Here is a 126,653-nt window from a genome sequence, read left to right as displayed (position 1 = left end):
TCATGTAACATCCTTTTAGGAATTCGAGGAATGCTCTCATATCCCCTCTCAGACCCCTTTTCTCAAGGCTAAACATGCCCAGCTTCTTCAGTCTCTCTTTATAGGGTTTAGTTTCTAGTCTACTGATCATCTGGGTTGTCCTTTTCTGAACCTGTTCCAGTCTCTCTGAATCCTTCTTGAAGTATGATGGTCAGAACTGGGTACAGTCCCTAAGGAAAGGGATAGAAAAGCTCTCACCAAAATAGAATAAAATTGAATTATTACTTAATGAAAGCTAAGAGAACATTTGCTTTTGATGTAGCCACTGCCAAGTCATATTCACTTTCAGTCAACTACTGTTCTACGATCATTTTCATATCCCCTATTTGTGTTTTTGACTTTTGTTTCTAAGTGAAGAACATGGCATTTGTTTCTGTTAACTCTGTTATTTGGTAACATTATGTTACTTTCATCCCATTGTTCTAACCCAGCCTTTCTGAACTGGAGTTCCATGGAAACCTAAGGTTAAGTGAGAGGTTGCTAGGAGTTCTGCAAGAGATCGGAATTGGAAAAAAAAAATATTTTAAACTTTGCACATCACATAATACTAGCGCTTGAATTATATTGTGAAGGTTTTGCACTTTTTGTGATTTTTATGCAGAGATTCCTTGAGACCTGAAAATAACTTCAGGGTAAAAAGGTTGAGAAAGGCTGCTCTAACTAATCAAGATCATCTTGAATTTTATTTCTTTCTTAGCTCTCCCACTCAATTTTGTGTTATTTGCAAATCTGAAAAGTGTCGCCTTTACCTCTTCATCCAAGGAATTAACAAATATGTTGATGAGAACAGGGCCCAGGAAAAAAACTTGTGGCACCTCACTCAATATATCAGTTGGATGAGGAACTATTGACAAGCAGTATTTAAGAATAAGTCAGACCTGTATGTATGGTCTAGTGGGAGCCAGTTTGGTCTAGTGGTTAAGGCAACGGCTAGAAACCAGGAGACCCTGAGTTCTAGTCCCGCCTTAGGCACGAAGGCTGGCTGGGACAGTCACTCCCTCTCAGCCCAACTCACCTCACAAGGTGGTTGTTGTGGGGAAAATAGGAGAAGGAAGGAGTAATAGGTATGTTCCCCACCTTGAGTTATTTATAAAAATAATAAAGGTGGGATAAAAATAAAATAAATACATTAAAATTAAAATCTACCTAATTGTCATGCTAATCAGCCCACACTTAACTAGCCTACTAATCGGAATGTCATGGAATACTGTATTAAAAGTTTTGATGAAACCAAAATATATTATGTCTACAGCATTCCTACAATTTTGGCCATCGAAAATGAGGTAAAATTAGTCTGGCAAGATGTGTTCTTGACAAATCTATGTTTGCTTCTGGCAATTACTGCATTGTTTTTAAGCAATAGTCCATTATATTGCTGCCCCTTTAGCCTACTCTTCACAATGTTGTGATGAAATGCATACTTACTACTTTGAGAAGACCCAGTCAAATGGCTATTCTAAAACTGGGAAATCATGCTGCTGGTTGTCAGTGGCTGTCATAGGAAATCATGCTGCTATACAACTGGAAGTCTGTGCTAGACTAGAGAGGGTTCTGTAGGATCTAAATAAATAAATAGATAGATAGATAGATAGATAGATAGATAGATAGATAGATAGGCATTTGAGCCACTTGTGGAATTTGACCAATCATTTCCTTGTAAACAGTCACAATCAGTGAACTACAGTACGAAGAATCTTCCTTTTCACAAATTGCTTTGACTTCAGCTTTCTTATCTATCTTGCCATTGTATCAACACATTACCTTCAGGCCTTCATTTCCTCCCTGGTATACAAGCTGTTTGTGGCAAGACTTAATTTCAGTAAGCACAATGAACTGTAAATGAAGCCATGGCTTCTTCCATCAGGGGCACAAAAACAAGGCAAGTTTCTGTAGTAGGCAGCTCTTAGAGGCATTTTTCCAAATCAGTCCATAGCAGCAGCCAGCTCCCTTATTCCAGCAGAAAGGAAATTTGCAAATAGACCCTTCTTATTATGGTTGAAGGTTAATGTTCCTCAAAGAAGAAAACCAAAAGAAAATAATGGCCCTTCTCTCATTTTGGATAAGGTTTTTTTTAGTAATATAACATTACTTTGTCATGCAAATCATATTTCTAAAAACACTTCTTTTCAGCTATATCTTTCAGCATTTCAGATGAGAGTCACTACTCCAGCATACACCAGAGTGGACGTGAGTCATACTTGGAAGGGCTGGCCAAGCCAAGGTTCTTTAAGATGAAGGAACGTAGGAAGAGAGAGCCGGGCCTTGAATCTATCAACTATGGTTAGCAACTGGATCCTTGACCAAGCTGACATATAGATCACCTGCTCATTGCCCTGCCTACTGTGGTGAGATAGATTGTATTTTTCTTTAAATAATTGTTACATGGACATTTATGTGCATAAATAAGAAAATGCAGATGGAGGGATTTTACCTTTTCTCCTCTCCTCTCCCATTTTTTTTGGGGGGGGGCAATATCCAAGTGGCCAAAAGGCACTTATCGTATCATGAGGAGCAACTGTCCGCAGCACTTGTGGGTGATCACAAGTCCTTTCCTTGTCCAGAGAGGAATTACAAATAGCTGGTCTACTTGCCGGCTCTCCATTCTGCTGTGATTGTTGGTTCCGCTTTTCACAGAGCCATCTTCAGTTTGCCATTTTCCCCCCAGAAGTGGTCTCTCTTGATCCTCAGTAGCTTTTGATGACTATATCATGCACTGTATAATCCAACATTTGCAAAATCTGGTAGGTTATCTCATACTGGCTAGTACCCTTGATGAACAAAGTGTTTTCTCTGAAAGTGCAGATTGATTTAAGTTCATTACCTCAATATTTGATATTAATATTTGCTAGACATTTAAAGGATTTTCAATTTAAAAATATCCAGAAAACAGCATTGGTCTCCTCTCATAATAATTTTTTTATTATTTTTCCTCTCAAAACTAAAGTTTAAGTTATATATTTATTATTAGATACTATTTGATATACAAAATAATGATGTGAACCACAATTTCAAGCTGCTAACAATCAATGGTGTTATAAATCAGAAATAAAATATTTGACTTTTTCCCCCTGAGAAGTGAATATATCTGTATTTATACAATTAAATGATGCTAAGGGTATTTCTGTTTCTTAGAAGATAAATTAAGATGCATACACATCTGATTTTTACTATATTGTCCAGAAATCCTTAAATCCAATAAATTTAATTGATATTTACATTATATAGCAAGTATTTTGAGTGGTAGAAGGAAGAAAAATTATATAGCATTTATATAAGCATAAGATTGTAGACTTTGTTTTCCCTGCAAACCAAGTAGATTTTACAAAGATGTACATAAAGGTCACTTCCACATATATATGTTGTTGTTGGTGAAGCCTTAACATTTATTTTGATTGCAGACTCTAGAGAGTGCATTTATAATTATTAAAAGTTTCCATTTCTTTCAAGGGGAAAAATCATGTCAGCTATGACAAAGGAAGACATATTTTATTAAACATTGCCATCTGCTGGTGGTATTTTCCTTCAGAAAGGAAGTCATCCACTCAGTAATGCCACTGTTAAGATGTGGTGGAGATGGTCCTAGAGATACCACTACACCAAGCCATGTAGGGCTTTAAAGATCAAAACTAGCACTTCAAATCAGAAGTGGAAGCTGACAGGCCACCAGGGCAGAGCCTTAACTGAAGTCCCTGGGTGGTCCTCAAAGACAGCCTCATGCAGAGATCCAAATCCAAAGTAAATTCATAGTTATGAATCTATTCCTGTCAAGAGACACAACTAGGGATAACAAGAAACCACAATGAACAAAGAGTAACTCCAACTTGCTAGGGTTCAGCTCAGTGTGTTTCATCAGATCCTCACAGTCTCCAAATACTGGCTAAAGATCTTAATTGCCTACCTGGCGTGGCCTGGGGTTGTGTATACAATTAGGTATCATTAGCATATTGGTGATACTGAGCCCCAAATCCTCAGATGGCCTTTCTCACAGCTTCCTGTACATATTAAAGAACAGGGGAGAAAAGACTGATCCCTGCAGAACCCCACAAAGGAGCAGTGGCTTGGCTGGTCCCTCCTCTCTCATTATCACTGCCTGGGATTGCCTGCTGAGGAAGGAGTGGGACTTTTGCAAAACAGTGCCTCTAATCCCAGCTCTCACACGTGGTCCAAAAAGGTAACCTGATTGATGATATTGAAAGCCACTGAGGGGTCCAAAAGGACTAGGATGGGCACACTCACCCCATTCAGTTTATGACAAAGGTTTACAGAGTGACCAATGCTGCCTTCGTTCCATGCCCATGCCTGAATTTCAACTGAAATGGGCCCAGGCAATCCACTTTCTCTACCTGCATGCTGTTGGAATTACCAGGGGCCAGCTCAGCATTGTCTCATAAGCATAAGGGGATCTTTCTAGTAAACACATCTCTATTGTGCTTGTGGGATGTCACATGGGTCACCTGATTTCCACTTCCTCCTTCTTCTTGGGCTTGGGGATTAACAATTTCCATTACCTCCTGGGCACACCTGCAAGCAGGAGATGCTGCAGAATGCAGCTTTCATCCTCTCATCTCTCTTGCACACAGACATTTCTATTTCCATAAGAATGTCTACAAAGAACCAGTGATGAATAAGTGCTTTCTACTATGAAGCTACTTGTATCCAGATCTACTAAATAAATGTAAGCTACCTTTTCTTTCCTCTTCATCTAACTACTGTGTGAAGACTGAATTATATTCTGAATGTAATTAAGCTTAATGTGCAGGTTTTGGTTCATGCTTCTACTTCGCAAGATTGCTGTTAGCTGCTTGGAGTTCTTTTATTAACCTTTAAAACTCCATCACATGCCAACTATGGTCTCAATACTTGTATCTAACAAGGGAAGCTTAGAGACAGATGATAGTTATTAAATACAGATAGTTCCCAGGGGAGGACACACCACTGCCTCCTTCAAGACAGTTGGCATCACCTTCTCCCACAATGAGGTGTTGACCACCTTCTGGATCCAATCTGCCATCCCTCCTCCTGATTCCCTGAGGAGGCAGAAGGGGCAGGATTCATGCCCACACAACCAAGAACAGTTAACAAGTTCATTAGTGAAATGGTGTAATGCTGGACTTTTTTACAATCAAGTCAATTGGTGGAAGAGTGAAAGGTTGAGATTCTCCCTCCCTCCCTCCCTCCCTTCTTTTTCTCCAGTGAATGCAACAGATGGGAAGGGCTCAGGTATGAGAGACAGTCAATGGAGGGGGGTCATACAAAAGGTCTATCAGTGAAAACCATTTGTCCTCCAAACCCCACCCATGGAAAGGAAAGCCCTTGGTGCTGCTTTCCCAGTACAGATAGGAGGAGTAAAGAAGAAGGGGCTCTAGTTTCTTTTTTGCCCTCAAAAAGTTTTTGCCCTTCAGGGACTTCCATAATCGCAACAAGGATACCTTCAAATGCATTCTATATGATAGATCTCTGCAAGTATTCATGTAACGGAGTTGTTGACTAATATTCACATAACTGAGTGATTAATGAAAGCTTGCAGAGCCTGCCTGTGCAAATTTATCAGCAGCCAGGCAAAACCTTTTTGGACATCAGATTTTATCACTAGTGGTGGGCAAAAAAAGGAACAAGAGCCCAAACAGGGAAATACACCAATAAGGAGCTGTGGTAAATGTGGCTTGGAAAGAGCATCAGGCCATTATCATGGCCAAAGTGGAAGAAGAAGTTGAAAGCCAGAAAGGCTTCAGTTGGCTTCATTTCCAGACACTTTATGCACAGGAGCTAAGCAGATTAAGTCTGAAATGCCGAAGAGCCTGACATCTGTAAAACCTGACTTTTGTTCTTGTTGTTTTTAAATGGGGCAGTCACCACTTCTGCACCGGGGAAAGTCAACCCCACCCCACATCTCACCCCCATTCTGGCATCTTGCAAATTGAGAAGGGGTTCATAGTCAGTCATAACCAGGGCTTCACTGATTGCCTACAAATGTGGCTTTGTAAGCACAGACCAGTTGCTGCCCACTGACCAAATAAGTGGGCCGAGTTCTATTTCTGTATTTTGCTTTATAGCTTGGCTTCTTCAATGACTGAGATGTGGCCTTTTAGAAATGAAACAAACAAACAAACAAACAAATAGAAACCTGGGATTATGGCTGTTGTAATGAAGAGGCAACTTCTCTTCCAGATGCCCTGTTTCCTTGGCCTCCTTCCACTAATAATGTAGTTGTGTAGGGTAGAATGGTTTTTATAGCCTGTCGTATCTCCAGGAGCACTTCCAATTTTATCCCCACAACCACCTTTCAATTTTATCTCACAACAACCTTGTGACATAAATGAGACAGAGATATATTGGCATCACAGTCTCCAAATTGATATGTTAATGGGCATCCTCAGTGGAAACCAAGCACTCCCCTACTGCCACATACAACAAGTAAAAATCCTCAGATTCCCAACTTTTGTTTAAAAAAAAAGGTAGCTCCATTCTGGGTCATGTGACCAGGAGGGAGAAAGACCTAAGAATGGAGCAGTTGGTGACCCCTCCCACAGGAATGCTTTGAGAGATCTGCATGTTTTACTTTTTGGGTTTTTCTAAAAATCCACATCTGATCCATTTTTGAACTTCTGGTCCATTTAATCCACATCTGGTCCAGATCTGGTCCATTTCTTAACTCAATCTTTCTTTTGCTGTTTTCTCTTTCATACTAAATCTGGTTTTCAGGTGCTTATCTTACTGACAGCTAAGTAGACATAGAAAAAACAGTCCCAAGCCCCTTCACATTATTTCTTTCCAACATTCCATTGGACTGGAAGAAAAAACTCCTTTTCAGGAACAACCAACTCAGAAATTTCAAGCAAATATTTGCTACCTAGTAGATCGCTTTAATCATCTCAGAAGGACACTGGTTCTATGTGTACCACCCCCACCCCCCAAATTAGATATCAGCATAAGTTGCATCTTTCTTATTTAATATGATGTTTGTTTGTTTCCTTGGTCTTTAGCTAAAACAGAAAGATAGTGTCTAGATTTACTCACTGAAAAATTAGGAATAGATTTACTGTAATATTCCTGTTCTTCAAAGTCAGATCTGCAGCACCTATTTTGACAGACTTGCCACCAAAGATACTAGAAATGGTAGATTTGTACTATCAAACTGGTTTTAAATTGCAGCCAGACACACAATCTGTAATTCCAGGACAAACAGGTAATCTCAGTAACTGTGATGCAGTTTAACATTTGAGCAAAAAGTTGTATTATGGTAGCTGATTTACAACATGAAAGTAAACGGAGATCCTGGCAAAGTACGTTAATTTCTTTCCATTCATTACAAAATACATACCCCAGAGACTCCATTGCAACTCTCTCCAGCATGCTTCCCAATGTCCAATGTTTCTAAGATGAAGCAAACGATGTACAGTAACTCAGTGATAGAACCTTGGTTTGCATGTGGAAATCCCAGATTTAATCCCCCGGACTGGGAAAGGTTCTGTCTGAAACCTTCAAGAACTTCTGGAAATCAATGTAGGCAATACTTATGTAACAGACAAGGATCTGATCTGGTATAAGCCAGCACCCCAATATTAAGATAAGGCAATATTCAAGAGTACTGAATACTACATTGGAGTTAGAAGTAGGGAGCTATAGAACTGGGTTTCATCAGCATACTCAGGGCATCCCACCAAAGGTATTCATGAGAGGGAAGATCGAATGGGGTGGGGTGGGGATGATGAAAGTAGCATTATGCTATCACAATGCAAACTCTACCCCTTTTGCACATGTCTTGTAGTGTCACATACATCTATAAAGGGGGTGGACCTTGTATTACAATGGTGTGATGCTGCTTTTGGCATTTTGACAAAGGCATTGGATACTGTAGGCACTTCTGGAACCCACTCCAGAGTTCCATCTGATCTCCCATGGTGGTTTCGTGTAGACATTAAACACAATAGGAATCATAATAGAATCCTGTGGAACTCCATAATGAGGAATTCCTTGCTTTGGCACTGAATATGGGATGCTTTCATTAAACTGTTATTTAAATATTATATATTTAATATACTGTTTTTTATTTATTTGCATTAGCAATTTCGTTACTGTTGCTTCAATGTACACCACTTAGAGTTGTGAGACTGACATGGTATCTGCATCTTATAAATATAAATTTATAAGGTCAATAAACAACAAGGCCCCCCTCATATGTGACTTGATCACAGAAAAGGGGGCAGACCTGGCATGCATTACTGAAACCTGGCTGGGTATGAAAGGAGATGTTGCTCTTTCGGAGATATGCCCGGCTGGGTTTCGAGTCTGGCATCAGCCGCAACCTCAGGGCAGGGGAAGAGCGGTGGCTGTTGTCATCTGAGAATCCCTAGTGGCCGTCAGGGGTCCTGCTTCACAAGTGGCCGGGTGTGAGACCCTGTTCTTCAAGCTGGGTTCCTGAGAACAGTTGGGAGTGTTGCTGCTGTATCAGCCTCCCTGCTGCGTAGCAACCTCCCTGCCTGAGCTGCTGGAGGTCATCTCAGGTTTGGCAGTGGAGTTCCCCAGGCTTATGGTATTGGGGGACTTCAATCTGCCTTCCCTGGGGTGGGCCTCGGAAGCAGCCCGGGAGTTCATGGCTACCATGGCAGCCATGGGCCTGTTCCAGATTATTCAGGACCCGACTAGAGACAGTGGCCTCACCCCAGACCTAGTTTTCTTGTCGGAGCAGTGGCAAGATGATCTGAGAGGAGAATTAATCTTTCCCCTTTGTCATGGTCAGATCATGCCCTGGTGGCTTTGAGATTCTCTCGTGCCGCCCCCCTCCACAGGGAGGCAGGACCCATTTGATTGGTCCGCCCCCGGCAACTGTTGGACCCGGCTGGGTTTCAGAGGGAGCTGGGGGTTATACCCAAGTCTCTCCTGCATGGTCCAGTGGAGGCCCTGGCTGCTGCCTGGAATAGGGAGGCGGCCGGAGCCTTGGACAGGATCGTGCCTGTGCGGCCTCTCTCACCCACCCAAACCAGGCACTTCCCGTGATTTACAGAGGAGCTGAGGCTTTTGAAGAGGGTTAAGAGATGCCTAGAGCACTGCCGGAGGAAGATAAAAAACGAACCTGACCGAACACAAGCTAGAGCCGCGATTAAGGCCTATCTTGTGGGGGTAAGAGCGGCGAAGCGCCAGTAGTTCTCCTCTCTTATTGCATCTGCAGAATGCCACCCAGCGGCCCTGTTTAAGATTACCCAATTCCTTTTAGGGAAAGGGGAGTCAGAAATCCATCTGCAGGGCTGTGCGGAGGAATTTTGGGGGCACCTGCAGGATAAAGTTGCTCAGATCCGGACCGAGTTGGACTCCAAGCGTGAGACAGAGTTGGAGGAGATACCCAGGGAACGTACTTACCAGGTTATCTGGGACCAGTTCGATCCTGTTGAACCCAAGGAAGTGGACAGGATCCTTCGGGCTGTAAATGCTACCACATGCCAATTAGACCCATGCCCCTCCTGGCTGGTGAAAGCAGCGTGGGAGGTGACATGTGGCTGGGTCCAGGCAATGGTAAACACATCCTTGAGATAGGGGGTGTTCCCAGCAGCCTTTAAGGAAGCGCTGGTGCGCCCCTTCCTTAAGAAACCATTGCTGGACCCTACTATACTGGACATTTTTCACCCAGTCTCCCACCTCCCCTTTTTGGAGCAGGTCGTTGAGAAAGTGGTGGTTTGCAGCTCCAGAGGATTCGGGATGAAACGGATTATCTAGACCCCTTTCAGTCAGGTTTCAGGCCTGGTTATGGAATGGAAACAGCATTGGTCACACTTATGGATGACCTCTGGAGCGAGCAAGATGGAGGCAGTACATCCATCCTTGCTTTTCTTGACCTCTCAGCGGCTTTTGATACCATCGACCATGGTATCCTTCTGGACTGACTTAGGGAGTTGGGGGTGGGCGGCGTGGTTCTGGGCTGGTTCACCTCCTTCCTCCAGGGTCGGTCCCAGTCGGTGTTAATAGGGAGCGAGAGATCCGGCCAGCGGCCCCTCCTTTGTGGGGGGCCGCAGGGTTCAGTACTCTCTCCATTCCTTTTTAACATCTACATGAAATCATTGGGCGAGATCATCCGTCACTATGGGGTGAGGTATCATCAATATGCAGATGATACCCAATTATACATCTCCATCCCGGGTGAAGTAAGTAATGCTGTGGCCACCCTTTCTGAGTGCCTGGGGGCTGTAGTGGCCTGGATGGGAGATAACAGGTTGCAGCTGAACCCGGGGAAGACGGAGTGGCTGTGGATTAATGGCTCCTCGATTTCTGGGAAATTGTCAATTTTAGTTCTGGATGGGGTGGCACTGCCCCAGACAGACCCGGTGCCTAACTTGGGGGTCCTCCTGGACTCACGGCTCCTGCTCGAAGAGCAGGTGGCAGCCATGGCTAGGAGGACCTTTGTGCAACTTCGTGTTGTGCACCAGTTACACCCCTTCCTGGAGCAAGAGGCCCTTCAAACAGTCACTCATGCCCTGGTTATCTCCCATATAGACTACTGCAATGTGTTCTACATGGGGCTACCCTTGAAGAGTATCCGGAAGCTACAGCTGGTGCAAAATGCAGCCGCGCGGGCAATCTTGGGTTTCCCAAGATCAGCACACGTCACCCCTTTGCTCCACATGCTTCCAGGTCCATTTCAAGGTGTTGGTTATCACCTTTAAAGCCCTATATGGCATGGGTTCAGGTTACCTAAGGGACCGTCTCCTCCCCATCACATCAACCTGGCCCACCCACTCGTGCAGAGAGGGCATGCTACGGACCCCGTCTGCAAGAGAATTCCATCTGGTGGGGTCCACGAGGCGGGCTTTCTCTGCAATAGCACCTGCCCTTTGGAATATCCTTCCCCCGGAAGTGAGATTGGCTCCCTCCCTCCCGGACTTTAGGAAACAGCTAAAGACATGGTTCTGTAATTATGCCTGGGGCAGGAGAGAGAGTAGCCATTCCTGGGGATGGTTAGTTTCTTAGAAGGACCCAGCTCTGCCTGCAAATCATAAAGAACTTCCAGCCATCGAGGTTTTTATTATATTTATTGTATTATGTATTATAGTGTTTTACAGTTTTATATTTTTATTTACGTTTTATTGTAAACTTCCCAGAGTCCCTTTTGGGAGATGGGCGGTGATAAATTTGATAAACAAACAAACAAACAAACAAGTAAACAAGTCAATAACCTAGGTGCTGAACAGTAGTCACCCAGGACCACTTTCTTACCCTTCTGCAAAACAGTGCCTCCAGGGCTCACCCATGCCAGATAGTCAAGAAGGATACCAAGAGGCCCACCCATGCCAGACAGTGCTGAAAGCCACCAAGAGGTCCAAGAGAACTAGCAGGGTTGCACTGCTCACATCTAGTTTCTGGAGTAGAACACTCACCAAGGCAACAGAGCAGTCTCATTACTGTATTCTGGGTGAAACCCCAGTTGAAATGGTTTCAGGAATTTGATTTCATCCAGATGCATCTGGAACCACAAAACCACCACTTTCTCAGTCAACTTCTCCAAGAATGGAATACTGTATCTGACACTGTCCATAACTAGATAGACCTTCCTGCTCAAGAGAGGGCTTTTTAAATAAAACTGCTATAATTGCCTCCATTGAGAGAAGCAGGGACACATCTCATACTCAGAATGTATAGATCACCTCCCTTAACCATGGAGCCAGTTCCTACCTGGCAATTTAATTAGCACAGAAATAAATGATGAGCCTTATTTCTCCATGTACCCTGGCCACATCCTCAAGATCTGTAAGCTGAGAAGTAATTGCCAGGTTCAGAGGCATCTGGGGGCCGTGATTCGGATGACTGAAGACTGGCCTCTTTTTACACCTGTCCAATACTTGTTTAAAAGTTGCAGGGCTTCATACACTTGGTCATGCCCACCATCTTTATATTGTTGACCCTCAATGTGGACACCCTTGGCAGGTTACTTCTCTATGACCTGTCCCAGTTCTGGAGTCCAAACTGAGGTGAATCTAATTGATTCTGTCTGCAAGACAAGAGTCCCCCTTTCGAGGGAGATGGGTGGTGACAGAAATTTGAAATATAAATAAATAAATTGCTCACAATTGAACCTTCTACTGCTCCAGCTCCCTTCCCGCAACATGTTGATAATGGAAATGCCATATAGTATGGCCTATGCCATGTGAATAATGGAGGCAGAGAGGTAAGCCACTGAGATGCAGCAGCAGACACTCAGAATTGGGAGATCATGGCATAGAGCTTCTGGCAGTGAGATGGAGCTCCTATGGAGTCCAGCCACACCACCTCACCATCCTCCAGTTCTAAGCTGCTGTATCACAGAGTGTTCCAACAGACGTAGGTGGGAGAGGTTGACTCCCAGACAAGTGTCTGTAATACATGCCAGATCAATAGTTTCAAGTAATAAAGAAAGAAATAGAACTGTGTAATCTTTCTGTCATAAACCTAGAACCAATTCATCAAATTGGCAGAAGAATCAACGAGGCCTAAAGGATGGATTTCATAATATCATCAACTTACGGAATTTGCTGCCACAACATAGGCAGTGGCAACAACTTTAATAAGAAATGGTTATAATTCAGTGCCTTGTAATATAGGGATTAGTCATATTCATGGAATTAAAGTTAGAAATTGCTACTAATTGTGGCTAGGATTACCTCTTCTCTGGATTTGACTTGGAGAAACTAGGTTTTGGCTCCTTATATCAGGGCTCTGCTTTAATGCTGCGATTCCTGGGGCAAACAGTCACAAAAGTAGGCAAAGATAAAGGCAGTACCCCATTTTTTCCCTCTTCTTTTTTCTCGCCACAATCGAATGGAAGGAAGGGCAGCGCTAGCCCAGGTAGTGCATACAGACAGAACAAAGATTACCTTCTTTTTCTCCCCCCGGGGCCCATCATATGAATCCTTATCATTTTTATTCCCTTCATCAAACCATTTCTTCTGCACCTGCATCATGTTATTCATACCTCAACCGTTTCTGATTGGATGAAATCTCCCAACTGTCTTAATGTCCTTTCAAATCCTTCTTGGATTCCTGATTCCCCATCAGACTAAAGGGCAGTCAGATTAGCAACAGGTTGCAACCTTCAAAAAGCCTTCATGTCATTTGGGGTGGGAAGGTTATGGGCTGGACAGGGAGAAAAAGATTCTGAGAGCATGCACATCTCTGAAGCCCCCAGTGGATGTATCAGGGATGTTCATGAGGTTTTTAGTTTATTATTCCCCTATTTCTCAGAGCACTTTTAACAAATGCATACATTGGCACCATGAACAGCCACAGAAGGTAGACCTGAGGGCTGCCAGCTCATGGAGGAAAAGATTAATTAATTCTATCAATTGATTGGAATAAGTTCCATTCATTAATAATGGAAACCTTCCATTTACATCCTTTAGAGAGGCAGAATCTGGGTGGTAAACCAGGGCTTCTTGCTATACCCATTCACTTGCCTCTATTCTGTTCCACTACACCTAGCAAAGAATGATACGATTTGAACTTCAGTATCCGTTGAAGGTGCTTGCTTGGGGATGTCTATTCAAAAGACATCAACAATGGGCCTTTGCATATTTGTATAGAAATGTGTGAAGTATCAAAAGGCAACTTTCCACTGATCCCATATGCCAATGGAAATGTACCTGTTGCATTCTTGTGGAAAAAAATTATCTATCAGTCAGATAGGGAGCTTTTATACTATGGAATAAATTGTAAAGTTGTACAGACATGTGAGAACTGCAAACAGTTATTTGAAATACAATGGTGCTTACTGGGTTGCCAGCCAAGTGAAGATGGTAACCCTGCTTGTGAAGAGTAGTGGTAGATAGAAATGGTGTGGTCCAAGATAGGCTATAAAATATGGTGATTTCTTCCCCCATCCCACACTGCAGTGAAAAAAAAATACATTAGGTCGGCTGCTAGTCAGAAAATGTCAATTTGAGGTATAAAGGTTGCTCCCAAGGTCTCTTCCGCATGACCTAGATCAGAGATGCTTCAGCAAACACAGCCAGAGGAAATGAATGGATGATGTCATGTTCAACTCACCTGACCTGTCAGGAGGACAGCCTCAATGTCTTTTCCTGCTGCAGCTGTAAAGTGGGGTTTTCCAGTTTCTTCCATCCAGTCCTGAAGCACATCACAGTGAGGATAGGGGTGGGGCCTGCTCGGCTCCTATGGATCACCTGGAGCTGCTGTGGGCACCCCCCCCCCCTCGTTCCTGGCATCTGCCTTTTGCTGGTAGGAGGGTAAGGGCTTCCCACTGTGCCAAAAAAGCCATTTCTCTAATTTCTCCTGCCATTTCATGGGTGGGAGGAAAGGCAGGGAAAGAAGGAAGGGAAGTAGTATTTTGGTTGTCCCAGCACTAAAGAGACCCATCTGCCCTATGCTGTGATAGCTGAAGGCCTGCACTCTCCACTTCCCTTCTCATGGGGTGGCTTTGCTAGTGGAGATGTGCCCCCCCACCTCACCCCCCCCCCCCTGTACATCTTCCTCCTGTGGTTTTGGTGTTGCAGCACCTAAGCTGGGTGGGTAGTCTTGACATGTGTCCGGTGTCTGTCTTGGGAAGATTTTCAGCTGCTTCTCCCTGTAAATGGATAGGATCCTCTTCCCCTCCTTGTCTCCTTTGCCTGCTCCCCATAGCAGGAGCAGAGGTGGCAGAGAAAAAGGGAGGAGGGTTCTTCAGGTGCCTTCATGGATCCCATTGGAAAGGAGGAGGGTCAGCAGAAGACCTGCTTCCTTCCCTTCCTTCTCTTCTCCCCCCCCCCCCCCCCACTTTGCCTGCCACCCAAGACAAGAGAAGGGGGACTGGGTCTCTCTATTCTCTCTGCCCCTACTCTTGCCATGGGTGCAGACAGCATGGACAGAAGGAGAGACTGGGCTGGGGTATAGAAGCAGCAAAGAATGGCTCTCTTGGTGCCAGTTCTCCCAACCCCAGGGACTGATCACTCCCTGGGATCGGGAGATCTGACAACAAAAGACCGGTAGATCTACTGCTGCCAGTTATGGCACCAAAAGGGGTATTCTCCACTCCACCCCTCCTCTCCTCCCCTCTTCTTGTATGGACACTCGGTTTTTTTGTCGAAGCAGATTAGGGGTTGAAAGCGCAGTCAGCACTTGTTTTAAGCCTGCCACATACTTTTCTTCCGCTCCGGTCTTTGATGAAAACACTTCAATGCAGCGGCGCAGAAGAAGCCTCAGACACACCCTTTGGCTTGAAAGCCATCCGCCTCATTCGCCAGATGCGTGGAAAACTACTGCGCCCAACTCCACTGGGCTGAGACTCTGCACGTGTTCAGAAGAACTCTTGTCAAGGTTTTGCCGCCTTCCTCCCGTCTTCTACGCCTCCAGTTACAGGGCCAAGGGGAACTGAAGGGAGAAGACCTTCTCCAGAGAGCCTCCCATGCATAGAAGGGGAACGGGGGTGGGAGTTGCTCCAGCAAACTTGAGGCGGGGCACTCCGGGCTGAACTCTTGACAAGCGGTGGGCAGGGCTTGTTGCTGTGCCCGGCCCGGCTGGGGCTCCTGGCGCAGTGATCTCGGGCCAGCGGTTGACTCTGGCCGCCGACCTCCTCCTCCCCGTCAAGGATTCTAGCCCGAGCGCGTTTTAAAAGCCGCCCGTCTCAGTCCGTGGCGCCAACTCCTTCACCTGTCCGCCCAGCATCGCGCGTTTGCCCCGGCCCGTTCCCTGCGCTTCTCTCTGAGGGGGCTCCCGAGCGACCGGCGCGCCCTCCGACCCCCACTCTTCTGCACGCCCCCCCCCGCGCGCCCCCTTCCCCTTCCCCGACGCTCCATGGACAGGGAAGGCGCAGAGCCCTGAAGACCGAGACGATGGCCAAGTTCCCCGCCAGGAGCGACGGCGCCTTTGCGCAAAGCCAGCCCGTGGAGGACTGCTACGGCGAGCTGCTCTCCAGAGGTTTGCTTCGGGTTTCGACCTCCGGAGAGGCGCTGCCCGAGGCCGATTCGCTGCACGGCAGACTGCAACGCCCGGACCGGGAGCCGGGGTTCCGCGCGGGGATCAAGGCAGGTGAGGGGCGACTTCCGAACAAGCTCGGAGCTGGGCGGAGAGGCAACTGGGCCGCCTTGTTGCCCTCCACCTGTTGATGTACAATATGCCGCCCTCACTTTGAGGAAACTCGCTTGGCCTGACTAGAGCCAGAGGTCCCCGTGTTCAGCTGTTTCTCCTGGATGGAGGGTCGGGGTATACTTCCGCTTGGGTGCTTTCCCGCTGTCTTTCACTTATACCGGTTGCTTGAACCTACAGCGTAATTGGGGTAGAAAAGCACCCTGCTTGCTCTGGGGAATTTCCATCAACTTTGGGCCTTTCCCTACTGCTGAACTGAAGTGCTCTTTTTCACCCACCCTCAGGGGGCAGAAAATCGCATGGTGTGACAGCAGTCTTGCTTCCAAGGTACTGAGGGACAAAAAATTACCTACCTGGAGGCTGCCCTTGGACAGTATTGGAATAAACTGTGACACTTGTACAATTAAAGTGACTTAAACCTGCCTTGCTCATTGGCTGGGGAGGAGAGGAAGATCTCATCATAGGGACAAGGCAGAAAAAGTGTATTTCCATGGCATGTTTCTGCTATGGGCAGATGCAGGCTGGGAAAGGCTTTGTATGGATTATCGGTCCAATCCTGAGAAAGAAAACCAGTGCCAGGCTGAGCCCTGGACAGCCATGGGGGACCTCCAGCATAACATGGTTGGCTTTCCCTCCTACTTATTTATTGGAAAGGAATTCACCTGGAAACAATTTCAGCCAAAAGAGATACAAAAGCACTAATTTGGCCTTAGTGTTTTATGCATTTGCATTATATCAATGTATAAGATGAAGAGGGATTGGGTAAATATCCTCAAACAAAAAATCTGTTTGAGGACAACAGATTCCAAGATGCAGATGTCGTTATTCTGTACCCAATGAATATACATGTATGGAATGTTTGAAGCAAAAGTACGCTGGCCTTCAGTTACTCAGAATTCTTGATTTTCATACAGAACTAGCTACATCTATTTGCCTCTGATACTCTGGTCCTAAGAAGCAGGATCACTGAATTCAGTGGGACTTACTTCCGAGTAAATAGATATAGGGTTAAAGCCCCACTAGAGAATTATGGCATCCTATACCCCTATCCAGCCATGGCAGTGATATACTGCTACTGTCAGACTTTATTGTGTCCCAGCAATGGCTGGATGACCCTGTGAGATGCTGTAAATCACAAATGTGGAAATAGCCTAAGTCTCTTTGACTTTGCAGCAGCCTATTGTATTTATCTACCTGTTGATTTATCTACCTGAAGACATATGGTGCAATGTTTTCTGGTGCTGGAGTCTGTAATTTTCCAAGTGACACAGAATTCTTCATTCATCTAGATATCTAAAGGCTCAAAGCCAGCAAGCAACAATTACTGGATTTGGATTTTGTGGGTGTGAAATTCTGTTAATGAGGGAGCAGCATAACATTTTACAGTCCATGTAGCCAAAATGTCAGTGTTTCTTCAGTGTTTCTTGAAGGAACTTCCACTGCTTTTATATCTCATTCTTCTGGCTGTCCTTTTCATCTGCCTCTCTCTCACCATATTCTTTTGGCAAAAGAATCCTATACTGAATCAGTTTTGCTCAGCAAAATATTTTTATTAGTGCAATATCAGTAGCACTTATTTCCTGATTGCACATTTTTATGTTTGGTTGAGAAAAACAGACTTAAAAAATACCCTCAAATTATCAGACATATGGAGTCTGCAAACTATGAGATTATCATTGGACAGAAGGAAGTTGGAAAAAAAAGTATTTGACATAGATTCCTATCTCCCTTATTTCTATTTGCCTCATCAGAGAAATTTCCAAATAAATTAAACATTTTGGGATAAATCTAGCAGCTGTTGTCCCAAATATATCACCCAATACTCAACAATTCATTTGAATGTATTTAATTTAATATAGTCTACAAATTTGATAAGTAGATCGATAACTAACTAAGCAAATAAATCAATCAATTTTCTTTTTAAATCCTTTGGCACTCAGAAATTCATTTCAACAGTGAACCCATTTCTTCAGAAGATGAGGATGGAGAGACTCAAGAAAACAAGATAAAATCTCTCAGCAAATATTTGCCTCCAAAGAAAACAATCACTCAGATTATGAAGGACAAAAAGAAGCAGACACAACTTACTTTGGAATGGTAGGCTTAAACAACCAACCAAGCTTTAATATCTGGGAGATAGATAGATAGATAGATAGATAGATAGATAGATAGATAGATGGATGATAGATGATGATGGATGGATGGATGGATATAGAACATATTTTCTACTATACAGTGCGTGCTAACTAGCTTTTTCTGTATTGTCATGAGAAGAGGGAAACCTTGGCATCAAGTAGAAGTTAACAATGATCTCAAAATGTGGTTGCATGCAAATTACATACAACATCATTTGCCCCCACCCCCATGGATGCTTAAGGAGAGAAGCCAACTGCCAATAATTCTAGACACAAATGAGTGAAATCTCTATAAATGCAACATTTATGAAAAGTATCTAAGAAAACACATTGTTAGTATTGTAATATATCCACCTAATGTAAATACCTGATTCTGTAAATATTTAGCTACTATTTCACTTAACCGGATTGTGTATTTTATGGAAAGAGGTTGTAAGTGCATTGATTTACCAGAGCTTTTCTGTTCATCTGTTTGGTTTAAACTTTAGAAACAATATTAACTGAAAAAGCCAAAAATTGCAAAATGCTTCAAGAGTAGTCCAAGAAGATATAAGTAAAGTTTTGTCTGCTATTGCCCTATGGTCTTTAATAAAATCCCAGGCAATTTCAATACTGTGTTGTATCCCTCCATTTTTAATATTGCACCTTGGCTGAGCTCAAAAAACAGAATCAGATGTAGTTGGTTGGCACTTGGATGGAAGGCTGCTACAAAACCCCCAGGCTGTAGACTAGATTGGGAAATTGGAAAAATATTCCAGAAGGCAATGATAAACCTCTTTCATGCTGGTGCTGGGAAAATTACATGGCAGTGGCCACAGAGTCACTAGGATTGCTTTTTTCCCCCCTACCAATATACACTTATGAGTAAGGCATGAGATTGGAATAGAAGACATCCAGGCTCAAGTCATTACTCAATCCTGAAGGTCACTTGGTGACTCCAGGCCTGTCCCATCACTATTGTCATGATGGAAAGGAAATGAAGGGAGATCCCAGTTTACTGTGCCTTGAGCTTACAAAAGAAAGGCAGGATATAAATGTAACACAATAACAACAGTAATCTCTGATAATGTCAAAGTACTTAACTAGGGAATCTATTTAGGAAAGATGGTTCTTACAAGCATTCTGTGAATGTTGAAGTAATAGATAGTATAGATCATAATAAACTAAGTCTAAGCCAACCTCAGACCAACTCTGATCTGTCTGCCTCTTTCTAGTTGCCAACCCTTTGCAGACATTAGCAGTTAAGATACTGACTCAAAAATTCTTAGCCATTTGGAAAATCTAGTTGCCAGCCACAGCAGAAAGCTAATGTGGTTGTGCTAATGCTAATATATTTCTTTAGCTATAAGAGTCCAGCATTAATTGATCTTGAGCTCAAGTTTATATCTTTAGCAAAGGAACCAATAAAAAATTATGCATAACTACTTATGTTCAACAAAGATTTGCTCTTATAGATATACTGAAACTCCAGTCTAGATTTTTCTCCAGGTTGTGACTCTGAACATGATAATCAACCCAATACAATGTCTTGTGGGTTTATTACATCATTTTCCTGCACATAGCTACCTGGATGACTCCCACTGTGGGCACAGCAAGTAACAATTTCAGAGAAGCGTTCATGTATGAGAGTGCAATATTACCAATCCCAATCAAAACACAGGATGCCTTTTTTTCACACAGCATGACCAAGCACTAGCTTTTCCTAATCTCAATTAATTATATAAATTAGTAAGTCAATGTCGCCATTTGCAATGAGACTTATGAAGAAATTCTTAGGACTACATCCTTAGATGCTGGAGCATAGAAAGGTGCTTGGGGTGGGGGTGGGGAATTGAAATACACTTTGAAGGCAAAAAGCTCTCTCAAACATTTTAAGCCTGGTAATAACAGTGAAAAAATCTGGCAAAACATTGGGAACCATTTTAAAAATTGTTGGCTTCTTTTTCATCTGCAGGTTAGAAGAAAATTATATTGTCTGTGAAGGAGTTTGTTTGCCCCGATGCATCCTTTATACGCACTATCTGGACTTCTGCAGGAAGGAGAAACTTGAGCCTGCTTGTGCTGCTACATTTGGAAAGGTAAATGATACATTTGATCCACTTGCTTTATTTCATCTTATATTAGAAGTCAATTTCCACTATATTCCCTGGACTCATATAATCAAATCTCTGACTTTTTCTGTGAAAACAGGGTTGAGAAAACCTGCAGCTGCTACATCTCAAGAGTATTTTAAATCCTGCTGCCGGTGGGATATATACAGCCCTTTTTGTTTTCTAGCATGGAAGCAAGAGGGAATGGTAGTAAAAGCAAGATGTTTGCAGGCCATCTTAAGGAGTATAGGATATAGGAAACAGAATGCTGAGCTTGGCAAAGTTGAAAGGAACATAACTTTTGTGAGAAAAAGGTGCAGACTGTAGATATTTTCTCCCTCCCACCCAAACATCTACTGTACTTAATGCTGGAATCATTTAATCAATGTGAGAGGTGGCCTTTCCAAATTAAATCCAAATTACTAGGAACTGGTGAAACTAAATACCAAGACAGCTTCAGGGATCAGCCTTTTTAAAACATCCACAATCGCTTCCAATTGCCTTAAAAAGCCAAAACACATTAGTTTAATGAAATTTGGGGGTTCACATCTCCCTATGATATTAAATGACTCAGTACCAAGAAGACACAGTTAACTGTAAACATAAAACCCCCCACTCTTCTAGCTTTGGAAATAGCAGGATTATCTTTTTCTATTAGCTGCCTGTCTCCGTATTTGCTTTACTGTTGATTGCTGGGCTATAATATCTGTTGAGACAGAGACCACTGTCATACCGTGCAAGTAAATTTCAAGCCCAGGCTTTATATCAGATTAGATAAACCAAGGGGGTAATTTGGGAGCTTGATTACTATCATGTTTCCATTTAATGCCAGAGTTGTTTCTCTCAATCAAATATTAAATTGGTTTGCCAAGTGAACAAGCTCACCCACAGCTTTTGGGAAACAGTTATGATTGGGTGCAATTGTCCTATTGATGTTTCCGGGGGAGTTTCATCAAGGATACTAAAGGGGCTGCAAGCCTCACTTGGGTCATTTAGGCAAAGTTATTTGACCCTTGTTCTTCATGTAATAGGAAAAAAGGAGCCTATTTTTAAGATCAAGGGATGAATGTTTAAGTGTGGAGATTTTGCATTTGAATAACATACAGTGAGAAATGCTAATTCAGGCAAGAAATATAAAAAATATTCCTGAAATATCACTGATAAGCTCTGTGGTAACAATATCACATGTTTCATCTAGACTGATTGTCATTCCTTTTCTAGTCTTATCCAATGACATTTCCACCTCCATCAAACTTTATAACAAGATTCTTTGCGGGAAGCTAAAGAGCTGGTATATGAAGCCTGTAGTGCAGATGTGTTCTCTTATGACATTTTTCATCATTTGAATTCGGATCCAGATGCCTGGTCACTATTCTTCACCTCTACAACGGCACTGTAGAATGAAGGAAGCATGATTCACGTAGCTACTTTTATCCTTCCCTCCCATACAAAAAAAAAAGCATATCTACAGGCATATTGCTTGAATTCTGATATTAAGCAAATTTCTAAGAAACACAATAAATTTGTGTTCATTCATTCCATCTTTTGCCTCTTCTCAAGACCCTAGTCTTCCCAAGCAGTTTACAAAAAGATAGTTCGACATGAATAATTTTTAATAAAGCCGACTTCCAATAAAATTGAATTTTAAAATAATTTTGTGGGGAAGAAAAAATTATCTTAAAAAGAACCATGATGTTTTGTGGAAAGGAATTTCAGAGGGACTTCTGTTTAATACTATATACCTTTGATAAGCTTTGGTGGTATCATATTCCTACATTATAGAGTTGGACTAGGACTAGGTTTTCTTCCCATCCTCTGAATGCAGTTCTTATACAACTAAGACAACATCACTCATACAAAAGAGGGAGCTATCTGTAAGCTTAGGAGAATTGTAAAAAAAAAAAAAAAACCTTTGGGGAAAAACTCTGAAGTTGGAAAAAAATCCTATGAGGATGCTCAGCGTGCATGGAGTGTTGATTGTTAGGGACAGAAAACAAACAAACAAAAAACAAACAAACAAAAAACACAGAAGGAAATGGAGTAGCATGTCCTTGGAATAGTATAGCTGGCTGGGTGTCTGGTATCTCTGACTGGAGCATGATAATATTTTGTTGCAGTTCCCGTTTTCTAAGGCTAATTTATTTATTGTAAACCGCCCAGAGAGTCCCTCTTTGGGGGGAGATGGGTGGTGACAGAATTTGAATAATAAAATAAATAATACTGATTTGTCACTGATCATTAAAATGAATTTAGCATAATTAATCACTTATACATAAACTTACATATAGCTAAATAAATAAATAGGCAAAGGAGACAAATATATGCCTAGGATATGGAGTCTCAGCCTTACAAGAGGCACTCAATTCTGTAAGGGATGTCTCTTCTAACAGAATGTACCATTGGTAGATATAATTACATTAAGGAAGCATCATCAATAGTTTTATCTCCACAGTTCAGATAAAACAAAATTTTTCCACTGGTCTTTTTAGTTCTACAAGGATACCTGAGGCATGCCATGTTAGTAAAGCACCTTGGTCCTGAATATTAGAAATGTTGTGATTTGTACAGATGGGCCAATTAGAACCGATGTTCTAAGAGAAAAAAATAAAACCTTTTTTGAATTTACCAGTTTCAATTATTTAATATCTGACTTTCTCTTTAGACAATTCGCCAGAAATTTCCTCTCCTCACCACTAGGCGGCTGGGCACAAGGGGCCATTCAAAGTAAGTTTTGTTCTGCGACTTGTTCTTAGGAGCTATGCTTTCTAAATTCATGCTTAACTAAATAAAGCCATGCAATCCTGATACAGGTAGATGGAATTCCAGTGTGTTATCAGCTGAACTACAGTTTTTGGAATAACCGATCCCAATCTGGTGGTGTCCACACTTTTTTCTTTTTTTAATTTCAATTCCCACAATTCTCTGAGAGGCGTAAACCCCATGCTGACTAAGGAATTATAGGAATCGAAGGTCTACATATCTAAAGGAAAACCAGTTTGTGGAAGGCTGCTCTAAAGGGTACAGCAAAGTATAGCAAGTCACATGCTTCTTGTCAAGTTGTATTGACTTTGCTTACTGAAAACCATAGTTTTCCAATTCCCATATGCTCCAGACCCTTATAATCCCTGAAAACCCTTTAAAGAGATATGAGACTTCTAGACATATGTGGGATGCAATGGGAGGGATTGTGAGGTGATAGAAGTATCACTCCGAATGTGATAGTTCCCTAGAGAAGCTCTCAGTTTTTGAGGGGTGCTTTCGAGTCAGTGTTGGCTTCTAGCAACTGCCTGGACAAGTCTCTGCACTTTTCTTGGCAAGGTTTTTCTCAGAAGTGGTTTGCCATTGCCTCCTTCCCAGGGCTGAGAGAGAGTGACTGGCCCAAGGTCCCCCAGCTGGCTTTGTGCCTAAGGCGGGACTAGAACTCAATGGTCTCTGGGTTTCTAGCCTGATGCCTTAACCACCAGACTGGCTGTATAGAATTATTTAAACGTATGGCCAATGCAGTCTTTCCCCCCCCTTTCTTTTGAGGAAAAAAGGACAAGACTTTAACATGGAAAATCCTGGTGTGAACTTCCTGGCCATGAAGTTGTTTGAATTAAATGGATGTGGAAAGAAGTTCATTCCCCAGCAAATGGGTAGGGAGAAAATGATAAAAAGTGCTTCTGGAATAGTTTACGAACACTTTTTTGAGAGGAGGGAGCATGTAATTTTCACCCTGGCTCTTACCTCCATATCACGCTGTATCATATTATTGAATATTGGTGATTGCTATTGTAATAAGGCAACATTATCATTTAAGAAAATGAGGCCAGCAGCTTAGATACTGAGTGAGTTCAAGAATCTCACACTTACAACAGCACGATGGTTTTCGAAAGACCGGTCGGATTAGGCAAAACAGTGTACACACACTTTGGCTGATAGGGATTGGAGCCAAACAATACCTGCAGGAACAGAAGGCGCTCATTTCCTACCTACAATAGAGGCCTTATAATGATAGAGGAATTTATTGCATTGGTCGTGTGTTTAATGATTACTAACTTGGAGGAACTCTCTTTTGAGTGGAAGGAAGATGCGAGACTTGAGTTAAAAACAGAATGGATGCCTGGCATTTCCAGTATCTTTGTGCTTGGAGAAGATAGGGCACTTCCCAAATTTTTCATTTATACTCTCTAGCTGGCCATCTTTTCTGCAGTAGGGAGAGCCACTTTTTAAAAATCATCTAACCTTATAATTGTCACAAATTATTGTCAGGTGTTTTCTGGAGTTTCAGATGGAAGTCCTTCATAGAAATGTCAAGGGATGTTCAGTAGAGTCTGCCATTGCTATTATCAGATCCATTGCCTTTAACTGCCAATTCTTACTATCATACAAGCAGAAAAAATGAGGTGTGAGGGGAAAAGAATGGTACTTGGGCAAGAAGATGGTGAAGAAGAAAAGAGTTCGAAGTGAGTAGAGCAGGGCTACTAGATCTGTAATGCAAAAGGCAGGACCCACACTAGATGGTAGCAAATAATGTTTCCATCAAGAGAACAATTAAAATGGAGCCAAAATGATGGAAATCCAGGGGAGTCAGCACAGATCGTATACAATGAAAATGCCAATCCAAGAAGGTTGGATGCATATACACCCAGTGGAAATTAATGAGAGAAATAAATTAGGCCTGCTTAAATTAAGTCACAGGGTTTCACTGTAGCTCACGTGCTCTGAGGGAGAGCCAAGTCCAGCAGTGTTGCAGGGTCTCCCTTGAAGGTAATGTGTGTATGGGTCAGGGAATATACCTCTTGGGGACTGAGCTCCAGTTACAGTTTAATTTTGGGGGTAGACTTGGATCAATGCTAAATCTTAACTTCCTTCCACCATTTCTGAAAGGCATTATCTTACTTATTAAAAGTGATTTAGTGGGTTAATAAAACTGATATGGCAGCTGGCCTTGCGATAACGAGTTATTGCAATTCCCTGAGCAGCTTAATCATATCATGGCCTTATCAGCTATCATTTGTGTTGGCATATGCTCTGGTCAGGTTTGCTTGCAGCACAGGGACATATGTTCATGCACAGGGAGAAAGAAGGGTGGGAAAAATCAGCTTGGCTTGTTTCTTCCTGGAAATTTTAATGAGAAGGCTAAAAATTAGCATCACTGCTCTTCTTTCTTTCAGACTAATACAAATTAAATAGATCCAGCCTACCTTTTTCTACCTGTAACTCTGTTGCCTTTTCCAAACTCATCTTAAATCTGTTGCTGTGTGCATGTGTGTGTGTCTGTGTGTCTTTTATACAATACATGACATTTTATATATTTTATATGTGTGTCTTTTATATGATAGATGACATCTCTCTGTAGAACGCTATTGAAACTAAATGCATCTTAAGAAAAAGTATCTAAAGCTCACATAGTGGTGGGTAAAGACCTCTACCCCATTTGTTGGAGATTTGATCAGAGTTATTTCTCCTTGCCCCCAAGAAATGAAATAATTTGGCTTTGGTTTTTGAGTCAGTCTCATATTTGGAAATTTTCCCACCCTGCAAGGAGCAGGAAAGAAGGAGATTTTGACTTTCTCTGTGATGTTTGCTATATGTATAGACAAAGGACCCTTTAGCACATGCCAGATGCACAGGGAGGAAAGAGATGAATTACTCCCCCCCCCCTCTTGTTCTCTGCTCCAGTGTTATTCCCCATGTAGTACCTGACAAGTCCCTATAAGTATAGGAATAAAGACAGTGGGTTTTTCCACACTCCAATCTTAAATCCTTTTCCATTTCTCAATTCCTTCCTCCATGTTTGCCTTAATGATAGCCAGGTGTTCCCTCCAGACTGCGGTTAACCAAGCTCCTGACTGATGGGTTCTCCTGCTTCTTTTTCCTTCCTACCCATGCCAGGAAAGCAAGTGCCAATTGCATTCCTTTCTGTGGCCTGTGAAAAAATGGTGAATGGTGGAATGGTGAATTTACCATTCTTCCGGTCACTTGAGCTACAAGGGGGAAGTTAGTAGTGTAGAAATCTTGTCACTCAGTTAAAAACAAACAAATATTTTGCCAATCCTCTGCTGATCCAGGAAAAAAAAAAGACAATTGAAGACAAAAAAGACCAGCCTTTCATAGCAGGCAGTCCAACAGCTCAATATGAAATGCTATCAAAATCAGAGAACAGGGACTGGGGCAGGGGGCATGCCCACCAGAGCATACCCCAATTGGAACAGAGGCATTTATTTTGGATGGAATAAAGTGCAGCTGACAGACCAAAATGCCTGTCCTGTACTAGCAAAACACTATTTTGGATGCCAGGTAAGAAAACCTGGGTGGAAATGTAGCAAAATGTAGCAAAAATGTAGGTGCCTCACCCACACACTGGGGCAACCAGGATATGAGGATCAGTCCTGAGAAAAAAATTGAAATGTACGAAGCACATCTCTTCTTTGAGATAAGCTTTACAAAATCCTGGCGCTCATGCAAGCAGGATTTTTGGTTATGCTGCCGCATAGTCCACCTCCTGAAAGTCCATCAGGGTCTAACACTCTCCTTTTCAAATATAAGGTGGAAACCTAATTTAATTTCTACTGTCTTTGTAGATCTAAGTATAATGTTGATGCTTTTAAATTTCTGGTCAAATGTTTTCAGTGTATATATGGTACTGTTTTAATTACTGTTATTAACTGCTTTGAGTACTAGATAAGTTGGGACAGAAATGTTTTAATTAAACAAATGTAATGGTTCAAAGGTCTATTTAGTAAGAGAGGTTTCAGGGGAACAATATATCCAGATAGGTAAATTTCAGGTCTGCAGGAATTATTATTTTTTTCTTTTTCTTGGCACCCAAAGATCTGTGCAAAACATACATTTTCTAAGAATTCTGAGCTGAAGTATTTTAGTACCATAACTGAACTGAATTCCCGGTCCTTTTTCACAAACTCTACTTTTGCCTATATTTCTGCCACCAGAACTCACAGTCTCCTGGTTTCTAGCCTGATGCCTTAAGCACAATACCAAACTGGCTCTCTTCTTTCACTATACATAACGTGAAAAAATATGATATCTGTAGATATTAAGTCATATATTTGGTACCTGAATATGTTAGTACACTATCTTTATTTCCTTATTGATATTATAAGGGCAACAGCATGTTGGGTTGCAAGTTAGTCTCTCAACTAGAGACCCTACCTTGCATAGAATAGCCTGAGCATGATTGTCATAAAACTGGGCTTTGGTTCCATGGTTCATACTCACCCAATGTGCCAAAATGGACGGGCGCTGCCTTTCTTGTTAGCAGGATATGCAGCACATGGCAGGGGTATGACTAAGGCTGGTAATCTAGTGTACTCTTTTCTTTGCCCACTAAAAATTGTTATGTGAAAGCCTTAACTAACCAAAGCCATGATGGACAGGAGAGGTCAATGTCTATAAGTCCACCTCCTGGTGACCATGGTATATGAAAGATTGTGACTCGAAGCGTAAGAGGAATAAATGGTAAAGGGCATGAAATAACAAATGAAAGAAAGAAAAATGAACATGTTATGTTTGTGAAACTAAGAGAAGATGATAGATTGTAAAAGAGCTAAATGAAGGTGGTTTGAACATGTAGAGGAGTGGTGAATGCATGTATGGAAGTGAAGGTATAGGTTTAATTATAAATGAACGGGCAACATAGTATGTTAGAAAGTGTCATTTATTCTGTTGTAGGTATGTATGAAAGTACTGTAGGAATTCATAGGTTGGTGATAGTTGTTCCAGTGAATGGTCATAATAAAAGAACCTGGAATGCTTCCGGGTGCAATTCAAGGTGCTGGTTGTCACTTATAAAGTCCTTCAAGGCATGGGGCTGGGTTATTTGCAGGGAAATCTCTCCCTAGTTGTTTCTACCCATCCCACTAGATCCAACAGGAGGGGCATGGTCCTGGTCCCCTCGATCAAAGAATGTCATCTTACAGCCTTTCCATCCCAGCCCCTGTCCTCTGGAATACCAGATCCCCCTGATTGGCCCTGATCCTGATGGTGTTTTGCAAAACCCTGAAGTCCTGGATGTGCTCCAGACCCTTGGGAGGTTAGATATCCCATTGAAAGGATTCTGCTGATTGTTTTGTTTGGGTTTATCCTCAGTGACCACTGTAGGCTTTTAACTTCTGTCAATATTTTTTTGTGTAGTTTTTTTCACATTTCACAAGTGTCACATTTGTGAGATGGGTGGCCATATAACTAGAGTGCTTAAACAAACAAATAAACAAATGCTTAACATTCTGAATTAATGTGATCATTGTTCATTAATGTAAATGTAATTTTATTAAGTGACAGTAATGGGTGATTGGGAGCAAGATGAAAGAATACAGAAAAAGTTATTGGGCCATTTGGAGACCTAAGAATGAATGGGAATGGTGATTATCTGGTGAGTATCTGCCTAAATAAAGATCTGTTTTGAATATGTGGTGTAAACATAAATCTATTCACGTGTAGTCTAAAAGTATAATTGATTTGGGTTTTTATGAAGAAAGGCTGAGAGAATGAGTGAAGATTACAAGGATAATGAGAGGTTCTGACTGTGGAACAGAACATTTTTTTTTTAGTAATGTTGAACAGTGGATTTGGGGAAAAATAAATCTAAAAGAAAGGGAAAGAAATGAAAGAAACTGAAGTGAAAATAGAGCAAGAGAAAGTAAAAGTCCTGTACAAAGAAAGATTAGAAGATAGCTTAATCTCCAGGTAGAATGAATGGAAAATGGACGGAAGTAATAGAGTGGGGGGGGGGGGAAAGTATGCAATGGAGTGTGTGTGTGTGTGTGTGTGTGTGTGTATGCATACTTTTTTATTCATGTTACTGGCTGAGAACCGAAATAATCTGCAGTGAATGTTATATGGATTGTATAATGCAATGAGGAATATGGATCTGAAAATTAACGTACCCAAACCAATGTAGCTGTATTTGACAGGGAAAATAGAGAGAACAATTTCAAGTTATATACAAATAGAAAAAATAGAGCACTTACATAAATTTGTGAACCATGTTAGAATGTTTGCTAAAGAGGTGGAAATGGGTGGAGAAATGTTAGTATGTGGTCTGTGTGAGGAATTTATGTTTGTTGAAAGTAGCAAAAATAGCTATGTATAAAAGCAGGCCATTTATAGATAAGAGAGCTGGCATGTCAGGAAAAATAAAAGTGAATGGAATATAGTGGGCAAAGGGTACTTAAGATGTGTGTGTTGTAATACAAGAAGAAATAGAATCAAGAACGAAAGGGTTGTCAATGAAGGTGGAACTTCATTGCGACTGGATATGGCAGCTGGGTGTCTGGCCCCTCCTCTCCCTTGGTGATGTCTAATTGAACTTATTGGTACTTTAGGGCTAAGATGTTCATTATCTAGAATGCAGAAATGTCAAGCGGGTACAAGTAAAGGATAGTGGGCATGATGGAGGGAATAGAGGTCATGGGCTAAGCTAGAGGAAGCAGCACTCTTGCTGGAACCACAAGTGAAAGAGGAAGTGTTGGTAGCTGGGATTTCCAAGATGGGCGTTGCCTCTGCTGTGTCTCAGCCCGAATTAGAAGAGTTGATCATTCATGTAAGTGGAGAGAGTCGCCAGATTTCTTGAAAGCGGAATTTCGAGCCGAAGAACAAATACAAATGTACTGAATGTGTACTTCTGTCATTCATGTGTGTGTGTGCGTGTGTGTGTGTATGTGTACAGTATGTGCATGTGTATGTGTATGCCGAAATCTGCATTTCCCGAATTTTGTGATGTAACCTCCACTCGTGAGCTAAACCGTGAAGGGCCACCCAAGACGGGAAGGTCATGACAGAGAGGTCACACTAAATGTGATCCCTGGGGAAGGTGATGGCAACCCACCCCAGTATTCTTGCCGTGAAAACTCAATGGATCAGTACAACCAGAGATATGTCGGTATACCATCGGAAGATGAGACCCCCAGGTCAGAAGATGGTCAAAATGCTGCTGGGGAGGAACAGAGGATGAGTTCAACTAGCCCCAGACGTGATGACGCAGCGAGCTCAAAGCCGAAAGGATGGCTAGCGGCCGACGGTGCTGGTGGTGAACAGCAAATCCGATGTTCTAAGGATCAACACACCATTGGAACCTGGACTGTAAGATCTATGAGCCAGGGCAAAGTGGATGTGGTTATTGGTGAGATGTCAAGATTAAAGATAGACATTTTAGGCGTCAGTGAACTGAAATGGACTGGAATGGGCCACTTCACATCAAATGACCACCAGATCTACTGTGGACAAGAGGACCACAGAAGAAATGGAGTAGCCTTCATAATTAATAGTAAAGTGGCTAAAGCAGTGCTTGGATACAATCCAAAAAACGATAGAATGATCTCAATTCGAATTCAGGGCAAGCCATCTAACATCACAGTGATCCAAATATACGCCCCAACCACAGATGCTGAAGAAGCTGAAGTAGAGCAGTTCTATGAGGATCTGCAGCACCTACTGGACAACACGCCTAAAAGAGGTGTTATTTTCATCATGGGAGACTGGAATGCTAAGGTGGGCAGTCAAATGACACCTGGAATTACAGGTACGCATGGCCTGGGAGAACAAAACGAAGCAGGACATAGGCTGATAGAATTTTGCCAAGACAACTCACTCGCATAACAAACACCCTCTTCCAGCAACCTAAGAGCTGGCTTTATACATGGACTTCACCCGATGGACAACACCGAAATCAGATGGACTACATCCTTTGCAGCCAAAGGTGGTGGACATCTATACAGTTGGTAAAAACAAGACCTGGAGCTGATTGTAGTTCCGATCACGAACTTCTTCTTGCATAATTTAGGATCAGACTAAAGAGATTAGGGAAGACCCACAGATCAGCTAGATATGAGCTCACTAATATCCCTAAGGAATATGCAATGGAGGTGAAGAATAGATTTAAGGGACTGGACTTAGTAGATATGGTCCCGGAAGAACTCTGGACAGAAGTTCGCAACATTGTTCAGGAGGCGGCAACAAAGTACATCCCAAAGAAAGAGAAAATGAAGAAGGCAAAGTGGCTGTCTGCTTAGACACTAGAAGTAGACCAAGAAAGAAGGAAAGCAAAAAGCAACAGTGATAGGGGGAGATATGTCCAATTAAATGCAAAATTCCAGAGGTTAGCCAGAAGAGACAAGGAATTATTTTTGAACAAGCAATGCATGGAAGTGGAAGAAGACAATAGAATAGGAAGAGCAAGAAACCTCTTCCAGAAAATTAGAAACATTGGAGGTAAATTCCAGGCCAAAATGGGTATGATCAAAAACAAAGATGGCAAGACCTGACAGAAGAAAAAGAGATCAAGAAAAGGTGGCAAGAATAAACAGAAGACCTGTATAGGAAGGAAAAGAATATTGGGGATAGCTTTGATGGTGTGGTCAGTGAGCTAGAGCCAGACATCCTGAAGAATGAGGTTGAATGGGCCTTGAGAAGCATTGCTAATAACAAGGCAGCAGGAGACCATGGTATCCCAGCTGAATTGTTCAAAATCTTGCAAGATGATGCTGTCAACGTAACGCATGCTATATGCCAGCAAATTTGGAAAACACAAGAACATCAGATCGGAAAAAATCAACTTATATCCCCATACCAAAAAAGGGAAACACAAAAGAATGCTCAAAATATCGAACAGTGGCACTTATTTTACATGCCAGTAAGTAAATCCTCAAGATCCTGCAAGGCAGACTTCAGCAATTCATGGAGCGAGAATCGCCAGATGTACAAGCTGGGTTTAGAAAAGGCAGAGGAACTAGGGACCAAATTGCCAATATCCGCTGATAATGGAAAAAGCCAGGGAGTTTCAGAAAAACATCTACTTCTGTTTTATTGACTATTCTAAAGCCTTTGACTGTGTGGACCACAGCAAATTGTGGCAAGTTCTTAGTGGTATGGGGATACCAAGTCATCTTGTTTGCCTCCTGAGGAATCTGTATAATGACCAAGTAGCAACGGTAAGAACAGACCACAGAACAACGGACTGGTTTAAGATTGGGAAAGGAGTACGGCAGGGCTGTATACTCTCACCCTACCTATTCAACTTGTATGCAGAACACATCATGCGACATGCTGGGCTTGAGGAATCCAAGGCTGGGGTTAAAATCGCTGGAAGAAACATTAACAATCTCAGATATGCAGATGATACCACTTTGATGGCTGAAAGCGAAGAGGAACTGAGGAGCCTTATGATGAAGGTGAAAGAAGTAAGTGCAAAAGCTGGCTTGCAGCTAAACCTCAAAAAAACCAAAATTATGGCAACCAGCTTGATTGATAACTGGCAAATAGAGAGAGAAAATGTAGAGACAGTGAAAGACTTTGTATTTCTAGGTGCAAAGTTTACTGCAGATGCTGACTGCAGACAAGAAATCAGAAGACGTTTAATCCTTGGGAGAAGAGCAATGACAAATCTTGATAAAATAGTTAAGAGCAGAGACATCACACTGACAACAAAGGTCCGCATAGTTAAAGCAATGGTGTTGCCCATAGTAACATATGGCTGCGAGAGCTGGACCGTAAGGAAGGCTGAGAGAAGGAAGATCGATGCTTTGGAACTGTGGTGTTGGAGGAAAATTCTGAGAGTGCCTTGGACTGCAAGAAGATCCAACCAGTCCATCCTCCAGGAAATAAAGCCAGACTGCTCACTTGAGGGAATGATATTAAAGGCAAAACTGAAATACTTTGGCCACATAATGAGAAGACAGGACACCCTGGAGAAGATGCTGATGCTAGGGAGAGTGGAGGGCAAAAGGAAGAGGGGCCGACCAAGGGCAAGATGGATAGATGATATTCTAGAGGTGATGGATTCGTCCCTGGGGGAGCTGGGGGTGTTGACGACCGAAGGAAGCTCTGGCGTCGGCTGGTCCATGAAGTCACGAAGAGTCGGAAGCGACTAAACGAATAAACAACAACAACAGCCTCCACTTGCAGAACGTGCATAAAATTCAGTTAGGAAAATGTATGCAGAAAACCAAACTGTTAAGGAAATTGCTCATAAAAATTTGTGTGTGTGTGTGTGTGTGTTTGGGGAGAGAGAAATTGGTCACATTAAATATAAGCTTGGACAAAATACAAAACTATGTGAAAGTGAATGTGCCTGAATTATTTATTTCTCTAGGGATTAGTGTGAATCCCAGATATGTTTTATTGTCAGAAATACTCTTTAAGTTGTTTTCTTTTGGCTCTCCATACTGAATATGAGCTAGGGCTTTTTTTCCCCCTCACATCTGTGGGTTCCCAAAGATTTTTCTGACCAAATGATAACCATGATCCACATGGCACTTAGGCCTTGCTTTTGTTTTCTAAGCCTTAGGAAGACAAGGAAGTGATACAATTTGTATCATACCAAAATTTTGGGTTTTCCATCACATGTAGAAGTTATGGTCTTTAGTTCAGATCCTGATCTTTTAAAATGTACTGCCAATTATGGGACAAGATCATTGAGAACTGACTTAAGAATGGGGAGTAGAGGAATAAAATGAGCTCCTGGCATCATCCCTCAGGGCCCATGTTTTACGTCTCTTTTTTAATACATCTTTTCTCCCTCTACAGGTATCACTATTATGGAATTGGCATTAAAGAAAGCAGCGCATATTATCATTCTGTGTACTCTGGGAAAGGTTTAACAAGGTATAGTTTTTTTAAAAAAATCCTTTTCAGAAGTATCCAACAGTTTATTATGCAATAAACTGCTGGATTATAAACAAAGATGAATCAGTTAGGACCAGTCTACGCATTAATGTATATCATTTGAATTTTCATCATGACTGCTGATTATTTGGTTATGTCTAAATGGTTCTGCTTTTTTGAAGTAATGTGTAGTGATATAAAAAGTACTGTGCAAAAACAGCCTACTGCAAGGAAGAAACTGGCTTGTGAAGCAATTTCAAGCAACTATGGATTGCTCACTTGATGTGTGAATAAACCTTCTGTGTGCAGATTCTCAGATCTCTTTGTAAGATTAGGCTGCTGCAATGCATGGCTTATTAAGGGGTTGCTGCTTACCAATGTGCTCACCCCATATAAAACCAAATAGACATTTACATGCATCTTCTGCCTGATGAAAATGGCTACTTTCCATCTCTTAACAAGCCGGTATCCTTGAAAAAAAAATAGCAGACCCTTGGTATGTATGTCTGTGTGTGTGTGTGTGTATGTAAGTGTGTGTGTGTGTGTGTATGTATGTCTGTGTGTGTATGTATGTCTGTGTGTGTGTGTGTATGTATGTATGTATGTGTGTGTATGTATGTATGTATGTATGTGTGTGTATATATATATATATATGTCATCTTAATGCTTTGTGGTTGCTTGTACTGTAGTAAATGTACCATACGTTACAATTGTGAAGCAGAAGGCAGAATTATTCTCTAGGACTGAATTAAAATGGCTCTGCCACAAGCCCGCCAATTCTGCAAGATTTTTTCCAATGGCCCTAATTACACCATTTTCCAAACCTAATAGCTTGTAATGAAGGTTCAAAATTTTTTAAAAAGCCTCATTCTTTTTTTCATATATAGTAGAAATAGAAAAATGATACAAAGAAGTGGCTTCCAATCTTCTTTACAGCAGTTATAAGTAGAATTATAACTTTACCCCTTTCTCTAAAGTTACATCATGACTCTCTTCTTTCTATAATCTATCCTGTCTAATCATCAAAACCATAAATCATAAGTCCATTTTTTATGTTTTATGCAAAAAAAAAAAATCCATAAGGGTTTTCAGTCAACAGTAAATGTAGATATTGTCTTCACTCTAATCAAACAAGTCAATCTGGCCAACTCAGCAAGTTCTATCATCTTCACCAACCATTCCTCCACTGTAGGTATTGCCAAATCTTTCCTTCTTTGTACATACAATAATCTCATTGTGGTTATCACGTACAAAACAAAGTTCCATGACTTTTTCCACCTGTTTGTCCATCAGTCCCAAGAGGAAAACTTCTGGTCTCGATTGTATATTAATCTTTAAAATTCTCTGAATCAGTGTATGTATTTGAATCAAAAAAATTTAAAGCTTTTTCACACATCCACCAAGCATGTTAAAATGTCCCTTCTTGTTGTTCACATTTCCAACATAGATTCAAAGTGCCTTTATACATTCTAGACATTAAATTAACTATTTCTATAGATATTTGCAGAAATAATATTGTTGCTTATAATGTGGTATTTGATGCTGGTCTTTCATCATAGTAAACTTTAATCTAGCATTCTTTTCTGAAGTATAAGTAAAATATTTTGGTTTTCCAAGGTTTTCTGGAAGCAAGTTGAAGAATGAGGTGAGTACCTTCAACTTTGATCTATTAGACGTGCAGTAATGAGAAAAACTTGACAAACACAAATCTCTGGTTATTCCATGCAGAAGTCCTGCATACTTTGAAACAGAAGACTTGAGGAAGCTGCCTGTGTGATCCTTTGACAAACCACTGGCTTATTTAGCCAGTATTTATTTTTTCTTGCCCTGCTTTGAGATATATGGGATTGAACCTGTGTTCTTCCCCTTGCCAAACAGTGCTTTGCCACTGAGTTCAGCAGTTTCCCACTGCTGTTTGTACAGTCCATATATCCAGACTACTTCTTTATACAGATGGAAAGTTTTCGAGCTCAAGTGGAGACTCATACTGTCTAGAGCAGTATTTCTCAACCTTGGGAACTTTAAGATGTGTGGACTTCAACTCCCAGGATAAGTCCACACATCTTAAAGTTCCCAAGGTTGAGAAACACTGCTCTAGAGATATGAATGGTTAAATGCAACTTTCTCCAGCCAGCTACCTTCTAGTTGGATTAGATTTCAACTCCCAGAATCCATCCAGTGTGTGTGAAAGCCTAGAGCTTGGAAACTCTGAAAGATGTATTTTTTTTTAAAAAAAATAAAGAGTGAGAGTTGATAAAGGAAAAGTACAAGACCAAGATTTTCCTTCCATTTTTCATATTTTTGTGAAATATGGTTATGATTTGTAGGGTGCCCTATGTAGGTACTGTTCTTGTTGGGTGGTACATGCAGAAAGGACAATGATTTGCTGCCTGAGCAGGAGATATTTTTGTTTGCCAAATGATTAATGGATGTTTTCCCCACTTGCTGTCCTCTGTGCTACCTGCAAAATGGCTCTGCAGTGTTCCCAGTACTTCCAGAGTCAGATTTTCATCAGGATATTGTAATCTAAGCCAATGAAGCTAATCTTACTTGTATTAATTAAAGGTTTGAGGGTTTTTTTAAAGAAATATTTCATTAACAACTTAGGGTTAAAAGACACAACACACCACTTTCCCTGATCTTGGAAAATTCTGTGCTGACAGACTCCTGTCCCAAGACAAAAGAACAATGCCCTTCGTGTTCCACAAGATACAATGCGATTAAGTGGGCTGATAGTATTATCACCACTTAGTCTCACAGTGTCATGCAGCAGATGTTTTTGAAGGAAAAGTTACCCTTGGCAGTGAGGTAAAAGACTGAAACATGGACCTGGAACACAACCTTCCATATACGCGAATGCATTAATTGCATAAATGTTTCCCTTGCTGTCGCAGTACTCCTGCCCTTTCATTTTACTTTCCATTTCCTTCATTTCCCAGAATATATTTTAACATATACTTGGAAAATAATATTCCAAATTACTCTTATCTTTAAAAAAAAATCACCACATACTAATAGGTAATTGTTCAACTGAAGCCATATTGACTCATGACAGCTTTTAAATGACCTAATGTTTATGTCAACATACAATGGGAACTGCACATCACTTCTTTCATTAGCTCCTTATCTCTGTTTGAGTAGCCTGATGTCCCAGCTAGGTAGAGCTTGAATAACCTTGGTTTCTTTACTATAAAAAGTAAAACTGTTAATTGAAACTCTTTCTGGATTGGGAGGCTGGCCACGATCCAAAGACAGAGTGCTAACCTTAAATGGACATTAGGTGTGAGACTACCTATACGTAATATGTTTAATTGAAATAAACTCAGAAAATATATGTAAAGGTATATAAACGTAAAGAATAATTTGACTAAACAAATGATGTGTTTGTCTTAAGTTATTCATATTTTATCTTCTTGGCTCAACGGTATAAATTCTGAGATCTGAAATATGGTACAGTCATTAAGGATGTTCAGAAGAGATTTACTCAGTTTTATGACTTTTACCAAGGTCCATCAGTAAGTTCAATCCTTTTCTTTGCTGATTTTTTAAAGGAAAATCTGAAATATCCAGTTTCAGTCAAGTTGATAAATTAAAAAAAAAATCAGCAATTTTCATTGTTTGGCTCAGCCAGAAAATGGACCCCCTGCCATGTGACTTGAAAATAGTTCTTAAGAATTCCAGGACCTGGTGGCCCGCTATCGCTTACCATCCCTGTCTTCATCACTGTTTTTGTCCTATCTTGGAGCAAAGAGCCACGCTGAGATGGTAGCTTGTGTCTCTAGTGTTTATTGTTCTACTCTACTAGACAGAATCCTGCTAATTGAAAGGCCATGGGAAAACCCTCACAGATTAAACCCAGAAATCAAGGCAGGTCTGCTCTGAGTTTCTTTGAAGGGAGATTCAAAGCTTCTGAACTATGCATGCGTTTTTCCCCCTGGATAGGGGCCCCCTCCTGCTCCCCATCAGTACTCATGACAGTTTTGGGGGGGGAAAGGATGCCTCCGTATGTAAAAACAAGAAAACTAGTACTGAGTGGATCTTCAAAATAAATATCTCATTTGATGGACTTCTCAAACCTGGTAGTACCTCAGCATATGTGGGAACATCTGCTGTGGGGCCAAAACCAAATGGGGATTTTAATGGGATTCCCTTTGTTTGGGAATGTGGGTAGTTTTTTTGTGACTCCTAGATTTTTTTCATTTCTGGTCTCACCCAGATATCTCTTCTATTTACTCTTCCTCTTTTCATTTTTTTTTAAATCTACAGATCCTGTAAGATGAATACATTATGCAACTCTTACTGATATTATAATGCATGTAAAATTGAGTTTCTTTTGATGGGAAAGTTTATTTAAACAAATAGCTTCAAGTTATGTATAATACAGTAATTAAAATATTATGCATACATGTTAAAAGCTGGGTGAAGGATCTTAGAAGAACACTTAATTGAGAGTAAGTAGCATGTATGAAAATGTTTAAAAATATCTTTCAGACTATCGTCTTCCTGACCCTTGTTGCTGGTATAAAAATGCATGGCGAAAGGGGGTATGGATAAGGCCTGTTTATTCTTGGAAGCATTTCTAATTAATTGCATTTCAGCATGAGGAGCAAAGAAAGTACTCTGGTCATCTGGCAAAAATGCCCAGATGGTCAGTATGGAATAACTGCTCCAGAGTCTCTGCAAACTTGGCAGTGCCGGTATATATACATGGCAATATCTGCTGAAGTTTCAGAAACTCTCTTGTTCTGATGGAGTCTTTGGTGTGTTCACACATGATATTGGGTAAGCTTACATGATACTGTAAGCTCTGACGATCTGATTATTTGTATACAGCACAATAGGATAATCATTATAACATATTATAAACATGTATTTGTAAAGTTATTTCATACATTTTAGGGTGGGTTTACTCGGAAGTATTCCTTAAGCTCCAAAACTGGGACTCTTCTTCCAGAATTCCCCAGTGCTCAGCATCTTGTGTTGGACCAGTGTATCTCTAAAGACAAGGTAAAATGTGAAGTGTTTGCATATTAAACTGACTTCTAAATTTGCACTTTTTATGCCATCCCTACTCTCAAAAGAGTCACTGTAGTGATATGAAACAGCTAGAAATGTCTGTAATCAAACAGACTTGACTGATTTATAGAGGGAACAAAACTTTACTATCACCCTTTAACTGGCTTTCCATTGGAACAGCGGTTGAATTATTTACATATTAACTTGCCTAATATTTTACAAACAGATGGTATTTGTATTGACAAAGGCAAAGCAAAGAAATAGTTAAGGGTCCTATCCATTCAAAATACCAATGGACTAATTTAACACTGATAAGGCAGAAACAAATTATTAGAGGCAAATTATGAAGTGGATTTTTCTACTTTCTTGTTTGAACAGAAGTTAACATTCCTGTATTTCTTTATCATTTGAAAACAATGTGCATGACACTGTGAGTCTTAAATAGCACTCCTGATGTGGCTGATTCCTTGTATATCTTTATGAAAAAATGTAGATGACGGTTAATCAACTTTAATAGTTAATTTTATAATTATTGAACCAAATAAGACTCAAAATGTCTGTAACCCAATGATTATACACATACACACACACACACACACACACACACAGATACTATGTTAAAACACCAATCAGTCAATTTTATTTCAGTTTTGACCAGCATAAAATATAGAAGAATACAAAAGATCAGTAAGTTGATTACTTTAAGTATATACATAAAATACTCATTGTATTTACTACAAGTAAATAAGTCTATTATTATCTCTTATTACACACACACATACCCACACCCACACCCACACCTAGATATATTCATACATCCACACATCCACACACAGATCTACACACACGTGCATATACACACACATATATGGAAGGCTACAATCGGTAATTAAGGTCTAAGATCTGTAAAACACTAAAAAACAAAACAAAACCAAAAAGCCCTAACCAGAACTAACTTAATCTGACCCTAACCTTAACCATAGAATAATACATAACCAGGTTAAGATAGCAACACTATAGGAAGTCTTTAAATAGGAAATCCAAATATCCAGGAACTATGCTGAAAATAGACCTATTGAATAAGCTGAATCAGTGCTTACTGGCAATCACTTCCTGTCTTATTTTATTGTATGGCCACCACATACATCTTTGTATATAATGAAAGAATCAATGTCTATAAGTAATAAATGGGCAATAGAACAGCCTGGTATCCTTTTGGGGAGTGGCTGAATAAGTGTACTGCAAACATCTCTATAATATGTACTGTGGAGGAGAACATGTTCAGTAGTGTCCTTGGCTACAAGGACATACATGATCCATTGAAGGAAGCTTCCTGTATCTTCCTTCTAGTACATCTGAAGGAAGATCTCTAAAATGGGCCCAAATGTAGGCACTTCTGGGTTTAAGAAAATCTGGGTCAGATGGGAAGCAGATCCTTCCATGTATCTATGACTTTCACTCATAGCTAGAACTGGGGCTCAGTGCACCTTACATGTTGCTTTATGAGAGCTATAGTCTGGTCATATCCCACTGAAAGCAAAAAGGTGTGTTGAAACATAGAAACAATGCTATGCAACTTAAAGAAGCACTGTAAGTTCTTGAGGTGTACGACCAGACAACTGTGTAATCCTATTGAAATCTATGGGATTTATATCCAGAAAATATGCCTAGAACTGCAGTGTTATTTCCAAAAATTAAGCTATTTAAATATCAAAATAAAAATTACATTTTAAAAAATCTTACCCAACTTTGCTAATTTTCTTGCTACTGACAACTTTGGGAAATTCAAGGGAATTAATATATGCAAAATGTTTTTAAAATGATTATCCTTGTTTTTCAAATACAATTCTCTAGGTGACATACATGATAAAATTAAAATAATACAAGTACATAAATTGATTCTAATTTCCAAATCCCGTGTAATACTTGTATACAGTACAAGTATACATCTCATGTAAAATACACACTTAATTGTTAAATTGGATCCAACCTGCATAAGACAAACTTTAGCATGAAAGGAATGTTGTTGTTGACAATCATCATCAAGATTTTATTTATGTATTTCGTAATTAATGTTATAAGAGGCCTGAGCCAGAAATCGTTTCTTGATTTGATGATACATTTCAATAATCACTATGGATTATATTTAAAAAATGGAGTTCCAGTGTCAGTTACCAAAATATTTTGGAGATTGAAATATAGGATTTGATTTTCAAATAGAATTTCCAGTTTCATATGTCCAATTTTGCATATCCTTCTCTCATTTTTGCAATAAGTTTGTTCTGTTCTGTTCTTATTTTACTTATTGGATTTCAAGACTCTGTGTGGCTTACCACATTTAAAAGAATTTTAAATTTTTAAGTTAATTTTAAATTTAATTTAAAGATTGATTGATTGATTGATTGATTGATTGAAGAAGCAATTTAAAGAAACATGACTGCCCAGACAAAACCACATAAATTACATCCAAGAAAAATATTCAGCAGGGGCTCTACCTAACTGAAACAGAACAGAACTCCAGGAACAGAGCCTGGTCTTAAGAGACTTCCAGAACATGTGAAGAGTGGGAGCTATACATATGTCTGGGGGGATGCTGTTTCAGAGGGCAGGGGCTGTGACATTTTGGTCTATTTAACTGCAAAGCAGTGTTTTTATAGGTATGCAGTGTAATGCCAGTACATAGAGGGAAAAAGCTAGAAAAGTGCTAATGAAAATCTATGCATATGTGGTGCCAACGATAACTCACATTTTCTGAGCCCCCATTCTTCCTTAGAAAGCATTAATACATCCTCCAAACTTTCACAAGGAAAGTAGATGCACACTTGGAGTTCACATTCTAAGAATTACTTTGAAGTCTGGTGAAGGCTTTTCACTGCTTGTTAAGTTGTGCTCATTTATCCTGAAGGTGTCCTCTACTAATATAAAAGCTATCTCCCCCACCCCCTGCCCAAATCTTTCAGCAGTATCTTATCAGGCCCACTGGTATTGCTGGGTGGATACCATAGCTCTTGTGCCTTTGGTCTGGCAAAAAGGAAGGAGCATCTCAGTAGCAGCTCTAAATGGGTCTCCAGACTCACAGGTAATACTCCAGAGCATGTCAGCTCTATGAAGATGTGAGTATACCAGGTAGGGTGATATTATTAAGATGGTAACACCAGCAGATTTATGAGCCCTGAATCTATTCCAGAATGGGCACGCATGCTAGCAATCTGGCAATTAGTTAATCATAGGAGATGGACACCAACAAAGCAAGTGGATGTTTTTAGGGAGTCCACTTGACCAAGTAGCTCCAAAATATGGAGGTGGACCTCTTTGTTTTTATAGCTCAAAATATATCTTAGCAACAGCAGTGTATGCAAGGGCATAAGCATACCCTGCATTCCTTAGTGATGCTGGCTGGGGAATTCTGGGAATTGAAGTCCACAGATCTTAAAGTTGCCAAGGTTGAGAAACACTGCTCTAATAGGTCTCCCCCTGTCGACATCAAACATCCTTAATATATACCTACCCGAAGAGAGATTTGATTTGTCACAACCCTGGGAAAGAAACTGAACGTTGGCAAATGGCAACACTTGAAGCTCGCCATTTTATGAAGGCAGAATTCCATAAGCAAAAAGATAGACATTCTGGGCGTCAGTGAACTGAAATGGACTGGAATGGGCCACTTCACATCAAATGACCACCAGATCTACTACTGTGGACAAGAGGACCACAGAAGAAATGGAGTAGCCTTCATAATTAATAGTAAAGTGGCTAAAGCAGTGCTTGGATACAACCCAAAAAACGACAGAATGATCTCAATTCGAATTCAGGGCAAGCCATCTAACATCACAGTGATCCAAATATACGCCCCAACCACAAATGCTGAAGAAGCTGAAGTAGAGCAGTTCTATGAGGATCTGCAGCACCTACTGGACAACACGTCTAAAAGAGATGTTATTTTCATCACAGGAGACTGGAATGCTAAGGTGGGCAGTCAAATGACACCTCGAATTACAGGTAAGTATGGCCTGGGAGAACAAAACGAAGCAGGACATAGGCTGATAGAATTTTGCCAAGACAATTCACTCTGCATAACAAACACTCTCTTCCAACAACCTAAGAGACGGCTTTATACATGGACTTCACCAGATGGACAACACCGAAATCAGATTGACTACATCCTTTGCAGCCAAAGGTGGCGGACATCTGTACAGTCGGTAAAAACAAGGCCTGGAGCTGACTGTAGTTCAGATCACGAACTTCTTCTTGCACAATTTAGGATCAGACTAAAGAGATTAGGGAAGACCCACAGATCAGCTAGATATGAGCTCACTAATATTCCTAAGGAATATGCCGTGGAGGTGAAGAATCGATTTAAGGGACTGGACTTAGTAGATAGGGTCCCGGAAGAACTCTGGACAGAAGTTGGCAGCATTGTTCAGGAGGCGGCGACAAAATACATCCCAAAGAAAGAGAAAACCAAGAAGGCAAAATGGCTGTCTGCTGAGACACTAGAAGTAGCCCAAGAAAGAAGGAAAGCAAAAGGCAACTGTGATAGGGGGAGATATGCCCAATTAAATGCAAAATTCCAGAGGTTAGCCAGAAGAGATAAGGAATTATTTTTAAACAAGCAATGTGTGGAAGTGGAAGAAGACAATAGAATAGGAAGGACAAGAGACCTCTTCCAGAAAATTAGAAACATTGGAGGTAAATTCCAGGCCAAAATGGGTATGATCAAAAACAAAGATGGCAAGGACCTAACAGAAGAAGAAGAGATCAAGAAAAGGTGGCAAGAATATACAGAAGACCTGTATAGGAAGGATAACAATATCGGGGATAGCTTTGACGATGTGGTCAGTGAGCTAGAGCCAGACATCCTGAAGAGTGAGGTTGAGTGGGCCTTAAGAAGCATTGCTAATAACAAGGCAACAGGAGACGACGGCATCCCAGCTGAACTGTTCAAAATCTTGCAAGATGATGCTGTCAAGGTAATGCATGCTATATGCCAGCAAATTTGGAAAACACAAGAATGGCCATCAGACTGGAAAAAAATCAACTTATATCCCCATACCAAAAAAGGGGAACACTAAAGAATGTTCAAACTATCGAACAGTGGCACTCATTTCACATGCCAGTAAGGTAATGCTCAAGATCCTGCAAGGTAGACTTCAGCAGTTCATGGAGCGAGAATTGCCAGATGTACAAGCTGGGTTTAGAAAAGGCAGAGGAACTAGAGACCAAATTGCCAATATCCGCTGGATAATGGAAAAAGCCAGGGAGTTTCAGAAAAACATCTATTTCTGTTTTATTGACTATTCTAAAGCCTTTGACTGTGTGGACCATAACAAATTGTGGCAAGTTCTTAGTGGTATGGGGATACCAAGTCATCTTGTATGCCTCCTGAAGAATCTGTATAACGACCAAGTAGCAACAGTAAGAACAGACCACGGAACAACGGACTGGTTTAAGATTGGGAAAGGAGTACGGCAGGGCTGTATCCTCTCACCCTACCTATTCAACTTGTATGCAGAACACATCATGCGACAAGCTGGCCTTGAGGAATCCAAGGCTGGAGTTAAAATCTCTGGAAGAAACATTAACAATCTCAGATATGCAGATGATACCACTTTGATGGCTGAAAGCGAAGAGGAACTGAGGAGCCTTATAATGAAGGTGAAAGAAGAAAGTGCAAAAGCTGGTTTGCAGCTAAACCTCAAAAAAACCAAGATTATGGCAACCAGCTTGATTGATAACTGGCAAATAGAGGGAGAAAATGTAGAAGCAGTGAAAGACTTTGTATTCCTAGGTGCGAAGATTACTGCAGATGCTGACTGCAGTCAGGAAATCAGAAGACGCTTAATCCTTGGAAGAAGAGCAATGACAAATCTCGATAAAATAGTTAAGAGCAGAGACATCACACTGACAACAAAGGTCCGCATAGTTAAAGCAATGGTGTTCCCCGTAGTAACATATGGCTGCGAGAGCTGGACCATAAGGAAGGCTGAGCGAAGGAAGATCGATGCTTTTGAACTGTGGTGTTGGAGGAGAATTCTGAGAGTGCCTTGGACTGCAAGAAGATCGAACCAGTCCATCCTCCAGGAAATAAAGCCAGACTGCTCACTTGAGGGAATGATATTAAAGGCAAAACTGAAATACTTTGGACACATAATGAGAAGACAGGACACCCTGGAGAAGATGCTGATGCTAGGGAGAGTGGAAGGCAAAAGGAAGAGGGGCCGACCAAGAGCAAGGTGGATGGATGATATTCTAGAGGTGACGGACTCATCCCTGGGGGAGCTGGGGGTGTTGACGACCGACAGGAAGCTCTGGCGTGGGCTGGTCCATGAAGTCACGAAGAGTCGGAAGCGACTAAACGAATAAACAACAACAAGTTATTCAGCAACAGCTAGAGAAAAATGGAAAGTGTCCCGGTTAAGTTCTAACCTCTGGTGGGGAAGGATGTTGCAATATGGAGAAGCAAGAATGGGAGAGTGAATTCCATTTTGTAAAGTCCTATACAAGTGGCAAAGAGTCATAGCTAGCAATAGATTGTCTTTCTATAACTATATTAATCCCATGAGCCATTATTCTTTTAATTTTCAATAATGTGCAATCTATCCCCCATATTTAGCCCCCCAGGCACAAAATGTTACAGAGGAAATTCCTGAAGGAGATACAAAAGATTTTGTTTAATGTTACTTTGTTTTAATTTTTAATTCCTAAAATAGGTGGATACCCTTATCATGATGTATAAAACCCACTGTCAATGTGTCCTTGACAATGCCATTAATGGAAGTTTTGAAGAGGTAAGACCTAGAAAAATGTGTCAATTTGTTCCTAACATGAGGAGTATGGCCAGAATCTCACTCATATTTGCTCTCTACGTCTCTTCCCTAGATCCAACATTTCCTACTACATTTCTGGCAAGGAATGCCAGAGCATCTTCTTCCCCTTCTTGAAAATGCAGTTATCCTTGATATCTTCTGTGTTTGCGACTCAATACTCTACAAGGTGTGTTGCCTTCTGTCATAATAACAGACGTTCCTTTGCAAAACCAGGTTCTTATTGATATGGAAAAGTTCGGCTGTACTGCTTTAATGGGTCAAGCAGCAAAATATGCTTGATGATGTTATAGTATGCTGCCACTTAATGTACTTACATCAGTTGTTGGACACAAGAATTTAAATGGGTAATCATGGTTTGCTGCAGACACCACTGATTCAGATTGCAGGAGTGTCTCACCAAACTGAATCTGCCAAACAAATGAAGAAACAGACAAGATCCTGTACATAGGAAACAGACACCTTGGTAGGGATGTGTAGATCAGTCTGAACTTGTTACATTCAGTGGTAGATGCATTCACATATTATGTAATTCCATAAAATATCCTGTGTTTATTTTTCAAAAGCAAAAAAAAAGTCTATTTGTTTTTATATGCAACTTTTTCTAACATATGCTAGTTTTAATACAATTTTAATAGAGCCACCCAAAGTGCAAAAGTTGGAATTTTTTGTATGGCAGCACATTAATTGTAATAATGTTGCCACCAAATTGTACTATTTAATGTAACAGTGGGAGAATTATTAAATAACTAGAAAATAATCATACTGAAATAATTACAATAAATAATACAATAATTTCATTAAATCCAATTTTGGTTTTGCCCTGGCTTCATCTACTTCTTCAGCATGCCACTGAAGAAAGTCATGCAACCTGCCTGAGGTGCATTTGAAGCCATCACTGGGGAACAGAAGGCAGAAGCTTCTGCTGATTCACAATGTTCTGAAGGGGAGCTGTGTTTAATAAGTGGTTGCACAGCAAAGCATCCCAGCATTCTGTTGAGTTGATAGCTTTGCCAAATTCCTTGAATTGATTCAATAGGACAATTGATTCTTTAAACTGTACAGTTTGGATGCATCCTTTATTTCATATCAAGGAATATCTAACTGAGGCCCTCTTGAACTTTAGCTACTGGCCTAGTAGATTGCCACCTAGTAGGCTGCAACATGCCCATCCATTTTCAGCACTTCATTTGGACCTCACATCCAATAGTTTGCTGTTCTATCCCATACATGCACATACATACACTTCTACCAAGGGCTTCAGATTACTGAGGTAATACCTTTTAGTCCACCTTCTGTGAGCCAGCATGGGTAGGGAACTGAAGAACTCAGCAAAATATCTTTGCCAGATCCTGTCCTATGCAAAGAGTCATATGTATGATTACACAAGGAGAGTCATCCATTAATGCACTCTTATTTGCAATGGGTTGAATTCTTATTTGCAGTGAATTTTTATTTGCAGCAAAGTTGTAACTGGGCCTGTTAACCTGATTCTGTGCACTGACATTATAGAGATGTTAATTTTCCTCCTTCTGTATTCAAGGTCCTCATAGACGTACTAATCCCTGCAACTATGCAAGAAATGCCAGAAGGGTAAGTAGCACTGTATGTGTAGTTATTGAGAACATAAAATCAACACTATGATAGTTGAAATCTTAGAATAATACTTTTGTCATTTTTTTAATAAAAGAAAAATACCAGTTCCTCAGTATAAGGCCTGCCTGTCTCAAGGACTACCTACCTGAGCCTGGCCAGTTATTGAGATATGTAGGAGAATTCCTTTTGAGAATGCCATTCACTGGAGAAAGGGCTTTCTTTTCCAGATTATGGATTTTTTTTCCTACAGAGCTTGTGTACCATATTTGACAGGCCTTGCTGCTGACTGCTGTTGTTTAAGGGAAAAATAATAATATTGGTCTTAAGATGTCTCCCTTATGGGCTGAGGACAAGATGAAAGCAATGTTATTTATTTATTTAGCATATTTATATAGCCACCCATCTCACAAACACATGACTCTGGGCAGTGTACAACATGACAACAGTTAAAAACTCTATAACTATCTAAAAACAATCAAAAATAAATTTGAAGGGGATGAGAGATCAAGCTGATGGCCCCTCATTTGTGGGGTGCCAGAGCGCTTAATGTTCTCATCCCTCCTGTTTAACATGTACATGAAACCACTGGGTGAGGTCACCTGTCAGTTTGGGGTCAGGATGCCCTTCAGACAGTCACTCAAACCCTAGTCACCTCACAAATGGATTACTGTAATATACACTACATGGGGTAGCCCTTGAAGACCACTCAGAAGCTACAGCTGGTCCAGAATACAGCAGTGCTGGTGGTGTTGTGCATGCCACATTATGCTTGTGTGATCCCACTGCTCCATAAGCTGCAATGGTTACCAGTTGGCTTGCAGGTGCAATTCAAGGTGCGGCTTATCACCTATACAGACTTTTATGGCGAAGCACAATGAGGAACTGCCTGTCTCCAGTTGTTTCTGCTAATCCAGTGCAATCAGGCAGAGCAGGCATGTTGCAGGTCCCATCACTTAAGTAGTGTCATCTTGTGGAGTTCAGGAAGCATGCTGTCTCTGTCATGGTGCCTGCCATCTGGAATGATACCCCCCAGAGATCTGGATGGCTCCCACTTTGCTGACATGCAGGAAGCCATTAAAGGCCCAGGCTCTGGTTCTCCCAGGCTCTGGTTGAGCCCCTGTGAGATGGACTTTTTGTGGCTTTATGTTGTTTCTGGGGCTGTTCATGATTCTTTTTTGTGTTTTTACTTTTTTTTTTTTACTTTTAATTGTAAGCTGCCCAGAGTCTTTGCGAGTTAGGCAGCCTATAAATTGGGTAAATAAATTAACAAACAGGTTAAATAAATAAAAATATTCTCCTATGCCAGTGTTAACAAACAGATGGGAAAGCCAGCAAAACATGTTTCTTCCTTATTTCTTTTATAGTGGTATGTCACCAATAGGGCATAGGATGTATTGGAATGCTATGAAATTGTAACATTCCAGTGGGACGTTTAAGTTGCTCTATACATTGCTATTACAGGGCAATTGTATGTACAGAATCATTATCCGGAAAATTAAGGAACAATGATCAGAGTCCTGCACTGCAGGATGTATAGAGAGGAATATTGAACATCTACATTCAGTAAGACCATTCTAGTATGACCATTTAGTAAGTCTAAATTTAGTACATTTTATTTAAAGGATTAGTAGTATACTCTACTGATACTCACAATCAGTTGTATAGCAGAGGTAGTTTTCCCTAAGGGTATAGTGGGTTTCTTGAGAGGACAGAGCTTTGGCTGACCTCATTGCTCTTGGTGCTCATCAGTTTAGCTCTCCTTGGGGCTCATTTCATTTTCATCTGGGACTCACCCCAAATAAATCTTTTGTAACTTTCAGGAAATTCTTTAGCTTACAAATGATGAGCCCTTTTCTTAGATACAGGCAACATTATTTAACTTGATAATATCATTGTTTTGTGGCCATTGTGTGGGGTAGAGAAATATTTATTGATAAGATTGTGTGAGATGGGCACTTACTTGATGACATTTGGAAGTCATCAAAGTTCAAGTGTTTTGTGGACCACAAAAGGATTAATACTTTTACCTGTAGGGCTTTTATTTTCGTTTAGATTTCAGATCCCCACAAGTCCATATCAATATATGAAGCTTGAGTCCTTTTTTCATTATTAAAAAGTATTCTAAATGGGCATGTATAAAGGGTTCCTGTTGCTGAAATCCCACTATCCACGTGTCAAGTTGTCTTCAAACTTTCCCTTGCTGGTTTGCATGCAGCAGCAGATAGGCAAGGGCGAGACTTTTGGTAAAAGTGAGTGCCAGTCTACCTTTCATCATGAGCCAACTGCAGCAGTCCAGTATTTTACCCTTGTTTGGGTCCTGTTTTACTAGGAAGGAAATACTTTCTGTCTCTATTGTTTTATGTTCTGTTGTAGAATTAAGTATGATAAAATGCTTCAAAAGTTTAGATTGGAAGAGATTGCAGTGATAGCAACCAATTTATCCAGTCAAAATCTGTTGCTGTAATTCTGTGTCATGTCAGCCAGTGGAAATTAATGTTGGTATAATGGCATTGGCACAACTTGTTATAATGATGTTTGCCATAGTGGAAGCCCTTGTTCCCAGTCTTACACATCTGGTTTTCTGGCCATGCAGTTTTCCATTAAATTCAAACTGTATAGTCTGATTTGTGCTGAGCTATCACTTTTCTGGATGGCTGTTAATATATATATATATATATATATATATATATATATATATATATATATATATATATTTATCGTATAACATGAGCATATCCATGTCTCTCTATAGATAGATTCCAGACTCTTTTTCTTTTTGTTTCAGAATATTGGCTGATATAAGAAATTTTGCTAAAAACTGGGAACACTGGATTATTTCTGCACTAGAAAATCTACCAGGAGACCTTGCAGCAAAGAAATTACCAATTGCACGGAGATTTGTATCTTCTCTGAAGCGTCAGACATCCTTTTTACACTTAGCCCAGGTAGAGCTAGACTAATTATCAATACAGCATTTATTTTGTAAATTCAGTGCATAAGCGCTCAGGAAAAGTATTTGCAGAAATTCCTGCTTATAGTAGAAATGTTTTGAAACTAGGCCACAAGCTGACTAGATAGTCGAGTATTAATCACTGCTAAGCTCAAGCTGTTTATGTAAAGCTCTTATTTACAGATAGTCCCCGGTTAACGACCACTCATTCAGTGACCATTCAAAATTATGAATGGTGCTTACGACTGGTCCTCAAAGTTCTAGCCATCCCAGCTCCGCCGCGGTCATGTAATTGCAATGCAAGTGCTTGGCAACTGGCTCGCACTTATGATGTTGCAGCATTCCACAGCCATGTGATCACCATTTGCAACCTTCCCTGCCAGCTTCCCACAAGCAAAGTCAATAGGGAAGCCTTCAGGGAAGGTCACACATAGCTCCTGTAAGTCGTGCCTGCTCCCACTGTGGGATGTATGCTGATGAAGCCTGCCTCAACCTCATCACATTTTGATAAAGTCCATATTTGTGGACTAATCCTTTAATTCCTAGTGTTTCTTGATTTTTTCTTGATTTTTCCCACTTTCCTAGGGGAAAAACAGACAAGGTTATTCTTTCTTAGGACAGAATGTTAAGTCTTTATGAACTTCTGTGCCATTGACTCTATTTCTAACCTTCATGTAGTTGTGATAACATTGGGGCTTCTACATTTTAAGGATTCCTAATTATATTGATTTATATAGCCTATGCTGGGCGGCAAACATAGGAATAAAAAACCAGCAGAAGAAAGACTAACAATAATTAATAATAACATAATAGCAGGCTGACATAATGGCACCCGAGGACCATGTAGCTCAAATCATAGATACACAGAATCATATTGACAGGCGAACCCCCACCTACAGACCCACACCTTGGGGGGGAGATGGCAGTGATAAAATTTGATAAATAAATTTGATAAATAAACATCGAGGTCTTCAGGATTTATAAAATGCTAGCAGAGTTGGGGCCAAACAAATCTTGTGGGGTATGGTGTTCCAGATGGTAGGCACTCCAACAGAGTACTTTATATGTGTGTACCACTGATTCAAAGGATTTCATCTGGTCTACTTTTTAAAGTTCACTGATTGCAGTGAACTTCCTGGGCTGATACATGGATCAAAATGCGATTATCCTTTAGAGTTTTTTCCCCAAATTCTTGGTATAGGTTTTAATTAAAAAAAAAAAAACTTATCCTAAAATGTGTGAAATTATATGTGGGATTAAAATGCCCCCAGAATTTTTGAGGCAAAATGTATATATAAACATTTCATATGTGAAGAAATATATTAAAATAATATGAACATAGATTTTTTAATTGACAGATTTTACTCTGTGACAATGGTTATATTGTTAGGTGGTACTATTAGAGTTTAAGGAGGCAGGAATTTGTAATACTTCTAATCAATAATGATTCATCTTCTTTTAGCTGTCTTCTCTTAATAGCACTCTCTTCTCAACTTCCCCTTCCATCTGGTTGTGGACTGTGTACAATGCACTGCATAATAGCCTTTTTGGAAATAAGAGGAGAGAGGTACACATCCCTGCCACAAACCATTTGTCTCTTCTAAAAAATACATTCATATGTCAGGACTACTTAAGACAGCAAGATGAACAACTTCTACAAGATACTTCAAAACTGTTCTGTATTTGCTGTTTTGTCTCTCTCTCTGTGCCTTTGACTCAGTGTTGACTCCTGGGGACTGCCTGGACAAGTCCTTGCAGTTCCCTTGGCAAGGTTTTTCGGAAGTGGTTTGCCATTGCCTCCTTCCTAGAGCTGAGAGAGAGGGACAGGCCCCAGGTCACCCAGGTAGCTTTCAAGGCGGGAGTAGAACAAACGGTCCCCTGGTTTCTAGCCTGGTGCCTTCACCACTACACCAAACTGGCTCTCATATTTGCTAGTTGCCAATCTGATAGCACTTTTAAGAACTTGTATTAATTTCATTTAATACATTACATAATATTAATATTTAATTAACATATCAAATAACCATATCTGATCATGAATAATGGTTTTGTTTTGTTTTGATTTGTTTTTTTTTAAACACAGCTGAGCTATGCCACTGACATTCCATCAGCAGAAATTCAGGATTCTCCTCTGTTTTTTCTTTATAGATTGCGCGACCAGCTCTCTTTGATCAACATATAGTGAATGCCATGGTTGCTGATATTGAAAAGATTGATTTGTATGGCATTGGATCTCAGGCACTCCTCACCATCTCAGGAAGCCTGGACTCTGATGTGGAGGGCTACATTGAATGTAAGCCTGTGCTTACATTTGGAAGGAGTGGTGTTTCTCAACCTGTCCCAGGGCCTTCATTCTATTCTGTAAAACTGAAAAGCACAATTCAACTTACCCTACACTTTTTATGTCCAATATGAATTGAGTTAATGCAAGGGAGAAAATCAAGTATCTAAATCAAACAATACAGGTTCTGTTTTGCATTAGAAGCCAATTTAAAACAAAGCTGGCTTCACACATACATCAAAATGGACTTATCTACAGAAATATCTTGTTTATTACAGATATCCCTGAACACCAGAGATTCCCAATTCAATTCAATGTCATAAGCAGCTCTATGCTCACTTTCCCACTGCCTGCAAAGAATGGTCTTTGGCCTGAAGTTTCCCATAATTTAACAGATGCACAAGAAGTGGCCTAAAATTGTTGAGATATCCTTTGGAAAGTGATAGAGTTGATTATATACCGTTGAGAATATTATCTGAAATTTTAGTTCCTCCCTCCATCCCTCTGCATAGATATTTCAGACATATGATGAAATAATTCATCAACACATAAGTTTTTCCAATGATTATTTATTTATATTTTATTAATATCTCTGTGTCTGGCTGTACTCTTTCATTCTGAAAATAATTAATCACATGAGGAAGATTCTAAATGTTTTGTTGGTTTCCTTTTTTGTTTCCTTATTTAATTGACAAAGATTTCTTTCTTTGCTCTTCCTTTTTTATTCTGATTAAATAAATTTCTCACTGCTATGAGATAGGCAAGGTTAATTAATGCACAGAGGTTCAAACACTGCTTAATCCTACTATGTCAAGACAGGTATAATTGTACTACTCCTGGTTTATGAAATGAAGAGCCATGTAAATGGAAGCTTACTCACACAATAGGGCTTTTTCCTCCTCCCTACCTACAACCATCATGTGGCTTTCAAATATTCTCTGCAAAATCTTCCAATCTTTAGACCAGATTTTGAGGAAGTATTCCATGGAGAACCATAGATTGAGGAGGAATTGTGCTTTCCTATAATGATAATTAAAGTAGTTTCACCAATATGACATTTTTGTTAAAATAGTTTTAAGTATACCAAGGTGCAGTAGCTATAGGACATAATCTACCCAGGACATTAAACTTATGCTGATTTCAGTAATTTAAATATTTGCTTAGGTCATTCCCATTGAAATCAAGGGGAAATGTTTAACGTCGCTTGATCTTTCTCAGATAAGTAGAGGTTTTAAAGAGAAATATTGGATGAGAACTAGTAAAACAAAATTTAGATTACAAGTATTTTCCAATTTTTATATACAGTATGGTGTTCTCTGTTTTATTCACTGTTCAGTTTTCTTCTTCCCTGGACAAGATTGCTGACATTTTGGATTCTCTAAACTCCCTCTCCTTACAGACAGTGATGGTTGATGGTTAATAGTGGAATATCATAGTTTCTGTATTCATCCCAGAATATAGTGGCATATACTGCAAGTCCTTGAGTTAATTCCTCATTAGCCATAATAATATTAGATGGCATATATAACTGTAATGATACTATGTGAACCCATACTCCTAAAGGCTTAGCTAAATATTATATACAAATCCTTATAAATAAATCCTAGAAGCTCTTTTTCTCCACAAAAAAGCTACTTCCTGATGGGGGTGTTATAAGCATATAAATGGCAGGGTCAAAGAAAAACTTAACTTTCTTCCACTCTGCTGTCCCCTACTATAAATTCCCACACACAGTTGGTTTTTTCGTTTGGTTGACACAAATCTATGTGCAATATGCAGCTAGGCTCTAAATCCTGGTATGTACATTAGAGACAATATAACCCCATTAACTGATAACTCAGTCTTTAATGCATGAGTTCTACTACAAAGAAGATTACTATAGGCATGTATAACGGGACAAAATATTTTTGAAAGAGGAAATACATAATGCAAACAACAAGTCCTATGATGCAGAATTTGAATATATAACAGAACTGGATAGCTAGATCGATTGATTGAACTGTAAATTATGAATAAATGCAAAATCTTCCTTATCACATAAAATTTCCCTGGAAGAAAAGTCCACTAGTTAGCTTGATGAACTCAAGGAATCCCCTGTAAATTCTATCCACTTATTTCTCCTCCACTGCTCTAATTTTCCCTTTTTCTTTCCTTTACATGCTACAAAACTAATAATGACGGGTGAGTGGCTTTCTCTCCTGTTCAGAGTAGAACACAACCACATACTTTCCTTTTTACATGGTAGATGACTCTATTACAGTGTTCCAAGAACTGAAGGACCTCTTAAAGAAGAATGCTACTGTGGAATCATTTATTGAATGGCTGGATACCGTAGTTGAGCAAAGAGTTATTAAGGTAAGTTTCAACAGCTCCGTTTAGACTGAAAATTGAAAATAAATGGCTTCCAATGGAGTCTGTGTATAACCTGATTTTCTGGGTCTTGCCCTTATGATCAGCACCCTTTCTTCTTATGAAATCTTTTTTATCCAATTATGCACGGTTGCAGGATATAGGGCTCCATAAAGTCCTCAAAAGCCTGCCCCCAGAACCCCTCCCATAATTTCCATCACATTGTAATTTTTTACAGAATGGAAAAAATTATTTAGTACACCCATATTAACAGTATTTGAATTAATGTAATTTATTGTTAGCTGCCCAGAGTCACTGGTCTGAGATGGGCGGCTACATAAATTAAATAAATAAATAAAATAAAATAAAATAATTTTACATTTAAAGTCATTTAAATCAAGCTTAGGGTTTTTGGTCTGGGCCTCATCTATTTCTTTTTTCTTATTCTGTCCTGCTGTGATCTACTTTTTTAAAGAGTAGCCCTGAGTATGCTGCCTAAAGGTGAAAGGCATCCTTGGTCCCCAAATTAATTATGAATATTCAGATTTGCTTTATTGCTGTGATAGAGATGGTGTATTTCCATAGGGTTTCAGATGTATATCAGTTCATCTATCACTGTATTTATGCTTTAAACTATTAAACCATAAATTGATAGTACTATACAAAAACATACATAAAGACATTCTAGTATGTTGTATTCTCCCTCATAGAATAGAAATAGCAATCATAGCTATTTTAAGGATTGTGTTTTATGTTTTCAAAAGCATACACAAAAGAAATGGCTTGTAACTATTTAAATCAGAATATTGTAAAGTTAGTAACTTAAATAAAATTGGATTTAGCGGTGAGTAGGTCTTGGCTGAAATTTTTTTAACATGTTTTTCAACCCCTGTCCTGCAATCTGATGGGGGTAGGGTGGGTGGGAATACTTCTGAATTGGTGGAAGAAAAAAAAAATGTAATATAAATCTTGCATTTATGTTAGTTACAAAGGGACTGAAGGATATGTATATGCCTTCTCTCTCAGCAACCTGCAGCCTACCTTATTTCCCATGTATCAATTAAATTCCAATATTTAATTCTTCCCATGGAGCTTTTTCAGATTTACATCCACGGGCTAATCTGGTCAGCTAGAGAAGCTAAAGAGTGATGGACAGAGATGTATCAGTGAGCAATCACTGTGAAACAGAAAGTAATTACTACTTTCACTTTATCATTCTATGAAAAATTAAAAATCAGAGAATAAAATGATACTCTCAGGCCTGCTTAGCTAGTCCGTAGATAATAATTATTTTAAAAAGTGGTAGAGGAAAATTGCCCACAAATCAGTATCTGTTATGGAACATTGTTTTGGGATAAACATGTACAATTTTCAGTGTTTTCCAGCCACATCTGGAAAAAGTACCGAACAATTTACTATATGAATCAAGATTAGCAGAATAAGTGGTAATGATTTACAGAACACGTAATCCTCCCATTGCCCTCAGCCTTCTGTTCAGTGAAAAAGAGTAGGGCCTCTCCATCATACCAAATGGCTTCCTTTGTTTGCTGTTTGAGAAAGTGGCACTTTATAACTTTACCACAAACAGCTGAAGTCTGATGTCTTACTCAACACTAGACTATTATCCCAAAAGAGCATTTGACACTGTTTGACCATTTAACCATGTAAAATAGATATATGCCACCTTTCAGGGTAAAACACATCACAAATGGCTTATAAACCATTTTTACAAAGACTTTTGTATTATGCACAAAACATGTTTACAAGTACAAAAACTTTTTTTTTATAAGCTAGTAGTCTGAAGCAGTTTAAAACTCAATGGAGCACTACAATCAAATATATTGCATCTATGAAACCAAATAAGGATTCAAGGTCCACTTAACCACTGAGAAGGTTGGGACCTCGCATAAAAACTTTGGGGGATGGGAGGTGGGTCTACAATTAGAAAGGGTCTGTCTTGAGTCCTGCCAGATTGATTGCAGACCTAAAAGAGGATCTCTAATACATTCTCTCTTTCTTATAAACCAATGGAACCCTGGGCATGATCATTGATAACTCGTTAATATATCTGCAGTCACTGATTTAATCTTCAGCTATATGATACCTGATTAACTGATTATATGTAGTACCAAACCATAACAAATAACCTAAACTTATTAGCTCTCCTGTCCGATTGTGAATGTCCATTTAATGTTAAATCAGGGCAGATAATAGAGGAGGTAAAAGAAGAAAAATTAACAAGGAGGTATATCATATCCACAATGCAATTACTCTAAAAACTGAACTATACGCTTCCATGGATACAAATTCAATCTTTCACCCTTGGCTAATAGCAACAATTGGTAGGTAGCTTTCAAGGGACTCAAGCATAGAGAGAAATCATTTGAAAAATGTCCTATATACCAATGTCCTGATCAGATCGGGCCTATCCGTAATGGCTGATATTTAAAAGTTAATATGTGCATGTTATATAGTGAGGTGTAGTAGGTTGCAATGCAAACCTGAGGCACAGGATCATAAAATTGGTAGATGTACTTGTTGAGACCGAAGTCTGGCTTCAGAAGGAAAAACCCAACATCTCCTTTCTACCTCCTGATCAACTGGCCATTTCCAAGTCAGGTTTCCAGACCATGAAAGCCTCAGAACAGCCTTCCCCAACCTGGTGTTTTCCAGATGGGCTGAACTAGATTGGCCAGATGTGACTGAGAATTCTGGGAGCTTTTATCTAATACAGCTGGAGGACACCAGGTTCGAAAAAGCTGATCTAGGGGATGTGTGAGGTCCCAGATGAGGAAACTAGGGAGTGGGCCTGGCCTGCCTGAAGCCTACCATCATGAGAGGAAAACTAAAAATGTACTGGGTATGGATATGTATCAACATTTCTTGCTTTTATGCCATTCAGATCTTGAGAAGTTTTCTGAAGTAGAGATAGAGTTAAAGTAGAGATAGAGTTAAAGCACCTTTAGTTCCCAATACACTGCAGTGAACCCAAGCCTTCCTGCAGAGCAGAAATTCTTACTATTATTTTATTGCTACGGGTGGCCTCCTACGTTCTCTGCTGATTGTTTGCTCCGTATAAGCAAGCTTTAACCTCCCTCCCTCATACAGTACTGCTTATCTCAAGGACTTACTTAGTTCTTGCAGTTTTATTTCTTCCCACAATCCTTCTTTGAGCTTCACTGTTAAATTAAATACTACCTCCCTACTCTTTTTCAAATGTATAGTTCATAGTTCAGAATACAGCTTCTGTCTCCTGAGCTTACATCCCTGAATTACATGCCAATAAATTCCATGATATTTTTCCTCTTTGCCTGAGCATATGAAATACAGCTGTAGAAATTTTCTAGCCAGAAAAACTGGCTTCTACAGATACTGAATCCAAAAATTAACTGACACCAATCATATCCACCCAACCAGAATAGGCAACAGGATGAGGACAGGGGTAGTGAAGGGGTCCAAACTTTGCAATACCGTGACCCCCTAAAATGATGGGTTGATATGGGCAGCTCCCCTTCTCTGTGAAAAAAAACTAATGATTTTGTTAGAGGTAGGGTGGGCAAGAAATATGTACCTTTCTTGCCATTGGAGTCCACTGGAGTTGGGCAGCTATAACAAATGTGAAATATATATATTTCAAATATATATGAAATAAAAATATATGAAATAAAACTGTAATATAATTATATATCTTACTGTTTCATTGGAAATTTTAGAAAATCAAATGTAAAACCCCATTTATCAATGGGAGGGAAAATGAGTTTGCTTACTTTTGCATAATTTCTGAAATCTCATTTCATTTTTGAGACAGTCACTCTCATTTCTTGCTCCACATTTATTTTTTATCAGTATTTGCTCTTTATAGCAGCAACTGTGGAAAGTAGATTACTGCAAACTTTTATCAGCACTTCTTGTGACTTGGTCATTTTAGCTTTTTTCTTACCATCCACTTCGAAGGGCCTGAAATACAAAACACCAGTTTAAAATACTGAACTTCACTAACACATATAGACACTCCAAATGCTATGGATATACTACTATATGCCCTATTGACAGAGCAGCTGGAGACACACAATTATTTACAAGAGATATTAAACAAAATAAAGTTCTATAACATAAATAATAACCATATTGTTAGTGATTCATAAAATTGTTGTGCCTCTGCTAGCAAAAGGAAGCAGGTGGAAAGCCAATCCATTTATTTGTCATTACTCAAAATTCAATGCTTGATTATTATGCCTGTTTTAAAAGCAACTCCTCTAAGTTGTTTATGAATCCTCACTAAGGTCCCAACCCATATTTTGAGAACTTCTCTGGGGTAGAAAATTTAGTTTCAAATTCCTGATTGCTTAATAGGAATCCATTGGATTGCCCTCTCAGGGCTTATCTATACCGCCTCAGATTTATAGTCATGTTAAAATCACAGGTCAGCATCCATTTTGGGAAGACAGAAACATACAACTATTTTTCTTTCCCTGAGCTAGCTACTTTTCTCTGCGCTTTTATTTTTTTAAAATAAGTCCAGTGGTGCACTGTTTCAGCATCATTGAGGTAAAATGGTTTTACTTCCACTGCCAAATTGCCCAGAGGCTATCCATGGAAGGGAGGTGGCTAGAAACAAATGAACTTTGTGCGAATACACTAATCTTCATTAGTCAACACACAGTTTTCTAGGGAGGCTGTCATAAGAAAAAGACAAGTGAACTGGTTCAGGAAATGTTATGCAGTAACAGGAATGTGGAATCTGCTCTGATTTAAAATATAAAGAATTTAAAAAAATGTTTTCTCCTTTTAGGCAAGCAAGCAGAAAGGTCAGTCCCTAAAGAAGAGAGCACAAGACTTCCTTCTCAAGTGGAGCTTTTTTGGAGCTCGAGTAATGCATAATCTCACTTTGAACAATGCATCCAGTTTTGGTATTTGACTTTTTCTCCAGTTCTCTTGTTTGTTTAAGGAATATTCCAGATGAAGATTCAGTTCCAATTCTGCCACAAGACAGGCTGTCTGGTGATAAGTTAATAGTGTCACCTTTCAGCTTGTTATTGCACAAAGTTCTAATGAACATCAGTTTTCAGGAAAAAAAACCCCAAAAACTAAAAACAGTTTTAAAACAGTGCATGCCATCTCCAGAATAGTAAAGTAACACTATCTTTCATTCAATAAGTGATCTGTGCTTGCACTGAAAGGCAGCTATTTCACTCCATGTCCCAGTTTGTTTGTTTATTTTTCAAACTTCTATTCCTGTGTTTTTGATACGGTGGCATAATTAGATAAAATAGCATAAATGCCAAAATGCCATCATTCCAGCATCAGTAGTTTAAATAGCATTAGAGGCGGGCCACTAGGTCAAGCACCAAAACAGCTAAAAGTTATTCTTTTTATTCTTTCCAACCTAACAGAATGTTGGAAAGAAATTCTGTTTGTGAGCAATAAACTGACAAGAAGCTGGCAAAAGGAAGATTGAGTTAAAAATGGACTGGATCGGGTCGGGGCCTGTAGAGAAAACATTCTGGGAAATGTTCTCCTGTGCGTCCAAGCGGGGGAGGATGTTGGGCAGCTGCTCAGATTGCTGGCAACACTTCCATTCTAAGGTCCCTCCCTCCTTCCCTCCCTCTGAGTCACGTGACCTTATAGATCATATGCAACCTACCCTGTGCTCCCCAGTGCACATATTCACACAAAAACACTCAGATGCAACAAGAGAGAGCTGAACTGCACATGCAGACACAAAACATTGCTTTGTTACCCAGGAAAAAGAATACAGACCCTTCCTGTGGTTGCTGCTAGTAAAGGAGTTAGAAAGAATCCCAGAAGTCATACTGCTTGCTTCCCCTACCTTTAAAAACCTTTATTCTTTAAAGTAGATCTATAAACTCTTTTGAAGCCTTAAGGCACCTTTTTCCTGTAAATCCCTACCTCAAGTCCTACAAAATTAAGAAGTCCAGTCACATCAACAACCATGCAACCTGCAGCTCCTTGAAGAAAAAACTAATAATAAAATAAATGTGCAGCCCCTGTGAAAATAGCCGCTGACCCCTGCACATAATTTATTTCCCTCTCCCTTTGAATCACACACCTTCTTGTCATCTGCAAGCTACCAAACCTTCATTCACACAAGTGGTCTATCACATGGCAGGGGTGAGTATGACTTTTCTGTCATAAACAGAGCATGAATTCATCCCCACACCAATCCGGGTCTTCATTTTTTGTGAAGAGAGGGAGGGACATGGCTTTAAGAACCGAGATGGTTGCGGGGAGAGCTATGTAAAGAGGTGTTTTTAATAGAGGATGACATTGTGCCTATGTATGAAAACATTGTTCTTTAGAGCTTCTTCTATTTTTTAGAAATAAACCATCAAGATTCTGCCAGCTATTTTCTAGTTATTTAACATTAGGAAACTAAAATGCAGCAAATCCATACTTTTTCTGGGTGGATTCATTGTTATCGTATTCTAATGTAGGTCTGTTCAAGTATAAAACCTATCTCACTTTCATCAGTGTCCTACTTTGATGTCATTAGCAGTCAAATAACCTGCAGGACAGTAAACATATTGAGTGAGGTGGGCCAGTCTCAAGCAAGATTGGGGTGAGGAGTTAAGGACCGTGCCTTGTTGGTCTTAGTAGGTCACTGAAAGTCCAGCAATTATTTGTTTGTTTCACTTGCTTCTTGTGGAGTGTTGAGAGATGGTCAGCAAGATAAGGTTGTGCACAAACTCTTCACTTTTCTTCCCATGGCAGGTTCATTTCATTTGATCCGAATGCTTTTAGATGAGTACATCCTGCTTGCGATGGAGACCCAGTTCCACAATGATAAAGAACAAGAACTCCAGAATTTATTGGACAAATATATGAAGAATCTAGGTAACTGGGATGGGTAGTTTGCATAGTTAAAGCAATGGTATCCCCCGTAGTAACATATGGCTGCAAGAGCTGGACCATAAGGAAGGCTGAGCGAAGGAAGATTGATGCTTTGGAACTGTGGTGCTGGAGGAAAATTCTGAGATTGCCTTGGACTGCAAGAAGATCAAACCAGTCCATCCTCCAGGAAATAAAGCCAGACTGCTCACTTGAGGGAATGATATTAAAGGCCAAACTGAAATCCTTTGGCCACATAATGAGAAGACAGGACACCCTGGAGAAGATGCTGATGCTAGGGAGAGTGGAGGGCAAAAGGAAGAGGGGCCGACCAAGGGCAAGGTGGGTGGATGATATTCTAGAGGTGACGGACTCATCCCTGGGGGAGCTGGGGGTGTTGACGACCGACAGGAAGCTCTGGCGTGGGCTGGTCCATGAGGTCACGAGGAGTCAGAAGCGACTAAACGAATAAACAACAAGGCAGATACCTAGGTTGAGTGAATGTTTGGCCACACTTACATGTTGGTCTATAGAGGAATTATTGTCTCATACTTAATACTGCCATACATATTTCTTTAAATTTCTCAGCCATTTCATTCCAAAGCACTTGAGTGGTTAATAATATTCTAAATATTTGTTACAAAGCAAGTCTAACTGAACTTAGTGACAGGCACTGTTGAATCAATATTTTAGGATTGTACTGTTATATTTTGATAAAATGTTAAAAACCAGATATTCCTATGAATTCCTCCTCTTTACTAAATAACTGAAAAGGTTTTATTATTCTTTCAAATGAAGTTTTAACTTTGTTTCATGCTAGGGAGGAAAACATATTTTGAATAGGGCGCACATAATAAACTGAAGAAAGTGCTTTCAAATACTGTGTGGTTTAGTATTTGGTCCAAACTATTACATATTTAATAGGACAAAATCAGCATTTTATATACCAATGTGTCTTGAAACTAATTGCAGACTGTTTAAGAAAAACCCTTAAAAAGTAATTTATTCTGTTATTTTTAAAAGGATTTTTAAATCCTTCCTTAAAAAGAAATAGTATTTTTCACACTCCACAATACTTTCTGGGCTTTATACAAATTAGAAACATTGGAGGTAAATTCCAGGCAAAAATGGGTATGATCAAAAACAAAGATGGCAAGGACCTAACAGAAGAAGAAGAGATCAAGAAAAGGTGGCAAGAATATACAGAAGACCTGTATAGGAAGGATAACAATATCGGGGATAGCTTTGACGGTGTGGTCAGTGAGCTAGAGCCAGACATCCTGAAGAGTGAGGTTGAGTGGGCCTTAAGAAGCATTGCTAATAACAAGGCAGCAGGAGACGACGGCATCCCAGCTGAACTGTTCAAAATCTTGCGAGATGATGCTGTCAAGGTAATGCATGCTATATGCCAGCAAATTTGGAAAAGACAAGAATGGCCATCAGATTGGAAAAAATCAATTTATATCCCCATACCAAAAAAGGGAAACACTAAAGAATGTTCAAACTATCGAACAGTGGCACTCATTTCACATGCCAGTAAGGTAATGCTCAAGATCCTGCAAGGTAGACTTCAGCAATTCATGGAGCGAGAATTGCCAGATGTACAAGCTGGGTTTAGAAAAGGCAGAGGAACTAGAGACCAAATTGCCAATATCCGCTGGATAATGGAAAAAGCCAGGGAGTTTCAGAAAAACATCTATTTCTGTTTTATTGACTATTCTAAAGCCTTTGACTGTGTGGACCATAACAAATTGTGGCAATTTCTTAGCGGTATGGGGATACCAAGTCATCTTGTCTGCCTCCTGAAGAATCTGTATAACGACCAAGTAGCAACAGTAAGAACAGACCACGGAACAACGGACTGGTTTAAGATTGAGAAAGGAGTACGGCAGGGCTGTATACTCTCACCCTACCTATTCAACTTGTATGCAGAACACATCATGCGACAAGCTGGGCTTGAGGAATCCAAGGCTGGAGTTAAAATCTCTGGAAGAAACATTAACAATCTCAGATATGCAGATGATACCACTTTGATGGCTGAAAGCGAAGAGGAACTGAGGAGCCTTATGATGAAGGTGAAAGAAGAAAGTGCAAAAGCTGGCTTGCAGCTAAACCTGAAAAAAACCAAGATTATGGCAACCAGCTTGATTGATAACTGGCAAATAGAGGGAGAAAATGTAGAAGCAGTGAAAGAGTTTGTATTCCTAGGTGCAAAGATTACTGCAGATGCTGATTGCAGTCAGGAAATCAGAAGACGCTTAATCCTTGGGAGAAGAGCAATGACAAATCTCGATAAAATAGTTAAGAGCAGAGACATCACACTGACAACAAAGGCCCGCATAGTTAAAGCAATGGTGTTCCCCGTAGTAACATATGGCTGTGAGAGCTGGACCATAAGGAAGGCTGAGCGAAGGAAGATCGATGCTTTTGAACTGTGGTGTTGGAGGAAAATTCTGAGAGTGCCCTGGACTGCAAGAAGATCCAACCAGTCCATCCTCCAGGAAATAAAGCCAGACTGCTCACTTGAGGGAATGATATTAAAGGCAAAACTGAAATACTTCGGCCACATAATGAGAAGACAGGACACCCTGGAGAAGATGCTGATGCTAGGGAGAGTGGAGGGCAAAAGGAAGAGGGGCCGACCAAGGGCAAGATGGATGGATGATATTCTAGAGGTGACGGACTCGTCCCTGGGGGAGCTGGGGGTGTTGACGACCGACAGGAAGCTCTGGCGTGGGCTGGTCCATGAAGTCACGAAGAGTCAGAAGCGACTAAACGAATAAACAACAAACAAACAACTTACACAGATCTGTTCTCACTGTAATTACTAGGCCCCATTCCTATGCTGATATGCATGCATTTCCATTCCAAATGGTTGATGCATATCTCCTTAGGTGAAAGTCACTGTTACTACTTTCTACATTATAGTAGAAGTAATACAGGACAGTCTTCTAAAACAGCCTTCACTAAACTGGTGCTGTCTCAGGATGCCAGATGTCAACTGCCATCACTTGCAACCTAAGACATCTGGAGGGCTCTGGGTTAAGGAAGGCTGCCTAATCAATCCAGTGAGTATTATCAGGGATTATGCCCAATATCTTACTTGTCTGTCTGTGTGGGTGTCCGTTGTTTAGGCAAGTGGAAGTAAAGGATGAAACCTGTGTGACAATGTCACCATGCAGTGCTGCCATTTACATCCTTTGTGTAATATGTCAAGATGCAAGCATGTAATGGCAGCATTTACATTATGTCATCATCATGCACAAATTATCCTTTTGGCATCATTCTGGTTTGCTGCAGATGCTGCTGTCTTTCTGTCTGTCTCCTGGTCTATGTTATATACTATCAGTCCTTTGTTATTTTTTCCAGATGCCAGTAAAGCTGCTTTTACAGCATCCCCAAGCTCTTGTTTCCTAGCAAACCGCAACAAGTCTGGCACAATTGCTAGTGATGCCTCAGTGAAAAACGAATGCCTGGTGGAGCAAGCCTATTTCCCTTTGTCATCCGGTCAGCAGAGTAGCATGTCCACCGGTCTGAACCCATGCTCTGCGGGAGACAGTGAGAATATGCAACCCACAGGTAGGAAACAAAGGAGACGTCTGCTCTTTATCTGTTCTTTTTAAGATGCCAAAAGGAGTCACAGAAGAACACTTGAACACTCATGATTATTTCTTGTTGCCTGGTTTGGGGAAAAAAAAAGTCTGTTTGTTTTTCCAGGTCAAACGGACCTCTCTCAGAGCACTGCCCACCTTATCACTCCACCCATTTCTCCAGCCGTAGTTAGCCGAGGAAGCGTTATCAACCAGGGACCGATGGCTGCCAGACCATCCAGTGTTGGCCCACCATTGCCTGCACATTCGCATTGTTCTTCTTATTCCGAACACCTCTACCAGACGGTGCCACCAAGTAATCAGAATTTCTATGAAGTCGGGGCCACTTATCCAGCCATGTTCAGGGCCCAGGCCCATCCACTTCCAGGAGCCTACTCCCAGAGGGTGGAGCCCAGCCTTTTTCCAGCAGCAAATGAGCAGCATCGTTTCTCCAGGGACTACTTCAATAGCAGCTGTGCTGTTTCTCCATACGGTACCCGTTCCCCTCCTCTATATGGATCCTCTTCAGCTACTCAGGAGACACATTGTATGCAATTTTTGAACAATGGGGGCTACAACTTTATGAACAACACTACAACTAGTTCTTGTCAAGGACCATCATATTCTACTGCTGCTTCTAATGGTATTAAGCATGTTCAGAATTTTACTTTATTGTCTTTGATCGGCATTTTAGTCTAGTGTTCTCATAGTCCTTGGACTAGTCCCCATGTGCATTTTGACCTTGTGTAAGTGTGCGCAGATATTTTTAAGGTCACCCATTTAATGAACATTTAATGCAGAGAAACAATAAAAGTCAAGAAAAGAATAAGAGTTGGACAATCCATCCCCACTAGATTTATGTGAAAATCCAGCCAACAGGAGTCTATACAGATAGTCCTCGCTAACCGATAATTGGGACTAGGAACTCTGTCGCTAAGCAACACGGTCATAAAGCACAACATCACATGACCATGCTGACTTATAACAGCAGTTCTGGCAGTCCCAGCTGCTGTTATTAGGTGAATCCCGTGTGGTCACAGTGTCCCACAGTCACATGATTGCCATTTACAACCTCTTACCAGCTTCCATTGACTTTGCTTGTCAGAAGCCAGCAGTGAAGCTTGCAAATGGCAATCACGTGACTGTGGGATGCTGCGACCACACAGGATTCACCTAACAGCAAGGACTACCTGTATTTCAAATGTGATTGTGGGGATGCTGCAGTGGCTGCAACTATGAGGACTCCTTGTAAGTACCCCTCATTCAGAGCCACTGTAACTTCGAACGGTCGCTGAATTAGTTGTTGTTAAACAAGGACTAAAGGTAAAGGTAAAGGTTTCCCTTGACGTAAAGTCCAGTCGTGTCCGACTCTAGGGGGCGGTGCTCATCTCCGTTTCAAAGCCTTGGAGCCGGCGTTGTCCATAGGACACTTCCGGGTCATGTGGCCAGCATGACTCACGGAACGCCGTTACCTTCCCGCCGAAGCGGTACCAATTAATCTACTCTACCTGTAATAAATTATATATACAGGACTACCTGTAATAAATTATATATTCATCACAGTTGAAAGTTAATACTTCAGCTTATTGTTTGTAATAATCACTTCTGTGATACTTTGCCATGTAGTTGATCATTCTAACCTCATTTGAACTTACAAATAGTTAGGAATGAAAGACTGTTTCATAAGAGCATCTAAAATGTCTCCCCCAACCTATGCCTTCCAGAGGGATTGCATTTCCTGTAATTCACTGCCAGCATCCAGCAATATGATTGGTTTGGGTATCTCCTGTTTTCTAATTTTCAACTTTCTGTCTCCTGCATGAAATGGATTAAAAACTTGGTTTTATCAGCCATGACCTTAATATTTAAGGTATAAATTTTTGCCAAATATTTCCTGATTGATACAAAGATTTATACTGTAATTGAAAACTTTGTAAAATGATAGGTCATGGCAATTCCGTTCTGCTAGAAAGTCTAGTTATCCATGCTTTGTAAATTGAGTTGGATCTATTTTGAAATTATTTCAACCTATTCTGGATCAGCAGTGCCAATAGGATTCCATCTCTGCCTGGGCTTTGCAATCCCCATCTCTTTTGATCTCAAAATGTAAGAATATAAGAAATATAATGTGTGTGTGTGTATATATATATATATACTGTGTTATAAGGAATATAAGAATGATTATGTCTTCAGCTAGAAGAGCATCACACACAATATTCCTCTCTCTCCCATATTTATAACAACACAAAGGCACATGCACTGCAACATGAAAGTTTATTTTTTTTGGTTTAAAAAACAAAGGTTTACAGTGCATGTGCTTATACAAAACTGTCTGTTGTTCCAGATGTTTACTCACTTATTGTCCACCTCCTATTAACAGGGTTCTATGGAAATAATACAAACTATTCAGATTCCCACAGACTTGAGTCACTGGTAGATCAGCATGTTTCGGTCATCAGCAGCGTAAGCAGCATTCGCCCATTGCCTCCATACAGTGACATTCATGATTCACTCTGCATCTTAGAGGATACAGGAAGGAAACAGGGAGCATCTTATTATCCAGATGCCTCAATCGCTGGTCAGAACTCTATAAGTAAGTAAAACTGAAAGAGTTGGTATTCCAAAGTGTGTCATGAATGCCCCCTTCTTCTTTTGAATTCATGCCTCGGGTGAACGTGAAAGGAAGAACTATGTTGATTAGCCACACTCACAGCCTCCACGCATTAGCAAAAGATGCCTAATAATTCCTCAAATAGCTAATCTTGGATGATCTCAAAAAGCTAAGGGTATCCAGACCTGATCAGAATTGAAATGGGAGAACAGTATTTCATAGTATTGCATAGGTTGGTATTGGCAGGGTACACAGTAGAAGTAAGTGAACCTGTTTAAAAGCCCCCTTTAAAAAAAAGATATTTAATAAAATATATTTGTTCTGTTTTAATCAAGTGTCTTTGCTATCTTATATCTTCCAAATGTTCCACCCAGTTACACTAGTTTAGAGACTTAAAGAATTCCTAAAGCCAAAAAAGGGTTTAGTGGTGGCCTCACAACAAAGAAATGATGGATCTTCATCATCATCATCGTCGTCATCCTGCTCTTCCTCATCACACAGATACACACCAAGAAAATTATGTTACCTACGGTGATGATCCTTTCGCTTATTTTTACTTTCTGAGATCATTACACAAACACACCTTTTCCTGTTTCAAAACAAGCAAACCAGCTGACTTGGGAAATACTAAAATTGTTATTAGATTACATTCCCCAATTCAGTGCATAATTAGAGTAGGTCTTGACATATCAGGATTTAAGAAAATGAAACCCGGATTGGAGGATGATCTTTCCAGACTGATTTAAAGCTCTGGAAGCTTTTCTTTTTTTCTTTTCTAGAAGCATTGCAAGGAGTGACTCTTACCATTTTCTTTGCAGCTTCAGAAATGCCGCCTGCAATGTCTGCAAGTTCCTCCCAATGCATGTATGGCCATTCTCGACAGTGTCCTTCTCAGGAACCAATGGACTCTTCTGGACAAGCCAACAATGAGATGGTGTCATCCTTACCACCAATTAATATTGTCTTCATGGGAACTGCTGCTGGAGGCACCTGATTTTTATTTCTCTATTACTTCCTCCACTTAACAACTTTTTTTTTTGTTAGAAAAATTTTACAAATTGTTTTTAAAGAGCATCCAGAAAGGTTTTACAGTGTATGCTTAAGTAATATTGGACTTCTGGGTCTGAATGCCGAACATTTCTTATATATGAATGAGAATATAATTGCAATTTGGTTTTTAGGTCTTTCTTCTTACTGCTGTCTGGTTTTCAATGCACATTTAGAGACTGTTCATGTTCCCTCTTCTCCCCTTATTGCAATTTAAAGCAATAATTAAACAGTGTTTTGTTTTTCCAGCATAATCAATAAGTTTTTCTTTCTCTCATCACAATTCTGCTATCCTCTCTCCTTGACATGTGATCTACTTTCTGGAAACTCTTTTGGTTGCACAAGTGCACCTGGCAGCGATGCCTACTCCAGATTTGGAAACATGGATGCACTATCATGATACATTTGATGAGCTTTTCCCATCCCAGTGCCCTCCAGATGGACAGGAATATCAAATCAACTTTAGATGGACAGGAATACCAATTCAACTTCAGCCAGCCTGGCAGGGATTTGGAAAGTTGTATACCAGATTTTGAAGGCACCAGATTAAGAAAGCCTATCCTAAATCATTTCACAATACTAAGACACAACATATTTTGTGACTTTGCTCCCAGGAAACAATTGCTGCCTTTCTTCCCATCCTATCAATTAGGCACAATCAATCTGAATTACATTGTTTCACTGAATTGTTATCAGTTCCCCAAATGTCATGCCTTAGGGAGAAGGCAATGGCAAACCACTTCCAAAAAATGTTGCCAGGAAAACTGCATGGCAAAATAATAGTAATAACAATAACAACAACGATGGTGATGATGTATGGCTCCTGGGTAAGTGCCTATGTGTACTTTATTCTCTGTGATATTATTCTGATGTTTTGTAATTAATGGTTGCTATGGACATGGTTACTGTAGTTCTCCCACTCTACTAATGTCTAGATCTTTCTTTCTTCTAATCAAAATGTGTGTAGTTCCCTGTGATTTCATGATTTCATTTTATTCATTATCCCATATTTTACCCACCTTTTACCCCTTTCCACCTTCTCTCTTAGCAGGGATATCTTAGACAGAAAGACTCAGAACAGAGGTACAAATTTCTGTACAGATGCTTCATAGGGCTTTGCTCTTAATGGGCTTTGAAGTGAAAGATATGATTTTGATATCAACAGCTCTCCACCATTCTTTACCCATTACTTGTATTGTTGTAAAGACACACAATTTAAAACTTTTTAGTACAAAAATTTCAGCATAGCAGCTTCATTATTTTGACATTAGCACTATGACCTAACCTTACCTAACAGTAAAACACAAATTTGTACAATTAAGTCATCTTATTATTACTTAATACACCACAAAAGTTACTGATATGAATACTTACCTGTGGAAGGGTTCATGTGACTCTTTTTGTGTATAAATATACTTTTAATGTGATTCAGTCTTCTTACATGTAGAACTGGCATGCCAGAGAATGGCCCACATGAGTCCAGCAGAGCCTTAAAAATTCAACATTCAAATGGGTCAATTTGCACCCAAGAGAAGATATACAGAATATATAACCAGGCATTATGAGTGAATGATAATCAAGAATGATACATACTTGTGATCTGTTTTAAATCTGTTTTTTTTAAAAAAAAAACCCCTTCCCTCTATTTATTAAAAGCAGTACTCTTTTATCTTGTATATACTTTCAATTTTGTAAAATCAAAGAAGCACTAGTTAATAGACATACGTTCTCTTTATTTATTTGAGTTGCAGAGTTTGCGAGTCTGTTTGGCAGATTGTCAAATGTATGTGTTCTACCTCCTACAGAAATGTTTACAAGGCCAGTTTTTCAACTCCCCCCCCCCCACCATGAAACTTACATTTTCTAACCTTATGGATTAAAAAGCTCATTTCAAGTATTAATTGAGTCACAACTTCATTTGTTCTTTTGTCATTCTCTGATTGGTTCAGCCTCTCTTTCACATGACAAAGGAAATACCACCTTTGCGTATGAAGTATGTCTTCTAAATGTGCATTTACCATATCTTAGAAGTCATGAAGATGCACAAAATAGATTAGAAACACATTTATATTGATTGTTATCTGTTTATTAATACATTTTAGTTTCCACAATGTGTTCAGCATCCAGCTATGCGGTGAGATATTTATCATTTGTCAGATACAGAACTGCTACAGCAAAGGTCAAATCTCTGAAGGAAGCATCCTGCAGAACAGCAAGACAGAGTAGATGCCAGCCTTGCATTAAAATTGCCCACGATTTCTTTGGATATTTTCATACATAAAAGGGGACCACTGTTGCATGGAAGGGAGATAATCCATCTAAATTGCTCTAGCTAATTTTGACATATCTGTTCCTTGGATATTGTATTCAAGCATGAACTCTCTAGGAAGAAGTGGCATGCCTTATCACTGGAATAGGTGAAGAGGATGTCAAAACCCCACAACTGTCAGCCTCTGCTGAGGAGCTGCTAATAGTTTGGCACATTTCTCCTGGAATTGTGGAAGGGTGATTTCCCGTTAGCAGGAATTCCCACTTCCGGTTCCTCAGGATTCCCTGCCCCATTGGTATAAAATGTCCTACAGATGGTATAGAACTCCATTAATGATTGCCAAGGTGGACAAATTGTACAATAATAAATGTTGGAAATGCCACAACAAAGAAGGAACATTTTCCCATATGTTGTGGTTTTATAAAAAGACCAAGAAAAAAAAATACTGGAAAGAAATATACCAAAATATTCAGAAAATTTTCAGAAAATTCTGAAATTCTGAAAATAAAATCCAAATTAAAACCACAAATATTTTTTATTAAGTATGATCCCAAAGAATACACAGGGAAGCATCATGACTTATTAATGTTGGAAGTGTGTCAATTTTTATATCTTTATAATAATATTTTCATTTCAACCTTCACTCTAGTGTAAAGTTTATTTTATGTTTGTATGTATTGTTGTTTCTTTTATCTAATTAATCAAAAATAAAACCATTTTTTTTTAAAAAAATGATTCCCTTCCCCAAAGTCAAGGCTCCATTGTCCCTTGAAACTTTTCTTTCCTCCACATGATCTGAGGGGCAGTTTTGTACACTTGTATGCTGGAGGGTTCTATTTATTTTATTTTATTTTATTTTTTACTCACTGTGAAACATGCTCAGTGAGTAAAAGAGATACTTGCAGCATGGTGTGAGTAAAATTGTGAGGATTGGGGGAATGCAAATGGTAGCTGCGTGCTCAGAGTGTGATGAAGTGAATGACCTTGTGGGTGGCTTCTGCTGTTTACTGTGTGAACAGAGGCTTCAAAAGATGAAAAAAGCCTTATTCTTGTGCTGGTCTTGTATTAATGGGAATCTTCCCCATTATATTCTGGGAAGAGGTTTCTTCTACCATCCTACCATCACCCACCCCACCCAAAAAAGAGTAGCCAAGAATTTATCTCAACCATCATAAGAACTGGCTAGATCTCACTACTTTCTCCTAGTCTCTACTAATTGAGGTCTCCTCTGCTGAACCCACAATCTCTCCGTTCTCACAGATCTATACACCAGGCACTATGGGGTTTTCTTTTATTATTGCATGCACTGCAGTAGACACTATTAAAGTATTCCTTATTATTTATTTGACAGTATTTTGCCTTGAAAGGTATTGCACATACTTCATAAACCTTCCCAAAGCAGCTGCAGTGTTTAAAAAAGTAATTAAAAACAGAGTTTCTTCCAGTTGTAGAACTAAGATCCCACCACTAGAGCAAATAGAGAGGTTTAAAAGCTGAGGTACTATAGTGCAATTATACCATTCAAAGGAATGAGACATTAGTAGCTACTCCACAGCTGTTACCTCTCAGAGTAAGCCAGTACTTAATTCAAAAGGGGAAACTACGTGGAATATAATTTATATGATGGACTGCACCATCCTTCTCACTCTTTTGTTTCTACATTGGGGTTTGTAAAAAATGCCTACTTTTATGAACGTTCCTTGTCAAAATGATCAATACAATATGGCAAGATGAATGTGCTCTCTACATTATTGCTCTTCAGGGTCCCTCTGGCATTGCTGAGCAAACCTACCTTCCTAATTTCCTGAAGATCTCTTTGCTATCAAACAGGCAGAGGTAACGTAGACAAAGCAAGACCCAACCTACTTGTGCCACTGCGTACAAGATGATAAATGGGTTCACTAGTAGCACATCAACACAGGAACAAAGGGTCTCTAGCTGCTTCGTGTATATACTGAGGCTTGCTTTCCTCTCCTACTCCTTGTTCCCACACCGTAGCCAGTGTATACTGCCCCAGAGAAGTTACGGGGCCCATTAAACCCAGTAGCTGCTATTTTAAAGAACTTATCTCCAAATCTGTATAATCCTCCACCACTACACATTATATTGATATAGTTGTGAAATGGTGGAAATCTGGTGCTTAATGGATGAAATCCAAATTAGCCCAAAACAGGAGCACCAGAAGTCCATTGTGCATGATAGGTACATTAATAATAATAATAATAAAAACTATAATAATAACAATAATATTATATTAAATGTGTATGCCACCTGACTCTCAACAACCCTGGTATTTATCCATTAATGCACAGCAAGACAGTGACAGGACCCAACTGGTTTAAGGGTGGTGGGTGTACATTTAAATAATTTCTTCAAATACAGAAGATTATTGCATTTTGATAAAGAGGATGCAGGTGATTAACAAATGGTCAGAATTCTAGGCCACATATACAGTAGTGTTTTAGAATAATCTTGCAAGAGACAACTGGATATACCAGAAGGCCTCATTCTACTAAACTATTGGAACAAGGAGATCTGCTTCCTGTCCTCTTGGCTTAGTTGATTATTATCCTTGATCAAATAAAAGGCCACATGTTCAGACTGCCCTGGTGCTCTGGTTGCCATAGAAAAGACAGATACATAGTTAAATTCTGCTTTTAAAAAGAGATTGATATTGAGACCTTTTTTGTATTCACTGTGTACTGTATATCTTTGCATGAGCAGCAAGTTAATAGAGTATTTCTCCCATTTTTATCAGGGGTGTTACTTAGCTCACCTCCTCATTGGATCAGAAGGTAGAAAAGGAGAATGCAACACAAAAACACATATGCACCGATGTGCAGAACAGTGGCCAAAGAACAGTGTAGAAATAAATACATATGAAACTGAATTGCAAAATGTGCATTGATTCTGTTTTATGTTAATACCATTTTTATTCCTTACAACCCAACAGAATTTTGGAAAGAAATTATATATAAGGGCCCTTTGTCTGTCAGCAGGATAACTCTCTGAAAACTGAACTGAATTGAACCATATTTCTGCAGAGGGTTAGTTGGCAAAGACTGAGTTAAAAATTAGTTGATCTAGATGGGGGAGGCCCTCCCCCAAAAGAATCCAGAAAAGAATTCCTCAAGGCAGCTTTCTTTTTTCTTTTCAAATGTGTTCACTTTATTTCTTTAGCCACCTAATCACTAAGCAAGTCAAGACAGTGTACGAAGGACTTATCCGCACTGCCAGTTGCCCCATCACCATTTTTGGGTGGCGGGAATGAACAATGTTGCCCTGTATTCACCTCTCACCCACCACAAAAGCAATCTCATGGTGCACATTCCTACATCAGCTTCAAAATAAAAAAACTGTGGAATTTATTCTGCTTCTGTCACCTCAAACTTGCTGTCCTTTTTGCTTGCAGTGCATTATTTTCTTCTAGACCAACCTCTGTAGTTTGATTGGCTGCTTCACAGAGGCAGGAATGGTCCCTCAACTGAATCAATGGTTGTCATGGGCTTTAATGTCTTCTACAGCTAGTCTAAACAACAGTGTTGCAAATGTGTAGTGGTTGTAATATTTGCTTAGCATACAGAATATTACTGGTTTGAAACACAGCAGAAACTTTCCTCTTTCTCTTTTCTTTTTTTAACTACTATTTTCTTTTTCCTGAGCTACCTACTTTTCCACTGGCTTTTTTTTTTTAAATAAACAAACTGATGCACTGTTTCTGCATTTCTCCAGTTGACATTTTTTTTTTAAAACAAAGCCCAGTGGAAAAGTAGTTAGCTCAGGGAAAGAAAAATAATCATTTTTAAAATTTACATTCTATATGTAAGGGAAGTGTTATAATCACTGTACTATTGCAGCATGTTTATATATTATATATCAGGAATGGTGGCTTCTAAGAAGTAAGAGAACAAACAGAACTGAAGAAAGCAGACTTTAGAATGCAGATGAACTAAGAACAAGGCTCCCATTGGATCTATTTGGTTATATTAGATAAAGGAGTGTTTTTGTATGGACTTTAGAAGATCATTTTAAAAAAGTCTAAAACCTCAGGCTCCAATGCACTGCTCCCCATCTGTTTGCAAACTGATATTAAGCTTGCTAATGAGGCTGGAACATAGGAAGAGATAAGAAAGACAACAAAAGCATCATATCTGTGCAAATTGAGAAAGGCAGTTGTCAAACTGCAAAAAGTTTATACAGAAGAACAATTAATAGGTTATCCTTTTTTTAAAATGAAACTTATATAGAAGTTCCCTTAATTTCTGCCACCATACTAAAGTAATGGTAAGACTGGAAATGGTGAGAAGCAAATACCATATATGGAAAGTGAATAAAGTGATAATTATGAGGACCAGAACAGAAATGATGGAATGGTCTTTATAACAGTGGTGATGGGTGCACTGTTAGAAGACCTGAAATACCAGGGTAGGGACAGATCATCATGGAGAAAATCTATCCATGTGGTCACTAAGAGTTGACACTGACTTGATGGCACATAATCATCATGCTACTATTAATCTATCCTACTCCATCTTAATTTAAAATACTTCATGAAAATGTTATTTTCTCCATAGTCTTGGCCCTACCATTAAGTAGGAGGAGGCAGACGCCTCCAGGAGGGACATTTAGATTGGGGAAATCAATGGGGTCAAAATGGTGGATATAACCAGACAGCTGAAGCCCCACCCCTTTGGAACATGTGTCACAGCAAAGGCTGTGAATGGGGAGCAATAGAAGGCCATTGTGGCTAGAATGCTAGAATGCTGATGTAATGGGCTGTAAGAATAACCCTGAGGAACAGGAGGGAGAACCACAGCCAAGACAATGGTCAGATAAAAGAAATTTGTGTCCAAAGCAGAAATGTAATTTGAGAAAACGACTCAGACTTGACCCTCCCTAGTTCTCATGAAGAAAAAGAGAGGGAAGGGATAAGAGTATTCAGACTTGCAAGATTCTGTTACTGTAACCCTATAATAAAAATAGTATTAGTATTCATAACTTTAGTTTCCTAGTCTGGTCTACCTTGAAGGGCTGACGGCTATGGATGAAGCCTTTTGTCTCCTCAATTAGCCTGTTACTATGACATTAGGTACAGTGGAAAAGCTTTGCCCAGCTATACTTCTTCAGTAGAAGGCTTTATAAACTTCCTCCAACTTCTTCTACTACCTCTCAGTGATTGAAAATAAGCCACCTGCTATTATCTTCAAATCAAATGGAATTTCTCCTGATGTTGAAGAAGGGTTGAAAGGCTTGAGCAGAAAATAGATGTATTTGTTCCAAAAAAGAATAAACTGGCCAAGTCACTCTTTCCCCCTCCTTACAGAAATCCATGATGGCAAAGGATTAATCAGGAACTGTGGAATTTATTCTAATGGCAGATCAGACCTTTTGTTCTTTGGAAACACCCCTCCTTGCTTTTCCCTCTAGCTCAGAAAACTTGTCCTCTTTGTCTGCATTTCTGAAGTGGCTCTCAACATGAAGCAGCCAGCGGATGCGAAAGCTAATCAGCTCTGTGTCTCTCCGTGAGGAAGCACCACAGTCTAGAATTTCTGGTTAACACCTGTGTTGTCTGCTCATGAAAATCCTGTCTTAAGCCCCATGTTTTTATCTGCCCTTGTCAGAAAGAACTCCTGAACCTCAAAAGCCAAACAAGTAGCAGAGAAGCAGATCAAAGCAGAAGCCTTTGCATTGTGCATGGCTGCTGGGACATCAGTGGGAAGAACAATCGGGTTATCATGCATGTGCCACCATCCTTAGCCTTATCTGATTTGCCCAGTTTTATCGTACTAAAGGGGCTGCTGCTTTGGTGCCTGACAATGCAGCACGATAAAGAGAAAACTTTGCTAGTTGTGCAACCTATATAATCATTCCCTCAGAGCATTTGGGGTGGGGTGGGGTGGGGTGGGGTGGGGTGGGGTGAGTATTTAGAAAGTACTTAAAGAGAGAGAGAAAAAAGCACATCTTTCCATAGCCTCAGTGATGTGCTACAGGATTCCCTCAGAGTACCTGGGGTGGAAAGTATTTAGAAAGTACTTAGAGAAAAAAAAAAGGCACATCTTCCCATAGCCTCAGTGATATGCTGCAGGCAGGCCCTTGTATCTTTCCTCTGATGTTTTGAGGTTTAAAGAGAAAGCAACCTTGAGGTTAAAAAAGATCACCTATTTCTGGGGTTTTATTTTCTGCCCAGCTCAAGGCAGCTGTTGAAGAGTCTTGGGGCAAAAGAACAGACAGAAATGAAACAGCAAATCCACGAAAATCTGGATCTTTGGCAGCTGCATTCAGTGGGAAAAAAGGACTGGGGGAATCAAACAACTTAGTGCTGTGCCAAAAACCACTCCTGCCTTATTTTTATTTATTTATTTTTCTTTTCCTGCCAGTTCTCATTCTCTTGGTGGAAGAACATCCACTTCTAAAGGTCTCTGAAGGAGAAGAGAATTTGGGTGAGAGGCTCACAGGTGGAGGGTTGCACTGACTTAGTTCTGAGACAGCCAACAGGTGTAGATCGAAGCCTTCTCTTCTACCATATCATTACTTTTCCAGCTGTTTGCAGCCTCCCTGGCTACTCACACCTCCTGTAAAGCCCATGGAAAGAAAGATCAGGAGGGAACTCCTCATACTGGGTTTTTTTTTTCCCGATTGGGAAGAGTAGGCAGCCAGGGGGGAGGCTGCATGTTGTAGGGTGGTGGAAAATTGAGTAATTAAAAAATAATAATAATAGAAGTACCCACCCCTGGCACTCCCAACCATAGAAAGTAGGTTCAAAAAACTAATCAAGAGATATTCAAGGGTGGGGGGTCTCAAGCATCCTGCAACTGAAGTAGAAAAATTAGAGCCCCTTTCTCAGGGGAATAAAACTTTTCAAACATTACAAGGGACTGCTTTTAAAAACACACACACACAAAAGAAGAGATATATCCAAATGGGAACTAATGAGACCTACTGAGAAAAATGCTATAATTTTTGTGTTTCCCCTGCTATCTGAGAAGATGGTCTTTCTGCACAATAACTGAACATGGTCCTCAGAAGATGATTCAGGTCAGACACACTTCATTTGTGTTAACCATGACAACTGGAGACTAAAAGAGGGAAGGTTAACGAAGAGAAATTGAAAAAAGCCGTTGATCTTCAGGAAAACTGCCTTGGAGTAGCTAATGTAAAGTTCTGGTTAAAGATTGCCTGACCGTTTGCACTAGCCCGTCTGTTGTTTTTATGCTAAAGGCTTAGGACTGTATTGACTTTGTAATTAAACTATTTTAACTTCAGGATTTTGTAATCACCATATTTAAACCATCTGTTATACTCAAGGCGTGACTTTCTCCTTTCAAAGGATTAAAAAAAAAACCTTGTAGGACATTTTAACCTGCAGCTCTGGATAATTGAATAATGCAGAGTATCTCTTGTTGTTTATTCATTTAGTCGCTTCTGACTCTTTGTGACTTCATGGACCAGCCCACCCCAGAGCTTCCTGTCGGTCGTCAACACCCCCAGCTCCCCCAGGGACGAGTCCGTCACCTCTAGAATATCATCCATCCATCTTGCCCTTGGTCGGCCCCTCTTCCTTTTGCCTTCCACTCTCCCTAGCATCAGCATCTTCTCCAGGGTGTCCTGTCCTCTCATTATGTGGCCAAAGATTTCAGTTTTGCCTTTAATATCATTCCAAGTGAGCAGTCTGGCTTTATTTCCTGGAGGATGGACTGGTTTGATCTTCTTGCAGTCCAAGGCACTCTCAGAATTTTCCTCCAGCACCACAGTTCCAAAGCATCGATCTTCCTTCGCTCAGCCTTCCTTATGGTCCAGCTCTCACAGCCATCTCTCACATCTCTTCTTAGGAATACAGAATAATGAGGAGTTCTTTCTGATTAGGAGAAGGAAGCAGCCTACGCATAAAGCAGGCCTCCTTCAAATTATGATTCAGGGTTTGAAATGATCAGAGGGACTGACACATTCCATTTGGGACAGAAAAGCTAATCAATAAAAATATAACCCCAAGAATTATTTTGGGTTTCCCCATACAATCCCATTTAGGGTCCTTCAGTTCAGCAGAATAGAACAGAACAAAGCAAAACCAAACAGTATATTTTGAAATTATCTTCTTTTTTTAAATGCATGCTTTGATTCAAAGTCAATCTACAATTGTCTTGGGTCAGTGAAACCTATTTACAGGAGTTTCATTGGAGATGGGTGGCTAAAAATAAATATATAAATATTGCTTTAGGTTGGTTCATGCAGGGGTTGGCAGCCTGTAAAACCTGGACCATGTAGGACCACTGGAAGATCTTGGGGACAGTCTTGGGAATCTGTTTCCATGCTACCAAATTTCCTGGACTTTGTCAGAGTCCAACTAAATTATCCCTGTTAATAGTCCCTTTTCATATTTAATATTAAATACTTAATACAATTTCTTTGAGGCATGTATGGAAATAGCTGTAATAGCTATCTACTCCCTTGAATAATATACTGTAACATTTCCAGCAAAGTACAATCTGGCCATACTTAAGTGTTAGTCATGCTGCAGAAGTAATGTGTCAGTTCCTAAGTGGGTGTGTTCAACTTTTGGGGGGCTGATGGCCACATGTGGCCTTTGCTGGAGACCACACTTCAAAAAGCAGGAGGAAGCAACTGAACATAACAGAAGGCCAGTACAAAACTAGGCATAATTTAATTTAATATCCATGTAAATGTAGCACTAATATGATTATTCTCTCTGTATTTAATAAATTTCCCCTCCTGTCACATTTTTTCTATCCATTCAATCATGTCCAATTCTTGGAGATTACCTGGACAAGTCACTGCAGTTATCTTGGCAAGGTTTTTCAGAACTGGTTTGGCATTGCCTCCTTCCCAGGGCTGAGAGGGAGTGACTGGCCGAAGGCCACGCTTTGTGCCTAATGAGGGACTAGAACTCACTGACTCCCAGTTTCTAACCTGATGGCGTAACCACTACACCAAACTGGCTCACCTGTCACATTAAAAACCATAATTCAGTGGCAACTTTCAGTGGGTTCTGGGAATCACATTAAAAGCTTGGGAGGTGACAGGTGCCATGGGAAGGCAGGTTGTGCTCACTTGCCTTTGATCATGGTTGAACAACTTTTTGGGATGGGAAGCATGTTTTTAAAAAGAGGCTTCTGAAAGCTGCAGAAGACATGTCTTTGCCCTAATGACATCCCCAGGGGACAAGCTGATTTATTTTTCCTTTTGGGGGCAAAAAGTTTAGGGAGCTGCAAAATGAGGGGCAAAATGGCTGCATTAAACCTCTGCATAAAGTCTGGAAAATCAGTGAAGAAAATGGGTGATTTGCTGCCACATTTCAGTAGAGAGTCCTGGGGATGCAAAATGGGGGCTCAAGCTGTATGTGCTTTAGGGGATGGCCACCATTTAGGTTGTTGTTGTTTATTCATTCAGTCGCTTCCGACTCTTTGTGACTTCATGGACCAGCCCACGCCAGAGCTTCCTGTCGGTTGTCGCTCCCCCAGGGATGAGTCCGTCACCTCTAGAATATCATCTGTCCATCTTGCCCTTGGTCAGCCCCTTTTCCTTTTGCCTTCCATTCTCCCTAGGATCAGCATCTTCTCCAGGGTGTCCTGTCTTCTCATTGTGTGGCCAAAGTATTTCAGTTTTAGGTGACCTTAGAGAATTACACTGGAATACAATATGTCTTGATAGAGAATTGTTCTGGGTTACATTTAGCCTTCCATGGAAGGAGTTATTGGTACTGTCCCTTTAAGCCAACAGACATTTTCTTCAAAGTAAACCATGACCTGATGACATTTTTAAACTACTGAAATGTTCTAAATGTAGTGAGATATGGCAGTAGAGAGTACATAATTCTATTTTAAAAGCCTTAGCTTTGCAAAGCTTCCCACTAATGTTGGCAACAAAAATATTGAAGCCTGCAATAAAGCATTCTTTTAACAAATGCATTTTCTTATGACCAATATTCAAGAGTATATCTGTTTTTAAATTAAACATGTTGGGCCCTTTAATGTTTCCTTTCCTCTCCAAATGTCTTCGTCGAGAAGAGACGCTGGAGGAAATGTACTAGCAACAGTAGGATGTGGAGAATTGCTTGGAGGACATTAAGCAGATGTCAATTGGGCCATTATCACCCCCATTTTTTTAAAAAAAGATATTGCCAGCTGTCCTGTGAACTATTACATTAGTGCTTTAAATCATCATGGAGCAGAAGCATTAGTTTTCTATTAAATCTTTACTACCACATTAGATGAAAATTCCTAATTGGTGAGAAAAAAGAACCAGGTATGAAAGTGCTCTTTATAAGACCAGCAATATGTTCTGAAGCTAGTTCATGACAGGGTCTGTTGACCGAGGTCCCATGAAGGAATTAAAACAATACAGCTTCTCTATAAAGAGCCTTCCAGATTGACTCCATCCATGCTGGCTGTTGGCTTTTCTGTGACAGTTAGTATAATGAGGTCTCCTGTCCCTGAAACTTGGCTCAAGCAGCCGGGCTTATGCTGAGCCCTGGTTTATCCTGTTTCCTGGCTAGTCTTCTGAACAAAAATGTTCTTTGGTCCTGACTTCCAGTTCCTAGTTCTGGACCGCCACCAATAACCAACTGATGGTTCCTCATACATGAAAGGCAGTAAGGCACCTGAGGGTTGCTACCATTCCATACTATAGAATTGTAGAATGGAAGGAACAGAAGAAATCCTGGTGACGATCTAATCTCACCCTTACCTAGTAGAGGAATCCACTCCAACAGCATCCCTGACAGATGGCCATCCAGCCCCTACTTAATCACCTGCAGCAAAGTCCACCTCCTCCCAAGGAAGCTATTCCATGGCTGATTAGCTCTTCCCATTAGGAATCTTTTATCTGATGTCCAACTGAAACCTGCATCCTTACCCATTGTTCCTTGTCCTGTTTTCTGGAACAACTTTAAATAAGTCTTCCTATCTTCTACATGCCAATTTGGTGCAGTGGTTAAGGCATCAGGCTAGAAACCAGGAGACGGTGAGTTCTAGTCCTGCCTTAGGCCCACAGCCAGCTTGGGCCAGTCCCTTTTGCTCAGCCCTAGGAAGCAGGCAATGGCAAACCACTTCTGAAATCTTGCCAAGAAAACTTCAGGGATTCATCCAGGCAGTCACCAAGAGCCAACACTGATTTGAAGGCATTAAAAAAATTTTTTTACATGACTTTATGTGACTTTAGGTACTTGATTAGAGCTGTCATGTCTCTTCTGTTGATGCAACCTAAGATTGCATTAGCTTTTTTAAAAAAATTGCAATTAGAATACAATGCTGACACATGTTCAGTCTGTTTTTTTTAATTGTATGGCATAGCAGTTTGGTGTTCATGCTGCTTTTTTTCTTGCTGGGAAATCCTGGTGAGGTCCAGCAGCCAGATGTGTAGACTATTTAGCCATGACAAGTCACGTTGCCCAGGGTGCACCACGAGGAGGCTAGTCTACATTCAGTCTGTAATCCACCAAGACCCCCAGATTATTTTCATGTGTATTGCTGCAAGTATGGTCCCCATATTTATGTTTTTAATTTTCCCTACCCAGAAGTAGGGATTTTCATTGGTGCCTGCTGAAGTTCATCTTTCTGGTTCCTGTCCATAGTTCCAGCTCATCTACATCCTTTTAAAGCTTAATAGTCTCCTTTAAAATGTTTACTATCTCCAAAAGAAGAGAATATCTGTAGCTTATGCTGAGGGTTGAACTGTGGAGTCTGAGCTCTCTGAGCTTGGTTGCTTGCTTGCAGATGTTTCATTTCCCAACTAGGTAACATCATCAGTGTGAGTCATCTACAACATACAGTCCCTATGTAGGACAGACAGGCAGAAGACTAGCAGCACATCCATGAACACCAACTAGCAATCAGAAGACATGCTGAAAACTTCTTAGTTTCACAACACATGGACAGACTCAACCACAGTTTCAACTGGGAAACTATGCACATCCTAACCAGGGGTGTCCAACCTTTTTGCTTCCCTGGGCCACATTGAGTGAACATTGAGTGAAGAGGAATTGTCTTGGGCCACACATAAAATATATAATATAGTTAATATATATAAGGAATAAAACTTCATTTATTTTTTATATTTTTTTATTATAAAATTAAAAAAGAAGGCAACATAAAACTAGTGGGATATTTGACCTTGTTTTTGTGAAACCAATGCATCAATGTCTGGTTCAATGAAAATGGGTGCAATTCTCAGTGAGTTCTCAAGGTGCTCGTCAGAAATTGTAATTCTAATTTTACTCTTCTTGTGCTTCATTCTTGAAAATAGTTGCTCACAAATGTACGTGCTGCCAAAAAGCGACGTCATGAATAAGGCGTGATTGTGAAGCGAGGGATATTTTTCTCTGGGAAGATAGGTCTTATAAAAGTCCAGTAGAGAGACATGATCAAATTTTTCTTTGAGTTGAATGTCTGATTGCAATTCTATGCATTCCATTTGAAAATTTGGGGGTAATGTAGTTATGTTGACTGAAAATGGAGTTGAAAATATACCAAAATATTTATGATTTTTCCAGAAATCTTGAAAGCTGTTCTCAAATTCCTGTATCAAACTGAAAAGTAGGGCTGCATATTTCTCGCTGTTCACAGGACTGTGTTTAGCCAACGTATTAAAATGTATAAAGTTATTTTCCATAACTTGAGCTTGCCATACTTTAAGTTTCATTTCAAACGCTGTTATGGTTTGAAACACTGCAGTGATAAGTTGGCTTTCACCTTGAAGAAGCATGTTTAACTCCTTTAAATGAGTGGTCAAATCCACCAAAAATGCTAAATCTGTGAGCCATTTTTCATCTTCAAGTTCTGGCACAAATTTTCTTTTTGATTCCATAAACGACTTGATTTCATTTCGCAAATCATAAAACCTTTTCAGCATTTTACCCTGACTTAGCCACCGTACGTCAGAAAAGTAAATGATGTCCCCATAATCAGCATCCATACTTTTAAGGAAGTCCTGGAATTGGCAATGATTCAGTCCCTTGGCCCTTATGAAATTCATTGCTTTGATGACAATTTGCATGACGTTGTCCGTTTTTAAAGTTTCCGTGCATAAATTTTCTTGATGTAGAATGCAGTGATACTTCATCAAATGTGAGTTGCCAGTGACACTTGCATCGTCTTCTACCAATTTTGTAAGCCCCTCACTTTTACCAACCATCGCCAGGCCGCATTACTAGCTGTTCAGGGCCGCACGCAGCCCGTGGGCTGCGGGTTGGACACGCCTGTCCTAGACCAAGCTAAATCCAAAAATGCTAGGGAATTCCTGGAAGCTTAGCATTCAGGCAAATCAGCCATCAATAGCACATAGAAATGAACCATAGTTACACACCATTTAAAGACAATAAAAAAAGGCTAAGAAGGAAACAAAGAGATCAGGGCACATCCCTTCCAGCAGCCAACCCCCAGATAAGCAGGGATTAACACCAGACAAACAATCAAGCAGAGAACAATACCCTAATCAAGGAACTACCAAGGAGCAAACCACAGCCCCACCAACACTGGCAGGGCAAGCTACTGCACATAAACAGGGAGCAAACCCCACACTCACTGGCACTGATGACCAATGCTAATAATTCTAATAATCAAACAACATCAATAGTAATACTAACTGTAATCATTATACTAATTACTGCTGCAACTAATACTCATACCAGTACTAATGCTAATAATTCCAATAACTGAACAACAGGAAACCCAGTGAACAATCATATTAACATTTTTTCTGATCCAGCAAATAAAAATAGACGATGCAGCAACAGGAAAACAAGAGACCAGAAATAAAATTATTAATTAAAACCTTTGGAGAATAAATATTTTAATATGCTACAAAGTAAAATATGTTGTCAACACCTTTAGATGATCTAAACTGGTAAGATAAATAAATAATTTTAGAAGGTGTAACCATATTTGTCATATTACTTAAAGTGTGTTTTCTGCTCACAGTAATTATCTTAGGTTTTAATTATAAATTGTTGTACAAAGAAAAATTGATTAGTTATACAAATATCTGGCAAACTATCCCAGGAAGTCTATGGAATATTCAAAATGAAATTCTTAGAGATCACTTTGAGTTCAGTAGAAACACATTTGTTTTTCCCTGTGGTATTGTTGTTGTTTATTCGTTTAGTCGCTTCCGACTCTTCGTGACTTCATGGACCAACCCACGCCAGAGCTTCCTGTCGGTCGTCAACACGCCCAGCTCCCCCAGGGACGAGTCTGTCACCTCCAGAATATCATCCATCCACCTTGCCCTTGGTCGGCCCCTCTTCCTTTTGCCCTCCACTCTCCCTAGCATCAGCATCTTCTCCAGGGTGTCCTGTCTTCTCATTATGTGGCCAAAGGATTTCAGTTTTGCCTTTAATATCATTCCCTCAAGTGAGCAGTCTGGCTTTATTCCCTGGAGGATGGACTGGTTTGATCTTCTTGCAGTCCAAGGCACTCTCAGAATTTTCCTCCAACACCACAGTTCAAAAGCATCGATCTTCCTTCTCTCAGCCTTCCTTATGGTCCAGCTCTCACAGCCATATGTTACTACGGGGAACACCATTGCTTTAACTATGCGGACCTTTGTTGTCAGTGTGATGTCTCTGCTCTTAACTATTTTATCGAGATTTGTCATTGTTCTTCTCCCAAGGATTAAGCGTCTTCTGATTTCCTGACTGCAGTCAGCATCTGCAGTAATCTTCGCACCTAGAAATACAAAGTCTTTCACTGCTTCTACATTTTCTCCCTCTATTTGCCAGTTATCAATCAAGCTGGTTGCCATAATCTTGGTTTTTTTTCAGGTTTAGCTGCAAGCCAGCTTTTGCACTTTCTTCTTTCACCTTTATCATAAGGCTCCTCAGTTCTTCGCTTTCAGCCATCAAAGTGGTATCATCTGCATATCTGAGATTGTTAATGTTTCTTCCAGCAATTTTAACTCCAGCCTTGGATTCCTCAAGCCCAGCATGTCGCATGATGTTTTCTGCGTAGAAGTTGATTAGGTAGGGTGAGAGTATACAGCCCTGCCGTACTCCTTTCCCAATCTTAAACCAGTCCGTTGTTCCATGGTCTGTTCTTACCATTGCTACTTGATCGTTATACAGATTCTTCAGGAGGCAGACAAGATGACTTGGTATCCCCATACCGCTAAGAGCTTGCCACAATTTGTTATGGTCCACACAGTCAAAGGCTTTAGAATAGTCAATAAAACAGAAATAGATGTTTTTCTGAAACTCCCTGGCTTTTTCCATTATCCAGTGGATATTGGCAATTTGGTCCCTAGTTCCTCTGCCTTTTCTAAACCCAGCTTGAACATCTGGCAATTCTCGCTCCATGAATTGCTGAAGTCTACCTTGCAGGATCTTGAGCATTACCTTACTGGCACGTGGAATGAGTGCCACTGTTCAATAGTTTGAACATTCTTTAGTGTTTCCCTATTTTTGGTATGGGGATATAAGTTGATTTTTTCCAGTCTGATGGCCATTCTTGTGTTTTCCAAATTTGCAGGCATATAGCATGCATTACCTTGACAGCATCATCTTGCAAGATTTTAAACAGTTCAGCTGGGATGCCGTCGTCTCCTGCTGCCTTGTTATTAGCAATGCTTCTTAAGGCCCACTCAACCTCAGTCTTCAGGATGTCTGGCTCTAGCTCACTGACCACACCGTCAAAGCTATCCCCAATATTGTTATCCTTCCTATACAGGTCTTCCGTATATTCTTGCCACCTTTTCTTGATCTCTTCTTCTTCTGTTAGGTCCTTGCCATCTTTGTTTTTGATCATACCCATTTTGGCCTGGAATTTACCTCCAATGTTTCTAATTTTCTGGAAGGGGTCTCTTGTCCTTCCTATTCTATTGTCTTCTTCCACTTCTGCACATTGCTTGTTTAAAAATAATTCCTTATCTCTTCTGGCTAACCTCTGGAATTTTGCATTTAATTGGGCATATCTCCCCCTATCGCTGTTGCCTTCTGCTTTCCTTCTTTCTTGGGCTACTTCTAGTGTTTCAGCAGACAGCCATTTTGCCTTCTTGGTTTTTTCTTTCTTTGGGATGTATTTTGTTGCTGCCTCCTGAACAATGTTGCAAACTTCTGTCCAGAGTTCTTCTGGGACCCTATCTACTAAGTCCAGTCCCTTAAATCTATTCTTCACCTCCACTGCATATTCCTTAAGGATATTCGTGAGCTCATATCTAGCCGATCTGTGGGTCTTCCCTAATCTCTTTAGTCTGATCCTAAATTGTGCAATAAGAAGTTCGTGATCTGAACTACAGTCAGCTCCAGGTCTTGTTTTTACCGACTGTATAGATGTCCGCCACCTTTGGCTGCAAAGGATGTAGTCCATCTGATTTCGGTGTTGTCCATCTGGGGAAGTCCATGTATAAAGCCGTCTCTTAGGTTGTTGGAAGAGAGTGTTTGTGATGCAGAGTGAGTTGTCTTGGCAAAATTCTATCAGCCTATGTCCTGCTTCATTTTGTTCTCCCAGGCCATGCTTACCTGTAATTCCAGGTGTCATTTGACTGCCCACCTTAGCATTCCAGTCTCCCGTGATGAAAATAACACCTCTTTTAGGCGTGTTGTCCAGTAGGTGCTGCAGATCCTCATAGAACTGCTCTACTTCAGCTTCTTCAGCATCTGTGGCTGGGGCGTATATTTGGATCACTGTGATGTTAGATGGCTTGCCCTGAATTCGAATTGAGATCATTCTGTCGTTTTTTGGATTGTATCCAAGCACTGCTTTAGCCACTTTACTATTAATTAGTAAGGCTACTCCATTTCTTCTGTGGTCCTCTTGTCCACAGTAGTAGATCTGGTGGTCGTTTGATGTGAAGTGGCCTATTCCAGTCCATTTCAGTTCACTGATGCCCAAAATGTCTATCTTTAATCTTGACATCTCACCAATAACCACATCCAATTTGCCCTGGCTCATAGATCTTACATTCCAGGTTCCAATGGTGTGTTGATCCTTAGAACATCGGATTTGTCGTTCACCACCAGCACCGTCGGCCGCTAGCCGTCCTTTCGGCTTTGAGCTAGCTGCGTCATGACGTCTGGGGCTAGTTGAACTCATCCTCTGTTCCTCCCCAGTAGCATTTTGACCATCTTCCGACCTGGGGGTCTCATCTTCCGATGGTATACCGACATATCTCTGGTTGTACTGATCCATTGAGTTTTCACGGCAAGAATACTGGGGTGGGTTGCCATTACCTTCCCCAGGGATCACATTTAGTCTGACCTCTCTGTCATGACCTTCCCGTCTTGGGTGGCCCTTCACGGTTTAGCTCATGGCATCATTGAGGTGCTCAAGCTCCAGCACCACGACAAGGTAACGATCCTTTGCTGAAGTTTCCTTGTGGACCATTATGTTATTTCATGCCTGAACACATGGGCTAGAAGATTATTCACCTAATCTAGGAAAGAACATGTTTTCTTAATGCTCAATGGACCTATGGATGGAGTTTTACCTCATGTTGCACTTTATCATTCTTACAACTAGTAGATGTTCTAATACTTTACATTATTTGCTTTTCAAGTCCAAGTTAATAATGAGGGTAAAATCCCAGTACATTCACATGTTAATAATAATTGACCCAAGGTCCTAAATGTATGCATTTTCTGAAATGCAGCTGTCTTTCAGCTTTCACACATCTTTGAATGTTGCACTGTTCACTGATATTTATTTACTTACTTACTTTTCAAATTTTGCTATTGCCCATCTCCCCCAAAAGACGGACTCTTTTTGGTAAAACCTTTATTAAGAGTTGAGGAAAAGTGGGATGAGAGTGGTTGAGAGGTAAATATTTTTGTATTTCAATAAAGAACTATAAATATTCTCCCAAAGAAGAGAAGACTATTAAGTTAGCTCAGTGTTTCTAAGCCTCAGCAGCTTTAAGAAGTGTGGACTTCAGCTCCCAAAATTCTGGCATGCTGGCTGGGGAATTCTGGGAGTTGAAGTCCACACTTCTTAAAGCTGCTGAGTTAGATCGCTATTACTCCAAAGCAGTGGTTCTCAAACATGTTGATCTCAGGACCCCTTTACATTCTTAAAAAATGATTGAGGACCCCAAAGAGCTTTGATTTATGTGTGCTACATCTATCAATATTTACTAGTATTAGAAATTAAAACTGAGAAATTTTCAAATATTTCTTTAGTTGATTTCTTGGACCCCCTAAAAGGGTCTTGAGGACCCCTACGGGATCCCCAGATCACACTTTAAGAACCGCTACTCTAAAACACAGCAGCAACTTTTTCAGGAATCAGGAGTCTTGGGCTAGCTTAGCAATGAAACTAGTAAAGCAATGCTTTGAGCGCCCTCTAGTGACCAGGGTTAAGCCTAGACATTCTTAGAACGGCCCATGTTCTATTTCTGTCAACAAAGGAGCAACGTCAGAGAAGGAGACATGTTGCTTATTGCTTTCACAGACTAGCTGACAATAAATATTCTTCTCTTTTGAGGTTGCCAAGTTCTGGCTGATTGGAGAAATCAGAAGCCGCAGGAGCAGGACTCTGCAAACGTGCTGCTTAACATGACCCAAAGGTCAGAGAAGATATTTGAATGTATTCCCTCTGACTGAATTCACATCTCTCTCTAAGCCAAGGTTAACTTAACCCCAGTTGTGGCTAAGCTACATTTGCCTGGGTTTGCAGAACTTCCTAATGTATTGTGGTTGATATGAATGTGGTGAAAACCATTACTGAAAAAAGGTGAACCTGTTTTTCATTGTTTTAACACAAGTCCCCAAGCAGTTCAAAACCTAGAATAGTTGTCAACAACACACTAAGCCACACAGTACACAGAAGCTTAGCACAATATGCAAAGCCAAAAATCTCTCTGTGCTGCAACTGTTTCTGACTGCTCTCAAAGTTTTCTGTTAAGGGAATCACATTCACCAAAAAGCAACATTGTTCCAAAACTTTCCCAAAACTTTCTCAAAAATCTAAACACACTATTAACTGAACTCAGACTGTTTCAACAAAGCATGGTCAGGTGGTGTCTTTGATTTTGCATATTGAATTGACTGCAGTAGAAATGGAGAATTGTGTTATTCTCAATGCCTTTTACCTTCTTTTAAGTGGAAACAGCTGGCTGGTTGTATCTGGGCTCAAAAGGTAAACAACAACAGACCTGGTTAAGATTCAGATGGGAGATCAATAGAAAATACCAAAGGGCTAAACTAAGAAACTCAAAAAAAAAAAAAAAAGAAAGAAATGAAAGAAGGCAGTGGGGAACCTCTTCTGTACTATGCCCCAAAATCCTGCATGGATGAAGTCCCAGGAGCTGAGCTCAACTTAAGAAGCTTTACTATGTTAGTAAAACCCGGATCATCACTCAGGGTTATTTAAACAAAAAAGGAAAGTCCATCACTCTGTCACTAGATGGCAGCACTACCTCAGTATAAAATTCATTACAGACATTGCCAAAACTAGAAGCTGCTTTCTCTTTAACACCATGAAATTAGGTCTTGCCATTTGAGAATGTTTGTATGAATGGAGAATGATCGGCATTGGTTGTATTGAGCTATATGCATTCTTATTTTCAGCTCAATTGTCATCCACCCTGTAGTTACATTCAGGTTAGATAGGTTAGATAAGCACGGTGTAATTTATATGAGGCTGCCTTTGAAAAGGGTTCAGAAGTTCAAGCTGTTACAAAAAGTTGGTACCAAAGTGAATATGAGATAAGTTGATAAAAACTTGCCTTATAAAAAAATTGCATTGTTGTCTAATTCATTTCTGTTTCCAATGAATTTTAGTTATATGAAGGCTCTAATTGGTTTAAGAATTTTTGTTGTTTATTCGTTTAGTCGCTTCCGACTCTTCGTGACTTCATGACCCAGCCCACGCCAGAGCTTCCTGTCGGTCGTCAACACCCCCAGCTCCCCCAGGGACAAGTCCGTCACCTCCAGAATATCATCCATCCACCTTGCCCTTGGTCGGCCCCTCTTCCTTTTGCCCTCCACTCTCCCTAGCATCAGCATCTTCTCCAGGGTGTCCTGTCTTCTCATTATGTGGCCAAAGGATTTCAGTTTTGCCTTTAATATCATTCCCTCAAGTGAGCAGTCTGGCTGTATTTCCTGGAGGATGGACTGGTTGGATCTTCTTGCAGTCCAAGGCACTCTCAGAATTTTCCTCCAACACCACAGTTCAAAAGCATCGATCTTTCTTCTCTCAGCCTTCCTTATGGTCCAGCTCTCGCAGCCATATGTTACTACGGGGAACACCATTGCTTTAACTATGCGGACCTTTGTTGTCAGTGTGATGTCTCTGCTCTTAACTATTTTATCGAGATTTGTCATTGCTCTTCTCCCAAGGATTGAGCGTCTCCTGATTTCCTGACTGCAGTCAGCATCTGCAGTAATCTTCGCACCTAGAAATACAAAGTCTTTCACTGCTTCTACATTTTCTCCCTCTATTTGCCAGTTATCAATCAAGCTGGTTGCCATAATCTTGGTTTTTTTCAGGTTTAGCTGCAAGCCAGCTTTTGCACTTTCTTCTTTCACCTTCATCATAAGGCACCTCAGTTCCTCTTCACTTTCAGCCATCAAAGTGGTATCATCTGCATATCTGAGATTGTTAATGTTTCTTCCAGCGATTTTAACTCCAGCCTTGGATTCCTCAAGCCCAGCATGTCACATGATGTGTTGTGCGTAGAAGTTGATTTTGTAGGGTGAGAGTATACAGCCCTGCCGTACTCCTTTCCCAATCTTAAACCAGTCCGTTGTTCCATGGTCTGTTCTTACCGTTGCTACTTGGTCGTTATACAGAGTCTTCAGGAGGCAGACAAGATTACTTGGTATCCCCATACCTCTAAGAGCTTGCCACAATTTGTTATGGTACACACAGTCAAAGGCTTTAGAATAGTCAATAAAACAGAAATAGATGTTTTTCTGAAACTCCCTGGCTTTTTCCATTATCCAGCGGATATTGGCAATTTGGTCCCTAGTTCCTCTGCCTTTTCTAAACCCAGCTTGTACATCTGGCAATTCTCGCTCCATGAATTGCTGAAGTCTACCTTGCAGGATCTTGAGGATTTACTTACTGGCATGTGAAATGAGTGCCACTGTTCAATAGTTTGAACATTCTTTAGTGTTTCCCTTTTTTTGGTATGGGGATATAAGTTGATTTTTTCCAGTCTGATGGCCATTCTTGTGTTTTCCAAATTTGCAGGCATATAGCATGCATTACCTTGACAGCATCATCTCGCAAGATTTTGAACAGTTCAGCTGGGATGCCATCATCTCCTGCTGCCTTGTTATTAGCAATGCTTCTTAAGGCCCATTCAACCTCACTGTTCAGGATGGCTGGCTCTAGCCACACCGTCAAAGCTATCCCCGATATTGTTATCCTTCCTATACAGGTCTTCTGTATATTCTTGCCACCTTTTCTTGATCTCTTCTTCTTCTGTTAGGTCCTTGCCATCTTTGTTTTTGATCATACCCATTTTGGCCTGGAATTTACCTCCAATGTTTCTAATTTTCTGGAAGGGGTCTCTTGTCCTTCCTATTCTATTGTCTTCTTCCACTTCCGCGCGTTGCTTGTTTAAAAATAATTCCTTATCTCTTCTGGCTAACCTCTGGAATTTTGCATTTAATTGGGCATATCTCCCCCTATCGCTGTTGCCTTTTGCTTTCCTTCTTTCTTGGGCTACTTCTAGTGTCTCAGCAGACAGCCACTTTGCCTTCTTGGTTTTCTCTTTCTTTGGGATGTATTTTGTTGCCGCCTCCTGAACAATGTCGCAAACTTCTGTCCAGAGTTCTTCCGGGACCATATCTACTAAGTCCAGTCCCTTAAATCTATTCTTCACCTCCACTGCATATTCCTTAGGGATATTCGTGAGCTCATATCTAGCTGATCTGTGGGTCTTCCCTAATCTCTTTAGTCTGATCCTAAATTGTGCAATAAGAAGTTCGTGATCTGAACTACAGTCAGCTCCAGGTCGTGTTTTTACCGACTGTACAGATGTCCGCCACCTTTGGCTGCAAAGGATGTAGTCCATCTGATTTCGGTGTTGTCCATCTGGGGAAGTCCATGTATAAAGCCGTCTCTTAGGTTGTTGGAAGAGAGTGTTTGTGATGCAGAGTGAGTTGTCTTGGCAAAATTCTATCAGCCTGTGTCCTGCTTTGTTTTGTTCTCCCAGGCCATGCTTACCTGTAATTCCAGGTGTCATTTGACTGCCCACCTTAGCATTCCAGTCTCCCGTGATGAAAATAACACCTCTTTTAGGCGTGTTGTCCAGTAGGTGCTGCAGATCCTCATAGAACTGCTCTACTTCAGCTTCTTCAGCATCTGTGGTTGGGGCGTATATTTGGATCACTGTGATGTTAGATGGCTTGCCCTGAATTCGAGTTGAAATCATTCTATCGTTTTTTTGGATTGTATCCAAGCACTGCTTTAGCCACTTTACTATTAATTATGAAGGCTACTCCATTTCTTCTGTGGTCCTCTTGTCCACAGTAGTAGATCTGGTGGTCATTTGATGTGAAGTGGCCCATTCCAGTCCATTTCAGTTCACTGACAGGCAAAATGTCTATCTTTAATCTTGACATCTCACCAATAACCACATCCCATTTGCCCTGGCTCATAGATCTTACATTCCAGGTTCCAATGGTGTGTTGATCCTTAGAACATCGGATTCGCCGTTCACCACCAGCACCGTCGGCCGCTAGCCGTCCTTTCAGCTTTGAGCTGGCTGCGTCATCACGTCTGGGGCTAGTTGAACTCATCCTCTGTTCCTCCCCAGTAGCATTTTGACCATCTTCTGACCTGGGGGTCTCATCTTCTGATGGTATACTGACATATCTCTGGTTGTACTGATCCAGTGAGTTTTCACAGCAAGAATACTGGGGTGGGTTGCCATTACCTTCCCCAGGGATCGCATTTAGTCTGACCTCTCTGTCATGACCTTCCTGTCTTGGGTGGCCCTTCACGGTTTAGCTCGTGGCATCATTGAGGTGCTCAAGCTCCAGCACCACGACAAGGTAACGATCCTTTGCTGAAGGCCTAAAATTACTTTTCCTAAAATTAAACTATACCAAATAGCTATGTACATATATTCAAAGACAAAGTCATTCAAACCATTTTGTTATAGGTGTTTGTAAATACAATGATGCAATCTAGAAAGTAAAACATAAACAGATCAATTCTAAAATGTTTTCAGCTCTAACTTTGTATACATTTCATTCCTGTTTACACACACAGACACACACACACAATTAACACATTCACACAAATATATGTACACACAAACTAAGGCTGTGCAGTACTTCAGAATAATTCAGAAAAGGAGGTACTCACAAGTTCATCGGGGTCCAGACGTAGCACCTATCTGTAACTCTTGAAAGCATTTGCATCTTTTCCCATAATCATACAACTGTCCTTTGCAGTTGCCATGGGATCTTGAGAAAAGATGCAGCTGCTATAAAGAGTTACAGATAAGAGCTATGTCTGCCCCCTTCCCCCTCCCTTCTGCAGAGAGCTCCTAAATACATTTTTAAGATTAAATCTGAAGTGTTGGACAAAATCCTGGGTATTTTTCATTTGTCAACTCTCCCCGCCCCCCATCCTACATCTAGCAAGTACTGGGCAATTTCCCCCTTAATCCTACCAGACTGACAAAATGGCCACAAGAGCGGATGGTGGTGTAACCATGGGCTCTATCCGACCATTTAGATGTTGTTTGGATGCTGTTTGGAGTTGTGAAGTTGTGAAGACATGGAGGCTGTTGGAGGTATTAGTATTGGGACCTACCTGTCTCTCTTTTGGACTGCCTCAAGGTCGACCTGGAGCATGTGTGTTGGACTTTGTCTTGGGCAGTTGATACTGAAGGTGTCCTAACAGTCATGAATCACGCTGAGACGAGGAGTAGGTCTCTAGTATTTATTACTGCTACATTAAACAGAATCCTAACAAACTGAAGAAGCGTGGGAAAACCCAGACAGATAAACCCCAAAAGTTAAGGCAGGTCTGATCTGTGAATGGCTGCTTAATTCCTCAGTACTACGCATGTGTTTTCCCCCCTGGATAGAGGCCCCCTCCTGCTCGCCATCAGTACTCTTGACATCAGGGGCAAGCAGCATGTTTCTCTAGTTCCTGTGGACCTACATCTACAGCAGGAGCTTTGTGGGGGTCACTGTGAGGAGGTTAGTCAGAGTGAGTTTGCTGCTTTTTGTCCATCTAGGGGTGGCAATCCAGCTATGGGCATGGTGGGCGCTGCTATGGAGGTTCAGGAGGCTTTGGCAGTGGCAGTGGAAGCTCATTGCCAGCCGGCCAGAGACTGAAACTGGAGATCTTGTGCTGCTGGCAGGGATAGATTTGCCCAGCTGCATTTCTGCAGCATTGGGCCAACTTGACTTGTGCCAGGGGCAGATGGCATGGTGCAGGGTTTCTTTTGGTCACTGGATCACAAGGATGCCAGGATGCTGCCTAGGACTTTGAGGACTGTCTGGTTTCCCCTTTGGGGAAAACAGAGGGGTGTGACCAGCTGAGGGGTGAGGGGGCAGCAGCAGTCGAGGTGGAACCCCCCCTTCCAAAGACCATTTTGTCTTCAGCTCCAGAAGCCGCATCCTGAAGGGTGTGGAGTTTCCCCTGTTAGAAACCAATCATCCTCCCTTGGGTGAGAGCCATGGAGGGGATTTGTGTGAGTATGTATATGTGGTGTAGGGATTGGAAGGTGACCCTAGCCAACTGGTGAGAGATGTTGGTGGGGGAGGCTGTGGTTGATTGGTGTGGAATGGAGCGGGTTTCTCCATGGAGATGAAAGTGTGAGCTGAAATGCCTGGAGGACTCAGTCTCCTCCTCTCTTTGGATGAATGAATGAATGATCGTTGGGAGGTGATGTGGGGATCTCCTGTTTTGGGCACTGGAGGGCATGGGGTGGGGGTTGTGGTGAACTCAGGGGGGTTGGGTTGGGATGGAATATCATGGCTGTGACAGGTATGGAGAGGTATGGCAGGAGGCTGGGGTGGGGGGCACTCTCAGGGAACAGGGCCTTGTACCAGTTTTGTGTTCTGGCCCCTGGACCTCAATCCCAGTTCCTGGTCATCAGGTCTTCAAGGCCCTGGCTTTTGGCTGCTGCTACTGAACCCCAGGTCAGCCTGTAATAAAGCTTCCCTCATCTGTGATTTAATGGCTTTCAGGAGGCTGCTTCACAAGTTTCTGGATGTGAGACTTTGTTCCTTAAGTTGGGTTCTAGGGATCAATTGGGACTGTTGCTGTTGTACCAGCCTCCCTGCTACAGAGCAACCTCCCTGCCTGAACTCTTTGACACTGTCTCAGGGTTGGCAGTGGAATTCCTCAGGCTTATGGTCCTGGAAGATTTCAATCTGCCTTCCCTGTGAGCGGGGTTTGAGGTGGCTCAGGAGTTCATGGCCACTACGACAGCTATGGGCCTATCCTAGGTCATCCAAGGGACAGTGATCACACACCTATTCTCTAGCACTGCCTCCCACCACAGGGAGGCTGGACCAATTAGATGTGTCCACCCTCAGTGACTGATGGACCTGCAAAGGTTCCAGAGGGACCTGGGGATTGTTCCCTATGGTCTGCTGCACAATCCAGCAGAGACCTTAGTCACCACTTGGAACAAGAGGGTGACTGTGGCCTTGGATTGGATTGCACCCACATGACCTGTCTCTTCCCATGGATCCCAGTGTTCTCTGTGGCTTACAGAGGAGCTGAGGGAGATGAAATGGGAGATGTCTAGAGTGCCAATGGAAATCAACAAAATATGAACTCGACCAAACATACAGTAGGTGAGAGCTGCTATTAAGGCCTACCTCGTGGTGGTAAGGGTGGTGAAGCATCAATACTTCTCCACCCTTATTGTGTCTGTGGATTGCCACCCATCAGCCTTCTTCCAGGTAACCCCAGCCCTTTTGGGCTGGGGGGACCCAAAGATTCACCTACAAGGCCACACAGAGGAAATTTCAGAGCATCAGTCAGACAAAATTGCTTGGATTTGTTCCTAGTTAGACTCCAGCCTTGGTGCAGGTCCTGTGGAGATGCCTGAGCTCAGTCTTGTCCTGTTATCTGGGAATGGTTTGAATCTGTTCAGCCTGAGGAAGCAGACAGGGTCCTTATGACTGTGAGCTCGGCCACCTGCTCTTTAGACCCATGTTTTTCCTGTTTGGCCAAGGCTCCCTGGGACCTCTCTCTCTCTCTCTCTGTGATATGGCATCTTAATTAACCCTCTCACAATCTTGGTTTTACTTAATTTAATGATTATTTAATTGTTTTAATTGGTTTTTATATTCAATTTTAATGGTTGGTTTTTTTGTATGCCACCCAGAGTCACCTTGTGTGAAATGGGTGGCCATATAAATTTGATAAAACAAACAAACAAACAAACAAATCCTCAAGGTGTTCTGTCACTGAAATGGTGACAAATGAAGAGGGAAACCAAATGTAGTCTGTGCTTGTAAGTTGTCCAACTTTAATGTATGTAATCACAACCATCTATATTTGACAATTGATTATAGCAGTGTTCTCCAATCTGGTGCCCTGCTGAAGATTTGGGCTCCAGCTCTCATAACTGCCCATCAGGATAGCCATATGTATCAGGATACTGAACAAAGGTTAATGCATAATAGAACGGTTGGGGTAATTAAGAGAAGACCCCGTAGTGCTCTGCACATATACATGCATACGTACATGTTTAAAAAATGAATTAAACTGTTATTTGAGAATCTCTTCCTTCTTTTATCCTGCCAGATGTGGAGATCCGTGAAGGCCAGTTTTGTCTTTCTTTTTACGCAGCACAAACAGCGGGCCATTGTGGGGAAGCTGCTCTTCATCTTCTTTTCATTTAAAAGGCTGCTGCAAAGGAATAAAATAGAAGGGGACATGACAAGGAAGATACAAAAGGAGAATCGCAATCAGGAGAACCAGCCAACTATTCTCTAAGCAGTTTCCAAGCAACTTTAAATGGAAGGCCAGCCAAAAGCAATATAAAAGGAGGTGGAGGCAAGACATTATTTTTGACAATAAAATGACTATGAATGCTGCCAGTTACTGGGATATAGACTGGCTAATGTAAGCATTTACTTATGGATTTCTGTGAATACCAATGAAAATTCCATCTGAAAAGGACTATCAAATTTGAGCGGGCATGTTAATTCTAACAATACACGTGCATAACCATTCAAGGAAAGAGGTTTTTACTAAATGAGCCGGTGACCTAGATGGTTCTTAATCACCTTAAAGACTTGTCATCTGGTTATTTCACAGGCTGTTAGATCAATGAATAGCGTGTAGGTACCAGTGGCTATTGTCATCATCACTATTGTCATTATATGAGCAGCATATAAGAAAGACCCACACAGATTAAATGAATTTTTTAAACTATACAATTAAAATACAATTACAAATAAAATATTCTTTGTGATTTAAGCTCTTTGTTCCCAACATGACTGAGGTATATAAACCATCCAGCTGACCATCTACCATATGAACTCACACCAAAAATATTTTTGAAAGCAACAACCCCAGTTTACATTTCTATATTACAATAATTATTTAATCTCATTTTTTCCATGTAGGTCCAAATAGATTGTCAGATGGACATGCATCCAAGGGGTCACCTAACTCAAAAGTGTTTCACTTCAGCATGATAGCTGTATGATGTGCTATCAGATCACACCCTGGGGGCATAACAACATGGGTTCTAGGTAGAAAAAACAAAGGTGGCTATATTTATTCCTATAGCATCCTGCACTACACCCTACACTACTGGATAGGATCTGCCTATCCTCACAAGCAGTTTTTTAGGGTCTGTGTGTGTGTGTGTGTGTGTGTTTGTGTCCTTGGGTCAATTTTTGACTCTTGGCGACTGCCTGGACAAGTCCCTGCCGTTTTCTCTGCAAGGTTTTTCAGAAGTGCATTGTCATTGCTTCTTCCTAGGGCTGAGGAGGAGTGACTGGCCCAAGGTCACCCAGCTGCTTTGTGTCTAATGCAGGACTAGAACTCATGGTCTCCCAGTTTTTAACCTGATGCCTTAACCACTGCACCAACTGGCTCTTTGGGAGATAGAGGGTCCGTAATGAGTAGGAGCATCAGTACGCTTTAGGCAGTACACTTTGTGTGAGTGGAATTGTTTTCATTAGCACAGAGGTCCACATATTTTTTGGCTAAAAGTCATATTCAGAATTCTGTGAACACATCCTGGATGCCTGGCTCAGTAGCTGCCATGGCAAGAAACATCACTTTGTAAAACTGCTGTCTTGGTGGACAGGGCCAATCACAACAGCAACATTATCAAAAGACAACGTGAGGATGCTTCCTATCACCCCTCTAGTGCTCTTCTACATATTCTCTTTCTGTTCAAATTTACTTTTGCCTTTTACTGGGCACTTCCAAACAAAGCACAGGGCTCTTTTTCAAAAAGCTGTGTAGCCTTTGTGAACCCCTGACACATGCTGGAGGCTGGGATTTTCCTCTGCAGCATACAGCAGCTTCCCATTTATTACCTTCTTTCAATTAAAAGAATTATGTTGATTTTTCTAAAAAATCAGGAGGGCAGGGAGCCCAGAGGGTGCCAGGGGAGCTCTCTCTGTTGATACAATTGTGTTCATGTTGGAGAATTCAGTGGTGGCACAAAACCATAATTGAATACTGAAGCCATTTAGTGGCCTGCTAGAACCACAGAATGGATACTGCGGGCAGGTGGAGGAGGATGGGCGCGAGGATGCTATGGGGAGTGCTGACTGTCCCACTTTAGCAGTAAAAGTGAAATTGGGCTCCCACACAAAGACTATAGAGGTCTGGGCTTTAGTTGACTTTGGGTGTTCCAGGTGTCTAATTCACCCTGATCTGGTTGCTGCTTTGGACCTGCCTAGCTTTCCCCTCCAGCAGCCTTTGATCTTCACACAGTTGGATGGTTCAATGGCGGAGGGGGGGGGGCAGCAACCCATTTCACTGGAACTGTCACAATGCAAATGGGCAGCCACTGTGAGACTTTAAAATTCATAGTAGCACCTGTTGGCAATCCCTTGGTAATTCTGCGAATCCCCTGGTTGACCTATCGAAGCCCATATATAAACTGGGAACACAGAACTGTGACTTTTAAAGATGGGTTTTACCAGGCTCCTACAGCGGAGAGAGCTTCACGTGCGGGGGTTGGAAGGGCTGCAATCGCCATGCCACGCCCTAGCTTGGCACATTTAGAAGGTTTGCCCGATCGATACCAAGACTTCGCAGACATTTTTGGGGAAATGGAAGCAGATCAGCTACCCCCCCCATCGGAAAACTGACTGTGCAATAGAGTTGGTTCCCAACACTCAATTGCCCAAGCCAAAAATTTATCCAATGACTCAGAAGGAGCTTGAGGCATTACGGGACTTTATTGACAAAAATCTGTCAAGGGGGTTTATTGAACCTGCAAATTCCCCAGTTGGGGCCCCTGTGCTATTCCGGGAAAAGAAAGATGGCACGCTTCAACTCTGTACAGACTATCAGGGGTTAAATTCCATCTCAATTTGCAACAAGTACCCTCTTCCGCTCATGAAGGACATGTTAGCTCACTTGTCTAAGGGCAAGATTTTCTCCAAGCTCAATCTTCGTGAAGCCTATTTCTGCATCCGCATACGAGCTGGAGATGAGTGGAAAACCGCTTTTAATTGCCCACTGGGTTCATTTCAGTATAAAGTCCTCCCTTTTGGGTTGGCAGGGGTGCTCGGAGTCTTCATGCAATTGATCAATGAAGTATTACATGATCATTTGTTTAAAGGGGTCCTGGTTTATTTAGATGATGTTCTCATTTACACTGAAACTGAGGAGGAACACGAATGCCTCCTCAAACAAGTGTTAAGCAAGCTTAGAGATGCCAAACTCTATGCCAAACTTTTCAAATGTGAGTTTCACAAAACCCAACTTGACTATCTGGGCTATAGGGTGTCTGACAAGGGCATTGAAATGGACCCTGAAAAAATTCAGGTGATTTTAAGTTGGGAACGTCCCCACACCTGGAGGCAATTACAAAGTTTCCTCGGGTTCAGTAATTACTATCGCCAATTTATCCAGGGGTTTGCTGAGATTGCTTTGCCCATCACTGATTTACTCCATACCAAGGGCTTGGGGGAGACACGCAAAGTAAAAAACCCTGGGGCAGTGCTGAATTGGATGCCTGAATGCCAGGCAGCATTTGAGAAGTTAAACACCCTCTTCACTGCTGAGCCTATTCTACAGCACCCCGATCCTGAACGCCCCTTTGTGGTCCAAGTCGATGCTTCTGACTCCTCAGTTGGGGCTATATTGTTACAGAGAGATTCTGAAAATCACTTAAAACCCTGCGCTTATCTGTCCAGAAAATTTTCTGAAACTGAACGCCGGTGGCATGTTTGGGAAAAGGAGGCTTTTGCAGTAAAAGCCGCTTTGGAGGCTTGGCGTCACCTCTTGGAAGGCGCTAAATGCCCTTTCGAGGTTTGGACCAATCACAGGAATTTGGAAGCCCTCCGCACCCACCCGGCGTCTCAATCCTAAACAAATTTGCTGGGCTCAATTTTTCAGTTACTTTAACTTCCAGTTAAAATTTATTCCAGGAAAGAAAAACTTTCTGGCTGATGCTTTGTCACGTTTACCTCAGGACCTTGACCACGTGGCGGATGTGGTTGGGACTGTTCTCACTGAACCATAACTGGGCTTAGTTGCTGTCACTCGGAGCCAGGCCCGTGCGCAGGCAACCCCGCCCCCAGCCCAGTCTGGGAAGCAGAAAGTGCAAGTTCCTTGCCAGTTACAGAAAGACTTTCTCCAGGCACTGAAATCTGACACTTGGTTGCTAACTAATAAAGACTGTTTCTTTTGAAAATGGTCTGGCTTGGGTGCAACACCACCTTTATGTACCTGAAACTTTAAGACCTGACATTTTACAGCATTCCCATGATGATAAACTTGCTGGGCATTTTGGTTTTGTTAAAACATTGCATTTGGTTCGTCGTCAATTCTGGTGGCCTACCTTGAGATGTGATGTAAAAGACTATGTGGCTTCCTGTCCTGTTTGTGCAATGTCAAAACGTGGGGGGAAACCACAGGGGCTTCTGCAGCCTGTGGCCAGCCCGTCCCGTCCCTGGGATGAGATTTCTATGGATTTTATTGTGGATCTTCCTCCCAGTCAGAAGAAAACTGTCATTTGGGTTGTAAAAGATTTTTTTTCCAAACAGGCCCATTTCATTCCATGTGCATCCATCCCATCTGCCCTGCAATTTGCACGCCTATTTCCCATCCACATCTACCATCTCCACGGTAGCCCCTCCCATTTGGTCAGCGACCGCGGGACACAGTTTACTTCCCAGTTTTGGAAATCATTTGTAAAATTGATTGGCACCAAACAAGTGCTGTCCACCTCGTCCCATCCTGAGACTGACGGATCTACTGAGATTTTAAACTCCACCCTTGAACAATTTCTTAGAGCGTACATTAACTACCATCAGGACGATTGGGGGGGGTTACTGCCTTTTGTTGAAGTGGCTTACAACAATGCTGTCCATCAGAGTACCGGGAAAACCCCTTTTCGTGTGGGTTCTGGTCACAACTTTGTTCCCATCCCTGAACTGCCACAACTCCCTTCCCAAACATGTTCTGCCTCTGACTGGGCTGTTAAGCTGGCTGATTCCTGGCCGGTGATTCAACAGGCTTTGGCTGATGCCCAGGCTGCTTACAAGTTTCAAGCTGATAAGCATCGTTCCTTGCAACACGATTTCAAGATTGGGAATCAGGTGTATCTATCTACCAAATTTATCAAGTCACCACAACCCTCTAAAAAGCTTGCTCCCAAGTTCATTGGTCCTTTCCCTATTGTTGGTCTTATCAATCCAGTTACTGTTAAATTGGACCTGCCTCACAATTTGAAACGCTTGCACCCTGTTTTCCATTGCAGCTTGCTCAAGCCTGTCCACCAGTCCTCCCGCTGGCATCCCCAACCTCCTCCTCCTGCTCCGATCATGATTGACGGCCAACAGCACTTTGAGGTCAAGGAGGTCGTTGATTCTCGCAAGCTTCGCGGCACCCTCCAGTATCTGGTCCGATGGAAACACTTTCCTCATCCTGAATGGGTGTCTGCTCACCACGTTAATGCTCCTGATTTAGTTCGCTGTTTCCACTTGGCTTACCCTTTGAAGCCTGCTGCTTAGTGTTTTCTTTCTTTTGGGGGGCAGTATGTCATGTTCACTGTTTCAATGTGCACTGTACATCGTAATGTTTCACATGCCATGGCGCTGACGTGTGTTTCTGTTTGGGAGGGAGCTGCTGTGAAACCTTGTACCAAGCTCTGTATCTATGTTCATTACAATGGAATGTGTTTGGGTTATGTGCTCTGTTCAAGGACTTTTCCCGCAGACCATCAGAAGCCGTTAGGAGCATCTGGGATTGTGAACTTGGGAAGATTCTATGGGGGGAGGGATCTCATTTGCACCGAGGGTTTTTAGTTCGCATTTGGCACGCTTTTATCATTCTCAGCTTTCTTTGTGATCCTGCATACTATTCTTCAATAAATCAGATATCTTTGAATTCCTGTTCATGAGTCTGAGAGTGTTTTAGAATAGGCATTCATTACACAGAGCTTAACACAGCGGAGAAGCTGCACACAGAAAAAAAGAATATTATCTTAAATTAGCTTTAATGAGCACATCAGAGAAATGCAGGTTATTGATCTTACACACTCAGCCTCCCAAGCATAAAGAATCACACGCTTAGACATAGTAGGTTTAAAGTAAAAAGAGTCTTACTGACTTGATTCTTTGTTGTTACATCCAACTTCAGTGGAAAATGAAGTTCCTTGTATCTTCTGTTCTTTCTAAACTTAATTCACCCTAAACTCTCAGCCCTACAGCTGCCAAGAGCTGTGTGGAAGAAAGTGGGGAAAATCCTTCTTTTCTTAGGCCTGACCACATGGCCCAAGAAGGAGGGAGGAGAAGCCAAAGCATGCTGCCTTCCCTGATGGTGGAAGGATGAAGAGAGAGAGAGAGGAAGTAGGAGTGGCAACAAACAGCATGACTGCAATCCAATGTACCTGCTCATGATTTAACTCTGTGGTCCTTGCCACTGGCGATATAGATAAAATGTGTAAAACACTGTCAGTACTGAATGTTGTTCAGCTGACTGAAATGTTCTGCTCCACTGTTTTTCTCATTTTGCGAGGGTGTTGTCAGACCCTGTGCTTCTAGTTGCTACCACTAGAAAGGTATTTGAGCCATCCTATTCTCTCTCTCTCTCTCTCTCTCTCTCTCTGGTTATAAAAACAGAAAAGAAGAAGTATGGGAAAATGTTCTTTTATCATTTAATTCATTTTTCAGAAAAAGTTAATTAGGAATCATGCTCCAGCAGATGGTATTATCCATTCTGGCCTGTAAGAAGTCCTTTAGTTGTGTTTCCAGTCATTCCCCTCTACTGTATTAATGGAGAGCCACACCTGTTAAACTTTTACTGACATGCAATGGTAGAGACAACAATTAATACTAGAAGCACAGTGTCAGATGGTAACCTTGGCATTAGATTACATTGCATATTAATGGAAGAATTTATTACCATACACTCTCTGCCAGCTGTTAGGCAATCAGAGAACATTGGGTTTTTTCCCCTCCCTTGAGGGGGTAGTTTTCCATTCACAATATATGCATATAACATTAAATACTGATATATCTAAATGCCCTGTTTACGAGACTTTCAGATGGTTGTTGTTGTTGTTTTTTTGCTAAAATATGGTGGGAAGATTTGATAGAAGCATTGCTTAAAAGAAATCTCTTTCTAGTAGATAGGGAAAACAATACTATTCATGTACTTAGCATTTTATATATGGTTCAGTATTTAAAATAAGAAAAAGGATAAATACTTTCAACCCATTGATCAATTAAAACATAATTCCAAATGTTATTTCAGCAATTTTTATTTTATTTTACTTTATTTTTTGTAAAATAAATATCAGCCACCAGGAGTTGCTTTAGAGGCTGGTGGTATCAACATAAATAAACAAATCAATAAATGAAATGAAAACTAACTCCAAGATTCTCTTAAAAGTCTTTAAACTTTGGGATAATGAATTGGGCATTGAACTTGAAGACTCTCATTTGAATTCTTTCTGGCATGTAATTCCTTTTAAATCTCCCTTGGAACAGGGATTTGACCATGAAGAATTGAATATGAAGATAATTCATAAGTGGCATTACAGTCTGCTAAAATTACACAATGTCAACTGTCATCTTTCTAGCTTAGGTTGGCAGAGGTGTAAACAAATTGGTATACAACTCTCTAAAGTGGCAGTGCCAAAGTAGTCAGGGCCTTGGCCAATGTTTTTTGAAGAAATGGAGAAAATCACCCATCAGTCCCTCATGATAAATTTTGTAGTTGGTTTATTGTCTGTGTTTTCTAGTACATATGGACTGATGCAGCTTAAGAAATTGTTTCAGTTCTTATTGTTAGCTGTTAGGTTTATTATTGCAAAATAACAGAAAACCAAAGTGCATCTTTCACTGAATCAAAGGTGCTTCAAAGAGTGGGAAATTGCTTTGGGCAGAAAATAAAGCAACAAGAAAGCCTTTGGAAAACATTACAGTGAAGGATAAATTCAGTCAAATTTGGTCACTATTTCTTAGCTATTTTATTATTTTTTTCCCTTAATGAATTCTTCTTATCTGTACAAATGTTATTTAGGAGAGAAATGCTGGATATGGTTAGTTTATAATGTTTCTATTCTTCATTATCTTTTTGAGACCACATATGTATGCATGCATGTAAGTGCATTTTTTTCTTTTTGTGGGTGCCTTCAAATCAATGTTGGTCCCTGGTGACTGCTGGACAAGTCCCTGCAGTTCTCTTGGTAAAAAATGTTTGGAAGTGGTTTGCCATTGCTTCTTCCTAGGGCTGAGAAAGAGTGACTGGCCCAAGGTCACCCAGCTGCCTTTGTGCCTAAGGCAGAACTAGAACTCACGGTCTCCCGGTTTCTAGCCTGATGCCTTCACCACTACACCAAACTGGCTCTCTGTGCACATGAATACACCGTCCTTTTAAAAATTTAAATAAATGGACGAGTATAGTGTTTTTGACTCATTTGTTTAACTGGTTACTCTTTATCTAGTTTTAGGGCTTATGTGGTAAACAGATCATGTTTTAGGTCATATTTATGCAGAAATATTGAAATTTTGAAAGGGTTCACAAACTTTTAAGTATCACTGTACATATGTGTATGTGTGTGTATATATGCAGAAATAGTTAATCCATGAACTATGTTAAATGACTACACACATTTATACCTGTGCAATACACTGGGGAATTCTGCATATAATTCCTGCAGGTGGATCACCACTTGCATTATTTCTGTTTAGTGTTGCCATCTGATATCACATTAATCTGTGTGTAACAATGGAACTTGTTTTTCCAGGGTTGCTGGAACAGATGCACTAGATCAATGTTGTCCTGCACAATGCTTCTTCATTTTTTAATATTTCATATTTTGCGATAATGTTTCTGGGCATCTCTGTAGAACAGGGGATAGTAGCAATCATTGTCTATTTGTGCAGTTCCAAGAGATGCATAGCTTCCCAAGGCAGAGCCATGTGGACTTCAGTCACAGAACATACATTCATTCTTCAGCACATCTCCCTGATGCTATTTTATCTCAAAAATTATTTCTTAATCTTGCCAACTTTTTATGCATTCCTCATATTCTCCCTTTCTTTGCTCTCCTTTCCCAATTAGTAGATGTTTTAAATCTTACAGTAGAACCTCAGAAGTGATCCTTATCATCAGGGATGTGTGCAGAGTATAGTTTTTTTTAAAAAAGGCACAATATTGGCCAAGGCAGTACAATTGAAGATTTACCCATTTTTGCAACACACATAAAAATGGGTGGAGCTTTGAATGCACCATTGCAGCAACCATCTTGACTTTTTTATTAGTAGGAACTTTATTAAAGTTTTGGAAAAAGTTAAAATACAAAATACAGAAAAGCTTAAGTACAGAGTTAAAAGAAAAAAGACAAAGAAAACATTAAAAAGCACAAGAATAGCAGAAAAATTAAGGAGAAGGTGACTTCTGACCTTTTTCAACACAGATAGAAGTGCTTACTAAACTATCTTAATCTCTTACTCTTAATTAAAACTTAATCAACATTATTTCTCTAAAAACAAACCCATTAATCATCAAAACCCAAAATCAATACTTCATTTTTTTCAGTTACACACAAATAGCCCAAAAGCGGTTTCCAAATAGAAACAAATCCCATCACATTGTGATCTTTTATAAACCATCTTGACTCCTGCTTGTCAGGAAATTCTAAAGAAATGACCCCACCTCCTTCAAATGTTATAAGGCAGTGTTTTTTTAAAAAAAACCTAACTGCATGCTTTAACTTTTATAAATTTCACATTCCTCTTCTGAGTTGCAGAGTAAATGGATCTATTATCATTTCCAAGCCAGATGTTTTAGTTTATTGAGCCTGTTTGATCCTTGCACCTGTTTAAGGCCAGCAGTTGTTGGATTAGCATAAGGGACTGTTTTATTATTTTTTTAAAATTTAACTGGACAACTGTTCTTGAGTAAGAGAGGGGTGTGAAAATAAGCAGCCTTTTGGTAAAAAGACTTGACTGTTTGTGACACAAGACAGGACAGATCATTGACAGTGCAAAACAGCCATGCTAATGTTAACTCTCTGTGCCCAACTGCTGGAATCTATCTTACAAAGGAACAATTACAGGGGTTGCCAAAGAATGGAAGAAAAAGTGGTGGTAGCGATGGGGGGGTGGGAGGAGACATGTTATCCACATCCATCTGTGAGACAGCCGTGCTGTTAATCGGAATAATGTATTGTTTCTGGTGGATTATGATGATTAGAATAGGAAGAATTGGCTCCTTGCCCCTCTGTAGAGAAATTCATCATGTATCTTAAAGAGAAGCAATCACTTTTCAGCAATGACCCAATTATGATAGTATAGGTGAAGCCCTTATTCTAACAGCAACTTAAAAAAAAAAAATCACCGGATCTATTGGATTTACTGACATCCTTGTTAATCATGGATCTCCCTCAAAACCAATTCTGCCCCACATGATTTGCCAGCCAGAAGCTGGGAGAGTCCCTGTGGTTCCCTTAATGATCACTTCAGCATAGTTTCATTACCTGTATGATACCTGCCAAATAGCAAGGGGGTTGAAACCATGAATGAGGTAAATGTATGTGGCAAAATGTATAGTTGCCTATGTTCAGTCAGCTAACCTGAACATTAATTAATTCCAGCTAGCTCTTTTTTTTTTTTGGTGCCTTTGAATTAGTGTTGACTCCTGGTGACTGTCTGGCAAGTTGTTTTAGCAAGGTTTTTTGGAAGTGGTTTGCCCTTACCTCCTCCCTAGGGCTGAGAGAGAGTGACTGGGCCAAGGTCACCCAGCTGACTTCATGCCTAAGGTAGGACTAGAACTCAGGTCTCCCAGCTTCTAGCCTGATGCCTTAAACATTACACCAAACTGGCTTTTGGCTCAAAATCCAGAGACATTCATAGCCATATATTCTCTTCATCCAGAAAGTTGTTTGATCAACACTTTCAGGTAAAATATTTGGGTTTGACATGCTGGTGCATACTTAAGGCATGTATATGAGCATGTTTTTATAACTATAGGCAGAAAACTCAAGTATAAGATGGTTTGTTTAATGTGAAAAATGTTTAATGGTTTAACCCATTGTCCAGAGATTAAGTTGGAAAACTTCTGAAATCTATGTATATGCTTTAACTTTCTTTAAAGTGTAGGTAATTAAGAACTATCAGTAGATAAAAGAGAACGCTAATCCTGCTTCCCTTCTCAAATGGTTTAGCCTTTCTTTTTTCAAGAGTGAAAGATGCATTGACAGTTGTCATTTTGCTGCTCCTTCATGGAGGGGGCAGAGATGACATTCAAAAAGCATCCTTCTCTTTTGGGCAGGATTTAGTTTGACATCTCTCCCGTATAGTTACAGAATGGCCTAGTATGTCATGAAGAGCAATTGACACCTGGAGACTGAGATCTTTCAAGCCTTTGGCTCCTTTGGCTTTTATGCCTTCTAATCCTTCAGTCAAAGGAGTAGGTAGGCTCAGTACAAATAAATAGCCTGAAAGAAAACTCTTTTATTTCAGGAAGAACACAGAGAAAGGTGTTTAATGCCCCCGTTTGCTGCTTAACTTTCTCCAACGTTTGAGATATGCCCTGCTTCACTGACATTTTCTACCGAGTGGATTTAAACACAAGGAAATGTGGAATGTAAATTGTGGTTTATTAATATGTGGGATTGTCTGGGTAGGCATTTACTATCAGATAGCAAATATTATCTGGACAGCAAATTGTAACTGAAGTCAAACTCTGAGATAACCAGTGGGATTAAAACAGTTCACTGTTTAGGCTTGGGGTATAAGATTCAACGTATGTCCAAGGTGGATGTGATTTTTGCAAGCAGATGTTTTAAAACACTGGTTGGATAGGTATATTCTGTCCTGGGAATCAGCTTCCAGGATTACTGGCATTTCCTGTAAAAGTGTACCCTTGGTAGCAAATCCAGATTTATTGCTGAATAAGGTGTGAAACAAGTTAGGAACAGATGCCTCCTCACCAATTTAAGCTAATTGGAATTGTTCTGGACCATATAGTCAGCTATTACTGCTAATACATGGCATATTGTCTCTCCCTTCCCCACAACATTTTTTTCAGTATGTCAATAGCACAAGCTTGTATTTGTAATTATTTCTGGCTTAGCAGGACTTGAAATTTATTGAAGATTTTCAACTATAATATTCTTTTTATTAAAAAAAAATTATGGCAAGGAATTCTAATTTGTTTAAAATATAAGTAAATGGAAGGGCTATCTGCCTTGAAATAACTATAACTTGGGCATTTATTTCTTTGTCCAGTCATCCAATTTTTGCCCATTTGTCTTGGTTATAAATTAAACTTCTGGTAAATCAGTAAATGTTATAATTTCCCCTTATTCTGAGGGAATTGTTTCAGTTTAATACTACTCTTCTTCCTGTTGTTGCTTTTTCATATTTCTTTAAGGGCCACCATCTTCCATCATCCTTCCAAATGTTGGTGGAAGGGAATCCTTCAAAGGGTCAGAGAAATTCCATAATCTTGTCTGGCTGGGAGAATTTGCCATTATGGAATGCTTGTTTGGGGACAAATACTATCCTACCCTTTCCTTATGGTTCTGAAGTATATAGACATGGCACATGAATTGAAACAGCTTGATGATCCTGAAGGGGAAGGAGGCAGATAACAGACAACAGACTGTCTGTAAAGGAGTACTATATATTGCTCCAAGGAAGGGCCCACTATGCGTACCAGAAGAAAATCCTCCATTAGCTTCAGTGAAAGTGCCCATTTCAGAGGAGGAACTTATGGAGATAACAGAGGTGGGTAAAGATAAATTTTGCTTCATTGCCTGCTGTGACTCCAATAATTATCAGGCAGTCTAAATGCACCCCTGCCTTGCCTGCACTTTTTAATAAAAAGCATATCAAATATTTGCCCCTTTCAGATGCATGACTGCCCCAATTCTTGAAGAGAACAATAAAGAATATGCTTACACAGCGAAGACTATCCTGACTGGAATGCTGCACTTAGGGAGCTTGAAGAAATGTTCTCATATTAATACATTCTATAGGCCAATCTTGTTCCATAAAAAAAGGATTGCATTTCTAACACTGAAGGACTGATGAGCTCTACATATACATTTATTCATGGTAGCCTGAGCCGTCATTATGGATTATTTGGGGGGTTAACACAGACCCCAAATGAAGCAGCCCGCCAGAGAGACTGCCATACCCAGAAGCTGTGTGAAGGAGAGGCCCCTGGCTGCTGGCTCTGAAACTGTCTTCCTCCAGCAGCTGGTTTTTAAAACCATGTGTCAGAAACAGAAATGTGTTTCAGTCCATAGATTTTTCTTGCTGGATTGGGTGCAAACACATGTGGTACAAAATGCTGGGAAAGAATTCTTGCGCAGCTTTCTCAAAATGGATTGGATTCATATAGGAAGGTATTAGAAAAATATGTGCAACATGTTTGTTCTTTATAAACCAGCCTGAGACTTTCAGCTGAACAACAGTAATTTAGTTTATTTACAATAGAAAAGTTATATAAAGGATTTTTGTATTAGATTTTTTATCCCACCTTTATTATTGTTTTGTAAATAACCCAAGGCAGCAAGCAAAGTAAAGATTTACAGTCATTACTCTTATTTTTCCTGGTAGAAGGCTCACTCCCACCAAGGGTGTTAGTGAACCAGTTCTGTTCAATTCAGCTCCATTCATGCGAACCTGTTATTACCTTTTGCTGCTGTTGTTGCTGTTCTTTGAGGGCTTATTCTTGAGGGGTGTCATGCTGGGTTTGGTGTTGCCCTTGCATGCCTCTTCCAGGGAACCTGAATGCTGCTTCTCCTGCACTTCTTCTACTTTCTTGTAGGAGAAAATAATGTCGCATGATGGGAGACTAACAATCATGCATTTGTCAAGTTGCAAAAGAGTTTTTAGTCTCTAACACAGAAAGTACAGAGGTATTTTGCAGCAGGAGGCTGGACAAATTATGGGAACCAGTTGTTGTCTAATTCACATAACACCCTCCTTCCATCTGGCTCCTAACCTTTCACAAACAAGCACTGTCCTGACAGGTAAAGCTACAACTTTCAGATTTTGGAACCATTAGAATGGACACCAGATTTGGCAGTCCTGCCTTATCATTTTTGTAAAACAAATCTTGAGCAGAATGTATACCTCGGCCCATTAGAAGAGAACTGATCAAATAGTGGAAGACAATGATGTATGCTGGTTGACTGGACTCCTCTAAAAATTAAGCATTAAAAGCATAATAGGATTATATACTTTGTAACGGTTTTTATGACAAAATTCAGGTCTCTGTTCTGTTCTCTCTTGAGGAGAAAAGCAGTCAGAAGAGGGAGGACAAGAAAACAGCTGGCAAAAGGAAAGACCACTCAATTGCTCAAGCTGGTGGATGCAGTGTTGCAATGCAAACCTGCCCTGTCTCCCATCTTGCCTTTTCTGACCTTTCCCCTTATCACACACACCACAGGGAAAAACAATCAATCTGGTAACTGGACAGATTTCAGGGCAAAAGTCTAGGACTTTATACCACTAAGCAGTTTGGCTTATGCCATTACTACAGTTACTAAACAATTACATTGGATTGAATGTAGTTCAATCTAGTTATACCACTGATAATTATTACACACTTACATATATCATAATATTTGGTTCTCACATCTCAAGCAAGATACCCTTGTCAGGATTGGGCAGGTTGATATGCTTTAAACGTTCAAAGCAAAAGTGTATACTGTTATACTTTGAGTATGCCAATTTGATTTGATTTGATTTGATTAGTCTCCACAATGTTTCTGGTATAAAATGGAAGACTAAAAGCTGAACATAAGGAATTGCTACAAAACATAATAAACATGCTACTGGTCCATTTAGCATAGCATTGTCAACCTTCATTATCATTAGCTTTCCAAATTTCAGGCAGGAGTTTGTCCTACTTGATTGTGCCCATATAAGATGAAACTCAACAATCCAGTAAATCAAAGGTAGACTAAGGTCTTCTGCTGCCCTTATAGCACAGTTCAGTTATACTTTGTAGTTTTTTTAAAGAACATATTTAATTCACTGTTGGAATTACGTATGTAACTTCCATTTATTTTATTACTTTTATTATGAAACTGACATTAACAAAGAATAATTTTTCCATAATGATGAAAAAAAAAGCAAGTCAAAAACCACATGTTGGCATTCATGTCGGAGGATGTAGCTTAGAAAAAAGAATTTCACAGCAAAGTGATGGAATTCACAGTGGCATCTAACAAAATATTTCTACAGTGTTTAACAAAGACTTACTAAGGACACTGCAGTTGTCTTGAATGTATTAAGACCGGAGCAATACATGCATACTTGCCAATTATCCTGATTTGTCCAGGATGACCGTGGTTAAAATAGGGGTCATCCTTCCAAACTGTTGCTTACAGAAAAAAAAAAAATCCTAATTTTTTTTACAGCAGGGAAGGAAGAACTGGATAAACAAAGATGTTCTTTTGCACTTTCCCAATATCCCATGGTGGCATTCATGATGTAATTAGGCATACCAGTGCAGTGGGCAGTCAAGAGTTTGAAATCCTCCTATGTATTGCTGAGCTCTTAGTCCACTCTATATTTTACACCATAGCTTATGTGGTCAAGGATCTAGACTTTTCATCTATTCTATTCAGTACGCTCACACTAGTGATAAAGTGGGCACTATAATTCTATCATCCCTTACACTGCCCATATTGAAAGAGAAATATTTAGGCTCAATGCTTTGTGTTTGCAGTATCTCATAATGTATGGAGGTTTACTACGCATCTTCATTCCCCCAATAATCTTTGAAAAGATGCAATTCGCCCTGGTTTTTAGCTTTTGGGCCTTTCTCTGCTTGTTACAAACATGCCCCAGTAACTCTTTTTTCCTTCCTCCTTACAACATTGCCTTCATCTCATTCTGAATCCATACCCGAAGCAGTATAAAGTCATCCTTAGCTGTGGTGGTGCTAAAACAGTGTTTTGACTGACTGACTGACTGATTGATTTTACTGGACTTATAGGCCACTCCAATTGCGAACAGCTCTGAGTACATCCTAATATATTTAAGTCAGATTAAAAACAACAGTACTATAAAAATAAAAAATATATTAACATCATAATCCACATATATTGCACCAGAAACATTAATCATTTAAACCCAAAACTAGAGAAATCAACATTTTGAACTGAATTTGGAAGCCGACTAGTACCTCTTAAATTATGGCATACCAAAGTGCATCTTTAAATACTCAGATCTCTGGAGTCTCGTGTAGAACACACTGCAATAATCCAGTTGCAAGCTAAGATGTGAATGGCTGTGAGCATAGCCATGTTTAAAGATATCCTGACTTAACAGCTGAGGTGCAAAGAAAGAGGATGGGGGTGAGGTGGAGGAAGCTGTTCCAGTGCCCACTCCAGCCTGTTAGTTGGGTTACCTTTAATCATGGGTTTAGCACTCTTCTGAAGGAGTGATAATTCCATGTTCCAAAGGAATCCTATATTTTAAACAAGCCCCCCAAACAGCTTCAGTGAAGCTCATATCACTGCTCATATCACCGCTCAGTTCCCCAGCATTTGTCAACAATTTTGGGGGGCTTGCTTGCAGGTGCTGGTGGGGAAAGAATCTTCTTTTCCTGCCACTCATTCCAGCCCTGGCAGCTGAAACTAAGGTTGGAAAGGCTGGCAGGCAAAGGAAAGAGTTGGCTTCCTTCTCTTGAACCTGACCCAGCCCCTACAATCAGCTGCTGTGGGCTTCTGCAAAGCCTGGAGTGACTTTTGACAAACATCTAAGTCAGTTGGTATTGTTAACCATCAAAACTCACCTGCTCAAGGAGAGTGTTTGGTAGATGTTTTTCCACCGGCTGGTGACACTGCATTGGGGGGTGGAGAAACCAAGTCAGGTGAGTCCACCAATCTCTCCTTAGTCTGCCTTCCCCACATTTAATCAGGACACCACTATTCTGTGGCATTCTTTCTGTAGCAGAATACAGATCACTAGCTGGGGCAGTACATTTTATGCTGGTACAGATTTCTGGTGGCTGAAGGACTGATGGATAGCCCTTTAATTGTGTAATGGGGAAGAGCCCTTTAACATTTATAGTTTACTATGCATATTTTTCAAATGCCAATTTTCCTGATGTAAAAAGTTCTATTTCAAAATGTAACTGGTGTTGTTTGCTTTTAACTTTTCAAGGAGGATGTATTTTTTCCCTATCCCTTTTCAGGTTTTGATTGCAGAAATATTTCATTTCTTGTGATGTTGACCCTATTATAAAATTCAGTGGGAGCAGAATGCCCAAATTTGCTCGCAGTGGGATTCTTTTATATCTCTTCTTTTTAACCATTTTCTTATCTCTGTGTGCTTAAGTGCCATCTCTCCAACTCTTTCTGTGGGCCTGCCCCAACCCTCTTCAGAGATTATCAGTGGGAAGAGAAATCTGTTATCTCTTCAGCTAAAAACCATTGATGCAAAAACCTCAGAGAAACAGGGGTCTTTCTGTCCATATAGGACTCTGCTGGATCCAGGCTAATAATTTTGTTCAAACAAACATATTGGCTACATATTCTTATTGGTTGTCAGTTCAGTGGTTTAAATTTTTTGAATTAAATTAAGCTATGTGCTATACAATATAGATTGTCCCTGAAATGCCAGAAGTGTTTTTCTAAAGAAATTTATATCAAAAATAGAGACTCCATGAAAAATATTCATTAACCTTCATCAAACAGTGAAGAAAAGAGAGGGATTTCTGGTGAGGAATCATGGCAAACTGGATGTCCCTGAAGGAGCGGGGATGGCATTGTGGTGATCGGCAGCCAGACGACGAATTCTGGCTGGCGAAGCCTCTCTGGAAAAGGGAGAGATTGTGAGTTTGCCCACTTGTACTCTGGACAGCTGCTTCTCATAAGTAAAATGCAGGAACTGAGATTTCTGCAGCTGGCTCTTGAGTTGAGCGGCTGGGAGTTGAGGGATTTCCACCAAGCTCACAGCCACAATGTAGCCTTATGGATACAAAGTTCTGCCGAGCCTCATTTCTTAATCACTTTTGGGAATTGCTTATTAATTGCTTTTCAACTATTAAGAACCTTTCAATCGACAAGTTTTATAAGATGCACTAGGTGAGTTGCCTTTAATCCTTAGCTGAAGAAGTTTTAAAGATAAGTTTAAGGACATAAAAAAAATTTTTTGGAATAAACAGAAAAAGGGGTGATTAGAACATTGATTTTGGAAACAGATTAAGGGTTCAGATGGATTTGAAATAAGATTTTGAAGTTAATCATAAGAATCTTTCCCATGGGAAAATGCTGTTGTTTTGAATTCTTAAAAGAAAACATGATTGGATGAAAATTTGAACATTGGACACTAGAGGGAACAAGAAGGAACTAAAGTTTACAATTAAAAGAAAAGAACACTTAATTTTGACTTACACAGAATGGAGCAAAATACTTTAACATCAGATATATTTGAGGATATTTGTGAGCAATGGATCCAGAAGTTAATCTTAAAAGTATCTGCCATTATAGATAGATATATCTTGAAAAAGATATCTTGGAAGAAGAACAAGTTTTACCAGACAAAACTGGGACTGATCTGAACATGGATTTAAAAATAACACGCTACAAGAACGATATGGAAAAAATATGTTACCCTGGATATACAAATGAAACTGGCTGATGTCTTAATAATTAAAAAGGATTTACAATGGCAAACCAAAAGAGCAATTTGTATAAGTTTCTTATATTGGATTACAAAAGAGATATGTTAAAGTTCTGAGAAGGAACAAAGAAAAAATGAAAAGAAATCAAGTTCTAGGACATTATTTGAAGGTACTAAAGATCGAGATTGTTAAAAGTAAAAGCAAGAAATATAAAGTTGGTTTATCTGATCAAGGTTAAAATAGATGTGTTATTATTTCTGGTAAGCCTTAATGGACATTTGCTGATCTGAACTGAATGACAAGGTTATAAGGATCTGTTTATAGATAAGAGATGAGATATGGGATAAGAGATAAGAGATCATTTGTTGTATTTTAAGAGAAGGTGATGTTAAAATTGTTTATAGTTGTGATGAAGGGGGAAGTCTCTTATATATTTCTTTTCCTTTGCTATAGCTTTTCTTTCTTTTTTCTTTTTCTATCTATATTTTTTCTGCACTTTCTATTTTTTCTTTATTTTATTCTTTGTAGTTTGTATAGTTTTTATCTGTTTAACCATAATGTTTAATAAAGTTATTATTAAAGAAAGGAGAGAATGAAATCATTTAATATTGATTCTCAAAATTATGGCATAACATTGGTTTACTTCAAGCTATTGCCTTTCCCTTTTGTGAAAAGCTGGTTTATGAGAAATACCCAGGAGTACTATGTACTGAATTTATTTTGAACAATGCTTCCATTAGTGGAAATATTAATGTTTCTAAAAGGAAGGTGGATTTTTTTTTAGTTTGGGTATTTTTGCAGCTATACGATTCTATCTACTCATAATAATGAATGATTAGCAGTAACTGCAGCATTCAGTTTGGCTGCTGTAATCTTTTCTGTATCTGGAATGAGGATGCCTGGAAGGTGTAATTTATAGTTTGGTCCGGGCAGGGCAGGATGACTGGAGTATGTATGCATCAAATGAGCTCAAGGCTTCTCTATCAAAAGACATTCTACTATATCCCCAACTGTGGAAATGCTGACTAGTACAGTATACTAGTATATATCATGCTTAATGATCCTATTCCAGAAAACACTCAAGGCAAGGACAGCAAAATTCATACCAGATCAGGCCAGGAGGCCTTATAGAACAGTTGGACCTGTATCTATGCATGCTAAAGTGCGCAACAATAGAAGGCGGTGTTATATTTCTGCAGCACTCAGCTGTCCAGGCAGTTCCATCCATAAAAAACCCCACAGTTACATCAAAATGGTGATGTGTACACAAGTACAAAATAACAACAGGTCTGACAGAAGTGCACAAGTCATGGTATTGAGTGATGTCAAGCATATATGATCATTTGCCCCATCCCTTGCCTGTTCTCCCCTTATGTACAGGTGATAAATTTGGAAATCCTGGCCATTTGGAAACCCTGTCCAATGATAGAGAAAATGCTCTTTTCTTTCTTTACAACAGATGAACAGATGCAAGGCTATAGCACACTGGTGTGCAAATAGCATCTCTAGATTTTTCAGATCTTTTCAGTCTGTCTCTCTCTCAATACCATTCTTAAGACCACAATTGTTTGTAGTGTATTTTTAAATTTTATAGGAAACAGTTAATTTTATGTATGAAAGAAAGATCAATTTAAATAATAGACAAAAAGCAAGTAAATGTGAAAGTGTGCTTGCTACACAGAAAGGCTCTGATTTGTAATGATGTTCTTGGGAACCTTTTCTCTTGTATAACAACACAAGATGTATGTTTTGGACAAAGCATTTTGATCAAAATGCAGAATGATTCAGAACCAAGGTAAAGGGGTCTTATGTCAGAGTGAGCTTTATTAGTAGCTAGATCTCTACAGTCATGGTTTAATTAATTCCTTCCATTGAGAAAGAGATGCTATTCATGTTTAAGTGTATTCATAGCAAGTGCTCCAGTTGGAGGCATTCAGCATGTTCTGTGGGAAAACACAGAATAAAATCTGCTCAACTCTTTGTGACAAGGAGCACAATTTCTGGAAGACAGGACAGCCATGAACCTGATCTGTCCTTGTGTATTTAATTATTATCAAACTCAACAGTCCAATTCAGTATATCCATGCACGTGGAGAGTATTATGATATAGATGAAACATTAGATAGTGATGGTGTTGAACTTAGAATCACAGAACTGTTCAGGAGAAAGTATCTTTTGAAGAGTTGGGGGGGAGGGACATCTAGTCCAAATCACAGCTCACTGCCAGAATCTGGCAACAGATCAAGTTGTATCTGGATGGGCTTAATAGGTTTTTTTTGTTTTTGTTTTGTTTTTCAGAAATAATAAAGTTATTGACCAACATTTAGACTGGTTTGTCTAAATGTTTACTATGTGTACTATTTTGTTGTTAAAGTAAGAAAGACAGATATCCAGATAAGAGGGTTCAAAGAGTGGTGGTAAAAGGTTGAGAAGAATAGGATGCACACTATAGCAGAAGGTGGTGGAAGGGAATACACATATTAGTCCTGGTCAGGTGATATATTTGCATATATACATCAAGACTTGAGGAGCAACTGGCCACAATTCTTCTCCCTTGGAGAATGAAGAGAGAGAGTAGTCTAGTATAAACATTTGCAGTGGGGAGCCTCCATGTGCAGAGAAAAGCTTCTATGTGGGCTGGAACCTTAACCATGCATGTTGTCAGCTGCAGGGAGAAAACTATGCTGTGCTTGTGGAGACATGTCTCTTTGATGACATCTGTGTGAATGCAGAAAGAGGACTGCAGCACAGGACATTCTATGTACAAATGTATCTCTCGAACAGGGCTTTTGTGGTCAAAAAGTAGTATAGTAATTTCATGAAAAAAAATCCTAAAATCTCAACAAAATAAGCATAAAGGCTAAAACAATCATATTTATAAAATAGCAATTCCCATGATTTTTCTAATTCACATATAAATTTATTGGCATTTTAAAAAACACCGATAGTATCATATAACACCCTGTGAATGTTCAGAGCAGTCTTCATACAATAGTCCTGTTGATGAGATCAGATCCCCATATGGTACTGGGAAGCTAAAATTTGGATACAGTAATTTGCCAAGGGTCACTTCCTGAACTCATAACCAAAAAATGACTTGAAGTATAGATAGTCCAGTACAGAACTTTTGTAGCTTTGCACTCTTTAAGGTATAATCATATTCTCAGTTACTCCAGCTGGATGTGGTAGGAGTATCAAAACCAAATTTCCTTGATGATTGAGCTCAACATAAACACATTATCAATATATCCTAGATTAGATAGTGGCTGACCACACGACTGGTCTCCTAAAATGTGAGGTGTCAAAGCACTTATTTACCATCATGCTATCTGCCACCCTCACTAGTTTTTTACCCCATTGGATGTTCCTACTTTCTCTGTTGAATATTGTGCATTTTCTTTGCATACTTCTACACAAAGCATTGGGTTCCCTGCATCCATCTTTTTGTCTATAAGAATTCTTCTATGGCCCATTTGGGTCCCAGAAACATTATCTGAAAGAAAAACTGATACTGAAGGCTGGTGCTTCTCCTTTCCTTTCTTGCATGTTTTGTGGGTGTTAAGAGTGGAGAGTTTGGGAAGTTTTCTTTATTTTTAAAATTATTAGCCTACTTTAGGGTACATGATTTTCCTGTGTTTCTCACCTCAAAACAAATAACAATAAATAACAAAACAAAGACCCATGTAGTTGATTTTTTTTTTATTTTTGGTATTTGCAGCTGGATTAGCCTCTGAGGGCTACAAAAAAGGATTTGTGCCAGATCTGAGCATATACTGTACATATTTATACTTTTCAGAACTATTAAACCAGATGTATACTATGTCTATCCCTTGTCCTAACTTGACTGGGCAGCTATGGTTTTTGGTGGTGGTGGTGGTGGTGGTGGTGGGTCATTCCACTGAGAAACATGCCCTGGGAAATTCCTGGATTCTAATGCCTGGTGTGAGAGCAATTCCCAGCTGGTAGCTCAAGTATCTTCTTCTCCACCAGCACCAGCAACAACCTTATTATCCCCTAGGTCTGAGCAATGTTGTATAATTTAAAGACTCAGACTTCCTACTTCTGTCACTATGTCCAAGAATCAGTGATGCAACTGTTATAGTCAAGCTGAAGAACCCACAGACTTCAGAGGCACTAGGCTGATATTCTTAACTCCTGTGCATATAGAGCTCTCATTAGGTCTACACTTTGGATGTCACAAGTTTTATATATCTAAGTGCGTATGGGCAAATTAGTGTCCTTTGCTATATTATTCCAATATATTCAGTTATAAATGGTATGAAGGGGAGGGGAAGGAACCTTTCTTCTTAACAAAGAGAAAATGAAATAGCAATTTAATAAGCTGTTTTATTTTCATCTGTACCAATGAACTTTAAATACATGTGTCAAAAGAACTCTGAGAATAGTTGGACTGAAATGTATGTTTAAATTAGATGGAGGAGATACTCAGCTATACAGTGACCAGCAGAAAAAAGGAGCTATTTTTATTCTTCTGTTGTGGAGACCAGCTTGATCTGTATGGCCCAGAAATTCCAATGGAATGTATTTTACAGCACTGGAATTCCAAATGGTTCAAAGTGATCAAGAGTCTAACAACTGATAGAATTTTAAATAATATGTTTGGGAGAAATATCAGGAGGACAAAAATCCGTTATTTACATTCTAAAAAAAAAATTTAAAGCACAAGCTTTTTCCCCCGAGCAATCTCATTCCCACATATCCTAAAAGTTCCCTTTGCCAATTGCTGTGCTATTGATGGGCCCTTTCTTTCACTTTTCCTCATTGTCAGTAGGTTCCAATGTCTTATTAACATAGTCTCTAATCTTCCTGCCCTTTGACTAAGCATTGTAAGTCCCACCACAGCTGTTCCGTATAAGTTTAATCTAGCTTGCTATATATACGTGCGGATGAGACTCTCCAAATGCCAGTTTCTGCTCAGATGTTCACAGAAAGACATAGTGGCCTTGACCTTTCATGCAACTTTGTTGGACATGAAAGATAGCAGTCCCAGATTCTGAGCCACATAAATTTCATGCCTGTTACATCAGCTGCTATGGCACAGAAGACTGTATTATCTCTTCCTTCTAACATCTTCATCTGGCTATATGGCTATCCTGCCATGGCTCCAGTCAACCATGATTTTTCCCCTTCTTCAGCAAGATTTAATACTTAAAGCAGAAGGATTTGAGGATGGAGTTGATTTCTAGCCTTTTGTTAAGGATTTATGGCAGGTACGTGGTGAGCCGGTTTGGCCCAGTGGTTAAGCACCAGGCTAGAATCCAGGAGTCAGTGAGTTCTAGTCCCGCCTTAGGCGTGAAAGCCGGCTGGGTGACCTTGGGCCAGTCACTCTCTCTCTCAGCCCAACTCACCTCACAGGGTTGTTGTTTGGGGAAAATAGGAGAAGGAAGGAATATTAGGTATATTCACCACTTTGAGTTGTTTATAAAAATAATAAAGGTGAGAAAAAAAATTTGAAGAGAAATTTGAAGCCAAAATCCTAAATATCTGGAAGGTACCAGGTAGCCTATGGATTTAGAAAACCTGAAGTTCTCTACCCTTGATCCATGTATTTAGAAAAGTACAGTCCTACTAGAATACTTACCTAAAATATGTTTTATGGTGTATAGATAATAATAATAACAACAATCCCAGGAAGAAAGTTATAGCCTAACCTTTTGCATAACGTATGGCTGTTCAAGATGCAAGGAGGTCTTAGCGCCTCTTTATTACTTCAACTTGTTTCTAACCAAGCTCTCATATGAATTAACCATAAAAATATTACAGAACAATAGCACCTCATAAAGCAATCCATAAATCCCGAGCAGAATATCTAAGGCAAGGGTATAAGGGTGGAAGCTGGTGGGGAAAAGGTTTCTGGTGAACAAAAGGCGGGAATTGAGTAGCTGTACAGCCATTGACTCAGAAATGTGGCAGCCTAAGAGGAAGAGACCCAGAATTCAAACTTCGATACCTACAGTAAAGAGCAGGATTACTTGGCATTGTTAGACTCACATCTTCCTGTATATATGGCCTCTTAACTAGGTATTTAACTTTCTTGAATCTTATTTGGGAACAGTCCAATCACCATGGTGGTACATGTGTGTGTGTGAGTGCACGTGCGCCTTCAAGTCAGTGTTGACTCCTGGAGACTGCCTGGACTAATTCTTGGCAAGATTTCAGAAGTGGTTTTCCCTTGCCTGCTTCCCAGGGCTGAGAGAGAGGGACTGGCCCAAGGTCACCCAGCTGGCTTTGTGCCGAAGGTGGGACTAGAATTCAGGGTTCCCTGGCTTCTACTCTGGTGCCTTAACCACAACACCAGACTAGCTCACCATGTACCTGGCATATATCCTTAACAAAAGTCTAGAAAGCAATCCTTCTGGTTTAAGTATATCCGTTTAAGTTTCAGTAGTCTGCAGTAATTCCTGAGATATTGGAAAACCCAAATACATCTCCCCACCTTCACCTACCTTGGTAACTTATCTTATAAATGGCAATTCAGCCCAGGTAGCAAGAAACCTGAGAAAAGTGTTTGAAATCACTCAAAGAGACTCCGCCTAAATGAGGGTTGGAAACTCCAAGATTTTTACCCCAGTTAAACATTAAGGGTACCTTACTGAAGTCTGCACAATCCTTGCTTCCCCGAGTTTGCCCTGGTATATGAGATTTGACACTCCACCGATCAAAGTTTTCTAACTTGTGCCAGCTTAAGCAATGCTGGCCAATTCATCTGCTGCACTTCATTTCATTGTAGGGAAAACACTCTGTTCCATCTGGTTATTGCGGGGGAATGTGAAGCCATTAGTGGCCTGCTAGAACCACCTAATGGAGCAGAGTTTAACACAGCTGAGAAGCTGCACACAGAAAAAGAATATTTTCTTAAACAGCTTCAGTGAGCATGTCAGAGAAATACAGGTTATTGATCTTACACACTCAGCCCTCCCAGGCATAAATAATTACACACTTAGGCAAAGTAGGTTTAATAGTAAAAAGAGTCTTACTGATTTTATTCTTGGTTCAGTTACATCCATCTTCGGTGGAAAAGGTGAAATCTTTGTTCTTCTGTTCTTTACCTATACTTGGTGATCTCTTAGCCCTACAGCTGCTAAGAGCTGTGTGTAGAAGGGAGAATTCCAGGCCCATCGCATGGTGCCCAGAGATGGAGGAGAGCAGCACACAGCTGTGTGCTTAGCTCCTGATGGAATAAGGAGGAAGAGAGAGAGAGAGAGAGGAAGTGGGAGTGGGAGTGGCAACATACAGCTTCTTCAATAGCACAGAGAATTTGCAGCCTAGAGCAACCATCCATATGCTAATGAGGCATGCTGGATTTGCCAGGACTTTCAACAGAATGGCCTTTTTTTTTTTACAACTTCATTTATGGAACCTTGGAACAATGAAATCTGTCTCTTTTTTCTATTTTTCTTTTAAAGGTGAAATTGACAAGAGTTCTGCCACTTTCCTCTTTTAGCCTGAATGACAGGAACAGCAATAAAACTCTGGTCTGCTCTGGCCTTCCCTCCCCCTCCCCTCCCCTCCCCTCCCCTCTGGTCCAGGAAGGCTGAAGAAGCAGGGGAATCCAGGGACCATGGTAACATCAGGCCATCAGTGTAGCCAAAACAGAGGAAGGGACTGAAATCCAGAAAGAGATTTCATTTCCAGCTAGTTTACTCACAGGAGACAAGCAGCTTAAGCCTGCAATGCAGAAAAGCCCTAGGTGTTGATTACCTAACTAGAACAAGAATTTTCTACATCATTCATCAGAAATACAAAGTACAAATCACTGATGAGTCTTTACAATTCTGTTTTGGGGCTTTGCTTGTCTATATATATAGCACCAACAGTGCATTTCCTCAGTGCCTTTTCAGTCAATCCCACCAGCTCCAGGGTGTATGATTTGCATGTTATATAAACACATAGAACTGTTAGCACACTTATTTGGGTGTTTTTTTGGCTCTGTGATTTCTGTGTCTGTGTCTGTAGCCTAATGAGATTTTCATTAAGATCAAAATGCAATATAATGCGTATTTGCAAAGAGCTGCTTTCAGTTTCTTAATCCCTTGAAATACCATGTTCTATGTGTTAGATGGCTTACATATTTTATGTTAATTAAAGGAGAATGGATGGAATCTGTCAACATCAGAAGAGTGTAGTGCTAAACCCTGAGCTATTATGAAAATACTATGTGAAGCATTACTTCTTTTCAATTTTATGTGTCACGCTCAGCACTATAAAATCAGTAGAAGCAGGCTGATAGTGTTTCTAGTGGTAATCTTTCTTAGAAAGTCTTCTAAAAGCTGGTAAAATTCAATCAAAATGCAGACAACAGACCATTCCAAAGAATAAAGAATAACAGAATTGTGGAGTTAGAAGGGACCACAAAGATCACCTAGTTCAACCCCTTGCAGTGTGCATGAAAACCAATTAAACCATCTTCAGGAGGTGACTGTCCAGGCTCTTCTTAGAATAAACTATCTTCAGTGCCCACTAAGAGAGCCAGTTTGGTGTGGTGGATAAGGCAGCAGGCTAGAAACTGGGAGACTGTGAGTTCTAGTCCTGGCTTAGGCACAAAGCCAGCTGGGTGACTCTGGGCCGGTCCCTCTCTCTCAGCCTGAGAAGGGCAAGCCACTTCTGAAAATCTTGCCAAGAAAACTGCAGGGACTTGTCCAGGCAGTCACCAGGAATCAAAACTAACTCGAAGACATCCCCCTCACCCCCCCAAAAGTGCAAACTAACATCTTTAGATTGGGTATCATCGTGCCAAAGAATGCTGGGTATTGCAGGTTTCCTAGCAAAAAAAATCATTTAACCACTTTGCCTGTTTTTTCATTGTTTAAAATTTGTAGGGTTTACACTGCATTTCTTATTAATGCAGTTTTGACTATTGTACTGTAAACTGACTTGACATTGTTGTTGTTGTTGTTTTTAACAAAGCACTCAATTTTAAATAAATGCAAAGAAACAAATTGGGTAAATATGCCTACAGTCATCCCTGGTGCTATGAAGTAGAAAGCTGTTGGTATAACTACCTGGCTTCACAGAAAAAGCCGCTGACTTCCTCCAGGTAAACAGGACACAACCCAGGAAGCAGCATTTCTCCTGCCATCAAAGAGCTGAAAAAGAGGGTGCCTCCTAGGGGTTCCCAGGACCCTCCATCTTTGAATTTTTCCTAAGCTTAATGGGATGGCCACTGATTTCAGTGGGAAATGTAACAAACTTCCCGTTTCTTTAACACTTGCCCCTGCTTGTATCCCCCTGTCCTGTAAGATTAGGAGATCCTCTTGAATGTGGGAGAAGTAGGGTTTGGGGCTGCCAAAGGAAAAGAAAATTTGACAAAACACGCACACACACACCCTTTCCACACAGCTACTGTATCTTCTCAGCAGTTTTTAATCTGACCACATGAAAACTGGATCCATGTGGATCCATTAGGTTGTAATACCCTGGAAGCAATCCAACAACAAAATCTTAGAAATCTCCCTCTTCCACATGTCATTGCCCTTAGCCACTGAATGCAAATATAAGTCACCAATTACTGTCTCTGTTGCTGGAATTTATGAGATGACGGATGTCATCATCCATTGAACCATAGTGTCCTCCTCCAGCATATGCATACCTGACCTGCACATATGGGATTGGCCTATGAGGAAGAAATTGTATCAAACTCTGCCCACAAGTTCTGAAATGATGGTTTACAGTTGCAGAGTGATGCAAAGGGAAGCAGCATTCAAACATCTGATGTTCTGCTGCAATCAAAAGTGGTATTCAGTCTGCAACAGAATCTATTAAGATTAGATTTGTATTGTGCCTTTATTTTTGTACAACTCAAGGTGATATGCATAATGTTCCTGCCTCCAATTTTCCCCTGAACAACAACCCTGTAAGGTAGGTTGGCTGAGAGAGAGTGACTGGCCCAAACTCACCCAGCCACCCTCCCTTCAATGCCTAAGGGAGAACTAGAACTCACAGTCTCCCAGTTTCTAGTCCAGCATCTTAACCACTGCACCAAACTGGCTCTCTATATTTGAGGTGCTGATATAGTGTAATCTGGGCTACAGATGCCACTTCTTTCAGGTTCAGTGCAACATTTACCAGTGAGGGGAGATTGCAGTGCCTCCAGACTGAGGCTCCTGGAAAGAACTGTGTTAGAGATGGAGAATTTGGCCCCTGTTCTCACAGTGCCTGAGT

The 126,653-nt window shown here is 40.4% G+C and overlaps 1 protein-coding gene across 1 annotated transcript; it reads left to right on the top strand.

The window, feature by feature from the left end:
- Positions 1-15,827: 15,827 nt before the first annotated feature.
- Positions 15,828-69,932, top strand: RFX6 (regulatory factor X6). Its single transcript, XM_063296198.1, has 19 exons — positions 15,828-16,023; positions 18,021-18,177; positions 20,170-20,293; positions 22,968-23,029; positions 33,830-33,907; positions 35,525-35,552; positions 38,807-38,914; positions 45,634-45,711; positions 45,803-45,916; positions 47,291-47,340; positions 50,129-50,288; positions 52,442-52,586; positions 54,820-54,929; positions 59,716-59,833; positions 61,656-61,778; positions 65,142-65,351; positions 65,490-66,005; positions 67,743-67,955; positions 68,792-69,932. Exons 1-19 carry the CDS (start codon positions 15,828-15,830, stop codon positions 68,965-68,967), a joined length of 2,766 nt encoding a protein of 921 aa, XP_063152268.1. The 3' UTR covers positions 68,968-69,932.
- Positions 69,933-126,653: the final 56,721 nt, after the last annotated feature.

Source organism: Candoia aspera, chromosome 1 (genome assembly GCF_035149785.1).
Source record: "Candoia aspera isolate rCanAsp1 chromosome 1, rCanAsp1.hap2, whole genome shotgun sequence".
Taxonomy (NCBI): domain Eukaryota; kingdom Metazoa; phylum Chordata; class Lepidosauria; order Squamata; family Boidae; genus Candoia; species Candoia aspera.
This window is presented reverse-complemented; position numbering and strand designations above follow the sequence as displayed.

Excerpts from the sequence above, each read along its gene's own strand:
- RFX6 (XM_063296198.1), top strand. The coding sequence starts at position 15,828 with ATGGCCAAGTTCCCCGCCAGGAGCGACGGCGCCTTTGCGCAAAGCCAG. Across the intron at positions 23,030-33,829 it reads GGCACAAGGGGCCATTCAAA|GTATCACTATTATGGAATTG; the intron begins GTAAGTTTTGTT and ends CTCCCTCTACAG. Across the intron at positions 65,352-65,489 it reads TGAGAATATGCAACCCACAG|GTCAAACGGACCTCTCTCAG; the intron begins GTAGGAAACAAA and ends TTGTTTTTCCAG.